The following is a 141,099-nucleotide window of genomic DNA, read 5'->3' as shown; positions in this document are numbered from 1 at the left end:
ACCACCGTAATTCTTTCTTCCCTTTTAGGGTCAAATTTATCCAAAAATGGTCTAGACTCAGGCTCAGTTTTCTCACCCGTCCTTCCACGAAGCCCCACAGTCTCCTTGTCACTGAGCGCGCCCTCCAGAAGGCTTTCCCAAGCCCAGGCCTCAGTGCCCTTTATGATGTTTGGTAAAGGGCATCATCCCCTTCCTGTTGAAATTCTGCCTCTGCCTGATGTCTCCTGTCACAGGACCGGCCACCATTCTCCTCTCAGGCCTGTGGAAACCAGAGCACGTGGCAAAGCAGCTCGTGCTATTCCCTCTGCTAGAAATGCTCTTCCCTACTCTCCATCCCAGCTCCAGGGCCCCGTCTCCACAGAGCCGCCCCTGGCACCTGCAACCTTCAGTGTTCTGTCCTTTCTCTGCATTTTTGCGCATTTCCTGCTTCAGCCCCATACCTCATCGGGCTGCCTTTTCTCAGGCTCTCACTGCTTCAACTGGCAGAAAAGACCTGAGGTCTGGAACCAGACACTGAATTTCCATCTCCTTATCCTTCTGGCTGTGTGACTCTGCGCCAGGCAAACAAGCCGATACACCTTTCTGAGAGGTTTTCTTATCTGTGCACGGGGATAATAAGGCCCACCTCACAGGGCTTGGGCGAGGCTGACATCCTTATTAAAGCATCTTATCTTGTGTTCACGAGGGGCAGGGTGGGCGGCATGGGCATGAGATTGGGGAAGTCACACAGGGCCCCTTGCACTCAGAAGGCCCAGCACTTGGGGTTTAATGCTCTGTGGTCTCTATCGTGAAATTCTTTTTTTTTTTTCAATCTTGAAATTCTTGGTAATTTCATCTCTGAATTTGTGTTTCGGTAAGTGAATCTGATGGGACAACGGAGCCTGCACCCAGGGCTGCGGAGCCTCCGCTCACACATGGTCGTGTCTCCTGCCTCCCAGGGGTTCTCGGATGCCTGCCTCCCTTCCTTTCTGGCACTTCCTTCCTGCCCAGCCTCCAGGTCTCCAACCCCACCCAGCGACCTTTGCCATCCTTGTCCTCCAGCCCTGGGATGGACTCCTGCAGCCAGGAGGCCCACGCGGGCCCCTCTTGGGGTCTGCACTCACGCTGTGAGCAACCCCACACCTCAGGGAGCCCGGTGTTTAATAGCAGATACAGAACGCCATGACAGGTCTAGAGAAAGGAAAAAGCTCTACATTTTGGTACCTTTAATGGCAACTTTTCCTGCTTCATGAACGAGAGGCCCCACACCTTCACTTTGCACTGGGCCCCAGAAATTACGTAGGTGACCCGGGAGAGAGGCCAGCAGGGTTATAAGGCCCTGGAGGGGTCTTAAAATTGCCAGTGCATCATGCAGGTTTAACCTGGGGCCTTACCATTCCCGTCGCCCCACTGTGTAACAAGCCACTGTGAACTTAGGGGTGTAAACGTGATCTACTTTGTTATGCTTACAGATTCCGTGGCGTAGGAATGCAGACAGGGCCTAGCAGGGATGGCTTGTCCCACAATTTCTGGGACCTCAGGAGGAAGGACTCCAGTGGCTAGAGGTGATCTGAATGGCTGAGGGCTGGACCAGCTGGGGCTGGAGGGTCCACTTCCAAGATGGTATCCTTACTCCTATGTCTGGTACATCCATGGGGATGTCTGGAAGGCGTGTGTGTGTGTGTGTGTGCGCGCGCGCGCGCGTGTGTGTGGCGGGGAGAGGGGGTGGATGTTGGCCAGGACAGTCTGCCTGAGCACCTCCTGGCCTTTCCAGCATGGCGGCCTGAGGGTAGTCGGAATTCCTACCTGGCAGCTCAGAGCACCAGCAATCGATGCAGAAGTTGCACCATCTTTTATGACCTGGTCACCCAGGGTCACGTATGGTGTCCTGCACTGGCTGAAGTATTCACAAGCCTTCCCAGATTCAACGGCAGGGAACACAGACTCCATCTCTTGAAGGGGGACTCACAAGGTTACAGAGACTCATCTGCGCTGGGAGATATTGTTGCAGCCATCTTTGAAAAGTACAATCAGCTACAACTATGATTTAAGTTTGAAAATAAATGGTGATTATCTTGTGAAGAGCAGCATTCGTTTGCATCATGCTTGTAACGGGATTATGATTTAAAAGCATCGTGTTCATTATGTTCAACAAAGCAATTTGTTAAATATGAGCATTTAAAACGCATCACTGCCATTTTTTAATATCTGCTTTGGCATTTCTACATTTAAAACTATAGATAACAGGAGCTTCAAAAAATGGAAGTGTCTCGGGTCTCTCTCAATCTCCAGAACAAGGATCTAATTATTTATGTTTGTAATATTCTACTACCCTGATCCCCCAGAGTGTAGCACTGAGCACACAGTTGGTGCTTAATATTCACTAATTTCACTATTCATTAAGACAGAAGAGAAACTGTGGCTCCAGCTTTGAGGCAAATCTAAAGGAACAAGACTTACTGGATAACTAAAACTTTAATTTCAGGTTGTTTCATTGTCACCATTATCCAGAGTCTAAAATGGGTACAATTTCTTCATTGGCTTGCGTTGGCTGATTCTAAAGGGAGAATGAAAGCCAGATAATCAGGACCACGGGTGTGCTTGTGTTGCTTTGTTTTGCGTAAATCATGTGGACAATCATCTCAGTTCTCCAGTTCATTCTCCATTACCTCCAGTGAAGTTTCTTTCAATGAATGTTTACTGAGCATGCTGGGGGCCACATGCTGAGCTAGCCACTGGAGATGTAGAGATGCCCAGCATGGTCCATGCCCTCAAGGGGCTTACTGTGCAGTTGGGGGAGGGGAAGGAACAAATGAAATACAGCCACATGCAAGCAACTCAAACATGATAGTATGTACGGGGCCTGACCTTTCCCAGAGCAGTTGACTCAGCCAGGCCACTGTGATTGGTTCAGGGATGGACATATGACCCAACTGGATCCTATCAAAGTGAATCTCAGGATTTTTGAGGAAGCTCCCATATACATCTTCTGAGTTTTCCCCTGGATTTGAACTCTGAGGCTAGGGAAGGCTGGGGATGCCTCAGCTACCTTTACACCTTTACAGAGCTGAGCCTGGAGTCCTGCAGGGTCCTGCTGACCTCTGTTGAGCACTGAAACCAACCAAACCTGCGCTTTTCAGTTCCATGCAGCATGATATTCCCTTTTTTTGAACTTAAAACCCTTGAGCTAGTTTTCCCATTACTTGTAATAGAGTCCTAATAGATGCTCATGTGATTACCTGTTGATTTCCTCTCTGGAAATATTGACATTCAGTTAAGGTCATTTCTCTTTCTTTTTCTGAAAAGAAATCTCCTAGAACATGGAAATCACTGGAGGCTACGCACACACTTCCACAGGGAGAGGGTCTATGAACTGAAGGACCACTGAGGGAGAAGCCACCCAGCATCTTTTGGCCCTCTGCAGCTCTGTGCCCTCAGACGGCCTGCTTCACCTGGCCAACCTCCGAGGCTCTTGTGGATTTACAGTTTGATACTGGAGAGCCTAACTGGCCATCTTCACCAGACTAGGTCCAGCACGTTGTGAGAACTTGGGAATTATTGTTATTATTACATTATTAGCACTATCTGCATCCTTTATAAGAAGGCATTGGCCTCCTAACTTTGAGTAGGTGGGAACTGAGGGGCTTTTTTTATTGGGATCCTCTGGTATTCAGCTTCCACCTGTACCCCTTCACCTACCTCTCCGGAAGGGAAAGACTAAGAGATGGTACCAGAGGTCAACCTTAACTAGAAGCTTCTGACACCAGATTCGTAGAAATCAGGCCTGTGTGTGCAGCCCTTTTCTCAGCCTCAAATATGGTTTGCACACCTAAAATTCTAGATATTGTTTTCTCTTAGTTCATTTCCTCATTCTGGTTCTGGGCAACTTCGGTTTTATCTTTCTCCTCGGACCACTCCTCGTAACGTTGGTGTCCAGTCCACATTTGCTCTATCAGGAAAGTCAATGCTTTTCTTCAGAAACAATTTCGGAAGGCAGACAACTCCAAAGCAAGTCGGTCAACATAGAAAGGAAATTAATAGCAACAGCAATAGCTAACAGTGACTGAGAGCTAACTATCTCTCAGGCATAATGCCGTAAGGCATATGGCAGCAAATCGTGTGACTGAATCTGAGATGGGTACCAGGATCATCCTGTTTCCCACGCAAGGGGACTTAGGCAAGGACACGCTGCTAACGGCAGGTGAGCTCTGGGCAGAATCCAAGCAGTCCAAGCCCACCCCCGTCTATTTTTAAGAAAATAACTATTTATTTTGATATAATTTCAAACAAAGAGAAAATTCACAATACTACTATAAGGAACTCCCATATATAGAACCTGCATTTTTAATCATTACACTATATTTGTTCAATGAATAAATAGGTACTCAAACATAGCAAGTAGCTAATCTTAATTAAGAAAACACCAATATACCCACAATGAAAATCCAAAACAAAGATTAATCTTGGCTGCAAGTCCCGAAGCTGAAGAGGGAAATGAAGGGTGTCTAATATTTTTTGCACAATTCTTACTCATTTCTGTATTTATCCTTCCTGAGGTTTACTTACAGCAATAAATAGATTCACAAAAGCTTAGAGCTTTGAGAAATCTTAGAGACCCTGCAGTGCAAGCCCCTCTCCCACCTCCCACATTCAGCAGATGGGTGAGCTGGCTTTAGGGAGCAGCTGGGGTGCTCTGCTTCCCAAGCAGCCATGGGGAGCCGCGAGCCCAGGGCCTTTAGAACTGGATCACCTCACATGGAAGCCCCGCCCTGTCACTTACAGGCTGTGTGACCTTGGACAAGGCCTAACCTCACAGAACCTTGGATTCGTTGCCAGTAAATGGCGCTAAGAATGCTGACCTCGGGAGGTTATGGAGAGAATTAAATGAGATAAGCTGCAAAGAGCTTGACATTTAGCAGGGATCCAATAAATATCCCTTTTCTCTACTTTTTTTTTTTTTTTTTTGGCCAAGCCAAGCGGCTTGTGAAAGCACTGAGTTCTAACCACTGGACTGCCAGGGAGTTCCCTCTACCTTTTCAAATAGCTTTTTTCATACTTCAGATGATTTCTCTACAATAGAGTCCTAGAAGTAGAATTATACTGGGTCAACTGGAAGAAACATTTATATGACTCTTGATCTGTATTGCCAAGTTCTTTTCCAAAAAGGGTCCTGCCACTGGTGGCATGTGAGATTGCCAGTTTCACCATTTCTTTGCCAGCCTAAGATTTTTTTTTCCCCCTTTTGGGTATTAGAAAAAGAAAAGTATTGTATCACTGTGTTAAGTTGTATATCTTCCATTAATTGGCAGGTGAATATTTCCCCACATCTACATTCCCTGTTTTCTGACTTGCTTGTTCGTGACCTTTGACTATTGGGGTATTGGCACTTTTTTCTTATCAATATGTGTGAATTATTTTTTACAATAAAGAAATTAACTTCTTATATACTGGCTGCAAACATTTGTTCCTAGTCTTTTGTTTGCTTTTTATTTTGAAGCTGATGGGAATTCCCTGGCGGTCCAGTGGTTAGGACTCAGTGCTTTCACTGCCGGGGCCCAGGTTCAATCCCTGGTCAGGGAACTAAGATGCCGCAAGCAGTGTGGTGAGGCCAAAATAATAAATAAATAAAAGTCTTTCTATTTGAAGATGTTTCACTTATTTTTAGTGACTTTTGTTGTTATAGTTATTGTTGTGGTAGTTTTGGAGGTTTTTAAGCCACGGAAGTGTTTCATCTGTATTTTGATGTTTTTCTTTATAATTTATTCTTTAAATTTTAAGCTGCCCCATCTGGGAGTTAGATACTCTTGAGGAATCAAATGTTATGGGTTGAACTGTATCCCTCCAAAAGAGATGTTGAAGCCCTAACCTTCCAGAACCTGCGAATGTGGCTTTATTTGGCAATAGAGTCTTTGTAGACATAATCAAGCTGAGACGAGGTTATACTGGAGTAGGGTGGGCACTACCCCAATATGACAGGTATCCTTAGAAGAAGAGAAGACAGAGACATACAGAGAGAAGGCCATGTGACAACAAGAGCAGAGACTGGGGTGATGCAGCTACAAGCCAAGGATTGCCGACCACCACCAGAAGCTAAGAGAAGGGCAAGGAAGGATGCTTACCCAGAGTCTCAGAGGGAGCACGGCCCTGCTGACACCTTGATTTCACACTTCTGGCCTCTAGAACTGTGAGAGAATAAATTTCTGTTGTTTTAAACCCCCCAGTTTGTGGTACTTTGTTATGGCAGCCCTAGAAACTACGCCAAATTAAGGTCAAATTTTCCTATTAAAATTGGACCCAAGGAGAACTGGACAGAAATTATCCCATGATAAATGTGGAAGTGCCAGACATATAGAAGAAAAGTGATGTTTTCCTACTACCGTCTGGAAAAAAGGGGGGGGGGATTTTGATCTCTACCTTGTAATTTACCTTAAATTACACTGAAATAAACCCCAAATGGCTGAAAGATTTAAACTTAAGGAATGAAACTAGAGGCATTCTAGAGGAAAACATGTGAAATAAAATGTTTGTTCAGTGCAGGGAAGGCATTTCTAAGCATTATACAAATGCCAGAAGCTGTAAAAGAAAAAGTTGACACTGAACCACGTAAAAGTCAACTTTCAGCACAGTAATAAATACCTTCAGCAAAATCAAGGATCAAATGGCACACTGGGAAACAATATTTGCAACTCAATTCACAGACAAAGGATTGATTTCTTTAATAAAGAGAGCTCCAAAAATCAGTATGAAAAGACCAAGTACCCAACAGAAAAATAGTCAAAGGATACGGACAGACAATTCAGAGGAGGGAACGTGCAAATAAATCAAACATATAAAAATATAGCCACCATCATAATAAGAGAAACTACACTGAGAGACCACTTCTCACCTATCAGCTTGGGCAAAGTCAAAAAACATTTGCTAATTACCTCCCAAACATATTCAGTGTATTCTTGACTGAGAAAAGCAGAAGGTTAAGACCACAGTCTCTGGGTGACCTCTTAAGATTCTTTGCAGTGTTGGGACTCTATGATTATCATAATTGTCCTTGTCATTATTTTTACCTATTAGCATTATCTGAGTGTCAAGACATCAGTGGTACTTGAAAAAGCAACTCTAGCAAATGGTTAACTAAAGTGTAATGGTTAACTGCCTGGGTCTGATTCTTGGTTCTGCCATTTTTTAGCTGTATGACCCTGAGTAAGTGGTTTAACTTTGAGCCTCGGTTTCCTCATCTATAAAATGGGGATGATGTAATGCCTACTTCATAGGGTTGTTTTGAAGAATTAATGAGTTGACATATGTAAAGCATCTAGAACAGTGTCTGGCACATGGTAAGTACCATGTAAGTGTTAGCAATTATTATCACCGTGGGGTGACCCTAAAGTCTGGAAATATAGAGAATTTTATTATGTATAATCAATAACCACTTATTCTGAAAATTCCTATGTGTTTCCAGATTTTGTGGCCACTCTACATATGCTAGATACTTTTAAATACATTATCTTCTTTAATCTTCCCTACAGTCCTGTAAGATTTGCTTTATTATCTCCATCTCACTAATAAGAAAACAAGAGATCACGGAGGTAAAGTTACCTTTCCAGGATCACACAGCTGCAAGGGCCAGGGCCAGGATTCAAGTTTAAGTCTGCTCAGGTTATTTCTACTCCATCTCAGGCCATCCCCTACAGAGTGTCCAGAGGCACCCTTTGGTCCACTGAGGGTGGAAAATTTCAGCCCAGTTCCAGATGGCAGGCCCCAGCAGGATGGCAGGCTCCTCCCTGGCTCCGGCGCTGCCGCCTACCCCGCTGATTTACAGAGAAAGTGGGGAGCATTCCCCATATTCCAAGTGGAGAGAGGGGCAGACTGCTGGCTCCGCCCCCTGAGAACTCGCGGGTGGGGGGGAGGGGAGGGGAGGGGGAGGGGTGGGGCGGGGCATGTGGGGAAGGGCTCAGAGGCCCAGAGAGAGACGCTGGGCTCGCTGTTACAGTCTGGCATAAACAGTGCCAGCGATTTCCTCCAACTCTGCTGCTCGGGTGTGGGCCCCAGATTCCCTTAGATGCCTCCAGTTGCGCCTGTTCTACCGGACGATCAACGCGTGCGAAGTGTGCAGTGCGACCTGTTTCGTAAATAGATCTCATTTGGGCTGTGACTTTGAAAGCCAGCCAAAGGCCCCAACCTAAAATAGTCAGCCTACTGCCCTGTTATTTTCACGGCTTAAAAAAAAAAAAAACCTTCCAAAGCAAAGCAAGTATATTTTTATCACAGGCCTGCTTAGAATAGCAACACCTATTTACTTGGAGGGAGGAGACTGCAGGGCGACTTTCCGCGCTTCGGTTATTATCCAGACCCGGGGACCCAGTGCACTCAGTCCACGGAAGAGGGTCCTCCCCATCACAGGGCCAGTCCAGCGGCTTCTCCAGCCTTCACCCCTCACCCCAGTACACAATCCATATCCTGGCCCCCACGCACCTCACTTTCTAAACTGCTCCTGGGCCTCCAGGTCATGACCACAGGCCTTGCTTTCACGCTGGTTGCCTCCCCTCAACCCTCAGACTGTCTGCAGCCTTCACCCTTTGCTTCTCTCCGTGGCCAGAATGTGGCTCTTCTGTGGCCTGTGGTTCACGACCTAAGGAGCACCCGTCAGCCATGAATAATCCTAATCACAACTGAATTTTTAGGGAGCACTCACTGGCTGCCAGGAACCATGCTAAGCATTTCTCCTCTATTATCTCACTGAATTTTTAGGCCTGTTCTGTGAGGTTCCCATTTTGCAGAAGGGAAAACGGAAATTTCGCTGAACTGCCCAGGGTCACACAGGCAGAGGACAGGCTTGGAGATCTGAACCCAGCTGAATGGCTTCCAGTGGTGTGAGCGCTAGATAATTCTCTCATCATTGTAGCTTTTTATTACATGCAGATGATATTATCCCATTTTGTATAACACGTATTTGTGACCATCTGCTAACATGACCCCCAAATGCTACTTCTGGGGAGGGGCAGGGAGTGAAAGTTTGAGACATTTTTTACTTGTTCCTTTAAATGTTCCTGTTTATTTTTTTATGAGCGTGTATCTGTTATATTATCAGAAAAACAAACAATAGTTTGAGAAGAACAAATAGAAGCAAGCACTCAGCGTCTCTGGTAGAGGTAGCGTGTGTAGTGGCTAACAGCACACACACTCAGGAGCACTGCCCCTAGCACCGCCACTTCCCAGCTGTGTGACCTTGGGTAATTCACCTAGCATCTCTGTGCCTGTTTCCTCACTCATGGAATGGAGGCTAAAAATAACATCTACCTCATAGGCCGGGCAGGAGGATAAACGTGTTAAAAGTGCTCGAGGCAGTGTCTGGCACACCATAAGGACTCCAGAAGAGCTTGCCACCATCCGGCACCTCAGATTGTAGAGGGAAGGCAAGGAGATGCAAAAGCAAAGGTCCTCAGGGGCCCAGCAGGCATGGGGAGGTCAGCAGCTGTCAGTACTCCAAGGGGTAAGGCTTGTGGCAATCGGGAGAGTGCAAAATTGTGGCTGGAAGGGGCTGCAGTGTTTTAAGATCCAATGCATTTTCTGAAAGAGCTATAACTCCAGGATTTTATTAAAAGTCCCTTAAGGTTTAATGTTGGCTCAAATTGAACAACAAAAAGAAGGACCTGCAGAGCCCTTTGGCCCCAGACTGCCAGCCTGCAGCCTTGCTCCCATGGGTCTACTGCTTCAATGGTCCTGGCCCCCCAGAGGAACCTTGACACCCAGCAGCTGACAGTGAGAGGCGCGATGAGTAACAGATACCTGTGTTTGGAGGGAAGCGGCACCAGCTGACTAGGCAGGGATCCTCATCTCCGTTTCACAGATGAGGTAACTGAGGGTCAGAGAGCGGTAGCAATTTACCCAAGGTCATGCAGCACCGTGTCTGATACAGCCAGGATTCAAACCCAGGAACTTCTAATTCCAAAGCCTGTGCTTCTAGGGCTATTTATGAGTCTCGTCCTTTCCTTCTCTAACAGTTCCTCCAACATCAGCTTTCTGACAAGAGTAATTAAGAAAAGAAATTTTGGGACTTCCCCGGTGGCGCAGTGGTTAAGTATCCGCCTGCCAATGCAGGGGACACAGGTTTGAGCCCTGGTCCAGGAAGATCCCACATGCCGCGGAGCAACTAAGCCCGTGCGCCACAGCTACTGAGCCTGCACTCTAGAGCCCATGAGTCACAACTACTGAGCCTGTGAGCCACAACTGCTGAAGCCCGCACGCCTAGAGCCCGTGCACCGCAATGAAGAGTAGCCGCCGCTCACCGCAACTGGAGAAAGCCTGCGCGCAGCAACAAAGACCCAACGCAGCCAAAAATAAATTAATTAATTAATTTTTTTAAAAAGGAGGGAATTGTATTGCCCACACTACCAGCTCAATTAAAAAAAGAAAAAAGAAAAAAATTTCTCCCTGTAGAAATTTTTTCTCTTAATTTTTTTTTTTTTTTGGCCTTGATATAAAAACTGTTGACTCCAACATCATCTCTAAATGAAATGAGGTTTTCCTCCACAGGGCATACAAATGGTTAGATTAAAGGTGTAGCTGGCCGCACACCCTGGCGCTGGCTTGCAGTCATCTGCCTCTACTCAGCATCTCTCTGAACACGTCAGCAACCGTTCTATGAGGTGCCCACTCTCCATGAAGGACTCTGCTAACCGTTAAGAAACCAATCAGAGCCCTGCAAGCACGAGAGGCTAAAGCTGGGTGGAGATCAGGATGCAAAGAGGACTTACATCCAGTCAGCCCCCACTGCACGCCAGGCACACTGACTCTTCCCAACGACACACTTCTAAATTATTGTGAAACCTCCTGGCTGTTACCTGTGATGTGGGTATTACTATCCCCATTTTATAGCTGATAGATCAAAAGGTCTGAAAGAAGAAGGAATTCCCTCAAGGTTACGTTCGTTGTAAGAGAGAAGTTACATCTCTCTAGACTCTCGCTCCTCCACGCATGGTCCCTGGCAGCAGCATGGGAATCACCTGGGAGCTTGTTAGAAACAGACAGTATCAGGCCCACCCCAGATCTGCTGGTCAGAAGCTGCATTTTACAGGACACTGCAATGAGTCTCACGCACACCAAGGTTTGAGAGGTGCTGCCCTAACTAACCCCTTCCCCCCCAAGTCCTCCGTCTCCTGTGCATTTCAAACTCTGTGCTGGGGTACAGTTGGCAGCTTTCTGCTCTTGATTCCCTAAGTTCAAAAGTACTTTGGCTTCAAACCTGACACTTGAAAGAAAATCCTAAATATAAGTACCACAAATCAACATTTGTGCATCATTTCCTTGACGGGTAGCCCAGTTTACCCAGGACTGAGGGAGTTTCTTGGGATGCAGGATTTTCAGCGTTAAAACTGGGGCAGTTCTTGGCAAACTGGGATGGCTGGTCACCATATCCCTATTCCCAGCCTCTCAAACACAGGTAATTCCTTTCACATAGTAGTTCTCAGCCCTGGATGCACCTTAGAATCACCTGGGGAGTTTTGAAAAACAAATGCCCGCTCACTAACCCAGATGAATTAAATCAGAACCTCTGCAGGTAGGTCTGGCCACTGATACGTTAAAAAAGACTCCCCATGTGCTTTGAATGCACAGCCAGGGTCGAGAGCCACTGTTCCTGCCTAAAGTTATTTTTTTGCTCTGAGTAGCACATTTTTCAGGAACATGAAGAACTGACTGAAGGAAGGAAAAGGGGGAAGGGACTCGCCCTTACTGGGTCCATGCCTCTCATGCTGGTCAGCACCCAAGTACCAGAAGCCGAGCTACCTGTGAAATAGGAGTTATTTGTGTCCATTATGCAGATAAAAACACTGAGGCTGAGAGAAGTATCTCACCCAAGTTCACACAACTAGGAAATGGTGAACTGTGACTTCAGGTCTGTCTTCTTTTATAACCCCGGGAGGATGTTCTACACACTACCTCCAAGATATCTAGATTTTAACTTTGCCATTGATCATGAAGAGATTCTGGATGCCTCCCAGCTGAGAATGGTCTGCTGCGGAGTAGAAGATGAGGCCCACCTGTACAGGTGGACTATTTTCATGCTGGAAATTCCTTCACCAGGGAGTCTCTCCCCTGAATCCTATAAAACCCAGGTAGACCCAGCAATCCCACTCCTCGGTGCCTACCCAAGAGAATGTTCATAGCAGCATTGCTTATCATAGCCGAAAGGTAGAAACAAGTCAAATATCCATCAACTGATGAATGGATAAAATGTGGTATCACTGTATAATAGAATATTATTTGGCAATAAAAGGTATTGATACATGCCACAACATGGATGAACCTTGAAAACATTATGCTAAGTGAGAGAAGCCTGACACAGAAGGCCACATACTGTAAGGTTCCATTTACATAAATGTCCAGAATAGGCAAATAGAGACAAAAAAGTAGATTAGTGGTTGCCAGGGGCTAGGGTGGGGAGGGGAGAAGGGAGGAATGGGAGAGATTGCTAATGAACATGGGGTTTTTTTGGGGGTGATGAAATGTTCTGGAATCAGTGTCATGGTTGTACAACTGTGAGTATCCTAAAACTACCGAATTATACACTTTAAAAGAGGGGATTTTAGGGTATGTGAATTCTCTCTCAATCTGCTACCAGGAGCTCTCATCCATAGCTGGTGGGAAAGTAAAATGGAGCAGACACTGTTGAAAACTGGAAGTTTCTAGTAAGGCTAAACTTACACCTACCGTATCATTCTACTCCTGCACACATTCCCAAGACAAACGAGTGCTTAAGTCCATCCAAGGACACGTACAAGAATGTTCCTAGCAGCTTTGTTCATAATAGCCCCAAACTGGATGCAACCCAAATATCCATGCCGAGGAGAACAGATAAATAAACTGTGCTGTATTCATACGATGGATACCACACAGCACGACAAAGGGACTACTTACTGCTACCTGCCAGACAAAAATGAATCTCACTGATATGATGTTGAGCATTAAGAAGCCAGACAAAAGAGCCCATCCGCTATGATTTCATTCCTATGAAGTTCAAGAATGTGCAGAACTAATGGATGATGATAGAAGTCAGAGGAGCATAGACTGGGAAGAGGCACGAGGGAGCTTGTTAGGGAGCTGGAGGTGTTATACAACTTGATCTGGGTATTTGTTGATTGGGGGTGCACATCTGTAAAGATCACTGGGTTATACATGGAAGATTCATGTGCTTCGTGAACTTCACCATGTGTACGTACGTTATACCTAAAAAGTCCAGAAGCTCCTCAGCCAATGGTGACCTTGTTCTGGGGTTCACTGATTGACCCTGGATGTCTTCACAGTGGACTGAAGAGGGCACAGACTGTGGAGTCAGGTGGACCTGGATTCCAGTCCAGCTCTGCCCCTGTCTAGTCCCATGACCTTGGGCAAGTCACTCAACATTTCTCAGCTTCATGAAATGAAGAAGCAATCTCTAACAGGGACGGCCTTGAGGATGAAGAGAAAAAATACATGTCAAGTCCCGAGTACAGGGCTCAGCCCAGGAGAGAACAGACGAATCCCAAGTGGTCAGTCAATGGTGGCTCATACAAGACAGCTGCTCTGTCAGAAGGATGTAGAGTCGGAGCCTTCTGGCGGGAACAGGGGCAGATGAGGAGTGGGCACAGCCAGGACAGTGTTTATGAAACTTGTCTGGATTGTCTGCCCTGTTGAAGAGACCACCAGGAGAGATCGCATGGAAAGCCAAGGAATGACCGAAGAGAGGCCCAGTGTCCTAGGGCCCCAGCTGAGCCCAGGTTCCGAGCTGTCCCCACCAAGGTGCAGCCACGTGAGTGAGCTGCCTTGCAGGAGGCTCCGGAGGATCACCGCCCCAGCCAACATCATGTGGAGCTGAGCCGGTCAATCCACAGAACTGGGAGATCATAAACTGTCGCTGTTTTAGACTTTGGAGTGATTGCTATTCAGCCATAGACAGCCCATACAGGAATTGCTATCTAAGCGGGGGCTCCAATAAACAGCAGTGAAAACATGGGACATTGGCTTAGGAACAGGGCAATGGGCAGAGGCTAGGGGGCCTTGAAGAGATTGTTATTGGAATGTGGAAGAATGTGAGAAATTGTTACAGGAGCCTGACCAAAGGGGACACGACTTACGTACTGACAGAAAAATTTAGTAAAACTGTTCCCTGTAATAACGTGGAAAACAGAAAGTACAGTTCATAGCCTTGTTGCTTTGGCTGAGGAGATTTCAAGGCAGAATGTTGAAAGAATCAACTGGTTCATTTCAGCTGAGGGATGGACAGAGGATGAGCTAAAGAAAGAGCTGTTCCGTATTCCAGAGGAATCTATAGGAAACGCTTCTTGCCTCAAGCTTGTTAGGTTGGAAAATGAGACGGTTTCTCATTCCCAACATCTACAGCCCAATAAAGAGTCTCAAAGGAAATAAGAACCTGGGGGAGGGAAGGAACCTGGTGGCAAAGATCAAATACAGGGTGCTTCCCGTGAAATGTGGCCTTCGGGTCAAGATCAGGTCAAGGATGCAGATACAAGAGACTTTCTTGAGACCTCAGATGCATTTCAGGGTACGGCGTAGGTAGAGCCTCTCAGCTAGACCACAGGCTTCTAAGAATCTCTGAAGGCGTGTCCCTTAGCGCTTGCATGTGGCCCAAAGGGTCTGTTTCAGAAAGAAATGTTAAGTGTGGCTTTTGCCTAATGGAGCAGGTCATTTGATACATAGGAAATGCACAAAAGCTTTCATTTTACTAATCTGGACTGAGAGGAACAGAGGCATTATATGTATATAGTTGTACCTAAGTATCCATGGGGGATTCATTCTAGGACCCCCGTGGATACCAAAATCCACAGATACTCAAGCCCCTTACATACGCGTTGGCCTACTATTTGTATATAACCTAGGCACATCCTCCCGTATACTTTAAATCCTCTCTGGATTACTTATGATACCTAATAAAATGTAAATGCTATATAAATAGCTGTAAATACAACGTAAATGCTGTGTAAATGCTTGTTGGAGGGGCAGTGCAGCGGCAGTCCCGGGAATCTGTCTCTAGCTTCTACAGTGTTTGGACAGAACACCGCCAGGGATGCCCCTTCTTCCAGCCTCCAACCACCCTCCAACTTTTTTCCCAGCCACAACCTTAGGCACCAACCTCTCAGCCAGCCTCGGCTTCAGGAAACAACCAACGCCATATTCGGAGTTTCTCTCCTTGTTGAGGGTCAGCGGAGCTCCCACATTCCTCAGGATTATTTCCCTGCGGTGGAGGCTGCCATCGACCACCCGGTCAACGCACGCCTGCGCGCCTCCCACACCCAGCTCTCTCTAGGCTTCTATTTCCACCGAGACCACGTGGCTCTGGAGGGCGTGGATCACTTATTGGGCAAGTTGGTGGGGGAGAAACGCGAGGCTGCAGAGTGTCTCTTGCAGATGCAAAACCGGCGTGGCTGCCGCACACGCTTCCAGGACACGCAGAAGCCGTCCCAAGATGAGTGGGGTAAAACCTGAACACTGTGGAAGTCGCCACAGTCCTGGAGAAGAACCTGAACCGAGCCCTCTTGGATCTGCATGCTCTGAGTTCTACCCCCGCAGACCCCATCTCTGTGACTTCCTGGAGAGCCACTTCCTGGATGAGGAGGTGAGACTCATCAGGAAGAAGGGCGACCACCTGACTAACCTCCGCAGGCTGGCCGGCTCCCAGGTTGGGCTGGACGAGTATCTCTTTGAAAGGATCACCCTCCTCAACGACTAGGAGCCTCTGGAGCCCAGCGGCCTTTGACGACCCCTCTGACAACCCCCTGGTGCCAGGGCTTCTGCCTGCCGTCACTAGGCAGCTTTTTAACCAGCCTGAAGCCCTCTCCCAGACCGCAGACCAAATGGAAACAATAAAGCTTTTTGCAGGAAAAAAAAAAAAAATTGTTGGAGTGCAGCAAATTCAAGTTTTGCGTTTTGGAACTTCCTGGAATTTTTTTTCCAAATATTTTCGGTTTGTGGATGGTTGAATCTGCAGATGCAGAACATGTGCATATGGAGGGCCAACTGCATGTGTGTGTATATGTAAAATAAAAATACAGGAACTTCCCTGGTGACGCAGTGGTTAAGAATCCGCCTGCCAATGCAGGGGACACAGGTTCGAGCCCTGGTCCGGGAAGATCCCACAGGCCGCGGAGCACCTAAGCCCGTGTGCCACTACTACTGAGCCTGCGCTCTAGAGCATGCGAGCCACAACTACTGAAGCCCGTGCGCCTAGAGCGCGTGCTCCGCAACAAGAGAAGCCACCGCGATGAGAAGCCCTCGCACTGCAACGAAGAGCAGACCCCGCTCGCCGCAGCTAGAGAAAGCCCACGCTCAGCCCAAAAAAACCCAATGCAGCCAAAAATAAATAAATTTATTTTTTAAAAAAACCATATAAGTTACGTATACATATATACACACATTATATGTACTTTTATGGGTGAAGGGTGTCAAAAGGTGAAAAAAAAAAATTTAAAAAGAAAGGAACAGAGACATTATAAAACAAAATGTAGCCTCCGTGACTCTCAACTGCCTAAGGACAGGAATCAGGCAAACATGAACCATTTCTTAAGTAAAACAAGGATGACTCAGAGGGTGGAGCCAAGAGCCAAATAGAACCATTCCCAGGGAGGAGACCAGGGCCCCAATCAACATACATTCCCTAGCATGGAGCATGGAGAATTGTACCCAGAAGAATTTCAGAATTGTGATGGACCTGTGACTGCTCTGTCTTCCCTTTTGAATGGGAGTGTACATTGTGGTGCTGCAGTTCCTGTCTCATCTTTATATGTTGGGTACGTGGGGGCAGATCACTTCTCTCTAGTCCACAGGTCTTCAGATCAAGAGGAGCCTTGCCCAAGTGCCTCATCAACAATTGGATGAGAAACCAGACTTCTGGCCTGCCCTTGAGGCTGAAATAGGATAAGAGTTTGGGGGTTACGGAAAGTGGGGGAAAACATTCATTCTGCACAAGAGAGGGAGCTTGGGGACGAGACAGGAGACTGTGGTGGCTAGTCTCCAAAGATGGTCCCGAAGGAATCATGCTTCCCGGTGTTCATGCCTTTGTGCAGTCCCTTCCCATGCTATATTTGGCCTGGTCCAGTGACCTATTTAACCAACAGAGGCAGCAGAGTGATGCAGTGCCAACTAGGGGCCCATGAATTAAGGGGACCTGGCAGTTACAGCTTTTGCAGTTTGAGGAACCCTGAGCTGCTATATAAGAAGTCTGGCTCCCTTGTACCAGAAGGACTGTGGGAGGGAAAGGCCTTAGGGAGATGGGGAGGCCCTGAAATGCCTTGGAAAGAGACAGAGTTTCAGGCTTCCCAGTCCTGCTGAGGCCAGACTTCTAGCCATCCCCACCAAGCTGCTAGACATGAGAGCGCCATCTTGGATGTTCCACTTGAGTCCCCAGTGGACTACCCCATGTGACGTCAGGTGGAGCAGAACTGACCCCAGATGACCCCAGTCAACCCACAGAATCATGAGAGATAATAAAATGGTGGCATTTTTAAGCCTCTAAATTGTGACATAACTTGCTATGCAGCAATAACTAAAACCCAATCCAATATTAAAGAACAAGCAAGCCCACTCAAGGTATCCATATAATCGGCTTCCTGAGGCAGAGAGCCAGGTGGAGGGGACTTCCCTGGCAGTCCAGTGGTTAAGACTCCGCACTTCCAATGCAGGGGGTGTAGGTTTGATCCCTGGTGGGGGAACTGAGATCCCAGATGCCTCGTGGTGCGGCCAAAAAAAAGCAAAAACAGCAGAGTGGAGAAGGGTGGAGAGGGGATTCGGAAAAGAGAGAGAAGGTCAAAGTAAGATGAAAACAGGGCCAAGGACTACTCCCTGAGGAGCCCCAACAATTCATAGTTAAGCCTTTGCAGGAGGTCGAGCCTGCAGAGGGGACAGAGAGCGGGCAGCCAGAGAGGCAGAGAACGCTAGGTTTGTTCACTGTCAGGGAAGGCAAGAGCAGAAGGTGATGGGAGGAGGGAATGGTCCAGCAAATCTCACACCGCTCAGATGTCAAGTCAGAGGAGGATGAAGGATCCATTGAGATTGCTGGCCTTCAGGAAAGCCATTTAAGTCCTCCTTGGGCTTAATCCTGCACTCCCTCCCTTAGTAGGTAGCGCTAAATGAGGGGGTCTGTGAAACCAGAACTGGCAAAGGAGCTGGGGCTGCTCCCAAAAAGTGAAAATCCAAATGGCCGGTAAACCCATGAAAAGGTGCTCAACCTCCTTAGTCATCAGGGAAATGTAAATTCAAACCACAATGAAATTCCATTTCACACCCACCAGACTGGCTATAAATAAAAAGCCTAACAATACCAGGATCTGGCAAGGATGTTGAGCAAATGGAACTCTCAGGCGTTGTTGGTAGGAATGTAAGTTGGTACAACCATCTTGAGGACAGTTTGATATTAACTGGTATGGCTGAGGATGTGCATAGTGTGTTGGGCCAGGTTCCCTGGGAAACAGACTCTGAGAAGGGAGGTTTGCACGCAGGAGCTTTACTGGAGAGGGCTCTGAGGAACACCACCTGCAAGGGAGTGGGCTAGACCTTCCAAACTGTCCTGAATTGATGGTGGGGGGTCAGGCCCTTGTACCCCTGATTAGGCTACTCATTGGCTGGGGCTGCCCCCAAGCAGGGGTCCTAAATGTAGACAAGGCAGCGCCATTCATAAGCCTCCAAACTCCCAAGGCAGAGGGCCCAGGTTCGATCCCTGCTTGGGGAGCTAGATCCCACATGCCGCAACTAAGAGCCCGCATGCTGCAGTGAAGATCCCATGTGCCACAACTAAGACCCAGAGCAGCCAAAACAAACAAACAAATAAATAAATATTTTTTTAATTAAAAAAAAAATGACAGTCCCATCCGTTAAAGGGCAAGACCCCTGATGGCTGGTGCCTCGGTCCCACGGGAGATCAGAATGCACACCACAGCATTCACTACAGTTCCATACCATCTGGATCTCCTGCTTCATAAGTTAACACCATCTGAGAACATCTCCAGGATTCTGATCCATCTCTTTTTCTGGGGAAACTTACAGTTAGTGGAATTAGCTACAGCTCTCACACTCCAGCTGGTATAGTCATTATCTCCCTCCTTACTACCTGTTCTAGACCCCCTAACCATCAGCTGGCTCCTCTGCTGGTCAAGGTGGCTTACCTGGCCAGACAGCACAGACCTTCATCCCTGAGATGTCTGAGACCCTGGTCACCATGCTCATCTTAGTTATGGCTGCTGCACCTGTCTATTTACCATCAAAATTGGTCAAAGAAGAACCAAGAAACACTCAAGAGGGTCACCTGGAGTGTCGAATGTATTTGTCTCTGTCCTGTTGTGTAACAGCAGCCCTGTCTCCTGCTGATGTCACAGTCAATTCACCTGCCAGGAGGGTGACTCCTCTTCTTGCTTGCTGGTCTCTTGGCACAGGGAGCCTGAAGCAATCAGGTAGCTGCTATAGCTGAAAGTTTAGTGGGATTCTTGTGTATCCTGGTGGAAGCATCCCCCTGCTGGGAACCCAGACCTCAAGACCTACAGAGCCTAGAGCTGTGAGGATGGGAAGCCCAGATTCTCCCAGTGGCTCATTCGGAGTACGAGGAAAGGAATAACTCTTACTTCTACCTGCTGATCCCTAGGTCTGCTTCTTCTATGTACTGTAGGCAGCACCCGTTCACGGTTTTGGTTTAAGGTGAATCGTGGAAGAGGACGCTCCATCCACACGGAGTATCTTTTCACAAGTTCGTGCCTCAGCTGCATCTCTTTTTTCTAGCTGAAGTGTCTCCTTTTTAGACCTATCAAACATTTTTAATATAATTCTTTTTAATACATTTATTTATTTATTTACTTTTGGCTGTGTTGGGTCTTTGTTGCTGCGCACGGGCTTTCTCTAGTTGCGGTGAGCAGGGGCTACTCTTCACTGTGGTGCGCGGCCTTCTCATCGTGGTGGCTTCTCTTGTTGCGGAGCACGGGCTCTAGGCCCGCGGGCTTCAGTAGTTGTGGCTCACGGGCTCTAGAGCGCAGGCTCAGTAGTTGTGGCGCACGGGCTTAGTTGCTCTGCGGCAATGTGGGATCTCCCCGGACCAGGGCTCGAACCTGTGTCCCCTACATTGGCAGGCGGATTCTTAACCACTGCGCCACCAGGGAAGCCCAACAATTCTTTAATATACAAACTTCACAACAGCATCCACAGAACAGGGTGGGGGGGTGGGAAAGGGGTTATGAAGGGGAAGGGCAGGTTTTCAGGTTCCTGACTGCTTCCCTCACCCCTATTGCCTGTGAGAACATGGTCTTCACAGAGGACCAGTCAGTTCAGCCAGAGGCCAGGGGCCGCACAGCGCATTCTAAGGCGGCCTGAGTGCAGCCGGCGCCTCCAAAATAACATCATCACCACCTCTCGGGAAAGCCAGATCCAGTTAGGAGACGAGAGGAAAGTGGTTGTTACTGAGGAACCTTATCATTCCTCAGTATTCTGCTTATCATGCCTTTGGGGCACAGAATAGAGTTTTCTAGAGACGGCTGGATTGAAAAGAGCTAAAATCCTCCTGGGAGAAGAAGAGAAATTGAATGTGAGCCTACCTCCTACCAGGATGTCTTGCCTGTGACTCTAGAACGCTAGCATCTTGGTCTGCTCAGATGTTTGGAAGGGGAAGGAATGACAGAGACTTTGGCCCAACAGGGCTGGAAGTCTTGCCAGATATTGACCAAGAAAGCCTGCAGGCAGGCCAGGAAGGTCTGCGGGAAGCAGCTTTGCGGGAAGCAGCTTTGGGGCAATGGTCCTCAAGGGAGCCTGGTGGTACATTAGCTTTCAGGAAGAATTTATTGCATGTGTGGAAGAGAGAAAGGATTCAAGTCAGAGAGTATTAAGAACTAAAGTACCTCCTTCTTACAGGTCTGTGGGGTAAAAATAGATAATACTTCTGGGCTGGGGAGAGACCCCAAACCTGTTATCTTTTGGGGGCCCAGTTTGACCAGCTTGGATGTACGTTTTAGCCCCAAATTCCTCATAAGTCCAAAGCCTCCCCCAAACCAGCAGTTCCTGGGCAATGTGGTGTGTGATAAGTCCAGTGGGTCCCATGGTCATACGTCTACCGCTGCACCTTCTTTGCTGTAAAGTGAGTCCCTTGGTCCAATGTGATGTTTTCTGAGACCAAATGGCAGTGGATCAAACACTCTGCAAATCTTTAGATTGGCCGAGAACGTGTAACCAGGAAAGGTAACCCCATACCCAAAATATGTGTCAGTCCCACCCAAGACAAATTGCTTCTTGGTAGAAGATGTCCAATGTAATCAACCTGCTACCAAGTGACTGGTGGGTTCCTTGAAGGGTGGTGCCATGTTGGCAGCTCCATGTTAATCTTTGTTGCTGGAAAAGTGGACATTCACCAGTGGCAGTAGCCAGATCATTCTTAGTGAATGCAGAGCCTCTACCCCTGCCACATAACCTCCATTCATGCGGCTATTGTGCCGAAGCTGGGGTGGCCAGTGACAGAAGCTGACTGCTGACTTAACTGAATCACTCTTTCTGCTTGGTTGATTAGTACCTCTATCAATGATGAATGCTTTCCATGGACACCAACATGTGGTGCAAAGACCTTCACACTTTGTGTCCATCCCTGTGGGTTCACACACATCCCTCTTTCCCAGACCTCTTTGTCCCCAGTCTTCTAATATTTATCCTTCCTTCTTTCCCCCACTGCCCATGAGGTCTGTATTTATTCTTACCTCAGACCACTTCTCTTGTCCACGGAGTGGATGCCCACATACACTGCCCAAAGCCCTGCCCATTGGGAAGATTCCACCTTATTTATTGTCTTTCAGGGTCACTTCGGAATGAGGCTGCAGTGTGGCCATCCTCCATTTTCAGCTTCTACCCACATACCAAACAGATCCATCTGTGGATTAAGCTTGGCCCTTTCCCTCCTTATCAGGTAGCCATGGGGGTCCCATGCAGCCACAGGTGTGAGATGAAGGGGATGTGTTGGTGCAGTGCTGGTGGATGACACGGGGGTCTCGGCCATCTGCCTGTGCAGCTTACTTGTACACTCTGCCCTACTTGTGCCCCATCCAAGATGTGCCATCTGACTTTGGATTGTTGTCACACCCACCTGACCTCATGACATGGTAGGTCTGACAGATCCCAGCTTGTGAGGGGCTGTTGGGGCTGCAGGGTCACTTCATATTCCATGGTCAGGTGCTCCGTCTCTGCCAGGGCCCACCCCAGGAGGACTTTCTCAAATGGTGATAATTCTCTGCTGCAGAGTGAATGGCCTTGCTCCAGAACTCTAGGGATCTGGGTTGTGATGTTCCCATCGGGGCTTGCCATAAAAATGTGGCGTCTTTTCCCTCTAATACCATAGGTTCTCCCAGGTTCTATGGCCCAAGAGGCAGAACTGCTTGCAGGACAGCCTGGCTCTTCTGCAGAGCTCTTTTCTGCCCGGGACCTGCTCAAAGATGGCGGCCTTCCACGTCACTCAGAAAATAGGTTGGATCAAAATTTCCAAGTATCAGGACTTCCCTGGTGGTGCAGTGGTTAAGAATCCGCCTGCCGATGCAGGGGATGTGGGTTCGATCCCTGGTCTGGGAAGATCCCACATGCTGCAGAACTACCAGGCCTGTGTGCCACAACTACTGAGCCTGCGCGCCTAGAGCCTGTGGTCTGCAGCAAGAGAAGCCACCGCAATGAGAAGCGCGCACACCGCAATGAAGACCCAATGCAGACAAAAATAAATAAAATTAAAAAAAAAAAAATTTCCCAAGTATCAGTTACGCCGACCCCAGCCTGCAGAGGTCTACCAGCACGCTGTGCTTCCTTCTGGATGGTGGGAGGTACAAGATGCAATCAGATGTCCTTTACTTTGGAGGGGTTGTCCCAGCATGCTCCAGACCACTGAACCCCCCAAACTATTGATGTGATGAGCCCCTGAAACTTAGAAGTGTTAACTGACCATCTTCTAGAGTCCTTGACTTCTTGTACGGTTTACCTACTACCCTCTGGAACCATGTCTTGTTCTTCGAGTCCTCTTCACGCTATTTCACCAATAGAGTGGAACAATGTGCTGTTTTGCAGAATGTTCAGATGGTCCAGTCCCTTCTGACTGTACTAGGACAGAGGGCAGGAGAGTTAACATAGACTGAGCTAGATAGTAAATGTGTACTGTTGTCTGCCCCACATAAAAGTGAACAGTTTCTGGTCCTTTTTCCTGTTAGGGATGTAAAAGAATGTATAAGCCAGATCAATGGCTGGATACCATGAACTTGGAGCTATGTTAATGTTTAGCAAAGCTACCACATCCAACACAGCAACTGCAGTTGGGGCTACTATGTGGTTGGGTTTGCAGTAGTTCAGTATCAGCCTCCAGGAAACACCTGGTTTTTGCCTGGGTCAGATTCATGAATTAAAAGGGGGACAGATGGTGACCACTACCCCTGAATCCTTTGGCTCTTACATAGAGATCTCTGAAGAAAGTATTCTTAGACGCATTTGGCACATGAGGAACCTGAAGCTTAAAGAGTTAAAAAAAAAAATAGTTTACTTATTATAAAACTTTCTGCTTTGTCAAACCAAAGCATTTGCACTTAACCACTAAGCTACCCAATCAACAGCTGTAAATAGAGTTCATTTAGGAAAGTGAAAAACAAGATCTCACTGAATTGCTACATATCCACACACATCCATCATGCTTTTTGTTAGTTTTCCTAACAAGTCTAATTTTGGAATCAGAGGGGGCAAATTCTACCTAATTTCTTAAGAGTAGAAAATCAAACTCAGTTGAGAAAGTTTTGTTAGCTTTTATTCCTGGCAGCTGTTGGATGAGCTTTATTTCCTAAGCTGTATGCCAGGATGTTTCCTCATTTGATTTTTCCAGGGCATGATGGAAAGAAAAAAAAAAGAAAAAGAAAAAGAGTTGCCACCCCAAATTAAAATATTCCCTTCCATGAGGAACAAGGCAGCATGAGGCTGCCTAGAGCCGACAGTGACTCTTTTGTGCAAATGATGAAGCAGCCCCAAGGTACGACTACCCTCTGTGTCTTCATAGGCGAGTCATCTCATGGGTCTCAGTTTCCTCATCTATACAATGGGAATAGTAATAGTCTCTACCTCATAGGATTGCTGTGTCTTGTTCATCTCTGAGTCCCTAAAATACCCGGCACAAAATAGCATTCAATGAATATATGCTGAATGAATTAATGAATTTTAGAGATTAAATGAAATGGCACATTTGCACAGCACATGGCAAACATTAGATTCTATGGTGGCAGTTTGACAATGTATATTAAAACCATGAAAAACACACAGGTCTTTTGACCCAATGATTCCACTTCTGGATTTGGAAACAATTCTAATAATTTTAATAATTAAGATAATGAATTCATAATGATGACGATCTTAATTAATCAGGTAATTAATAATTAAGGATGCACCAAAGATTTAGAGGCAAGAATGCTCCTGGAAAAACCACCTAAATGTTCATAGTTTTTTGGTGAGGCATCTAGACGTGTGACACATAGAAAGGCTTTATAAGGCTACACACTAAGGCAGCGGTCCTCGAAGTGTGATCTGGGGACCAGCAACGTCAGCATCACCCGGAAACTTGTTAAAAAAGTAAATTCTTGAGCCCCACTCCCAGCTACTGAATCAGAAATTCCCCGTGGGGCTCAGCAAACTGGGTTAAAACCACAAGTTTAAGAACCACAGCTCTAAAGTGTTTCTAGAGATTGTTTCTTTGTGAGTGGAGTATTTCAATGGTTCTTCCATTTTCTGACTTTCCTGGAGTAAGTAAGCATTACATTGCCAACTGATATGAGAAAAATAGTCCATAAAAAAAATGGAAAAGAAAAAGTAAACTCTGAGTGGAAGTGAATGGAGAGAAAAAAGTTATGAAGAAAACAAAACAGGAAAAAAGCATTCCCTGGGGTAGGGGCGGGGGGATGGATTGGGAGGTTGGGATTAGCAGATGCAAACTATTGTATACAGAATGGATAAACAACAAGGTCCTACTGGATAGCACACGAACTATATTCAATATCCTTTTCCAATAATGGAAAAGATATGAAAAAGAATACATATGTAACTGAATCACTTTGCTGTACAGCAGAAACTAACACAACATTGTAAATCAACTATACTTCAATAAATTAAATAAAAAAAAAAAAAGAAGGGCTTCCCTGGTGGCGCAGCGGTTGGGAATCCGCCTGCCAGTGCAGGGGACACGGGTTCGAGCTCTGGCCCAGGAGGATCCCACATGCCGCGGGAGCAACTAGGCCCGTGTGCCACAACTGCTGAGCCTGCGCTCTAGAGCTCGGGTGCCACAGCTACTGAGCCCGTGTGCCACAACCACTGAGGCCCGCGCACCTAGAGCCCATGCTCCGCAACAAGAAGGGCCACTGCAGTGAGAAGCCCATGTACCACAACGAAGAGTAGCCCCCGCTCGCTCCAGCTAGAGAAAGCCCGCGCGCAGCAACGAAGACCCAACGCAGCCAAAAATAAATAAATAAATAAATAATAAAAAATAAAATAAAAAATAAATTAAAAAAAAAAAAGAAAAGAAAAAAGCAATCCTACCTCCCTAATGTTCTTTTCTTTCCCCCACTTTACTTCTACCCCACACCAATGGGATGTTATATATTTACAAACTTGACTAGTGTCCAGGCCATTTTGTAGCTGCGTTTTTGTTTTTTTTTTAAAATATTACATAGCAGCATATCCCATGCTGGCTCATCAGTCTTCAGAATTATCATTTTAAAAATGGAGGCACTAATGTTACTTAATTATGATTGCTCTCTTGGCCACCTAACTCTTCCCCTGTGTTTTCAATTTTTTGCCATCATAAATAATGCTGCCACCAATATTTGCACATACACTTTTCCCAAATTTCAAATTATGTTATTCAGATAGGTTCTCAGAAGGGGGGCTGCTGGATCGAAGGGCAGAAACATTTTTATGGCTCCTGCTAGGTGTTGCCAGGCTGCTCTTCCAAAGAGTGGCCACTGGTTTCCACTGCAACTAAGTATTAGAAAGACTGCCAGTTTCCAGACAGCCTCCCCAGTGTGAGGCATTATGATTTAAAATAGTTTTGCTAATTTAATGGAGAAAATAAGTTATCTTCCTGCTGTTTAATTTTAATTACGTTATTAGAGACAATTAACAGCCTCTCCCCTTGAAAAATAAACTACTAAATATTTATTCTTTTGTAAACTGGGTTGGGAGGAAACCCAGTTCTGGACTTCTCACCATTTAACATCTTTGGGCTTCAGTTTCTTCATCTACAAAATGGAGGGATACCAGAGTGACTGTGAAATCAAGTGAGACAAAGTATGGGAAAGCTCTTCTTAACAATATATTCTGCCTGTGTGTGTTACTATCACCCACCCCCACTTGGCTTCAAATGTACCTATCTACTAATTTATTTTAAAACGTTCTGAAAAAAAACCCCCAACAACTTTCTGCTTTGTCAACAATCCAGAAAACCTCCAACCACAACCCAAATCTTGAAAAGCCGTCTTTTTTTGTGACGTGGTGCCTTAGAAGGCTGTGGGCAAAGCCCCTTCTTAATTTTTTCAGTTTGGTATTTTGTTCTGTTATTTATTTATTTATTTTTCTTTCTTTCTTTTTGAGGGAAACACTACGACGTGTTTGGAGTTTTCTGGAGAAGGTCCCTCAGTCGAGGCCCTCGGATATCACTACCTGACTCTAGCAGGCAAAGAGCTCCGCGAGGCGAGGGCGCAGCCTCCCGGGCTCTGCCCACCCTCCCTTGCCTTTGGAAGAAGAGCCCTTCTCATCAGGAAAGGTCAAGGACGCTCTCAGAACCAACAGAGACGCTTCATGTGCCAGAAGCGGACCTCGGGCCCACCTGGCAGGTACAGGAGCCAGAACACACTGCTTACCCACTCTCAAGAAGCGACCCGCTCAATGTCTTTCTCCGTTGCCAGGAAACCTCGCTTTCCCGAGGCTCACCAGTTAGAGCCCCCTCTTGCGTCCATGCCCTGTAATAGCACTTTCAGTTGAGCAAAGAACAAAGATTTTTTGTTTTTAATACTTGATTTCAGTCATTTTTATTGTGCAATATAATATGCAGAAAAGTATACAAGATATACTCCAGCTTGAAAAACAGTTATAAAGTAAACCCCGGGTAGCCACCACCTAGGTAAAGAAACAGCATTGCCAGCACCTGGGACCCATTCAAACACCCTTCCCCCATCACACTCCAACCTCTACAGATAAACCTCTCCCAATGCTTCGGGAATCCCTTTCTCGCTTTCCTTCATGGTTTGATTACCTGTACATGCACCCTAAACAATATAGCTCTGGGTTTGTCTGGGGACTTTATATAAATAAAACCGCATGGTTTTACTCAATATTATAAGTTCCATCTGTGTTGCTGTGTACAGGTGGAGTGCATTCATTCTCATTGCTGGGTAACATTCCACTATGTGACTGTGCTACAGTTTATTCTCCTGTTGATGGACGTTGGGCTGTTTCTAGTTTGGGACTATTTTGAACAGTGCTGCTGTCTCAGAGTGAAATTGCCCAGCAACAGAATGTGTACCTCTGACTTTACTAGATAATGCCAAACGATTTTCTGAAGTGGTTGAACAAATAAATGTCCCCACCCGACATCGGATGTTCGTTCCCAGTGCTCCATGGGGCTACAGTTGTTATTGGCAGACATGAATTTTTCCAATCTGGTGAACGTGTAGTGGTATCTCATTGTCATTTTAATTTGTATTTCCTGATAATTAATGAGATCACATTTCCCTATGTTTACTGCCCAGTTGGATTTCCTCTTATTTGGAGTGTCATTAAATTTTGTATCCATTTTCTTTTGGGTTGTTTGTGTTTGTAGCAGAAATCTGTAGTTCCTGCACGTGGCCAATCTCTGCTCTCAGCAGCTATTATGGTAAACAGATTTTTTAAAAACTTTTTATTTTGACATAACTTCAGACTTATAGAAAAATTGCTAGAATAGGACAAAAAAATCCTATATCTCTTTCACTGTATTCCCAAATGTTAACATTTTACCATATTTAGTTTATTCTTCTCTCGTAAGTACCTTTTCCCCCCCGAATTTGAAAGCAAGTTGGAGACATCCTTCAGTATGTGTTTACTAAAAACAAGGACATTCTCTCACATAACCACAGTACAATTATCAAAACCAGAAAACTAACATTGCTACATTAATAGTGTCTTAATAGTGACACAGTAATAATGTTTTAGCTGCAGACCTTATTCAGATTTTGCCAATTGTCCCAGTCATGTCCTCTGTAACCAAAGAAAATTCAAGATCAGGACTTCCCTGGTGGCGCAGTGATTAAGAATCCGCCTGCCAATGCAGGGGACACAGGTTCAATCCCTGGTGCAGGAAGATCCCACATGCTGCGGAGCAACTAAGCCCGTGTGCCACAACTACTGAGGCTGTGTGCCACAACTACTGAGCCCGTGCGCCTAGTGTTCCACAAGAAGAGAAGCCACAGCAATGAGAAGCCCGTGCACCACAACGAAGAGTAGCCCCCTCTCACCACAACTAGAGAAAGCCCGCACGCAACAACGAAGACCCAATGCAGCCATAAATCAATAAATCAATAAATAAATTTATTTAAAAAAAAAAGAAAATTCAAGATCATGTTTACATTCATTTATGATATCTCTTTAGCCTCCATTAATCTGTAACAACTCCTCTGTCTGTCTTTGTTTTGTATGACATTGACACTTTTGAAGAGTCTGGATCAGTTATTTTGTAAAATGTCCCTTGATCTGGGTTTGTCAGATATTTCTTCATGATGAAATTCAGCTTATGCATTTAGGCAGGAATATCACAGAAGTGATACTGTGTTCCAAAGCATCATTTCATTTCATTTTATTATTTTTTAGACTGGAACAGCACAAGCTTTATTTAATGGCCAAAGAATGGAGAGGTGGGAACTTAGTTCGCAAATCAGCTTCTCCCAAAACATCATTTTAAATCCCAAGATCAGTGTAATACATTGCTCATTTATCCCATCAGAGGCAAGAGATTGTTGAGTATAAGATTAGAGATTTTAACGTCATAAAAAGTGAAAAGACAAGCCATGGAGTAAGAGAAGAAAATTAAAACATAACATACTAGACATCAAATACTAAACAGAGGATAGTATCCAAAATGCATCCAAAATTCTCACAAATCAATAGAAAAAAAGGCAGACAACCCAATAGGGAAAAAAATGGACTTAAAGACTTGATCTAGTTCTTCCTAAATGAGGAGATTCAAATGGATACTAAATATGTTTTTAAAAGTGCCCACCATCATTAAGTAAGCAGGGAAATGCAAATTAAAACACAACAAGATAACATTATATGCCTGACACATTGGCCCAAATTAAAAGGTGAGTGTGAGTGAGGTGACCGTACTACTGGACATGCCAGAGTTTAATTCATCAACCACTTTGGAAAAGAGTGTGGCCTCATCCAATGCCCTGAAGGCCTGAATAGAACAAAAAGGTGGAGGAAGGGAGGATTCACTCTCCCTCTGCCTGACTGCTTGAGCTGAACATCAGTCCTCTCCTGCCCTTAGACTGGAACTACACCACCAGCTCTCCTGGGGCTCCAGCTTGCAGACTGCACATCACAGGACTTCTCCACCTCCATAATCACACAAGCCAATTCTTTACAATAAATCTCTTTATGTATCTCCTACTGGTTCTGTTTCTCTGAAGAACCCTGACTAATATATCCAGCAAAGATCTCTGTTTCAATGATCTGTTGCAGTGCAACAAACCATCGCAAAGTCGGTGGCTTACAACACAATTTATTGTTTTCATCATTTTCCAAGATGGTCTGAGCCGAGCTGGGTGCTTCTTCTGCTTCACATGGTGTCTGCTGGGGTTGGAAAGTCAAAGACGCTTTTTCACTTACTTGTCTGGCACCTCAGCTGGGATGGCTGCAAAGCTGGGGACTGGCCAGACCTCTCTCTGCCTGGCTTCCCCCAATGGCCAGCTTGGGCTTTCTCACTGCAGGGGGGCTTCTTACACGGAGGCTGAATTCCACTAGGAAAAGCAGAAGCTGCCAGGCCTCTTAAAGGTTTGGCCTGGGGTAGTCACATGTCACTTCTGCTCCATTCCATTGGTCAAGGTAAGTCACAATTCCATCTGAGAGTCAGGGGTTGAGGAAACAGACCCCCCTGCCCCGCCCCACCCCCCATGGCGGGAGCAGCACATGCACAAAAGGAGGGGAGAGATGGTTGGGGTCCATGTGGGGACACTCGTCACCTTGTGACCGGGTTCTGTTGAGTGCTGAGCCTGGATTAGTTGGTTTACAGCCTCTGTGGCTGTGTCAGAGAGACCCAGAAAGGGAAAAAGGAAGACAAGATGCTGGGGGACAGCCAGTGCCTCTGCCACATGCCCAGCCCTGAATCAGTGACTGGGATGTGCCGACTGGCTAAAGCCCCTCAGAACCCACCGCCAGAGCAAGTGTGCCGTTGACACGCCCAGAATCCATTAGGTGCAGGTTTTTGTGGGGGGTTTTATGGTGGTAAAATACACATAACGTAAAATTTACCATTTAACCATTTTTACATGTATAATTCAGTGGCATCTGTAAATTCACAGTGTCTTGTAATCATCACCACTATCCATTTCCAGAACTTTCTCATCACCCTAAACAAACTCTGTACCCATTATTCAATAACCGCCTCTCTCACCCTCTCCCAGCCTCTGGTAACTTCCGTGATACTTTTTGTCTCTATGAATTTGCCTATTCCAGTATCTCATATAAGTGGATCTCATATCTCATACAATATTTGTCTTTTTATGACTGGTTTATTTCACTTGACATAGTGTCCTTAAGGTCCATCCATGTTGTAGCAGGTGTCACAGTTTCATTCCTTTTTATGGCTGACCAATATTCCATTGTGTGTGTAGAGCACATTTTGTTTATCCATTCACTCATCCATTGATGGACACTTGAGTTGCTTCCACATTTTAGCTGCTGTGAATAATGCTGCTGTGAACAAGGGTGTGTAAATACCTGTTTGAGTCCCTGTTTTCAATTCTTTTGAGTATCTATCTAGGAGTGGGATTGCTGGGTTCTATGTTTAACTTTTCGAGAAACTGATAAACTGTTTTCCAGAGTGGTGGCACCATTTTTTTTATATTCCCACCAGCAGGGCACAAGTGTTTCAATTTCTCCACAGCCTCACTAATACTTGTTATTTTCCCTTTTTTTTTTTAACGTAATAGCCATTCTAATGGGTGTGAAGTGGTATCTCATTGTGGTTTTTTTTTTTTTTTTTTGTGGCACGTGGGCTCAGTAGTTGTGGCTCACAGGCTCTAGAGTGCAGGCTCAGTAGTTGTGGCGCACGGGCTTAGTTGCTCCGCGGCATGTGGGATCTTCCCGGACCAGGGCTCGAACCCGTGTCCCCTGCATTGGCAGGTGGACTCCTAACCACTGCGCCACCAGGGAAGCCCCCTCATTGTGGTTTTGATTTTCGTTTCCCTAATGACAAATGATACTGAGCAAAGCAGATTGCCCTCCCTAATGTGAGTGGGCCTCATCCAATCCACTGAAAACCTGCCTTCTTGGGCTTATTGGCTATTTTAAAAACATCTTCTTTGGAGAAATGTCCATTCAATTCCATTGCTTTTTTTTCTCTCACTTTTGAATTGGGTGGTTTATTTTGTTGTTGAGTTGTAGGAGGTTTTTTTTTTTATATATATATGTATAGTCTGGATGTTAAACCCTTATCAGATGACTTGCAAAAACTTTCTGTCCTACGGGTTGTCTTTTCACCCTTGATAGTCTCCTCTGACGCACAAAAGAGGTTTATTCTTCAAAGGTAAATTGCAGTGGCAGAAAAAACACCGGGCAAATACCAAATACTGGCTACAACCAAGTGACCCAAACTGGAGCTCCGGATCATCCTAGACTCCTTTTTTCCCTTCACTTCATTCATTCATTCACTTGCTTAATCATTCATTCATTTATCGAACAAACTCAGAGCCTAGTTGAGAAGACCAATATGGACATAGAGGACTGCCGTGCTGCATGTTAAGAACGCCAGCCATGGGGAAAGGCCAGGGGGCTGCAGTGGGCACACGCTTCCAGCCATACTGTGGATTAGACCTTAATGTCTCCAAATTTACCCTTCTTTTCTGCTCCTATCGCCCCACCTCTAGTCTCATCTCATTAGTCTGGGCCCTTTTGAGAAGCTAGCACAGGATGAGATGAAATAGGGAAGGATGTCCTTAGGGAAAACACCTATGGGAGAGAAAAAGGGGAGGGAGGGGAAGGCTGGGATGATGCAAATCTAGCCCCAGGGGAAGAAGACAGGGAAGGAGGGTCAGGTGGAAGGGTTTTGTCTGCTGGATACTCTAAGGAGAGTTCGGCAGGTGTCAGGGAGTCCTCAAGCCAAAGTGAACTGTCAGAGGATCCTGTGTCTCCCAGGAAAGGGCCTGCTTAGTATGCCTTCTGAGTCAACGGCGAGGAGCAACCCGCGGGAAGCATGGCCTTGGTGCAAACACAGAGCACAGCAGCCCTTGGTCAATTATGTTCCCCGTAGTTGGAGGTCATGCTCATTCGCATGGCCCCCACAGGGCCACCAGAGTGATCTTTCTAAAATGCAATCTCACCATGCCACTCCTCTGCTCAAACACCTTCCATGGCTCCCCACTGTCCTCAGGCTAAAGCCCAGCTCCTTACCCCAGCTCTCAAGGTTCTCTGGGGGAAAGCAGGCCATTTGCCCTGTGTGATATCTTTTTTTTTTTTTTAATACTTGTTTTTTGTTTTTTTTTGGTTGTTGTTGTTTTTTAATTAATTAATTAATTTATTTATTTATTTTTGGCTGTGTTGGGTCTTCGTTTCTGTGCGAGGGCTTTCTCTAGTTGCGGCAAGTGGGGGCCACTCTTCATCGCGGTGCGCAAGCCTCTCACTGTCGCGGCCTCTCTTGTTGCGGAGCACAGGCTCCAGACGCGCAGGTTCAGTAGTTGTGGCTCACGGGCCTAGTTGCTCCGCGGCATGTGGGATACTCCCAGACCAGGGCTCGAAACCCGTATCTCCTGCATTGGCAGGCAGATTCTCAACCACTGCGCCACCAGGGAAGCCCCCTGTGTGATATCTTGCCCACTAATCCTCAATCCTACCCAGCCATGCTGGACTGATACCTGTTGCCCCCCAGACATGCTGTCCTTTCACTCCTCCATGCCTTTGCCCACCCTGGGCCCTCTGCCTGCAAAGCCCTTCCCTACATCTTCCCTGCAAAGCCCAGCCTCCACGTCAAGCACTTTCCCCAGCTTCCCAGGATCAGTCAACAGCATCCCCTGGCTCCATCTCTGGTCCTGCCTGGGTCCTCTGCAGTAGACGGAGGATTCCTGGGGCCGTGTCAGGAGGAGACAACTGCCACAGCACCGCTGGGCTTCCCTCTTTTCCTCCCAGTGCAAGCTGGCTTGGATGGCCTCGAAATACCCTCATACCCGTGTCCTCCTCTGCTGTGGTCACAGCAGAAACCCAGTGTACAGTGTCCAGGGCAACCAGAGATAGAAGCCCACCCCATCCAAGCCCTTCTCCACTGCCCCACTTTGCAACCCTGCCTTCCTGGACTCAGGATTCAATGCTTTATTTTTAAACCACTTGTTGGACTGGGGCTCCGGGAATCTGCCTGACGCCTGAGGTGTAACCAGACCCCACTGGCACTGGCCTTGAGCTGTAGCTCGGCAGAGAAGCAGTGAGGGGTTCCAAGGGCAGGGCTGGGGGCTGGGGCCCCAGGGAGGCAGCACACTAGGGCACGCAGACCCTCCACTGAGATCTGGAGGTGGGGGGCTTTCTCTCCCAGGGCACGAGGGACCCCTACAACCTGACCCACCTGAGCCCCTCCTTTGACACCTGGGCCCAGAAAGCCCAAGGACACCAGCAGCAGTTCGAACTCACGTCTTCACAAGGCAGTCACCCTTAGGTCAAGTATCGGCTCCCTCGGCCCCCTCTCTCCCCTGCTCCCCACTGTTCTACACCGGGCTGAGTTTGCCTGCCTGCCCCTGAGGGCCCTAATATGTGCCTCTGCCCGAATCAAGTACCTCTAGTCTGTGCCAGAAATGCAATCATCTCACATAACCCTCGCCACACACTGTGAGGTGGGCGCTGCTGTGATCCCCATTGTACAGATGAGGAAACAGAGGCTGCGACAGGGAAGGCTAACCACACTGCCCTCAAGTCAACAAGTTCATGTTTCTATTGTGAAACCCTGCATGCTGTTTGTTCATTTGATAAATATCTTATCTGGGCACTCCAGGCTCCCTTTTGAGGAAAGTAAGTTATACACAAGTGCTTGAAATCCAAACCTCAGAAACTAACTTTCCGTGTCTTAGTTTTCCTGTCTGTACAATGGGGATCGTGGACAGGTGCTACCTCTCAGGGTTGTGATGAGGATGAAATGACACGGTGTATGCAAAGTGCTTGGCTCCACATCCAGCACAGAACAAGTACTGAACAAATGTTAGCTGCTGATATTATCATCTAAGTATAGAGGGATTATTCTGTAAAGCATGAAATACCCAGTGGCTGGAAATGATACTTAGGGAGAGTATGTAGTAACGGAAAAATGCTTATTATATATGAAAGAGAAAAGGGCCCAAAATAATAATAAATGAACTCATGCACTAAAAAGACTCACAGGAAACACACCAAAATACCATCTGTGGTTGATTTTGGTTCTGGGATTTGGGGCAATTTTTTTTCTAACGAAATGTAAAAGAAGGTAATACATCACTAAGAAGAAGCACAGTCCTCCTCACACTGGTCTTCAGGTGCAACGCAATCCCGGCAGAGTTCCCACCGGCTTCTTTGCAGAAGCGGACAAGCTGATCCTAAAACTTGCGCGGAAATGCCAGGGACCCAGAACAGCCAAAACAATCTTGAAAACGAGGGACAAAGTTGGAGGGCTGGGCCCCAGGTGCTGCTGTCAGGGCTGAGCTGAGAGCTGAATGTTGAGATAACATAGCCAGGACTATCAGGAACATTCCCTACTCGTGGGTCATTTATTCTCTTGAAAGAAGGCCTTAAGCTTCACTGACAGAGGCGTCTTAGCACAGAGCAGAAAAATTCTTGCAGTACAAGGTGCTTTGGGAGGTAGCAAGCCTTTCATCCCTTGAGGTGTGGGAGCTGAGTTGGAAAACCCCCAAAAATGAGAGAATGTAAAAGTCCTGAGGAATTCTTCAGTCTCACAGTTTCCAAAAGATAAAATTTTCACCAGAACACAGTGACTTGAGGGCAAAGGACACATAGTAAGATTTCCATAAAGCTTCATTTTAAAAATTTTTTTTTATTTTTGGCTGCGTTGGGTCTTCGTTTCTGTGCAAGGGCTTTCTCTAGTTGCAGCAAGCGGGGGCCACTCTTCATCGCGGTGCACGGGCCTCTCACTGTCGCGGCCTCTCTTGTTGCGGAGCACAAGTTCCAGACGCGCAGGCTCAGTAGTTGTGGCTCACGGGCCCAGTTGCCCCGCGGCATGTGGGATCTTCCCAGACCAGGGCTCGAACCCACGTCCCCTGCATTGGCAGGCAGATTCTCAACCACTGCGCCACCAGGGAAGCCCCATTTTTCATTTTAAGCCCCGTTTTGTTTCTGATGACAATTTCCCTGCTTTTTTGACGCGGGACTATCCTTTCTGTTATAAAATTATGCTGACAGTTGATGTTTTTTGCTATTTTTATTTCCTTAATTGGCAAGATAAGGAGTTGGCAGCCCTCTTTTTCTCACTTTATAAAAATATTCTGGGGGACTTCCCTGGTGGCACAGTGGTTAAGAATCCGCCTGCCAATGCAGGGGACACCGGTTCGAGCCCTGGTCTGGGAAGATTCCACATGCTGCGGAGCAACTAAGCCCGCGAGCCACAACTACTGAGCCCGCGTGCCACAACTACTGAAGCCCGCATGCCTAGAGCCCGTGCTCCACAACAAGAAAAGCCACTGCAATGAGAAGCCTGCTCACCACAACTAGAGAAAGGCCGTGCACAGCAACGAAGACCCAATGCCAGCCAAAAATAAATAAATAAAATAAATTTTTTAAAAATTAAAAAACAATTCTGTAACTCTGAGAACTCCCAAATCTGGGAAATACTGGGAAAAAACTGCAGCTGCCTCAGGGATGCTCTGCCTGGGGTGGGGGACTGGACTAGCCAAGCTCTGTAAAGAGAACACAGGCTTGGGTTCCACTCACAGCTCTGCCACTGACTTGCTGTGGGAACTTGACAAGTTACTACAACTCCTCGAGTCTCTGCTTCTCCATCTGCAAAATGAGGATGATGTACACGTCTCAAGGCTGTTGTGAGATTAAACCGCATAATGGACCTGGACAATCGCAAGCACTTGAGAAAGTGTCTTCCAGAGTCCATGAGCTCGGTAAAGGGCCCCATTTTTTTCTTCGGCAAGTCGAAGAGTTGTCACTTCTTCAATTATTCTTTACATCCCCACTCTAGTTTCTTCTTCTGTGTATTCTCTAGTTTGTCACTGTCACTCTTGACATATCAATCTAGAACATATTCTACTGGCGTGGTCTGGCTGCGTACAAGAGAGAACCTACTATCACCTCCTTCAGTCTAGACTCTATACCTCCACTAACACAACCCGAGTTTGCAATGGATTTTTTGTGCTCTTATCTCACTTCTTTGGTATTTGTTGAGCTGAGGATACCTACCGGCTCCAGATCTTTTTCACAAGAACGTTTGCAAAACCCCGTCTCCTATTCCAAACCTGTGCAATTGAAGTCTTGAACCTAAAATGAGGGGCTTTTTGCATTTATTCCCTTTTATACTTTGTCCAGTAGGACAAGGTGCCCCCTCTGACTAGATGGGGTCAAAGAAGACCTCAAACGTATTCTCACACTCAAGAAACTGAAAGGAATATTTAGCTGACTCTTTTTAGTCCAGGGAAGAGAATGTTTATTTGAATCTTAATGGAGTCCAAGGACAGCAGGGCTGGCACTACGTAATAGGAAGACCTGGATGCTGTGGATTTAGTTCCCCCAAATCTCACCTGTATCAGGTTCACCCCAGGGGCCTGACGTCGTACTTCCCTGCCTCAGGGCAGTGGACCATCTGTCTGTCCCGGGATGGCCTGGGGACTTGAGAGAATTCACAAGCCCAGACAGATTACAGCTTGCAGGGCCCAGGGGTCTCCTACTGCCTCCTGAGAGGAGTGATGTCCCAGGATCCTCCTGATGATCCAGGCTCCATGAAGGGCACAGGCCCGCACCCTCCCTCTCCTGCCATCCTGGCAGCTGGGTTGCGTGCCAACACTGCCCGAGGGACACCTTGGCCCAGCTGGTGCCAATGTTCAGACCACATGGAAGGCAAAGCGCTCTCTTTATTGCTCTAGCTTGGCCCGCCCGCGCGTCTCCCAGGACGCTGCTCTATCCTCGTGGGCTGAAAGGATGCAGTGGTGGTCACACCGGGGCCTGGCCTGGCTGCCCACCTGGCACTGGTCTCAGTCGGTCTTCCTGAAGCCTGGAAGGCAAAGCCCACAGGATGGCATGGGATTCTGAAGGCAACCAGGCCTCCTCCCCACCATTACCCCAGATGCCCAAATACCCCTCATAGCTGGGATAAGGCAGTCATGACCCACAGCCATTGCAACAAATTTCCCCTTTATGCATGAGATGGATTAAAGGAGACAAAAGTTCACGACACGGAAGCACACAGCCCCTGGCCTCTCAGTTTTGTGATTTAATGGTAGACACAGAGCTGCTGGTCAAGAAAGAGGATCTCCTTTAGCCTTGCCCAGCCACTCTAGCTGTGTGATTCTGGGCAAGTCACTCTACCTCTCTGATGAGTGTAACTGACTAATGAGTTTCCTCATCAGCCAAGTGTAAGATAACTGAAACCCCCTCTCACCCCCAGTTGGGCAAATAAAATCACAGAGAAGATACTGTTTGGAGAGGTGCAAAGTTCTATGAGAGAATGAGGAATACCCAGGTCCCCTCCACTTTCCTACAGTGGTTCAGACCTAAGGACTCTTACATCCATTCCTCACTTGATTTTCACAACACCTTTGTGCTGTAGGTATTATTACACCCATTTTCCAGTTGAGGAAACTGAGGCTAAAAGAGGCTCTAGAGCCCCAGAAATGGTAAATGGAAGGAGGCAGGACTTGAACCCAAGCCCCTGACTCCAGGCCCTGTGCTCTTTCCAGTATGCTAAGCCTCATTTGCAACAGAAGACCCTGGTAGGGAGAGAAAGTGAACATAGAAGAATGTAAAAGTTACCTATCAGCCTAAGCTTCTGAAAGAGGGGAACGAAGCCATGCAGGACGCTGTGGATCCGGTACACTGTCAAGAACGGAGGAGAGAAAGGTGATGGAGCTTTGTGTCCCCTCGAGGGATCCGGGGTCAGACCTCCCCCTGCCTGCCCTTGAACAAAGCTCGTACAAACAAAGCTCTGATGGTGGAATTTCAGGCTGCAGGTTAAGCTTAGATAATGGTATTGAGTTCTTATTATTAAAAACAACCATGAGCAGCAATAACAATGCCAGGAAGCTCGGCGAATTCAGTACCTCACTCCATTAACTGCCTTGTTTTCAGTATCTGGCTAATTCTGTTTGTTTGCCACTTTAAACTGTCTTTGTTGTATTTTTATGGAGCTGCCCATTTTTTCCATGGGGTTTTGCCAACGACCTCACGTTGACCTTGAAAGCGGTCAGGAAGCAAACACGAGCATAAAGAAATCTTTACAAAAAGTTTAGGTCGTGGCTTTCCAGCCCTTGGCAAGCCTCTGCGGCCGGCCCAGCCACTGCCCTCCCAGAGTCTGTGTGCGAGGGTCTTACCCAGGCCAAAGTAGATGCCAACGGTCTCCAGGGAGGCAAAGGTGAGCAGCCCGACCCCAAGGGACATGAACCAGTCTGCAGGGGCAGCGAGGGAGAGAATGGTCAGCCTGCAAGTCTGGACCCCCGCCCCCCGTTCTCACCCACCCCACTCACCTGTATAATAGTGATAACACACCAGCAAGGCCCCAATGGCAAAGCAGAGGAGGATGAAATGGAAAAACTCATCTGTAAAGGCAGAGGTGAAGATTACTGTTTGCTTCTTTCTCTCTTTTTAATTAATTAAAATATTCTTGTCTCTGCTCAAAGGGAGCTTTATTCAGAGAAGTTGCTCCTGACCAGCCCAACTAAAACAGCACCCCAAGCCCCACCCGTTTCAGCCCTCACCTCACTTTATTATTTTTCTAACACTTATCACCACTCAACTTGCTGGATTTCATTGCTGTGTTTATTCTCTGACCCACTCTGTAGGATGGTGGTTGGGGATTTTGCCCATCATCTAAAGCAGCGCCGGGCATGCAGAGGTGTCTGACACCTTATTTGTCGAATGATGCTAAATACAATTGTAAAAAATGCACACGCCTAGTTTAAAACTTTCACATTGCTCCATTCTCCCTTCCTAATCCAACTCCTTAAAAGCAAGCAGTGATTGACAAAACTTTTCCAAGTATATATATGCACATTCAAAAAAAACAAAAGCAGGATCAGTTTGTGTACCTGCTGCTCTATCGTTTGTTTTCCTCTCTTTGATAGACTGGGGCCATCCTTTCTATCTCCAAGCATATACAGATCTGCCCTGTTCTTTTTTTTATATATATAAATTTATTTATGTATTTATTTTTCGCTGCGTTGGGTCTTCGTTGCTGCGCGCGGGCTTTCTCTAGTTGCGGTGAGCAGGGCCTACTCTTCGTCATGGTGTGTGGGCTTCTCATTGCGGTGGCTTCTCTTGTTGTGGAGCACGCGCTCTAGGCGCGCGGGCTTCAGTAGTTGTGGCTCGCAGGCTCTAGAGCACAGGTTCAGTAGTTGTGGCACGCGGGCTCAGTAGTTGTGGCTCGCGGGCTGTAGAGTGCCGGCTCAGTAGTTGTGGCACACGGGCTTAGTTGCTCCGCAGCATGTGGGATCTTCCCGGACCAGGGCTCAAACCTGTGTCCCCTGCATTGGCAGGCGGATTCTTAACCACTGCACACCAGGGAAGCCCCTGCCCTGTTCTTTCTGATGGCTGCATAGCGTTCCACGGCATAAACTTACCCTAATTTATGTAACTAGTCTCCCATTGAGGAAGCTAGAAGGGACTGATTTTCTGCACCAAACATCACCGCACATGAAATGTGTCTGTGCCCTTGTGTGTGCGTTTCCGTGGGCCTGGTGCCCAGAAGCAGCATTGCAGGCTCTTCCTAGTAGTTAACGGAGGTAGAGAGAGTACCTGGGAGGCAGGGCCCGTGCCCTGGGCAGGAATTCAGGGATGGTTTGTGAAGGAGGCCCCCCTGCCCTTTGCCAGGCGCTGCGGGAGTCATCAGGGGAGAGAACACAGGGGCCTTGACCCAGGCAGAGGGTTGCGATGGGGAGATGCCAAAAAGGTTTTTAAAAGAAGAAAGAAAGAAAAAGAAAAAAGAGAGGACACTTCAGAGACGGGTCCCTGGAACGACGCAGGCTCCTGAGTGGCCAAGGCTGCTGGGAATGTGTCTTACTTTAGTCCAGTTTGGCCACTGATGTGCTGTGAACTTTGGACAAGTGTCCTGACTCCTTTGAGCCTCAGCGTTCTCATTGATAAATCAAGGAGAGCAACCTCTACACCACTGACAGAGGGATGGATGGGGGTCTTGGAGGGGAAAGTGCTTTGTAAATGGTAAAAGGCAGAGTGATACTACATATCACTGCTGTCAGGTGGCATGTGGAAGGCAAGTGAACAGAAGTGAGGAGGGTATTTCTGGTTTTGTTTTTGTTATTTTTTTTCTGGGGGGAAAATCAAAAGAGTATTTCTAGAACATTCTTGGCTCTGAAATCAATTTGTCCTTTAGGGGAAAAAAATACGTCATGCAGAACTAGACTTAACATTTAAGAAAGCATCAGGCTTAGGTCTGTTCAGAGATGTGACAGAGTGGGGGTGAAAACTCTTTCCTCACCCAAATCTTCAGAAATGCAAAATGGGGGGCTTCCCTGGTGGCGCAGTGGTTGAGAATCTGCCTGCTAATGCAGGGGACACGGGTTCGAGCCCTGGTCCAGGAAGATCCCACATGCCACGGAGCAACTAGGCCCATGAGCCACAACTACTGAGCCTGCGCGTCTGGAGCTTGTGCTCCACAACAAGGAGAGGCCGCGACAGTGAGAGGCCCGTGCACCACGATGAAGAGTGGCCCCCGCTCGCCGCAACTAGAGAAAGCCCTCACACAGAAACGAAGACCCAACACAGCCAAAAATAAATAAATAAATGAATAAATAAATTTAAAAAAAAAAAAAGAAATGCAAAATGAATTCCTAGCAGAGAATTTCTCCCTGGATCTTTCCCCCATTTTCTTATGAGTAAATACTTAGAAAATACAAGTGTTTTTAAAGAGAGGGACTGCAGAGAAATGTAAGACCAAACAGAGGGCTGGATGGGTAGGGCAGCTTAGTTTGAAAGAGCAAAAAGTTAGAAATAACCTAAACATCTATCAAGTGGGGAATGGTAAATACGTTATAAGGTACCCACACCGTGGAATTGGATGCAGTTGTAAGGTGTCATAAACATTCAGGACTCACCATATCTGGGGCAGTCCAGGAGGGCTTAATGGAAGAACGAGAGTTTGAGCTAAGCCTTAAAGACAGCCAAGGCAGTAGGAGTTGGATGAAAGGGAAGATTGTGTGTGTGTGTGTGTGTGTGTGTGTGTGTGTGTGCGCGCGCGCGCGTGCACACATTCACGTGCCATGAGACAGGTAAGAAGGTGGGACCAAGGCACAGACCCAGTACAGTGAAGGGTTCAACCAGGTGAGCGGAGGGTGAGTGAATTTCTGGGAAGAGAACTTCAAGTTTTAGGGAACTAGAAGTTTTAGGGGCTGAAGAGATCAGGCCAGGATAAGGACTCCAAGGTGTATTGGAGCCGGAGGGACCTAGGAGATCACCCTTGTCTGTTTTTTCTGATTTCAGCCATCCACACACCACCTTTGTGGGTTTTGCCCTTTCTACGTAGCACTGCTTATGACCTTCACAATTTCATGTTACCCAAGGACCACTTGTACTATTTACTTAATGTTTTTCTTTAAGCAGATTCTTATTTTTCCTTAAATAGATTTACTTGAAAAAGAAACTTTATGTCACAACACTAAGTGGAAAACTAGGATCCCATGTCTTAAAAACAAACAGAAGGCCCATAAAGCAAGATGGTGAAGGTCTACCCGCCTGCTGCCTGCAGACGGCTCTGCGCACCGTCCTGATCTCTGTGTCCGGAGGGCAGTGAGTCGGGGTGGCACTAAAGGCCCGGGGGCTCCAAGCAGAGAAAGAGAGGGGAAAGGGCAGTCACCTTCTCACTTGGGGGTATAATGCCACGTCCTGAAGCAACCTGGACATGGCCTGCGCTTTGGGAATCTCGGTTTTAGTGGGATGAGGCTCACTTCATAGCCCGGGACAGCTCGACAACACGTCCCGGTTCATGTAGCTGGATGGAGGCAGAGCCAGGGGCTCGGACCCAGGTCTCCCACTCCCTAAAGGCGGGCTTTTGAACAACTCAAAATATTTCTAGAGGGCTTCCCTGGTGGTCCCGTGGTAAAGAATCCGCCTGCCACTGAAGGGGACATGGGTTCGATCCCTGGTCGGGGAACTAAGATCCCACATGTCGCGGGGCAGCTGAGCCCACGCGCCACAACTACTGAGCCTGCACTCTAGAGCCCGTGAGCCACAACTACTGAAGCCGCGTGCCCTAGAGCCCACGCTCTGCAACAAGAGAAGCCACTGCAATGAGAAGCCCGCGCACCGCAACGAAGAGGAGCCCCCACTCGCCACAACTAGAGAAAGTCTGCACGCAAATACCCAACGCAGCCAAAAATAAATAAATAAATTTATATATAAAAAACAAAACAAAAACCATGGTCTCAGGAGTTCCCTGGTGGCCTAGTGGTTAGGATTCCAGGCTTTCACTGCTGGGGCCCGAGTTCAATCCCTGGTCGCTAACTAAGAAGATTCCACATGCCTTGCAATGTGGTAAAAAAAAAAACCCCAAAAAACCCCCCAAAAAACATGGTCTCCCTTCCCACCCTTACCCTCCTCCCCGAAGCCCCCACGATTCCAGGCCGGGAGTCGAGGTGGTCCCCCCCCGCCCCGTTCTCGTCACTCCTTCCCTAGAGTCCAGTCTAATCTAACCTCACAGCTTCCTCAGCCCAGCCTGTTCCCAGCTCCCCATTATGGCCATAAGGCCTGGAGGGCGTTTATCATCCTAGTGACTCGGCGTACAGCAGAAAGAGCACAGGACCAGGATCCAAGCCCAAGTCGTGTCACTCACTAGCTGTAAGACCACTCCCCATCCTTGAGCCTCAGTTTCCATATCTGCAAAACAGGAATCATTGTACCACCTTCTCAAGGTGATTCTAAGCTGAGGATTTTGCAAACTGCAGGGCCCGCAGCAGAGGTGGGCCATGATTACTGCCGTTCCAGGCCACCAGCTGACTTTCTACCCAGAGAAATCTGGACCAGACAGCAGAAGCAGCCCTGGAACCTCAATTTCCTTACCATCCTTCTTTATATTTAGTCTTCTTAACTGGGAGGGCTCCACTTCTCCTTGGGAATAAGAGAGAGACGAGGGTTTAACTCTGACACAGGATAGCTGGTGGGATTCTCGCTCCCCTGCCTCACTGAGAATGGCTCTTCCAGGTTCTATTTCCTGGGTCAGAGGGCACTCACTGCAGGACTGGTCAGGGCAAAGCTTGAAGGTGGGGTAGCTGTCCTTGGACCCCCACTGATGCCCTCCTCCTCCACAGGCCTGTGTCTGTTCTGTTCCACGTCCCCTGAGCCCAGAGGCCCCTTTCCTGGATCACGGTGACACTCTGGCTGGTGACGGCATTGCTGCTGGGACTGATCTCCCTCCCCCCCAGGCTGCCTGTGGTCCCATCCCACACCCTGGAATCCAGGCCGCCTCCCGCTCTCCTCTCGGAGCTTGCATATTTACCACTCTCTGGGTTAGAGCCTCTCCTTCGGAGTCCTGGAAATTAGAAACTCAACATTAGTGCCCAGGCCAGCTTGGGTCCTTAATGAGTGCCACAGGTGACCTCTGAAAACGCCCCTGTTGAATTCTCCAGCCCCCAGGGGATCTTTCTATCTATAGATTGTTATTAATAATCCCTTTGTTCTTGCCTGGACCCCCTTTCTAACCTCCACTGGCCCCCTGTCTCATGCCACTGCCAGCCCCGCCTGCTTGCTGAGCCCAGGTCAGAGCCCCAGGCCCCAAGCAGACTTGGAGTCCCATCTCTCACAGCCGTGCACCTGACAGTAGCTGCCTCTTTTGGGGGAAAGACAGTGCCCAGACCTCGTTCAACACCAGTACCAACGACCCCTCTCCCCTATCAGACACTCACCTGATTCCTCAGACGGCACCACCTCTCCGGGGGCACCTGCACAGAAGGGAAATCAGTGACTGCGTATTCGCATCCTCTGGGTGGGGAGAAGTTACACTGCAGGGAAGTGGAGCTCTCTCACCCAGAGACTTTCCATTGATCTGCAGGGGGCACTGGAGCAAACTGGAGGGTTCCTCTTTCATCTAAAGGGGCAGGCACCACCCTGCAGCCCCCGAAAGCTGCCGCAGCAATGCCTGCCCCATGTTGCAGGTCTTCTAATTTCCCACGAGAAGCCAGAAATTCAGGTTTTTACATAAACTTCTTGACTATAAAAAAAGCTGGCAATTCATATTCCATCGAATCAAAGATATCATGGTTTGTGAGAATGACGTCAGTTTATGGAAGGAAAACTACTGCCAATTATAACTGCAAGTTGCCAGTGATTTTAAGAGGCACCCTGATTTCATAGATCTCCAGATGTGAAAAACTGTTAGTTGTAGACGTGATGAAATATATTAAGAACAATAATAATAACAATAATAATAAAGATACTCTGTGAGCCAGATAATATACATCTGTACACACAGGCCACCAGTTTGCAATCTGTGCCTGTTCATTCCTATCCAGATGCAGGTGAGGACACTTAGCCACGTGGCTCCAGCCCCACCAGGTCCTGAGCTTGTGGAAGTCAAGCTGGGTTGTACCGTGGGGGCCCCGGCTCCTGACCCCAGTGTGGAGCTCCTGTCTGGGCTGCCTAGGGTGAATCGAGTCCTATACCTGCCCTGAGATGCACCCTTCCCTTTAATCTGGCATGGGTGGCCCTCCCACCTCATTCACACTCTGGTTCTTTTTTTTTTTTTTTAATATTTATTTACTTAGGCTGTGCTGGGTCTTAGTTGCGGCACGCAGGAACTTTAGTTGTGGCATGCAGACTCTTAGTTGTGGCATGCATGTGGGATCTAGTTCCCCAACCAGGGATCGAACCCGGGCCCCCTGCATTAGGAACGCGGAGTCTTTCCCACTGAACCACCAGGGAAGTCCCCACCCTCTGGTTCTTGGCGCCTACTCTATTCCCAGTGACTTCTCTCCTAGCCTGTCACCTTCTTCCCCTCAAGGGCAGGCAGGAGTCCCCACTCTGTACACTTCCGCCCTCCAGATCAGCCCCAGGACACAAACACCTGAAGGGGGCACTCAGCTCATGGCAATAAACACTCAGTATGCTGAACTATCTTTAGGCTAATGTGCAAACGGGAACCGGTGTCTGCAAGTGACCAGAGAGGCCAGCACCAAGGGTACAGAAGGCAAACCAAGAACGGCATGAAATGAGACTCTGGCAGTGTAATTACCAAGTACCTCCGGTGTCTCGGGGGGCGGGGGTGGGGTGGGGAATTCATTACTTGGGGGAATTAATTCACAAGTACGTGATGATATCTACGTTTTCTACAGTGAACATGACTTACTTTTTGATGAGAAAAAAACATTTAAAATGTATGTACATGTAACAGTTTCTCTCTCATTTTACACTCAGTGAAAACTTTCTTACACTACTTAACAACATTTTTTAAAATTACATAATACCTGTTTTTGTTTTAAAAAAAAGAAAATCAGAAAATTTAGATGAAAGAAAATAGTACGAAGATTACTCACAATGCTACCACCCAGTGGCAGCCACTGGTAATACCTTGATACAGAATATTAAGATATTTCATTTCCGTTTCTTTGAATGTATATGTGTTTCCCGTTGTTATTTCTTGGGTTATTATCTGGCATTAGGAGACTAAGCAGATTATGTAAATGTTGGATTAAACAAAGTTAAACAGGTTTTCTTATCTGGCAGTGTTCATTTATGAGGCTTTTTGGCAAACTGGTTCATTCCTACAAATTCCTCCATCTCATCAAAGTGCTACCAAGCAAAGTGCCATAATACTTATAACTGCTTGCTGTAAAAATCATGATGCTTAGAGACAATTACTCCATAATTTGAGTTTTGTAGAAATCAGGTCCTTAATTTTCCCTTGCATGCTTAAACAACCCAGTATTCCAAGAGAGAGGGTACTGATTAAGTTCCATCTTGCTGGTTGGAAAGCTGAGGCCCAGAAAGGTTGGGTGACTGGTCACAGTCAACCTGCAAGTCAGGGTTATAGATCAGAAGAGATTCCAAGACAGTCTCACTGTGGCAGAAAATGCCTGCCCCCACCTCCACCTGCCCATGTTATAACCACTCACCTTGCCACATCTCCTGTATCTGCCCAGGACTTTCAGCTCATGAAACACCCTCATCACCTTGTTTCCTCCCAACAAAGCCCTAAGCCTTCGTGTCCTTTGTTTAATTCTGTTTCCCCCAAAGCCAATGGACAAACAATCACCTTCATAGAGTTGAAGCTCATCCTTCAAAACGTCAGGCTCCCCATGCTCAGCACCTGGGTGTACACAAAGCCTGTTAGTCAGCTCCCCCCAGTCACAGCACTCCAGAGTGGCTTCCCTCTCCTGGCGTCGGAAGCCTTAAAAAGTAACACAGTCCTTGCGCTGGGGGTGAGGTGGGCGCTCTTCAAGAGGCAAGACAGCTGTACAAGAGCTTTCCTGCTGCTCTGTCTGACGCCCCTCACACACCCCGAGGTGACTGTGTTCAGCTGACTAAAGAAGAATTGGGGGCCTGAGATGACCTGGGCCTCGTTCAAAGTCAGTAATAAGAGTCACCATTTACTGAGCACTCACTATGCACCAACACTGAACTAGGTAATTTATAGTTAATATTTCATTTGATCCTCTTGGAAATGCTGTGAACAAGGTATTAGTACCTCTCCTTCCCCATTTTACAGATAAGGAAACTGAGGCTCACAAACGTTAAGTTATTCGCTGCAAGTCACACAGGAAGCAGAAATTCCAGGGTTCAAACCCAGGTCTGTCACCAAGGCCTGCATTTCTAATCATTTTTATCTCCAGAAATAAAACCCAGAGCTCAGCTCCAGAGTCATGAGAGCATTTATTAAACACCTTGTGTGTGCCAGGATCTGTACGAGGCATTAATCCAGGCTCTTTCCCCCAAGTTCTTTTCTTCCCACAATCAAGTTAGGCTAACATCTATTAAAGTTGTTTTTTTAAAAAAACAAAATTATATCCTTTTGGTTATAAAAATAAAACAAGATTATTGTAAAATATCTATGGTATAAGTCAATTCAAAAAAAAAAAAAACCAAGAAAATAAAAGTCACCTATAATTTAACCATCCAGAGATAACCACTCTTAACATTTTGATATTTTTCCTTCCAGTCTTGTTTACAATCATGTATGTGTGAATTTTTACAAAGTGTATATGAGATTAAACAAATTCTATGATTTGAATTTCTCTTTTTCACTTTAGAGATGTATGAAGACCAGAGCTCTGACCAGGACAGGGTGTTGCATCACCGCCCTGTGTTGCTGTTGTTGGACGTTAGGTTGTTTCTCTTGTTGCCCTACTATAAATAACGCTGCAAGGAACAAATCTTCACACGGGGGACATCCCTGGTGGCGCAGTGGTTGAGAATCTGCCTGCCAATGCAGGGGACAAGGGTTCAAGCCCTGGTCCGGGAAGATCTCACATGCCACAGAGCAACTAAGCCCATGTGCCACAACTACTGAGTCTGCGCTCTAGAGCCCGCAAGCCACAACTACTGAGCCTGTGTGTCACAACTGCTGAAGCCCTCATACCTAGAGCCCGTGCACCGCAATGAAGAGTAGCCCCCGCTCGCCGCAACTAGGGAAAGCCCGAGCGCAGCAACAAAGACCCAACGCAGCCAAAAATAAATAAATAAATAAATAAATAAATAAATGTATTTATTGATTTAAAAAAAAATCTTCACCCGGACACGCTCAGGCCCACTGAGAAATTCAGCCATCAGCCAAGTGGGCAAAAGAGAAATGGTGAGGCCTACTGCCTATCGGGTGAGCTGCCCCTGCAGGGGGGACCAGCCCCCGTCTCTGCCAACGTTTTCCAGTTACTCAGGGGTGCTAGTCCTCATTGCTGCTCTTTGCAGGGAACAAACACAAGCTGTGGGAGAAGCTCAGCCTGGATCGAGCCTGGAATACCTCATTCTGGTGTCGGTTCTCAGAATTTAGTTTACGTGAGGAGTGTGGTCTGGGGGAAGAATTCTGCTTTGAGGGTTAGGGAACAGGAACTGCCATGAACTTTCTGTGTGACCTCAGACAAATCACTTACTATGTTCAATACGGCTTTCACTAAGATAAGACAAGGTCCTATGAAGTATCGTGTTACTGAGGTGCTTTCCCTCCTGCCCAGCATGGGGGCTGCCACATCTCGGTGATGCCACCAATGCCACGCTGACTCTGGGTTTGCTCGTGCTCTGTCTCCCACCTGGAATGCCCTTCCCACTTGCTCCCTTATCCTGAAGCTTAAGCCGATGTCACACCTCCTGCAGAAGGGCTTTTCCAGCTGCCCCAGCTCACACGCATCTTGCCCACCCTCCCCTGGGGTTTCTATAGCATCAACTGTCTGTGCTTGACACAGTGGGCATGAGGGTCCCTGGTGGTGCTCACCCCTCCAACCACCTTGAGCTCCTGAAGGACGAGGCCTGGGTATCACTGTCCTAAGGCTGCCCCGCCTGGAGCAGGAGCTTGATTAAGCCTTGAAGAATGACCACATTGTTTGCACTCTTGGATTGGTCAGCATTCCAGGGATTCAGGCCTAGGAGATTCTGGCTTCAGCTCCGGAGGACTCCCTTTTCCTCAGGATGACCAAGAGGGCCCCAGCAGTCCTGATGTCCCTCAGCGGGCTTGGGGACCTCCTGGTCTATCATGGATAAATTTTTAAATTATAGGAAACCAAGTTAACTGTGCTTAAAAATCAGTGCGAAAAAAAAAAAAAAATCAGTGCGTATGTGATCTCGTATCTCTAGGCACAGAAAAAGAGGTATCAGGAAGTACATCAAGATAACAACAGCAGTATTTATCTCAAGAGATGGAATTTTGAGTGGCTTCTATTTTCTTCTTTTCTGTATTTTACAAATATCAATCAATGCCCCCAAAAGGCTTTTTCATCATATTTTGCAAAATATCAAACAATACAGAAAATAAGAAAGCAAAAGTTACTCCAAATTCTATCCAACAGGGACAATCTCTATTAACATTCACATGAATATTATTTTAGCTTTCTTCATGATATATTCATGAGATATAATTTTTCAAACTTGTTCAAAGATTGATTCTTTTTCTTTTCCATTATGGTTTATTACAGGATATTGAATATAGTTCCCTATGCATACTATATAATTTTTTAATAAAAGGTACTGTAGAATTGTATGCTGTCAAGAATGAGGATAATTTTTCTGTGTGCTGTCTAATTCAATTGTTTAAAAAATTAACTCTGGCAGAAAGAATCACGTTTGTTTCTGGTGTCCCCAGTATCCATCACTGAGCCTGGCACATAGCTGATGCTCAATAAATATTCATTGAATAAATGTAAGAAGATACACTAATATGTGTTTAGTGGTTATCTAACAGAGCAAAGGATGATTTTTTTCCTTCTTTCTACTTGTTTGTATGTTCCATATTTTCTACAATGTGCCCATGTGTAATCTTTTATAATAAAAAAAGTTTTAATTTAAAAATAACAGGATAGGGACTTCCCTAGTGGTGCAGTGGTTGGGACTCCGTGCTCCCAATTAGGGGTGCTCGGGTTGGATCCCTGGTCAGGGAACTGGATCCCACGTGCATGCCACGACTAAGAGTTCACATGCCACAACTAAGGAGCTGGCAAGCCGCAACTAAGGAGCCCGCGAGCCGCAACTAAGATCCAGCATAACCAAATAAATAAATAAATAAATATTTTTTAAAACCCAAACAGGATACATTAAGAACAAAAAGCTATGTAGGGAGAGTGGCGCTGGATGCCAGACTCTGAGTTAGGGCCCTCAAGTGGAGGAAGGCGGGGGGCTGCTGGGAGGCACCCAGGTTTGGGGCCCAAGGACTAATGGTCACCATCTGAGCCTGAAGAATGGGCAGGGTCTGAGTTCCAGCAGCAGGCCAACCAGGGTAGGACCAGAGACCAGGATCCTGAATGTCAGTCTGTCTCGATGCTTCTAGGACTCCGTGTTTATTTTCCTGCTGCTTTCTCTTAGTGTTCTTTTGTTAACTATGCCCAGTCCCAAGTGTATGTACTCTGGAGGCCAGAAGGAAGGAACTTATGGCCACACTTGGGGGAGAACATTTGTGGGGGAGCAGCAACCCCTGAGGGTCAATCAGAATCAGAAGACAGAACGTCCCTTCCCACCTAGCGAGGACAAACAAAGGGACAGAATCCCCTGTTGGAGCCCCCCTGCCTCTGGAAGCTCTTCTACAACGAAACCTCACTGGCCTTGGTTTCCTCACCTGTAAAATGGGAATAACAATAGTGCCTTCCTCATGGGTCGCTATGAGAATTAACTGAGTTATTCCACATAAAGTGCTTGGAACGCTACCTGGCACATAGTAAGTGCTCAATAAATGCTAGCTGTGATGTTGCTGCTGCTATAAATTCAGCCTTACCTTTTGAGTTAAAAGTAGAGAGACATTCTGCTTCTTGTCAGAGAATCATGCGGCGATTTGTATCAAAGTCCAATTAGAGATGCTCATCCCTCTAAACCCATTAAAGAGCTTGTGGGAGTCGGTATGTAGGACTTGATTTGTATGAAAAATTCAAAAAGTAAAGGCTCTTGTGCAAGGATGCTCATGAGCATGACAAACTGGGGTGGGGGAGGGGGAGAATCTTAACAACAGCAGTTATTTTTAGAGCTATTACTATCTGACAGGTGCTAAGCCTTTGCACGTGTAGAATGTAATCCTCACAGGTATCCTATGAGATAATAACTTTTGCTGTCATCCCCATCTTATGCATGAGGACCCCAGGGCATACAGGGTTAAGCAATTTACCCAAGGACACTTAGCTAGTTAGTGGCAAAGAAACGGTATGAACCTGCAGGCTGCTTGAATGGACACATGCACTGCCCCTGATTCCAAAGTGCTCCTACAAAACTAAACGTTCCTTTACATGAGATGCAGTCACTTGAGGGGCCACTTGGGAAGCATGAAAAATAGCCGCTAAGATATTATGGAATAACATGGCAAAATGCTTAGGATAAGATAGCAAAAAAAATTGTAAACCAAGGACAAAATTGTCTATACGGTAATTTTTTGGTTTTTTTTTTTTTTTTTTTGGCCATACTACGTGGCATATGGGATCTTAGTTCCCTGACCAGGCATCGAACACGTGCCCCCTGCAGTGGAAGCATGGAGTCTAAACCACTGGACCGCCAGGGAAGTCCCTATATGGTAGTTATAACTGTGTACAAGTTACATGTACAGAGAGGTGGGCTCTGGAAGGGAACATGGAAAAACAGAGCTGCAGTACCGAGGTGGGAGGTTCAGGAGACTGGTTTTTCTTTTTTTTTAATTCATGTTTTTGGCTGCGTTGGCTTTTCATTGCTGTGCGCGGGCTTTCTCTAGCTGCGGCGAGCGGGGGCTACTCTTCGTTGCGGTGCGCGGGCTTCGTATTGCGGTGGCTTCTCTTGTTGCGGAGCACGATCTCTAGGCGTGCGGGCTTCAGTAGTTGTGGCACGCGGGCTCAGTAGTTGTAGCTCGCGGGCTTAGTTGCTCCGCGGCATGTGGGATCTTCCCAGGCCAGGGCTTGAACCCGTGTCCCCTGCATTGGCAGGCGGATTCTTAACCACTGCGCCACCAGGGAAGTCCAGGAGATTGGTTTTTCCATGTAAATGCTTGTCTTTAATATTTTGATATAGATTCAATGAAATCATTGCTTTACCTGAGGAGGAGGAGGAGGAGGAGGAGGAGGATGAAGAGGAGGAAGACTTGCCTTTCTCATCCTCTTCTTGAGAATAGAGCTCAGCCTCCTGGTCTTGCTTGTGGAAATCCGTCTCTCCATCTGGGAGGCACACGTAGGCAAGGATGAGTGTTTCCTGCCCTTCCCACCCCAGAAGGCCAAAGGCAGACTTTTCTCTGAATATGGAGCCCAGAGAGGGGCTTCTAAGCCCTCCATCCTTCCCAAGAGACCACTACACCGTGTAGAGCAGTTGCCAATTTAAAATTCTCTGTAAATTACAGGGCAGGTGGGATCCGATCAAGCCCTAAACCTTCCCATTCCCCTTTCTGGGGCCATGCAGGACCCTTCCCACCTTCTGAGGACTCTCCCTAGTGCCAGTCCAAGCCCCCAGAGCCTCTGAGATTTGGGGAGCAACTGAGGGTCCACACAGCTAGAGAGTACTGGGGGACAGACTGGACCAAGCACACACACGTGCGTGTGTGTAAAGTCACTACTTCTCTAGAGGTTTCAACCGTAACTTGGGCCATTCATTGTGCCGCATGAACTGAGCAGGGTCTTCTGTTCCACTTACTGCTGGACTTCACCTCCCATGTGGCTTTGCCCAGAGGGTCAGAGAGAGCAAACATACGGTCTAGATCTTCTGATTCTCCGTGGACTCGACTGTGGTCTTGAAGTGATCCTGAAGTCTCCATGGCCTTCCCTGGAGGAATAACAATTAGTAATTAATATTACCTTAGTTAATATCTTTAATATATAAAGAGCTTGGCAAATAAATAAGAAAAATATAAACATCCAGTATTCAAAGGTACAAGAACAATTTACGAAAAAAGAAATAAACAGTTAGGGAAATTTGAATAATGATCACCTTTTGATACGATTAAGAGCTTATTTTTTAAAAAAGAGACTTTAGTTCTTAACAGCAGTTCTAGGTTCACAGCAAAACTGAGTGGAAGGTACAAAGATTGCCCATATATCCCCTGCTCCTAAACATGCATAGCCTCCCCTGTTATCAACATCCTCCATTAGAGAATTTATTTTTTTAGGTGTGATATTTGTATTGAGGTTATATTTATTTAAAGTATTTAGAAAGAAGTATTTAGAGATAAATACTGCAATGTTTATGATGAAATTATATGATGTCTGGGACATGCTTCAAAATAATCTGATTATTTGAATAAGGGAGTTGGAGGGCATAGGTGGGGGTCCAAATATAACAAACACGACCACGAGTTAATAACTGTTGGAGCTATAACAAAATATAAATAGTAGTTATCTCTGAGTGGTAGCATTATGGGTATTTTTAGTTTCTTATTTTTACTTTGCATTTTCTAAATTTTTAGCAGTATTGCTTTTCTTTTCCTTGTTTTTTGTTTTTCCATTATAGTGTATTACAAGATATTGAGTATAGTTCTCTGTGCTATACAGTAAATCCTTGTTATTTATCTGTTTTATATATGGTGGTGTGCATCTGTTAATCCCATACTCCCAATTTATCTCTCCCCCCACTTCCCCTTTGGTAACTGTAAGTTTGTTTTCTATGTCAGTATTTCTTTTGTCATAATAAAATAACCAGTAATTTTTCATTACTTAAAAATGTAATATGCCACCTTATACCAGTACAGTACTTAACAGTTTTACAAAGGGCTTATGTGTCTGTAATTCCATCTGAGCCTGATGACAAACCAGTCTGTTAGGAATTGGAATTAATTACTTCACACCTGAATTGCAGTTTCTAGACAACAAAACTTCCCAAAAGATTGTTTCATTTGACACTTACAATAACCCTGCAAGGTAAATTTTATCATCCCCATTTTATAGAGGAGGAAACTGAGGCTCACAGAGATGAAGAGATTTGCATGAATTGGGACTCCAGAACCCACATTCTGTTTAATGTACCCCAAACATTGGTCTGGAGCACAAAACTGCTCAAAGTCAAGCCCTGCTGGTATGGCTGTCAGGATTATAGATGCAAACGGTAAAGCGAGGGCAGGAAGCAGGCACTTGAACGTGCAGAATGAGGTTTGGGAATCTGTCCCTTCAGGACACCATACTCTGTGCTTTCCTGAAATTCTGAGTGGGAGCTAGTGGTAACTCGAAGCCGGCCTTCAGATGAGGCCATGAGAAGGCCATAAGTGTGGCCTTGGAAAATCTAAACGGCTAACCTCAGTGAGCTGGTGCTCTCCTCTGGGGAAAATACACGGGGCTGCCATGGTTGGGCTGCCTTGATTTTAGCTGGGCACATGGCCCCCAGCTAGAGACTGTATTTCCCAGCATCCCTTGAAGCTAGGCGTGGCCTTGGGACCATGTGACTCACATTCCTGCCAATAGACCGTGAATGAAGGGGATGTGCGTGGTGGTGAGCTGACAGATGTTCTAGGGTTCTGGGGGAAAAAGTATACACACACACAGATATGTCTGCTGTAAATTTTACTGATGTAAAGAATGTATGGGGGATAAATTAGGAATTTGGGATTAACAGATACACACCACTATACATAAAATAGATAAACAACAAGGACCTAATGATTAGCACAGGGAACTATATTCGATATCTTGTAATAATCTATAATAGAAAGGAATCTGAAAAAGAATACTTATATATGTATATGTATAACTGAATCACTTTGCTGTACACCTGAAACATTGTAAATCAACTATACTTCAATAAAAAATAATAATAAATAAAATTTTTAAAAGAATGTATAGCACACAGTTACAAAAAATAAAAATACAGTCCTCTTTATTGTGAATTTCATACACCTCTAACTTCAGTGTGACTTGGAATTTCTTGCAAAATCTACTATCAGTTTTTACAAATCTATCACCAACAATAGTGTCACAAAATCAAACTACAAATAAATGCTCAATCACTACCAAATTCAGAAAAGAAGTTGCTCACATCATGGATGAACAAGAGCACTGCCGACGTGAATGTTGGCTGAAAACTTCTTTCATGTTAACAAGTAAGATGAAAGGGAAACAACAAACGCCTTTGTCGTCATAGTTTGTCAGTGATATAAGCAACTTCTTTGCTGAATCGAATGATACTTTACAAATTCTGGAAGAATATTTTCTCAACTTTTTGTATTGTTCACAGTGTAATGGCAACAGGTGTAATGTAATGCCTACAGGTTTGAGGTTTGATCTCCATTATTAACATTTGCTTGATCACTTTCTTAAATTTAGACGACCGACAAAGCAAACCTTCAAGCTCTGATTTGTAGAGTTTACTGATCTCTGTGACTGATACCTGTGTGATGTCATGGAGTGCAAAGTTGGGAAGGCATGGGCAGTGGAACACAGCATTACACAGTGATTCCACAATACAGATAAAACAGATGTGAAAATCTCAAGTGCCTAGGTAATGGGCAGAATGTAGTAAAATAAATTAGGAACTTATTTACCTTATTTTTTATTTTGAGTACTTATTAACCTTTTTTTTTTAACATAAATTAGTTATTTATACACTTATAGAATTTAATTTAATAATGGTGTGTTTAACAACCGATTTTCAGCTCTGGGCTTATAAACTTCTGTGCCTTCTACTTCCTCTTTCCTGCTTTTTGTATGCTGGAATGCAGACATGGGGTGGAGAATAACCTCAATCGCGCAAACTGAGCCAATGACCCCAGGGAATACCTGAGCAACAAGGCAAAGGAATCTGGGCCCTGAAAGGCCTCACGCACGAAGCCGTCTGCGCACCTGGACCTGTCTCTGGTCAGCTATGTGCACAGGAAATGAGCTTCTCTCTTATGTAATCCCAGGGATTCGGTCTCTGTTACAGCATCTCAGCCACGCTGTGCAGGCTTCGTTCTGACGCACCCTCCGCCATTTCTTCTCCTCCCAGCTCTGAGACTAAGGCCTCAACTCCACGAGGAGGTAGATTCACTCCTCTCTAACAAGTTTAGACCTGGGTTCCCAACCTCAACGCTCCCCACGTTTGGGACCAATGATCCTTTGCCGGTGTATGCATTGTGTTTAGCGGCCTCCCCACTGGATGCAGGTAACACCCCCCCCCCCAGTTGTTGTGACAATCAAAAATGTCACCAGACATTTCCAAATGTCTCCTGGGGTCAAAAATCACCCCTACTTGGGAACCACTGGTCTAGAGAATCTACTCTTTTTTTAAATTTTTAATTTAATTAAAAATTTTTATTGAGGTAAAATGCTCATATAACATTAGTTTCAAGGGTACAACACGATGATTCAATATTTGTATATGTTGCAAAATGATCACCACAGTAGTCTAGTTAGCATCTGTCACCATACATAGTTACAAAATTTTTTTTCTTGTGATGACAACTTTTAAGGTCTGTTCTCTTAGCAACTTTGAAATATGCAGTACAGTATTATGAACTATAGTCACCATGCTGTACATTACATGCCCAGGACTTTTTTATTGTGTAACTAGAAGTTTGTACCGTTTGACCCCCTTCACCTATTTCGCCCACCCCCAACCCCCCATCTCTGGCAACCACCAATCTCTTCTCTGTATCTATGACTTTGTGGGGTTTTGTTTGTTGTTAGTAGAGAATCTACTCTTAATCCACCACAAGACCTTGACAAGGCAGCATCCCTCCCCGTGCCTCAGAGCTGGATAGCCTGGCTGTGAATCCGATCTGACACTTCTAGCTGTGGGATTCTGGGCCAGTCACTTAACCTCTTACGTGCCTCAGGTTTCCCATCTGTAAAATGGGGACAATGATAGTGTTTACCTCATAGTATTGCTGTGAAAATGTTATGACTTAAAACCCATAAAGCACTCAGAACAATGCCTGGTATAGAGCAAGGGTTGAACAAATGCCAGCTGAGATGACGATCATTATTATGACGGGGCGCGGCAACAAGACAGCATATGCTTTCGGGTGAGACTGACCAGGGTCCAACCCCACTTCCATCACCTGTGCACAAGATGACCTTGGCAGGACAGGCCCCTTCTCCAAGCTCTAGTTACCTCAATTGCGAACTGGCAATGGCAGCACCCTAGAGAAGAAAGATGGCCAGTGCCTGCCCATAGGAGGGCTTGGTGAGTGTGAGTTCCCTCTTCTACAGACCTCCTATGACCCTCGGACATTCGGGGTCCAGCACCAGCCCCACCCATCTCCCATCTCCTAGGGCCCAGGCCCCATTACCCCTTTCTAGAATAAAAATTCCTATTTCTCAGGGCAGAATTCAGCTAAGCATTAGGAGGTCACTAGCCAATAAAATGAATCAAAATCCAGGTATGAATGACTGATGACCACAAGTCTTCAGGGCATATTTATATTTTGAAAAGGACTCTTTGTTCATAGCAGGTGTCCAGTATGTCTCACTGGCTGAGATCATCTCTCATGGTGGAATTTCAGGTGGAGCAGAGGAAGAGACTTAGAGCCGTACGGGGGCAACAGAGCTGCTGGCTGACAGCAAATACGCCGACAGTCCGCCAAGCTCGTCCTACCTTTCCTGCTCTAGCTGTCTCGGTCACGTGGTAGCCCCTGGTGACACTCAGCATTTTCAAGCCTCCAGACTTCCACCCATGCCATTCTTCCTTGTTACCAAAATTGTATCTGACTTCCCAGGCACTGCGCAAATACCACCTCTTTCATGAAGACCTCTGCTGGTTGTCTAACCAGTACCCACCCTCCTTACCCCCACTCCCTTATTCCTTCTCCCCGCTCTGTCACCCCTGGACTTCTTGCTTGTGAGCAAAACTGAATTTTGTTCTTCCATATCAAGTAGATACTTGTTTTCCCAGCTAGGAGTGGCCATGTGATCCAGTTTTGGCCAAAAAGAAGTGAGAAGCCTGATGGGGTTCTGGGAAGGAGTTTTGCTTCTCCTGACCAAAGAGGCCAACAGTGTTGGTGCTGTGTCTTGCCTCTCCTTTCTTTCTTGAACATGAAGGTGATGGCAGGAGCTACAGTGGCCATCTTGTGACCATGAGGAAAGGCCAAAGCAAATGCAGGGTCACTGAGCTGATGAGCCCTTGACAGCAGCTGCCTGTTTTCTTGTTATTTAAGAAAAATAAACCCCATTTTGTTTAAACCTCTATAGTCAGGATTCTCGGCATTTGTAGCTGAACACAATTCTGACTGATACACATTCCCTCCCCTACCTTCATACATTAATCGAGCACCTACTGTGTGCTAGCACTGGGGATAGCGTGGTGAACAATTTGCAGCCCTGTCCTCAAGGAATTTCATGGTAGACCCAGGGGGTAGTCCCATGGGAGTCCAGGGGCCAAATCAGACCGGGGTCAGCCAGGGAAAGTTCCTGAAGGAGGGAATGCTGCGGGTGAGTTTGGAAGGGCCAGATGAGCTGTGTGCAAAGGCACAGAGGCGAGGGGCCTTGGCCCACATGGGAGACAGTTGGCACGAAGCAACTCTAAAGAAGGATGGGATTTGGGGGAGGCCCAGAGGGCACATTGCTCTCCTGAGCCTTCATCAGCTGTGCCTTGTTTCAGACTCTTCCTTCTTGAGGGAGGAGCCTTGTTGCACAACTGCCGGGGCCACTGTTCCTTGTTCACCTTCAGATCTCCAATCAGGGCCCGGCAGAGGGTCTGACACACCCAGGGTGAGTCTCCTCCACTAGATCACTAACCAGCCAGGGTAGGGACCATGGCTGATTCATCTTTGTCACCTGTGCCCTGCACAGGGCCCGGCAGAAAGCAAAAATGATGATACTGATGATGATGAAGACAATAACAAATAAGTGCTTCCTATCTACCAGGCAAGGATCTGAGCACATGACACATGTGCCTCACATATGCCTCACCACAACTCTATCAGGGCTCACTGTGGTTGTGCCCATTTTATAGGTAAGAACACTGAGGCACAGAGAGGCAAGGAAACTTGCCCAGGGCCAGACAGCTAGTAAGTGGTTGAGCAAGGGTAGTTGCTCAGTCCTTGTTGATGCTGGCACCTCTTCCCAGGCCTCTGTCATTAGCACCAGGAAAGAAGCCACTAACAGTCATCGAGTGTTATGCAAATGATGCTGACTTGCCTTCTATTTAGTGCTGGAGCCCTGAGCAAGTGTCCCCAGAGCCCAGGGAACCTCCTCGGGCAGTTTTTCAGCACACTGATCCATCAGGAGGGGAAACAGAACTATCACGGAGGCAGGACCTGAGGTAGCCCTGTTTCTCCTTTTAATGTCCTTGCCTCATCCTCCTCCACCCATATTTCTGCTGTAAGAAAGTATAAACAGAATTGTAAAAATTTAAAACTCTAAGATCAGTGTGTAGGGCAATGCTTAAGACAAAAGGACAGCGCACTAGTGGTGGGACATCAGGCAGAGGGATTGCCGTGAGGGGCTTCTGAAAGTTCAAGTTCACAGCAATGTGACCTCCTTTGAGCCAAGATGGAGCACGGGGAGTTGAGACAGGAGAAGTGAAGACAGAAGAAAGCAGAGAGAGGAAAGAGCACATGGCACAATCCCCGTGATCTTATTTCACCCCTGCAAGTCTTATTTTACACAGAAAGAAACTGAGGTTCACAGAGACAAGTGACTTGTCCAAGGTCTCCCAGCTTACAGATGGACTCGAATCCATCCCCTGCCCTAACAGAGAACCCCCGTTCCCTGGCCCCGGTTAGAGGCCCGTAGGCCTCCCTCTTTCAGGTGGCCCCCACCCCCCCCACCATCTGAGGCTGTTCCTACAAGGAAATGCAATGCTTAGCGCTTTTCTCCAAAAAGCCCAGCCCTGCTGAGTCACCGGTGGTGCCAGGGCCGCTGCACCCACAGGCTTTGCTAAACTGGATTTCCACTTCAGTTCAGCCCAGATTTCCTAAGCTCCTGCTATTACAAGGGCCTGGGTCCGAGGTGGGAGGGATAGTAGGGGACACCAGGCCATCACAGCCGCACAGAGCTTTCCCCGCTCAGCTCACTGGATCCTCACGCTAACCAGGCAGGAAGCGGGGTGGCGATCGGTGTCCTAGTTTATGGAAGGGGAAACTGAGCAATGGAGAGGAACTTGCACAGGATCGCACAGCGATTCAGGGGCAAGGCTGGCTCCAGAACCCTGTCCCCTGATTCAGGGGCTGCCTATCTTTCTTGGGTGTCCCACCTTGGAGGAGGGGGCTTACTAAGATTGAGTTGGATTTTAACATCTGGCCAAAGTGGGATGAAGGTTTAGTGGAGGGGGTGGGTGGCAGTGGGCTGCTGAAGGGCTAGGAACCCCGTGAGGCTGGGGAATCATCCAGGGCCTTGAATGCTTCGGTAACGGCCAACTCTCCCCACAGGTGGACTGAACCTTCACCCCTGAGGGCCACCAATGCTGGACCAGCTCAGTTCAACACGCCCAGGGCAGGAAGTGGGATGGGAGGCACTGGGAACAGAACCAGCAGCTAAGAGGGGGACAGAGCCGACAGAGGGGTGGACACTTACTGATTTTCCCCACCTGGCATTGAAGCCCCTTCTGGTGATTGCAGCAAAGGATTAAGTCAGAGCCCTGGATAATCTCCAGCTTCCCAAGCCACCCCAAACAAGCATGCGCCCTAATCCCAAGCACATCCTTGTCAGGCAGACTCTGCTCCAGGACAACTGTATGGGAACTCTGGAGGGGTGACTGCCCTCCACCCAGGCTAGACCACCAGCTTCTCCCTCCCGGGAATCGGACGTGTGACGTGAGTGACACAAAGCCCTCAGTCTGTGGGCGCTGGTCTCCCCTGAGACAGGGCCCTCTTGTTTCTGCTCCTGGGCACCGTCTTCTCTGCAGTCTGGCTCCTCAGAAGTTCCCTCTGTTCTGTGAGACCTCCATATCCTCCCAAGAAAGTCCTGTTATGGTAGCCTGTGGTGGTGTCTGTTACTTGCAACCAAAGCATTTGAGATGAGACGAATGCGGGGGGAAGGGCTCTGAGAGTGTAGGCAGAGCGAAGCGGGGCTCGCTGGGCAGGCCACGGTCCACAGATTTCACTCCAGCCCCCAGGGCGGGACGGGCAGGGCCCCTGAGGCCCCCCACCCCATTCGTGGTGCTTTGTCTCAACTCCAGGCTGGGTTGGGGAGCTCCCGGGTTTCCCCAGCACTGTAACCGCCCAAGCCAGTTGTCCTGAAGATCTTGCCCTACAGGCCTGCACGCTTGCTGAGGACAGAGACCGTCCTGGAGCTGGTTCAGCTCCTCACTGGTTTTCTATTTCTTCTGTAACAAACTCCCACAAACTTAGTGGCTTAAAGCAACACCTGTATAGTATCTCACAGTTCTGCAGGTTAGAAGTCCAACACTGGTTCGCCGGGCTAAAATCAAGGTGCCAGCAGGGCTGCCTTCCTTCCTGCTCTAGGGGAAACCCGTTTCCTTGCTGCTGCTTTTTCTCCTTCCCCTTTCCCTCCCCCTCCTTCTTCATTTCCTTGCATTGTCCAGCTTCTAGAGGCCACCTACATTCCTTGGCTTGTGGCCTCTTCTTCCATTTTCAAAGCCAGCAATGTCAGGTCAAGTCCTCACACTACACTGTTCTGACCTCTTCTGCCACCCTCTTGCACATTTAAGGACCCTTGTGATGACACTGGCCCCACCCAGATCACCCAGGATCATCCCGTATGTGACGGCCAGCGGACGAGCAACCTTAATTCCACGTGCAATCTTCATTCCCCTCTGCTGCGTAACCTAACAGAGTCGCAGTTTCCAGAGATCAGGACATAGGCACCTCCGGGGGCTATCACTCTGCTTATCACAGTCTCTCCACCGCAGTGCCTGTCTCAGCCCGGAGCCCTCAGATGCTGACCATCTTCCTTCCTAACTTCTCTGACTCCACCACCCTCCTGGGCCCCCAAGCTCCGAAGGCAGGAAGGATGACACGGCTCCTCCCTCCACAGCCAGCCAAAGCCCAAGCCTGTCCCATCTTCCCTTCAAGAGGAGCTGGGTTTTCTATTTCCACTGCCTCCCTCCCAAGAGATCCTACAAGGGGACTGAGGGCTTGGGACTTGGTTATAACTGTGTTCCTGTCCCTGTTCCTTTGCTGCCAGGCTCCACTCAGCTTCTATAAAATGGTGTGTTAATATCTATCCTCCAGAGTGTTGCGGGGATGAAAGGATATCGCACCCACAACAAGCCTAGAATACTGGCAACTTAACAAATGAGAGTTTCCACTTCCTTTCCCATGCTCATTGTCTCTCAAATTTGGGTAATGGTCAGATGTCCTTGGGAGCACTGTTGACAGGGCAGATACCCAGGACTCTCACTCAGAGCGTCTGGTGTTCAGAGCAAGGTTAGGGTTAGGGTGTGGCTCAGGGAAATCTGTACTGTGAACAAAGGCACCACATGCTAGGCAGAGTGTGGTCCACTCAGGCCGCCAGAAACTCTCCCCTGAGTGTTACAACAGTCTCCCAACAGGCTCGTCTGCCTCTGGCCTCCCTCCTCCAAACATGTTGCTGGACTGCCCTGGGCTTCAGTTCCCACACACGGAGAAGCTGGGCTGCACCCTGCAAGGTTCTTCCAGCTCTGACGTTCTAGGATACTAACGCTCTGGTCCCGTTAAAGCATTCAGGGCTCATCCACTCAATCAGCAAAGGCGCTCAGGGTTGATGTGACCCATGGGAGGGCCCAGAAGAGCATGTTCTAACAGGAAGATACATACAGTATCTTGTGGGGCCCTTGAAATGCTCCAAGAAAAAGTGGATTTTATGTTCAAAGAAGTTTGGGCAACACTGCTTTCCATAGCCCCACCCCCACCCCCCCCCGCTTTGGAGCTGCATGAAGTGCAAGTTGTACATTAAAGGCTCTGAGAAGGCCTGCAGGATAGAAAGCTCTTTCACTCTAGTTAATCCAATCCTTCCCCAAACTACACAAGAGCACAGTCCTTTTCCCCAGAATGTGGTTCAATGTCTTTTGGTACAGCTTTGGGAAATGCCATCTGCTTCAATCCCTGCTGTGCCTGGGGCCCGTCTTTTTGTCCTAGAATCCAGGCCTGGGCACTCTCGCTGCCCACTCTGGACACTGCCAGCTTCCCGGGTCCAGAGTTCCTCCACCCGTCAAGCAGGACAGTTGGGGAGGGGAATGAATCAGAAACAGACCCTGGGAAGCCAGAGGCATGGAACAGAAACTGTCTTTTCAGAGCTCCAGATCCCAAGGTATGGGTGGGAAGTCCTCTGGGCACCCTCAGGGCAGGGGCTGGGAGGAAACAGAGTTAGCTGCTGTGAGACCGAGGGCCTGGCCGGGCCCTGCCACCAAGCCCTGGGCACATCGCTTCCCTCCTCTAGGTCCTTTTTCTCATCTATGAGACAAAGAAGAATGTCACTCACCAAGGGTTTTGGAGCTCACCTGGGGCTGTGGACAGGACAGTACATAGTAAAATGACATGCTATTAGCCAACACTCTGTACTGAGAGGTATCTTGATTAAGTCACTCCAGCAGTGGGGTCTGACAGAGCCCACTCCAAATCGTGCCTCATCACTTTACTTCCCAGCTCGGTGACTTTGGGCAAATAACTTTACCACTTTGAGCCTCAGTTTCCCTGTCTGTAAAATAGGGATTGTGTCCCTATCTTGCAGCGTCGCTGTGAGGATTCAGATAAAATGGACTTAGATTCTGGGCTCCCTGGGATTAGGAATCACGTTTTTCTTGCTACCATATTCTAGTCCCTGGCTTAGAGAAAGTGCTTCATAAAAAGAAGCCATGAAGTGCTGGATTTAAGAGCTTAGAGAAATAATGTTACACCAGCAGTGTCTTAGCATCTCCCCCTTCCCTTTATAAGATCCTCCTCTTGCTCCCGTCCCTCTTCTTCTCCAGCCCGCTACACCTCCTGCCTCAGCCTCACCTCCCACCTCACCCCACTCCCCAGGCTTGGCCCTCTCTCTCTTTCCCCGAGCTTGAATTCCACAGAGTTACAGCCAGCAGATCAAAGCTGAGGCCCAGAGAGGGAAAGGGGCTTCCCCACAGGCCACGTAGCAAAGGATATGAACTCGGATCTGAGGCTGAAGTCCAAGCACACGGGGAACCTCACAGAGGAAAAGAATGAAGACGCCACCGTTCCCACCTCCTCAGCCGTTTGTCTCAAGTCCATCCAGGCAATTTAATGGTGGGATAACAACCCAAACTGCTCAGCCAGCTGCCCACAAGCTGGACGGACCTGTCACGAATCTGAGTGAATCCTGTGGCCACAGTACATCCAAGGATGCAGCTAGGGCCTGAGAAGTGGGGATGGCACCGAAAGAAGAAGGTAAAAGGGACAAAATCAAGTCTGTGCAGAAGGAGGATGGGTGGGCCCAGCTTGGAGGCTGTTCATACAGAAAGACCTAGGATTTTAAAAACATTCTCTGAAAGATAAGTAAAAGTTAGCACAAGCATCTGACTGGACTCTAGCACACAGGAGGTACATAACCAATGTCTGTTAAAGTGCAATACGAGTCAACAAGGTGACAGAGCAACAAAGCAAAGCTAACACAGCCTTCGGTCATATTAACAGAAGCACAGAGTGTACAGTGAGGAAGGTGACCTATACCTCACCAGCTCCTATCCTAGGCTCAGTCCTAGGTCCTGAACAGAACAGAGTCTGGACAAACCAAGATCATCCAGAGGACGTGAGTGGTACGGAGACCACATCCAAGAGAAGTGGCCGGAGGAGCAAGGTGCTCAGCCTAGGGATGATCACTGCAAGAACAGACCTGGTCACTGTCCCCAGGTCTCTGCAGGGCTCCTCCAGGACAGGACGACCAGGTGGGGCTGTGAGCCCAGAGGGAGGGGTTGGGACCTTGGGGAGTCACCGGGGCAGATGCCAGCTCAATATGTAAAGGAATTTTCTAAAAATGAGAGCTGCTTTGAGTGGTCATGAGCACCCTGCCATGAGAGATGGCAAGCGAAAGTGTGGCAGAGGTGGGCTTAGATGTCCTTAGCTCAGAACCTATTAGTCTCTCAAATAATAATCTCCAAAGCACAGGAGGAAAATATTAGTTCATTATTTCTACTTAAGTTTTAGCTAAAAGTAGTTAAGAGTATATAGTTCAACCCTGATGTGCACCCTTGGCCATATGTCAGACACCCAATGCCATGTCCATTAAGTGGGGTCCCCAGAGGCCAAGGGCAGCCCACAATGCAGACAGGTTTGCTATGCCCATGTCTTCTGTTCTTTTACATTCAGCCTATTGCTGTATACTGTAGTGTCCTGGTGGCAGGTTAGGTGGAGTTGAGGATCAAACAACACAGCTTTAACTGAATCAATCCCTGTAGTGTGGACAAGTGGCTTCTCAAAGTCCCTGCCAAGAAACCGTGGATGGAGATAACGCTAATCGAGAAAGTACAGGCCAGCGACAGGAAAAGTGTAGGACAAACCCACCACTGCTCCTAGTTCAAGTCCTACCACAGCTACCCTAACGTTGAAAACAATAAAGAATGGCATCTCATATACACATTATTGCTGACTGAAATCAGAGTAAGAAAACTACTTGAAAGGTGGACTTCTATCCACTACTGTTGGTGATGAAATTCACTCCGAATATATACTGGGCCTTGAGACATTAGTTAATGGTCACAGTACTTGTATATAATTTCTAAATCCATATATAAATATATAGTGTTGTGGGTGTCTAAACATTTTTCTTGAGCAGAGATTGCTATCAAAAAGTGTGACGAACACTGCTCCGGATTCTCAGACCCAGCTAGACACTAGGGGATGCTATTCCCTGTTTAGGTTTGGGGGTCTAATCAGATTTGTTTCCGATTTAGAGACGAAGAAAAACCAGGAGGGAGTGTGCTCCTCAATAAACTTTTTTGAGGCCCCCAAAATGTTTGAAGAGGAATGGGAAGAAACCACAAACTCTGAAAAGAATCTTCCCTGGCTCTGACTCTCCAAGGCGGGTGTCTGGTTAAACAGCCAGTGCCAGGCCAGGCTCCTCTTTCTCATCCTCTCATGCCAGTTTCTCTCTATCTCTGTCTCTTCTCTCTCTCTTTTCCATCTTTTTCTCTTGGTCTCTCACATCCCCCCCCACCCCAACACACACGCACAATTGACAATAGCAAAAACCAGAAAGGAGGCACCCAGTGAAAGAGAAAGAGCTTTCTGGCTCTTGAATATCAGACAGACCTGGACTCAGTTCCCAGCTCTACCCACCACTGACTGTGAGATCACTGCAAGTCTCACCCATTCTGGGAGCCTCAGAATCCTCCCCTGGAATGGGCACGCCTACAACTCAACAATAATATGACATCCCAATTTTAAAATGGCCAAAGGGTTTCAACAGACATTTCTCTAAAGAAGAGGTACAAATGGTCAATAGCACATGGAAAGTTGCTCAGCATCAATAGTCATGACGGAAATGCAAATCAAAACCACAATGAGATACCACTTCATGTGTGCTAGGATGGCTAAAATAAGAAATACAGACAATAACAAGTTCTGAAGAGGACGTGGAAAATTTGGAGACTTAACATATTGTCAGTGGGAATGTAAAATGGTGCAGCCGCTTTGGAAAACAGTTTGGGCTCCTTACAATGTTAAACATAGTTTCACCATAAGACCTAGCAAGTCCTCGGTATTATATCCAAGAGAACTGACAACCTGTGTCCACACAAAGACTTGTACATGAATGTTCACAGCAGCGTTATTCATAATAGCTAAAAAGTGGAAACAACCCAAATGCCCATCAACTGACGGATGGATAAACAAGATGTGATATAATCATACAGTACAATATTATTCACCCAAAACGAGGAATGAAGTGCTGACACACGCTAAAACATGCATAGACCTTGAAAACATTATGCTAAGTGAAAGAAGCCAGTCAGAAGAGATCCCCTATTGTATGACTGCATTTACATGAATTGTCCAGAATAATCAGATCCATAGAGACAGAAAGTGGATTAGCCGTTGCCAGGGAGAAGGGGATATGGTGAGTGACTGCTAAAGGGTATGGGGTTTATTTGGGGAGGATAAAAATGTTCTAAATTGGACAGTGGTGATGGTTCACAACTTGGTGAATAAACTGAAAACCACAGGCTTGTACACTTTAAAAGGGTGAACTTCATGGCATGTGAATGATATCTCCATAAGGTTATTTTTTTTAAAAAAAGACAACTTCCCACATACAGCTGTTATGAAGGTGAAATAAGCGGTCCCTGGTCCTGGCATGTGGCCACCGTGTGGGAGATGTCTCCCTAAGAAGGTGGCCTGGTGAGGATTTCAAGGCACAGGGGCCCTAGCCTTTTAGAGGGCTGCACCAAGTTCTGGGAGATCCAGAGACAGGAGGGGGGTTCCTTATTACAGATCCGCTTGGCTTGGACTCTGAACAGGACAAACACTCACTCCTGACTTCACTTTTCTCTCAGTTTCTAAACAAACCAGGTCAAAATGATAAGCACAACCCCATAATCTTTCTTGTCCGCCATAAAAGGAAAATGGGTTGGCTTCCGGCCCAAAGGCTGCCTCTGAGGAGAGAAGCCGGGATGCTCTGAGCACAGGTGGGTCCTCCAGACTCGGGATGACGGCCTGGGGGACCGGGGCTGCTGGGGGCTCCCTCTAGGCCGCACCCTCCACCCCGTGAGCCTCTGACTTCAGCGGGTCTCCCCCCGCCCCCAGCTCTCTGTTCAGCACTTTTTCCCCAGAGATGCCTTTGAGACCGAGGCCAGGGCAGCTTCTGGGGGAAACAGGAGCTCGGCTGCCCTTCACTCGCGGGTCAAAGCGCAGAGGCCGGGCGTCTGTGAGGAAACACCCTCCAAAGCTGTGAGTCCCACGAGGGCGGAGTGGGAGAAGCCTTCCGAAGCTAGGGGGACCCTTCTCCTCACGAATGGGAAAGCTGAGGTCGTAGGGTTTTCTGAAGGCCCCGCAGGAAGTCAGCGACAGAACCGCAGTGGGTCACCTGCGGGGGCGGGGCACGGGCTGGTTGGAGGCTCACAGCACCCCTGAAGAACTTCACCCTCCCCCAATTTTCCAGAGATGGAGACACAGGCGCTCAGCCAGCTGGGAAGCCACTGAACTGGGACTCAAATCCAGGCCCACAGGGAACCACAAAATGTCAGGCCTGTTGAAGAGCCTGTTTCTCCCCAGTTCTCTTAAAAATCACCCCCACCCCGCCTCTCCCGCTCCGCGTATCCCTTACCTGTGTTCCCGAGGCCGGTGTGGGCTGGAGGCGAGCGGCGCTCGGACTCTGGAGGCGGGCGGGGCGGGGCGGGGCCGGGAGGAGGGCGGAGAGGCGGGGCCGCCCCCGTGGCAGGCAGGGGCGGGACGTGACGTCGCCGTGGGCCTCACGCTCACTCGCCCACGCGCCCACGCTCAGCCGGGGGGGGCCCTCCTTCCTGCGGTGCTGTCGGCGCCAGGCCTTCCTGTCTGACTTGACTCCTACCCGGATGTGCCAGGAGGGCAGGTGGGGCGGCTGCACCCCCAGACCCGCCCCGGGCCGGGGCCATGCCCTCTGACTTAACGGGTGGTTACGTGCGGGCAGTGGTACCACCCTGACTGTGCCAGGCTCTGGGCGGGGAAGAGGTGGCGTGTCCCAGATGCTCCCCAGCCCGCTGGGTGAGGCCGACTCAGGGCCCAGCCATGTGGGCCAACCGGATGCTCCCCCAGAGGAGTGAGGTGGGGCCGGCAGCAGAAGAGGAGGCCCTGGGGCTCAGGGCTGGGTGGGGGGACTCCTGTGGGTGGGACTGGCAGTTCCCTCTCCTGGTGAGGAAACTGGGCAAAGGCTAGAACATCCACTGCCTTGCGGATCCCAATAGGGTAGGGGGTGTGGACTGACCTCTCAAAGCTGAGGCCGGGACTCTCACTCACCTCTCAAACACTCTGGAAGCAGGACAGTAAACAAGTCCTACACTGCCCTGGGGAGCACCCTGAGGGAGACAGGCCACGACAGCCCCCATGAGGGCAAGGCCCAGGGAGCTGTGGGTTCCCAGGAGGGCTTCCTGGAAGAGGAGTCATCTAAGCTCAGGAGTCATCCTTGACCCTTTGCTCTCTCATACTCTGGTTCTGACCTATCTGGAAAACCCTGTTGTCCCCACCTTCAACATATTCTGAACCAGCCTCTTCATTCCATCTGCTTGGCAACCACCCTGGTCTGGCCACCACATCACTAGTCTCTATGCTCCTGTCTGTTCTCATCAGGCAACCAGAGGGAGCTGGTTAAAACTCAAGTCAGCTCATGTCCCTCCTCTGCTCAGCACCCTCCCAGGGTTCACACCTCACTCACTCCCGTATTTACACGGCCCTGTACGATGTGCCACTCACTCCTTGCTCTCTCTGATCTTGATTTCTATGACTTCCTCTCTCACTCCGCCCCAGCCACCCAGGAATGTGCTCCAAACACTCCAGTCAGGCTTCCTCCTCAGGGCCTTTGCACTGGCTGTTCCCTCTGCCTATAATGCTTTTCCCTAGACAGCCGCCTGGCTCCTTCCCTCACTTTTTCAGGTCTCTCTACTCAAATGTCACCTTCTCCAAGAAGCCTTCCCTGACACCCTGTATACAGTAGTAACCGCCTGCACCACCTTTCCCTCGCATCCTGCTTTACTGCTCACTGTCTGACACACCGTATATCTTCTCGTTATGCATATTTCCTTCTTATGTATTTGTTCCAGGATCTGGGACAGTGTCTGACACATAATAGGTGCTCAATAAATTTTGTTGAATGAATGAGTGACCTGAAAGGGTAGCCCAAGATGCATTCCAAGGGTATTCGAGGCAGAGGGAACCAACTGTGGAAAGGTTTAGAGGTAACAGGCACTACTGTGTTGAGGATCTGTGAATAATTCAGTACAGCAGGAGAGTAGGGGCCTTGGGGGCTGGAGGAGGGGAGAAGGGAAAGCAAGAGACGCCTCAGAAACCAGACCAAGGAGGCCGGACCTTATCATGAGGGTGATAGGGACACGATCAAATCTTACGTTTCAGGCAGTGATTTGGCTGCTGTACTGTGGATTGGCAGGCAAGACATGAGGGGCAGGAACCTGGTAAGCATGAGCCGTGGCAGGGCAGATAAGGACTAGGAACAGGGTCACTGCGCTGTCCAAAACAGTAGCCACCAGCCACATGTGGTTATGGAGCCCTTGAAATGTGCTGGTCAGAATTGAGATGTACTGTAAGTGTAAAATACACACTGGATTTCCAAGTCTTGGCATGAAAAAAAAGAAGACACAATAGCTCCTTAATAATTTTTGTATTGATCACCTGTTAAAAAGATAATATTTGAATATAGTTGGGTTAAAGTATATTATTAAAATTAGTTTCACCTGCTTCTTTTTGCTATTTTTAATGATGCTACTGGAAAATTTTTTAAATTTTGTACATAGAGCTCACAATATATTTCTATTGGACACTGTTGATTTAGAGGGTAGAATGGACAGGGCTTGGTGGCTATGGACTGTGCAGGTGAGGGAGACCTTTGGTCTAATTGCAAGTCTCCTCTCCCCTCCAATTGCTCCTTTTTGATGAGATCATGCAGTCCAGAGGCAGAGAGAATGAGCCACAGAGGAGAGCCAAGAGGGTTAGTTTTCATCGCAACATAAGCACACACACACACACAAGTCATATCTTCAGAGTAAAAACTATCTAGAAATAGGTTGACAGAATAGACAATGAGACCTCCATCCCTGGAAGAAGAAACTTGAGAACCACCATTAAGCAAGGGAAAGGAAGTTGAACTAATTAGTTATTCTCAAAGTGTGGGCCCTGGACCAGCAGCATCACCTGGAAACTTTTTAGAAATGCAAATTCTCAAGTCCCACCCTAGTCCTAACGAATCAGAAACTCTGAAGGTGGGACCGCAATTTGTATTTTAACAGCCCCCCACCCCCACCGTGGTGATTCTGATGCTTGTTCACATTTAAGAACCACTGGTCTAAATAATACTTCCTACCACTGAAAGGTTTCAGTGATGGGCACATAGTAGGTGCTCATAAGACCCAGTCATGACCTTGTGTTTGCCTCCTAGTCCCAGGTTAGGGTACTTCCCCTCTCTGAGCAAATAGGAGTTCACCTCCTGCAGCATCTGACACAGGGTCGAGGCACAATCTCAGGGCATTTCCTACCTCTCTGCCATGGGCAGATCTCCAGGGCCACGACAGAGCTGCCAGAGGCGCAAGGGAGGTCCAGCTCAGCTCCATCCTGAGGTGACCTCACTGCCCTGCGTGTGTGTGTGTGTGTGTGTGTGTGTGTGTGTGTGTGTGTATGTGTGTGTGGGGGTGATTCATGGGGCAAACTCCCACCATCCTGTGGCCACAGCTGACAGCCCCAGGGAGCCAGCTCAGCAGCTGAGTGTGGCATCCGGCTTCCCTGCATTCTAGAACTGACAGCCAGGGGGGGCCCCCTGACTCAGCAGGCACGTGAATTCTGGAGACAACAGTTACACAGCTTGGCCTCAGTCTCCATATCCATAAAAATGGGGAGACAGCAGTCCCAATCTGTGGTGAGATTATTTGTATGAAGTGCTCGGGGCAGTGCCTGGACACAGTCGGCCCTCCCCAGGCCTTGACGCTCTTGTGATGAGGCCCTGGGATCCCTCAGGCTGATGGGAACTCCCCAGAGACTTCTTGGGTCTGAGAATGATGCCCTGTGGGTGTAGAGGGCAAAGAATGTGCCCCTACTATGAGCACCCTGGAGCCTGGTTCTTGACATGAGTTTTTACTTACTCAGCAAATGGATGCCTCTGAGGGCTGGGCCTGTCTTAACCATATTAAAACATTTATTAAATGAATGCTCTAAATCTGGGACTATCGCCCATTTCATGGATGAGAAAAGTGAGAATCAGAGGGGTGAATGATTGCTCAAGGTGACATAACTGGGATGTGGCTAAGTCAGGACTTGAATCCCGGTTTCCTTAACTTCAAAGGCAGGACTTCTTTCACCCCTCCATGGAGAAACTCCAACCTAACCTCATTTAGAAGCCCCTGTATGTGTCATTTAAATCCATGTTTGAAGAGGTAGCCTCTGGCCTAGATTGGACTCTTTGCCACTCCATATTCTTTGGGAAACAATGGCTGTATCTGATGCAATTTGAGATGGAGTTTAAAATATTCCTAAATCTAGATTAAGCCTGACTCACCCTGGGCCTCTGGGTCTCAGTGGTTTCAACTGTTGGGTCTAAGGAAAACCTCTGCAGCTGAAGGCAGAAGTTGGACCTGGCCATCCTGAAAGTCCTCTGACTCTCAGATGCCAGTGTCTCAATGCCTCTTCTAAAGAACAAGGACTAAAGTTAAATTTTTTTAAAAAGGGGGGGTGGCAGGGAAAAGGTCAACCCTAGCTCATTCTGACAAATGCAAAATGAGGGTTCAGACTCAATTTAAGTGGCTTTCAAACTTCCTTTTTTTTTTTTAAGCAGAAAGATCCTTCTAACAAAATTTAAGACGTTCTAGCAGATCAGAGTGGACTTCTTTCTAGTTCAAGTGGGGATCTTGGGGCTATTGATGGAAGCATCTGCTCAGCACCACCTTGCGGGCAGCCACTGGGGTGCCCACTGAGAACCCAAAGGCTCCAGGGAACCCAGTTTGACAACCACTGGAGGGCAGCAATGCAAACTATCCCTGGAAATCTCTTTGAGGGGGACAAATAGGTCCAGAAAATATTCCCTTTGGTTTCTAGGGGAAACTACCTCTGCTTGACCACATTTTCTTAAAATTAAACTTTTTGAGATAATGTCTTTGAGATAATTATTTGAGATCACCACATGCAGTTTTAAGAAAGAATACAGAGACCCCCATGTACTCTTTCCCAAGCTTCACCGAATGGGAACATCTTGAAAAACTATAGTACAATTTCCCAACCACGATATTGACATTGATACCATCAAAATACAGAACATTTCCATCACCACAAGGACCCCTCATGCTGCCCTTTTATAGCCACACCCACTTTCCTTGTCATTCCTCCCCTCCCTGATCCCTGGCAACCACTAATCTCTTCTCTATTTCTATAATTTTATTTCAAGAAGATTATAGAAAAGGAACCATACCGTTTGTAACCTTTTGCGATTGGCTTTTGTCACTCAGCGTTAATTCTCTGTAGATTCATCCAGGTTGTTGTGAGTATCAGCAGCCTGTTCCTTCTCATTGCTGAGTAATATTCCATGGTACACAGGTAGGGCCCACCCCACCCAGGGCTGCTGGACCCGGTACAGAGGTTAACAGGGAACCTGGCCTCATCTTGAGGGCCTACTGTGAGCTAGCTTGTGTCCAGCACACAGCTGTAGGTTTTAAGAAGGGGTAGGAGGCATTCCTGTCTCCATGCCCCTTCTAGCCCATCCAGGAAGCAAAACACGTGAAGTGCCACAGTTGTGGAATTCAGAGCCAAATGAATTTTGTGAACACTCTTCTAACAAACTAATTGCCGACAGACATCTTTGACACGATCTGGGAAACCTGAATATGGACTAAATATTAGATTATTTATGGGTTTTTGTTATTTTTGCTAGGTGTGACGTTGGCACAGTAGTTATGTAAAAACAATACCATCCGTTGGCGTGGCAGGCTGAAGCGATTACTAGTGACAGGACATTTCGTCTGGGATTTGCTTTAAGCACTCCAGCCTCGGGAAAAATGGGGGAGGGGGAGAGAGGAAGCACGATTGACCAAGATTGACAGTAGCAGAAGCTGGGTGATTCGTACATTGGAATTCATTATATTGTTCTTCACACTTCTGTGTACGTTAGGATGTTTCCATAAAAAGAAGTCTTGGAGCATGCAGTGTTACTGGACTTACATTCCACACCTGGAGAGAGGTGGTCTTGTCCTACCATAGTGTCTGGACTGTGGCTTCCATTGCTTTGTTTGAAGCCACTATTTAGCGACCAGACACCAGGAGACTCCTGGCTGGAACTGCTGTTGTGGAATCTCCCGCTTTGGATTGTATCAGCCTTGGTCATCCCGTTCTAGTGCTGTCTGGTTTGCAAGTATAGTTCTGTTCTTGAGGAGGTGTCACGAATCTCTGTAAATAAATGTGTGAGTTGTTAACCTTTATGATGAATAGAAAGAATGGAAGGAAGAGAGGGAGGGAGAAAAGAGGAAGGGAGGAAGGAAGTAGGGAGGAAGGAAGTAGGGAGGGAGGGAGATTTTTTAAAAGGCTCTTGAGAGCATCTTGAGATGCAAGACCCAAATGTTTGAAACGGGCTCAGCTGTGCTGGAAGGACCCAGTGCCTTCAGCCTGGAAATTCTCCTAAGATCTCGGGCAGTGACTCACCTGTGAGTGATGTCTGACCGGACTCGAGCCCGGGCAGATGTCACAGAATGCATCTGTCCTGTAGGCGTGAGGGGCAGACCCAGGGCACCTGATGATGGAGCCTGAGGTTGTGAGGATACAAGCATGCGTGTCTGGAATGCTGGCCCGGTTCTCTGCCTGGAGGATGTACTGCTCCTCAAGGCCTGGCTCACACATCCCATCCCTCTCCTCTGTGTCCCCAAAATCCTTCCCTCGACCATCATACATCAGCATATGTCTCCCCTACAAGGTGTAACGATAATAAAAACAACCAATAGCTACCGTTCACTGCAGGTTTGCCATGTGCCAGGCATTCTGCCAAGAGCTTTGCCTTATTGGGTGGGTGCTATTATTTCCATTCTATAGATGTGGAAACTGAGGCTCAGAGGGACTGAGTCACTTGCCCGAGGTCCCACAGCTAGAGGTGACTCAAATTCAGCTCTGTCTTCTCACTAAGTAGTTGTTCTTAACCACATCCCTGATCAGCTTTCCTCTCTATCCCCCTGTGCTTAGCACGCAGCCTGGCTCTTTGGTAAATGCTGACAGGAATACTCACTGCTTGGATCCTTGGCTCCCCCAACAGGCTGGGGGGCTGTCACCCTCTCCCAGCAACCTGCCTTCCTCATTCACTCCTAAAAGATGTGATAGAACAAGAGTTCAAACTTGTTTGCTTCAAGCCACAAACATCTTTCTCCATCCCAGAAAGAAGTGGTTTAGTATTATGAATAGCCCTCAAGTGATTCAGTATTTTAAATAGCTGGGAGACCCCAATTTGAGTGCTGGCTCTAGCTGTGTGACCTCAGCCAAATCACTTAACCTGAGTCTCAGCTTCTTCATAGGTCAAATGGAGAAATCACCTGCCCCACACAGACAGCACCTGAGAGTACTAAGCAAGTGTTCCTTTTTTAGTTCTCCAGGAGGAGGCTAAAGGATTCCTTTAGTGGCCCTCTGAGGTGGACCGGCATCTCACAACTTGGAATACCAGGAGATGGGCAGAAGCCCCTGCTGAGGTCCAGAAAGAAGAAGTGGGACCCAGAGGGAGCAGCCCAGCCTCTCACGGCCGAGTGGGACAACTCCTGGGGCAGGGGCTGTTTCTGGGGGGAAGGGAGTGGTTCTGCTGCCTGGGCCTTCTCCTCAGGCAACACCTCAAGCCCTGGCCATGTATGAGTGAGGAGAAGCATTTGCCAACAAATTCCATCTTCAGACCCCTGTGGGGCACCTCCTGGGGGGAGGGTCCAGGAATGAACCAGTCCTGCCCCCCATCCTAGGGGTATAGCGGGCACATGGCCACCAGAATAAAGACTACATTTCCAAGTGCCCTAATAGCTATGGGTGGCCAATGGGTTGTAAGTGAAGTATCAGCTTCTGAGAACTTTCCTTAAAACACATCTGGCAAATTGCCCCTTTTCTCTTCCCCTCAATCCAACTAGATGGAACGTCAGTGTGTGACAGGAGTCACAGTAGCAATATTTGACTATAAGATGATCTTCGGCAGTTTAGTTATAGTGAGAGCAGGAATCTAAACAGCAACAGGATAAGCCAGAAAACAAGGAACGATGTCTTCAAAGTGCTGAAAGAAAACATCAACTTAAAATCCTAAATCCACCTAAATATTTAAGAGCAAAGGCTTAATAAAGACATTGTCAGGCAAAAAACTGACAAAGTTTATCATTCCCAGATTCTTGCTCAAAGAACTTTCCTCATTCCCTAGATGAGGAAAAAAGAAATTGAACATGGAAGTAAAGAATCAAAGAAGGAATTGTTAGCAAAGAAATTGGTAAACATAGGTAAGTCTAAGTAAGTGCTCTCTAAAATAATAATAAACAACTTGAGATGTATAAACACAAGGTAGAATCCAAATTCATATTAAACAATAATACATATCAGACTGGAAATACTAGAGTTAAAGCATTCTAAGATCCTCATATTATTCAGGAGGAGGGTAGAGGTATTGATTAACTTACAAATTAAATTAAATTATAAATGATTTAAATTACAAGTTTAAATTATTTTTAATAAATTATAAATTTAAATGTAATTTTTAAAAAGGAATTTATTTATTTTTGGCTGCATTAGGGGTCTTCATTGCTGCATGCGGGTTTTCTCTAGTTGTGGCGAGCGGGGGCTACTCTTTGTTGCGGTGCGCGGGCTTCTCATTGTGGTGGCTTCTCTTGTTGTGGAGCACGGGCTCTAGGCGCATGGGCTTCAGTTGTTGTGGCACGTGGGCTCAGTAGTTGTGGCGCACAGGCTTAGTTGCTCCGCAGCATGTGGGATCTTCCTGGACCAGGGCTCGAACCTGTGTCCCCTGCATTGGCAGGCGGATTCTTAACCACCGCACCACCAGGGAAGCTCTAAATCTAATTATAATTAACTTATAAACTAAATTTGGATTAAATCAAGTCTACCTATTAGAATGTTAAAGGTAACTCCTAAGCCAATGAAATAGAATTTACAATTTCCATAAAAGGGGGATTAAAGGAGGGATAAAGAATATATGACCAATCTGGGACTTCCTGGTGGTGCAGTGGTTAAGAATCTGCCTGCCAATGCAGGGGACATGGGTTTGATCCCTGGTCCGGGAAGATCTCACGTGCCATGTAGCAGCTAAGCCCACGTGCCACAACTACTGAGCCCCTGTGGCACAACTACTGAAGCCTGCGTGCCTACAGCCCATGTTCCACAACAAAAGAAGCCACCGCAGTGAGAAGCCCGTGCACCGCAACGAAGAGTAGCCCCCATTCGCCGCAACTAGAGAAAAGCCCGTGCACAGCAATGAAGACCCAACACAGCCAAAAATAAATAAATAAATTTATAAAGAAAAAAGAATATATGACCAATCCAATAAGAAGTAGGAAGTAGCAAAGAAAAAGCAGGGTAAATTACACAAAATAGAATATAAGTGAGGATAAAGCATAAAATTGAGCAAGAGAAGCCAGACTCACAAAAACATGTACTATGATGTCATTCATATGAAAGTAAAAACAAGTGAACCTAATCTATGATTTTAAAACTTACGATAGTGATTTTATTTGGAGAGGAGAGTGGGAGTAGTAATTGGAATATGCAGGATGGGGATTTCTGGGAATTTGATAAGGTTCTATTTCTTGATCTGGGTGGTCTCATGGGTATGTTCAATTGGTGGTCAAAAATCAAGCTGTACTCTTAGGATTTTTGCACTTTGATGTATGTATGGTAGATTTCAATAAAAAAAAACATTTTTAAACCTTTAAAAAAAAAGGAATATAAGTGAGGATAAAAGTCGACCAACCATATCAGTAATCACGACGAATATAAATGGAGCAGACTTGCCACTTTAACAAATTGGACTTAAAAAAATTTAATCTAGCCATCTCAGCTCGCTGTAGCAAAGGTGAATTTTTTTAAACTTCTAATTTTGATACAAATTATCAACTCAAATAAAGTGGCAAAAATAATACATAGAGTCCCATGTACCCTTCACCCAGGTTCTCCCAATGGTGACATCTTATAAAACTGTACTACAATATCAAAGCCAGGAAATTGACTCTGATACAGTACCATTAACTAGACTATCAGCCTTACTCCATTTTCACCATTTTTTACATGCATTCATTTGTATGCACAGTTTCTATGCGTTTTAGCTCATGTATAGATTCATATAACCACCACCATCCTCAAGATACAGAGCTGATACACCACCACAAGGAAATTACTTTGTGCTATAAACCTTTATATTTGTGGACATTTTAATAAATGATGCTGAGGCAATTGGGTAACCATTTGGAAAAAATAAAATTAGATCCATATCTCCTACCATACAGAAGAATAACATTTTTTAATTGCATGGCAAAAATCATCATAAAGTCAAAGACAACTGACAAACTGGGATAAAATGTTTGCAAAATATACCATATAGGGCTTCCCTGGTGAAGCAGCGGTTGAGAGTCTGCCTGCCAATGCAGGGGACACGGGTTCGAGCCCTGGTCCGGGAGGATCCCACATGCCGCGGAGCGGCTGGGCCCTTGAGCCACAACTACTGAGCCTGTGCGTCTGGAGCTTGTGCTCCGCAGCAAGAGAGGCCGCGACGGTGAGAGGCCCACGCACCGCGATGAAGAGTGGCCCCCGCTTGCCGCAACCGGAGAAAGCCCTCGCACAGAAACGAAGACCCAACACAGCCAAAAATAAATATAAATAAATTAAAAATTTAAAAAAAATATATATATATACCATATATAAATATACCACATATAAAGAAGACTTCACGATTGAGGACAGGACTTCAGTTTTAACACCAACACACAAAGAGCTTGGAAGCCATCATTCCCATCCTTGCAACAAGAAAAGGCTGAACAAACTAAAAATCAACAACTTTTCTTAGACCCAACTGAGAAGTGAGGTCGAAGGGCAAACACCACCCCAAAATTTAAAGAGGCAGGAGAATCTAGAAAGTTACAGCTGAGATCTGCTTCCCTATAGCAAAAGCCACTGGAGCCATAAGCTGGTAGGAACACTGTTACGGCAATTTTGACAAATTGAGGGAGGCTGACTGGGAACTAGCGGGAGAGTGAGAAACTCCTGGGGCCACAGTCTTAAGGGAGCCCCCCACACTTTTGTGGGTTTTACATCCAGGCACCTCACTAAGTTCTCATAATGAAGAGAGCTCCCCTCTGAGTTCTGAGAAGGGGAGGCAAAGAGTAACCTCTGCGAAATACACCCAGAGTGTTCTCCATAACAAAGGCCTACTCTCCAGGAAAAAAGTCTTTACAAATCCTTATCCCACCTGTTTTTGGTGATTATAAATAAAGCTGCTATGAACATTTATGTACAAGTATTAGTGTGAATATATGCTTTCATTTTCCTTGGATAAATACCTATGAGTGTAATTGCTGGGTCATATGATAAGCATACTTTATAAGAAACTGCCAAACTGTTTTCTAAAGTGGCTGTGTCCTTATTTATTCTATTTCTATAACATATCCAAATCTGTCCATGTCTTCCCACCTTCACCACTACTCCCCTAATGCAGCCCCCATCACACTTGACTGCACGACTGTTCAGCAGTCACAGGGGTCTTTCCAAAACACCAATCATGTCACCTCCTTGCTTAATGCCCTCCAGTGGCTCCCTAGAGATTTGACATAAAATCCTAACTAACTCCTCAACTTGGCCTGAAAGGCTGCGAATGATCTGGCTCCTGCCCACCTCTCTGACCTCACCTCCTCCAACACTTGTTCCCACCTCAGGACCTTTGCACTTGCCGTTCCCTCTGTCTGAGGAGCTCTTTCTGCAAACCTTTGCCCAGCTGCCTCCTTTTCCTCTGTTCAGGTCTTAGCCCAAATGTCTCTTCCTCAAAAAAGGCCCTCCTTGACTAACATGACTAAAGTTGCCCCTCCACACCTAGGCACTCTCTATGCCCTCACCCCCTTTTGTTTTCTGTATAGCTCTTATTTTCCTTATCTAATCACTTACTTCCTTAATGCTCACATCCTCCATTAGAATGTATGGTCCCCAAGGGGCAGGGGCTGTGTGTGTCTAGTCCCCTGCTGTGTCCCTACTGTCCAGAAATGCACTGTCCACTACGGGAGCCACTAGCCGTAGGTGGCTCTTTAAAGTTAATTAAAAATAAATAGAATTAAGTATTCCATTCCTCAATCATACTAAGTCACATTTCATTTAAGCCACATTTCAAGTGCTCAATAGCCACATGTGACTGATGGCCACCAGAATGGACAGTGCAGATGTATAAAATCTCCAACATTGCAGAAAGTTCTGTTGGACAGTGCTGCTCTAGAGCCCAGGAACCCATAATAACTGGTACCCAAGGAGTGTGTTATAAAATAAAGATTAATTTTATCCCTATCTTACGGGTGAGAAGAACATAGCTCAGAGAGGTTGTGTCATTATCCCAAGGCCACACAGCCAGGAAGCAGCCTGGCAGGGATTTGAACCCAGGGTTGTCTTGCACATGCGACTCACTTTCCCAAGAGCCAGCAGCCTCCTGGCTGTTTGGAGAAGTTCTGCCACTCTCCTCGTCCTCCTACAGATTCTCCCACCCTGAGCTTGTACCTACCTGGGGAGAAACTGTGCACGGCTTCATTCTGGTTAAGAACTGTTGCCCAGTCTGGGGTCAGTCCTGATTCCATCCCAGATTCACTGGCCGTGTGGCCTGCAGCAAGTCCCTTTGCCTCTCTGGGCCTCAGCTCTGCAGCTATAAAATGAAGAAACTGGCCGTGATGTCCTGAGGGTTGGAGGTGGCAGGCAGGAGGCCTGGGGTGACAGGGTACACTTCATATCCTGTCTGGCTTTGGGGTGGGCTGCATGGGGAGCAGGGTGGGGGTGGAAGTGCTTTGGTTGGCTTGACCTACAATAGCAGCTCCTCTTTCTTGAATGCCTACAGATGAGAAAGCTGAGGCTTAGAGAGGTCAAGTAACTTGGCTAAGGCTTCACAGTAGCAGAACTGACGGAGGTGGGGTTCGAACCTGAGACTCTGTTACCATGCCTGTGTCTCGCGAGCAGGGTTGAGGCCCACAGGAATCATAGGGAGAGGCTGTCCGGTGAGAGATGGTGAGCTCCCCGTCTGTGGGAGTGTGCAAGCCGGTGATGGGCCGTCTGCAGGGATGGCGCCTAGCCGAGACCACAGAGCTCCTAGCGGGCCCCTCCCGGGCCCCTCCCGCCTCCCGCCTCCCGCCTCCCGCAGCCGCGGCCACAGCAGAGGCGAGCGCTGCGCCGCGGGGCGGGGCGGGGCGGGGCGGGGCGGGGCGGGGGCGGCTATTTCTGTTCGCTGAGCGCAGCCCGCGTGCGGCGGGGGAGGGGGTCGCGCCGCCATATTCCCTCCCGTCGGCGGCCCCGCGGCGCAGCCACCATGAGCACCGCCGCCTTCCACATCTCCAGCCTCCTGGAGAAGATGACGTCCAGCGACAAGGACTTCAGGTGCGCCCGCTGCCCGGCCCCCGCCTCTCCGCCCCGCCCTGAACCCCCGGCCTTGCCCTCCCGGAGCGCCGGCCCTCCCCCGGGACCCTGCAGCCCCCATCTCTGCTCCTCGCAGCGGGCCCCACTCCTCCACCCGAGACGCCCCCTCCCCGCCTCTGCGCCCGGCGGAAGCTCGGGCTGCGTTCTCCGCGGATTGCTTGCCCTTTCCTCTCCGGGACTCCAGACCAGCTGCGTCTCCCACCGTGCAAACTTCAGCCCCTGCCTGCCGTCCCGCGTCTGAGCCGCAGCTTGCCCCTCTGCACGCTTCCTGTGCCTCTCCTCTCTCCACTTATGCCCAGTCCGCATCTCTCGCCGCATTTGATGGGCCCTGGCCCTCCTCTTCAACCCCCGCTGAAGTCCTCGGCCTCTCCTTGGGGATCCCAGCGCCTGCCTCTTCTTCTCCGCATTGAAACCCGCTCCCCTCCCAGGACTCCAAGCCCCAGGGCTGACTTTTTCACTCGTACCCTCAGCTCTGCTCTCTTCTCAACATCACCCCAGGCCTCCTCCCCGCACTTCATAGGGGCACCCTTTCCCCGCCTCCCGGCTTTGCTCTGACACCACCTGAGGGAGGGGGCTGGGCTGAGTGGCTTAGCAGACAGAGGTAGGTGATGGTTTCGGTGGGGGCTTATAGGTTTTGTGGGCCACTCCCTTTCTGGTCCAGTCCCCTCCTCCTCAGGGGAAACTGAGGCCCAGAGAGGGGAAAGGATTGGTCCGTAATCACACAGCCAGTTCTGGACCCTCTGAGCTGAAAGGAGTCCTCAGAGAGGGTATAGCCGTTGAACATTCTGTCACTTTACCCCCCCCCCCATTTTACAGATAGGGAGAGTGAGGCTCAGAGGTAAGAAGGGCCCAGGTGCAGTCACAAAGCTAGGAAGTGGAGAATCGAGGTGCACAGCCAGGTTAGTCTAACACAGAGGATGAGATCTCAGCAAGGCCCCCTGACAGGTGAGGATACCCAAGCCCTGCCCTCCTGGTCTGACCCCTGCCTTCGGCAATTCATTCCTCAACACCGCTCAAGAGCCCCCACTTTAGTAGAGCCTCTGAGCCACAGTCCTGGGTTCGGATCCTGCCTCCGGCCGCTTACTGGTTGTGTGACTGTGGACAAGCTGCTTAACCCCTCTGAGCCTCAGCTTCTGTTTCTGTGAAATGGGGATAATAACAGAACCCACCTCGAGGGTTGGTGTGAAGATGAAATGAGTTAATACATGCGGGATGCTTAGATTAGTGCCTGGCACCAGGTAAGCGCTTAATAGATTGACACTGTTGTGATTTTGGGCACATCAGAAATCTGCCAGTCCCCTCCCCTGTCTGGGCCTTTACCTGGAAGTTCTTTGTCTGCCCCGTCATTTCCCCCCTTCACCAGGCTAGCTTCTACTCAGTTGTCACCTCTTTGGGATGCCTCCTGATACCCAGGCAGGGTTAGGCACCTCCCCCAGCCCATATTTCTGCTGTACAACTTTTTAAGCCTGGGAGACCCAGAGCTCCTGGACCTCTGGACTGTGCACTCTCCTTTTGTGTCCAGAGTATGTTCTGGGTACACAGTTGGTGCTCAGTGAATGTTTTCTGTGTCCCAGGCTTCCTGCTGTCCAGTGTAATCTCATTCAATCTTCCTGTCTGCCTGGGTGGTAGTGATTGTTCTTCCTGTTCTCCAGAGGCTTGGAGAGGTGAAGTGACTTGCCCAAGGTCACACAGCTGGCCAGTCACCGAGGGGATTTGCACCACTGTCTAGGCCCTCAGGTCCAGGCTCCAGGAGAGGGAATTGGCCCTGCCAACTGGAGCCTGAGAAGCCCTTCCAGTCTGCTCTGCCAGCGGCCCTGAGAACATTTAAAACCACCCCAAGCATATGAGGATGATGTCTATTTTTAAAGTCCAAATACCAGGGGGGCTGGATCCCGCTGACCAGCTGTCCAGGCACCCATGTGGCCAAGTATTTCAGTTGAGTCGCCTCTAGGGTTTCTCTGGAATGAAACTGAGACTGTGTCCTCTGGCTCCTGGAGGCGGACGGTGACTGCAAGTGGGGGTCCCAGGCAGGTGGAGGAAGTCTTCGATCCCTGTTGTTCCGGGCCCCCACTCTGTGGGCAGGCGGCTGCTCTACTCCCACTCAGACTTCAACAGTGAAATGGGTAAATTGAGGGGTCTTGCAGGAATTCCTACATCATTTCTTGAAAACATAGTAGTATTGGTTGAGGAGCCAGGAGACCTGACCGGTGTGCTGATTCTTTTCCCAACTTGCTGTGTGATAGTGGGCGGTTCCTGCAACCTCTCTGAGCCTAGTTGCCTCATCTGCCTCATGCCAAAAGCTGCTTGTCCTATTAAAACCTCCCAAAGGTGTTACGAAGTGGGGCAAAGAAAATTCCCATTTTATAAATGGAAAAATTGAGGCTGAGAGAGGAGTCAGTTGTTCAAGGTCACCCAAGTGATAAGTATATGGCCAGTATATTTACTTAAAGCCAAACTTCGGTGCCCAAGCTCTTATCTACCAAATGATACCCTTTCCTGTATACGCCCCCTTTACGACCACCACACACACATACACATATATGTGAGAGCTGAGTGTTTGCAGGAACTCTGGGGTGTCAAAAGTGCTGGGGAGTATTTCAGAAGGATTAGTTTCTGAGTTTGGATTTCCACACAGCTGGTTGGCTCTGAGCCCTGTTAGGGGCTGGTCCTAACCCTCCTTCCCCTTCTGCCCTTACCCTGCCCCCTCAGGGCCTCTTTGGACCTGTTGTTTGCTGGGCCTGGAGTCCCAGAGATGAACTGACAGGCTTCTGTGAGTTCACAGTTTAACAGGAGAGACACCGGTGACCAAGCTTGCAGCGCAGTGTGAGAGATGCTATAATGGAGGGGTCCAGAGTATCTGAGAGGGTCCTATCCAGGGGGACCAAGTGTGCTTAGAGATTGTGGGTGGAGGATAGGGCAGGGTGATGAGAGGAGTCTTCCCTGAGACTAGGACATTTGAGCTGGGCCCTTGACAGGTGAATGGGAGTTCAGTAGGTGGAGAAGAAAGAGACAGGAGGCCCATCTTGGGCAAAGGAGTACATCCCTTGGGTTGCCAGGCTGAGCTGGGTCTCCATGGACTGCAGCAGAAACTCAGCTTCAGGGCCCTGCCTGCCTTCTCTGAACATCCCTTCAGCTGGACAGACTTTGGGGTGCGTGTGGCTACCCCAGGCCTTGTCCTGGCTCAGATCCAAACCTCATCCTTCATCTTAACCTTGGCTGCTTGTCATGAGGTGGCCAGGCCCACAGGTGGGCATGGTCAGCCCTGCCACCCCCTCCTTGCCTCCAGCCCAGCCTCCTTTCTTCTCTCAGGCTTGAGGCTTATCCCAGCTGTTAAAAATAAACAGCTATGACACCGACAAGTGCCCTCCTGCCTAAGGGGCCCTAGGGGCCACTGTGACATCCAGCAGCAGGTCTGAGCCTGCAAAGATGAGGCTGGAATCCCACTGTGACCGATTTTGCCATAGCAGGCTTGGTGGGGCGGGGAGAGCGGGTTCTTACTTGACTCACTCAAGCTAGAAAGCAAGGCTGGTGTGAAGAGGCCTGGTTGGGGAGCAAAAGCTGGACGCTTTCTTTGGGGCCGCCACTCTCTGATCCGGACTTCACAGCATCTCTCCTCTCTGCTGTCAAGTGCCTGCAGGAGCCAATAAACGGGTGCAGCGGGCCTGGGGAGAACCTGCTGAGCTGGGGAGTGTGCACCTACCTACCTACAGAGGGCAGCCGCCACTGCCTCGAGCCAGTTACAGTCACCAGAGACCGCTGGCCCAGCTGTATTCAAATATTCTGTTTTCAGGAGAATCTGGAAATCAGTACTTTTATGTCAACTCTTCTAATTTTTAAATGTCACTAAATAATTCAAATTTTCGAAAAACATTTGCCAGGTGGACACAGCCGAGGGCTGCCAGTTTAAGACTGCTCTCCCCTCCTGATCTTGGCAGGAATGGTGCTCCGTGTTGCTACGGCAGCCCCAACTCCCCGTGACCTTCCAGCTCAGACTCCACTGCAATTTCAAACGCCGGGGACACGGCATCCGGCCACACGGATCTGCCCAGCTGTGGGTGGGTGGTCCTTGATGCTGATGCCCACCCTGGGTCTGCGAGCTGTGGCTGGGGACTGCTCAGCCGTTGCCATCTATGTCTAAGATATGCCTGTTGCCCGTCAACCTGGCCTGGGACGTTAGTTCTCAGAGTGTGGTCCCCGCCCCTCAGCCTCATCCGGGAACTTGTTGGAAATGCATAATTTGGGGCCCCAGCTCAGACTTTGTGATTCAGAAACCCTGGGGCCCAGCAGCATTTAGCAAGCCCTGCAGGTGATTCTGATGCTGGCTACGGTTTTGAGACCCGCTGGTGTGAGGGCAGGGCTGAGTGATTCTTTGAGGTCGGGTGGGCTGGGCGGGGCTAGTCCCCCTCCACCTGTCAGGTAGAGAGGCTTCCTGCTGACACCTGACTTGGTTGCAAGGTTTGTGTTCGACCTTCTAGCCCGACTGAGACGTGAACGACGTGACATTATAATCATGGCAGGACACTTACTGAGTGCCCACTGTGTGCCAAGCACACCCCATACATTGTCTTCTTTTATCTTCCATGCAACCCCACAGGGCAGGTACCGTTCTCATCCCCACTTCTCAGACAGGTTAAATAAGGCTCAGAGAGGTGAAGTAACTTGCCCAAGTTCCCATTTGCATAAATGGCAGAAGCAGGAGCCATGTGCTTTGGAGGTCCTAAGCCTTTAGCTGGGATGCTGTGTGTCCGAGTCTGCCACCTTGGGCCAGTCGGTATCTCACACACGCATCGCCTTGTGGTAGCCCAACTGTGCCCACCGCCCAGATAATCTACTTGCCCTTGACTGCCCCTGACCCTTGGTATCAAGGTCTGCTTCTGGGGGACTCTAAGGTGCTGCCCAAATCACCGGGGCCCAGGAGCTGCTCGGCAATCCTCCTCTGTCCTCCCTGCCCAGGTTCATGGCCACCAGTGACCTGATGTCAGAGCTGCAGAAGGACTCGATCCAGCTGGATGAGGACAGCGAGCGCAAGGTGGTGAAGATGATCCTCAGGCTTCTGGAGGACAAGAACGGGGAGGTGCAGAACCTGGCGGTCAAGTGGTGAGCGTCGACCCCGGTGGTGATGGGAGGGTCCCTGCGCCTTTGGGGTGCAGCCTCTGAGAGAAGACTTGCTGAGCAGCTCTTGGAGTGCCCGTGGAGCCGGACAGTGACTTGGTCTGGGTTCCCCCAGAAGTACACCCCGTGGCAAGGATTCAAGTGTATGTTTGCCAGGAAAGAGATCCCGGGAAACTAGGTCGGGGGATAGAGAAGTGAGGCAGGGAAGGAAGAAAAGCAATAAAGCATCAAGCAAGTTTCTCCTGTGGGCGAGTGGAGCTTACCCCTGCTGGGGATCCCTGGCACACAGCGTAGGACATGCACCTTGGAGTGTTCCCACCTGCCAGCTTTCCTTGGTTGAGGGCTGCTCCTGGGGTAGGTGGAGGGTTATGCATTCGTTGGCATCTCCAGCCAGGGAAAGCCCTCAGGCACAGATGCAGGTGCTGGCAGCTGGAAGGTCAGGCTGGCACGCACAGGAGTGGTGGGGGTGAAAGAACGCGGCGGGGGTGGGCGCGTTTGCCGTAGGCATCATGAGGTGTGGTTCTGAGACCTTTTGCCAGTTACCCCCAGAGCTGAAAAAGCAAGATGGGGTATGTGCAGGGCATGTGTGTGTGTGGCGGGGTAAGCAGGGGACTGAGGAATGGCGGGGGTCAACAGAGAATTGGGGCACTGCCTGTCAAACAGTACTCTGCGAGCTGGATCCAGGTAGTGAATTGGGGCGGGTAGTGAATTTCAACTTGATCCCAAGAGTAGAGGAATTCAGTAAAGAGTTTCATGCAGGAGCAAGACGTGCTCAGGTTTGTGGTCTGGGAGCATCCCTCTAACGGTGGAATTGAGATCAGGTGGAGTGGTTTCCTACTAGCAGAAGCAATAACCCCTTTTTATAACACGTAGTCTGAAATACTCTTATCACGAAATGAAATTCATGCATAATAGAACCTGCCTTTACACATGATTACAAAACAGTTTATATAATGCCTTAAACTGGAGCATAAAGGAGAAATAGGAGGAACGTTGTTGATGGTAAAATAGTATGTGTTTCACTGTGTAAATGCTCAGGCGCGTTGACCGTAGACGTGTAATGAAGTCGTGAGAAGCCTGCACCTGAGGTAGGCTCGCCGAGGCAGGAAGCAGGTGGAGACAGGTGTGGACGTTGGGGACTCAGATAGCACAGGCGGCATTGCTCTTAAGAGATTTTCTGAAATGGTGACCGTGTCCCGGTAAAGTTTCCCGGGAAAATAAAGTACAGTCTTCCTTCGAGTTACCTGATAACTACATTTTTGGAAATTTTAAGAGTATATTAAAATATTAATAATATATTAAAATAGTGCAAAAAAGTACTTTGTGTTTATATGTAAAATGAAATTAGGTTTTGGACTCAGATAATTATAGAAAGGCTGCTTACCTGTATGAATGCCCAGTGGGATGTTAGAAACTCCAGCAGGACATGGAACATGGTTTTACAATATTGTCTTTCTGTCATCCGCGACCTCCACCCCCCCCCCCCGTCCCCTCAATAAAAGCCAGAAGTGCCATCTCATTAGTTACGATGAGCATAACTAATAGAAGGGCCCCCCCAGTAAATATCCAAAATGCCCCTCAGGGCAGAATCACCCCTACTGAGAACCAGTGCTATAGAGGGTAGAGTGGAAAGACCTGGGATTACTTAGAAGTCAAGAGTTTGCCAAGTGGTGTGCACTGCGGCCACCTGGGACCCTTGTTTAAACTGTGTGCTCCCCACCCAGGGATTCTAATTCAGGAAGGGGCTGGGGCGGGCAGATGAGGATGTAACACCCGGGAATCTGCATTCTAATGCGCACTGTCATCTGAGAACCACTCTTTTAGGTCAGAGGTTCTCAGCCTTGACTGCATGTTAGAATCACCCGGGGAATTAAAAAAAAACTCACCAGCTCCAGGCCACACCTGAAACCAATTAGCTGAGACACTCTGGGGCTGGCACCTGGGTAACAATTTCTTAAAAGGCCCCAGGTGACGGCAATGCGCAGTTAAGGCTGAGAAGCAGTGTGTCTGGTGTGGTTTTTAAACTTTCGCGTGCATTCGAATCAGCTGGGGGTTTTGCTGAAGCACAGATTCTAGTTCACTAGCTCTCGGGTAGGACCTGAGCTGCTGCATCTCTGCGTCTCCAGGTAGTGCTGATGATGCTGATCTGTGACCACACTTGGAGAAGCAAGCCTCTAAGGCAGAGGTTCTCAAAGTGTGGTCCCTGGACCATCAGCATCTACTGCGAACTTGCTAGAAATGTAAATTCTCAAGCCCCACCTAGACCCCTTAAGTCTGAAAATCTGGAGTGGGGCCCAGCAATCTGTGTTGTGTTTTTTGTTTTTTTGTTTTTCTTTTTGTTGCGTTGGGTCTTCGTTGCTTCATGCGGGCTTTTTTTTCTAGTTGTGGCGAGCAGGGGCTATTCTTCGTTTGCGGCGCATGGGCTTCTCATTGCAGTAGCTTCTCTTGTTGTGGAGCGCAGGCTCAGTAGTTGTGGCTCGCAGGCTCTAGAGCACAGGCTCAGTAGTTGTGGTGCACGGGCTTTGTTGCTCTGCGGCATGTGAGATCTTCCCGGACCAGGGCTCGAACCCATGTCCCCTGCATTGGCAGGCGGATTCTTAACCACTGTGCCACCAGGGAAGTCCCACAATCTGTGTTTTAACAAGTCCTCTAGGGGATTCTGATACACGCGCAAGTTTGAGAACCCTACTCTTGGGCATTCTTTGGTTTCCAGCTGAGGTTACTGGGTTCGATGGTTTGGCCGTGTACTGAGATGTAAAACCCAAGAGGAGGTGCAGGTTTGGGAGGTGCCAGGAATGATGTCGGCATACCCAGAGGGTACCTCTCTTTCTGGCAAAATAGGAAGTCCCCTGTTGATCTGGGGCCTTTTCCTCAGCACGTGTGGCCCCATAGACATGAGGGGACATAAGGGGCAGCCCGACTCGGGCTGAGCCTGGGCTTTTGGACCTCCTCCCTCCCTCCATATTCAGCCTGGGTCCTCTGGTGGGCAAAGTGAAGGAGTACCAGGTGGAGACCATCGTGGATGCCCTCTGTGCCAACATGCGGTCAGACAAGGAGCAGCTCCGAGACATCGCTGGCATCGGCCTCAAGACCGTCCTGTCGGAGCTCCCCCCTGCAGCCACAGGTACTCAGGTCTTAGGGACTCGGTGCTATTGCTATTTGTCCTAGTCTATGATTGAAGAAGCTGAGGCTCAGCGAGGTGAAAGGACTTACCCAAGGTCAGCCAGCTAATAAGTGGCAGAGAATTCAGACCCAGATCTGTTAAACTTCATGGCTCTGTTTCAGGGATGCTTTTAGCTGCAAGTAACAAAGTCTAACTAATGGCAGCTTGAAGAAGTAGGGGGTTGCTTTTCTCACATAACTCTGAAGGGATCTGCGACTCCATTTTTACAGCCATTCATTCAGAAGCTCAATTAGGACAGGGCTGAAGTCTCTGCCCATGTCTCTTGCCCTTTATAAGAAAAGCACGTATTTCCCCAGAAGACTTTGACCTGTATCTCACTGGCCAGAACATGGTCACCTGGCCTCTCCAAGCAGCAAAGGAGTCTAGGAAAGAAGTGCTTAACTTTTCCCACCTCCGCATTGGAAGGCAGAGGGCAAAGGGGTCAGGTGTGGGGTGAGCAAGGCAGCAGGTCCGCCCTTGGTTCTTTAGCTCCCCAGCTGTCTCCTTTAGTGTGGTCTGACTCTGTGTCAAACCTTGGACCACGCCAGCCCTGGCTTCCCTGGTCAGCAGGATTTGGGGGATGTGGGCTCAGGAACACAACCAGAGCAAAGGCCAGCCACAGGTGGAGGCCAGCCCTGGGCCTCACCACACCCACCTTGTGCTCTGTGCAGGCTCCGGCCTGGCCACCAGTGTGTGCCGGAAGATCACAGGCCAGCTCACCAGTGCCATCGCCCAGCAGGAGGACGTGGCTGTGCAGCTGGAAGCCCTGGACATCCTCTCTGACATGCTGAGCAGGTGCGGGAGGCCACCGTGGGCAAGGGGGACAGGGAGGGTCTCAAATTCACAGAGCCAGCACTTACTGTACACCAGGCCCTGTGCTAGGGCTCTTTAGTCGTACCAGCAGTGTCCCAGGAGAACTCGTTTGTCAACGTTTTATGGGCTCTGAGAGGTGATGTGGCCTGTCTGCAGTCACAGTCAGTAAATGGCAGAACCTAGGTGTTGAATTCAGGTCTCTCCATAGCTGGAGCCCATGTGTTGTTCATCCTCTCCCTCGGCCCTTCTTTCTCTTTTTCTTCTCTTGGATTAGTATAGCTGGGCCTTTGTTTTAAATTGCACTACACATTTTTAAAGTATTCATTCATTCAGCCTCTCAAGATTTGAGCACCTACTGGAAAAATGTCAGGTGCTGGACTAGTTCTGGGAATATGGAGTTGGCTGGGTCTTGGCGGCCCCTAAGGAAAAACTCACAGACACATAAATCTGTGAATGGAGTAAGAACAACAATACGGCTAAGAGCAGGAGCCCATAACCCAGCTGGGGGTGGGGAACCTTCCTAGAGAGGGTCCAGCCAGCTGAGCCTTCAAGGGTGGGCAGGACTTGGCCAGGCGTGGGTGAGCATAAGGGAGACCCTGGATGGTCTCGGCCCAGAGGGCAAAGACCAGAGAGACATGGGGTCCTGGGGGTTGTGCAAGGCAGTCGTGGGGTGTCATGAGGAGGGGCTGGTGTGGAGAGATGAGGGCTGGGAGGGTGGGGCAGTTGACTAAAGATTCTACTGAAAGTGTGAGGAGCTCACGGAGGGGTTCTCGGCAGGCATGAGGAATGCCCTGGGTGTATTTGTGTGTTTTAGACTGATCTTTCTATGTGCAGAGTGCACGGAAGATGGGAGGGGGTTGAATGGGCAGGGAGACTGCTTAGAAGGCTTCTGCAGGCAGGTGAATTCAGGTTGTATTTAGGAGGTAGACTCCACAGCGCTTGGAGTGGATGAGAGGCAGAGACTCAAGGCTGACACCCAGGGGTCTGGCTTTCCTAACTGTGGGCGCAGACACAGGGCCATTGGCCGTGTAGGTGCGCTCCAGGAGCAATGTCGGGGCGGGCGTGATGGTTTCCGTTCGGAACATGTTGAATTCGAGGTGCCTGGGAGGTACCCACTCAACTGAAAACTCCATAGGGCAGGACTGAGGGCCAGAGTCCGTCTTGCTCTCCCGAGTTTCCAGCCCAGGCCCTGTCACATAGTAGGTGAATGCATAAATAAATGAAACCCAGGAGAGAGGTCTGGGCTGGACAGAGAGATATGTGAGGGTGAGGTCAATGTGTTGGTGTGGAGTGAGAGAAGAAAAGGTTTCAGGACACATATGGGACAGGAAAAGCACAGGCCTGGTTTGAACGTGGGATAGAAGCTGCTGCAGGGGCTGCGTTCTATCTGTGCAGAAACCATTCTCTGGTGTTCCCTCTTGCCTTGAGCCCGGAGCTCAGCTTATCCGAAGGGCACTGGGGAGCCACTGAAGGAGTTAGGCAGAGGCACACTTTAGAGCACTCTGGCCTCAGTGGTGGGGAGGGTGAGGGCCCTTGGGTTGTCATAAGGGGGGAGGCGGCCAGGAGCCCATGGGGAGAGGGGAAGTGCCTGGCCCAGGCTGCCCGCCGGGTGGGCCTCACCCGACACCCCTTCCTTCCGGCTCCCCAGGCTGGGCGCCCCGCTGGGCGCCTTCCACGCCAGCCTCCTGCACTGTCTGCTGCCGCAGCTGAGCAGTCCGCGCCTGGCCGTGCGCAAGCGGGCTGTTGGGGCGCTCGGCCACCTGGCGGCCGCCTGCAGCACTGACCTTTTCGTCGAGCTTGCGGACCACCTGCTGGACCGGCTGCCCGGCCCACGCGCGCCCGCCAGCCCCGCGGCGATCCGCACCCTGATCCAGTGCCTGGGTAGCGTTGGCCGCCAGGCAGGCCACCGCCTCGGTAAGGGGGAGGGGCCCCACGGGGAGGGGGCGGGGCCGACTACAGGGATCCTGGGCTGAGGGGGTGGGGCCCGGGTGAGCCACCTCTTTGGTTAAGGGGCGTGGTTGAGGTGGGGAGGGGCGGGGGCGGTGCTGAAGCGCCTGAAGAGGAAGAGTGGGCTCGAGAGGCAGCCAGGTGGGCCCTGAGCTCAACCTGCTTCTGAGCCCTACCCAGAGGCTTGCGAGGGTAATTATAAGTCATGCCTCCAAAGGGATGATGTATGTACAATAAACCGCATTACTTAAAGTGTACAATTCAGTGTGTTTTGAACTTTTCGCGCACTTGTGAAACTACCACCGCAATCAAGATGCAGAACATTTCCATCACCCCCAAAAGTTTCCTTGTGCCTCTTTGCAGTCCCTCCACCCTCTGCCCCACCCTAGGCAACCACTTGTCCACGTCCCCCCAAACAGCAGCCACCCTCGAGAGCATGGACCTGGGAGAGGGAACTGCACAGGACCGGACAAGGGTTCAGGGTGGGAAAGCGTATGGCTGGAGAAGAGCTAGGGCAGAATCCATATAAAGCCCAGGGACCAGTGAGGGGGCCCCCCTTGCCTGGTAAGGGCAGTGCCTGCCTCCCCACTTTCCTTGCCCAGGTCTACAACCTAGTGCAGGAAATAAGGCAAGAACATGAGTAATAGTTTCAACAACAGATGCTTCTTATTGAGTGCCTGCTTTGTGCCAGGACCTGGGTGGAGATCTTTATCTGAATCTTATCGTTAATCTTGACAAACTCTCTGGCTGGTAGGCATTGTTATCCCTACTGTGAAGATGAATGGTCTGAGGTTAAAGAATGTTGTGATGTGCCCAAGGTCCCATAGCTTATAGGGCGCTGAGTCAGGGCTAGAACCCACATCTGCTTGACTCTGAAGCCTCTGAGTAACTTTGCAGTGGCCAGGGCTGCAGGTGCAGGCACAGGCTGAATGCTGTGGGCTGGGGGAGCCCCGGAGATGGTCTGGCCTCACCTCGCCTTGCCTCAGTGACCCACCTGGCCCTGCAGGGACCCATCTGGACCGGCTGGTGCCTCTGGTGGAGGAGTTCTGCAACCTGGATGATGATGAGCTTCGGGAGTCCTGCCTCCAGGCCTTTGAGGCCTTCCTGAGGAAGTAGGTGCAACAGGGGTGCTGGAAAACGGGGGCCCCGGGGTTTCTTTGAGAAGTTGGTGGGGATGGAGTGGGGGCAGGATGCTGGCCTCAAAGCAGTCAGGTCTCAGGACTCACCACTGGGCCCCATCCCCAACCCTGTCCTGCCTGGGTCCAGCAGAGCCTCCCCTATCCCAACCCACAGGTGCCCCAAGGAGATGGGCCCCCACATGCCCAACGTGACCAGCCTCTGCCTCCAGTACATAAAGCACGACCCCAACTATAACTACGACAGTGACGGGGAAGAGGAGCAGATGGAGACAGAGGATAGTGAGTTCAGTGAGCAAGGTGAGTGGCCAGCTTGTCCTTGGGCTGCTGGGTGGAAATGGGTGCAGCCTTCCCGCAAATCCCCCAGCCAAAGACAGGGGCCACATATGGCGCCCCCATCCTGATCCCAGCTCTTCCTCAGGCTCCAGCCCTGCCCTTGGAAATCTGGATCCTCTGTGGTGCCCACACTCTCTGATTGCACAGATCACAAGATAGTAGTAATTGCTGATGTTTATTGAGCATCTCCTGATGTCCTACGTGCTATTTTTTTTTTTAATATTTATTTGTTTATTTTTGGCTGTGTCAGGTCTTAGTTGCGACACGCGGGATCTTTCATTGTGGCGCTCGGGCTTCTCTCTAGTTGTGGCGTGCGGGCTTAGTTGCCCCACGGCATGTGGCATCTTAGTTCCCCGACCAGCGATCGAGTCCACGTCCCCTGCTTTGGAAGGTGGATTCTTAACCACTGGACCAGCAGGGAAGTCCCCTAAGTACTCTCGTATTTCATGTTCCTTATAATGACCCTAGGAAACCAGGTATTTATTATCATCCCCATATTTCAGACAAGGAGACGGACACTTATGAGAAGAGATTTGCCTGAGATAACACAGCTAGGAAGTGGCGTAGCTGGGCCTTGGAGCCATGTTTGCCAGACTCGCCCACCTCATGCTGCCATCTCTGTACCCTTTTAGTTATGGTTTCCAACAGCCATTGCTTTAACCCAGCAGAGTGAAGCTCTAGTGGTGGAATGATTGGCACTGACAGGGAGAGATACCTGGATGGGGGATGGACTCAATGGCTTCTTTCCTTCTGTGCCTGTGGGCCTGTCTGTCACTCAGAGGGAAGGCCCTGGGCCCTGGAGGCATTGATGGAGGTGAGGGCCTTAGGTCCTGATGGGTACTCAGAGTGAGATGCGGTGGTAGGAGATGAGATTGGACAGGCATTTTGGGCTCAAGTGCCCGGCCAAGGAGATTGGACATTTTCTTGTTAGTAACAGGGAGCTCTGGATGTTTCTTCATGGGTGACATAGGGTGGAAATAACAAACAAGGGTCCATCAGAGGGGACACATCTGCTACGCTGACAAGACACGTCTGGGGGACCATCCACCTGGCCCACTATGGCTTGTCCAGATGCAGTGCTCTGAGAGTCTGAGTTCTCTGCAGAGCAGTGTGGGTAGGAACACGCTGGCCTTTGAGCCTGTGCCTGGGGGTGTCCCTGGGGAGGACCGTCCCCCTCTGAGCCTCATGTGTGTCTCCCCAGGTGTATGAGTTGGCCTTGTGGGCCTCATTCATCTCTGCTGTTTCTAGCTGTGTGTCCTCAGGAGAGTTCCTCATTCTCTCTGAGCCTTATATGTATCATCTACAAAAGGGGGCTCAAGACACCTTCATTCCTGAGGCATGGTGAAGACTTGAGCTCTGACCTCTTGGGGGAGCTTGGAGAGTGGAGAGCCACACAAACACAGCTTTTCCTTATTGTTAGTCCTGCTTGGAAGCCGGAATCAGGACCCTGTCTGGGGCAGGGGAGCTATCACCTTTCCCTTCTGAAATCCCAGTAAATGAAACATCACGCAGCCAGTCCTGAAACCCAAGGATGGGTCTTGTGCCCCAGATGGATTCCCTAAATCCTCACTGGAAGCTTGGGAGTCAGTTTTTCCCTGGTGCAGTCAAAACAACCAAGAGTCTGGAGGCAGCGGGAGGACCCTGGTGTAACTCCAGCTGGTTCCCTGCTTGACGCCACCCCTAGCACACAGCAGGTGTTCATTAACCGGTAGTGACCATGGAAAGGTGAGGCCCCGGCGGAGCCCCCCTCACTGCCCCCTCACTTCTCACCCCTCCGTCCTGGGAGACCGCCCTGGGTGGTGCGCAGGGCTCCATGGGTGTCTGGTTCCCGCCCCAGAGAGCGAGGACGAGTACAGCGACGACGATGACATGAGCTGGAAGGTGCGCCGGGCAGCGGCCAAGTGCCTGGCGGCCCTGATCAGCTCTCGGCCCGACCTGCTGCCCAGCTTCCACTGCACCCTGGCGCCCGTGCTCATCCGCCGCTTCAGGGAACGCGAGGAGAATGTCAAGGCCGACGTGTTCGGGGCTTACATCGTGCTGCTGCGGCAGACGCGGCCCCCGAAGGGATGGCTGGAGGCCACGGAGGAGCCCACCCAGTCGGGAAGCAACCTCCAGATGCTACGAGGACAGGTGTGCCTGCCTGCCCCTCCCCCTGCCCCTCCTTCCTGCTCACAACCCTTCCCTCCTCCATCTCCCCACCCTCCCACCGCCCCCCATCTCTCCACCCACCGGATTGTGCGTACCGAGCACCTGCTGTGTGCCCGGCCCTGTGCATGAAGTGGCGGGGCACAACAGGGAGCAAGACGGATGAAGTCCCTGGCCCTGGACCACACAGTCTCGGGCAGATAGCCCACAGCACAAGTAGGGTTCCAGGCCACAGGAAGGGGGTTCAGTTTTATTCTAAGAGGGTAGAAGCCACGGGAGGGGAATTATGGGATCCCACTCACATTTGAAAAAGCTCACTCCGGCTGCTATGTGGGGAATGGATTGTAATGGGCTGGAGGCCGCTGCAGCTGTGCAGGTGAAAGGGCGTGGTGCCTTGGGCAGGGGGCAGGGGGACAGGTGGTCGGACTTGAGAGATAGTTTTGGGTTTTGCAGATGGATGTGAAAGGCAAGGGGCAGGGAGGTGTCATGTGAGTTCTGGGCTCTGGCTAAAAATAGTGCAGTCCCTGAGATGGTGGAGGGTGGAGCGGGGGCATGTCTAGAGTTCTGTTCTGGACATTAATGTTCGAAGCCCTCGTTGGATGCCGGAGTAGAGATGTCTGGCGGGCAGTTGGCACACAAGTCTCGTGTCAGAGATGTAGGTCTAGGAGTCATTGCTTCAGGGGAATCCTCAACTCAGAAGTGGATGAGCTCACTGGGGAGGGGATCTAGCTGGGGGAGGGAAGGGGACCCCGGTGCTTCACCCTCACCAAGTGTAGGAGTGAGAACCACGCTGCCCGGTGACCTTGAGCAAGTTACTTCAACTCTGTGCCTGTTTCCCATCTGTCAGCTGGGCACAGGACTAGTACCCACCTCAGAAGGCAAGTGTGGAATCAGGTGCCTGGTACAGAGCAAGTGATGGGAAGCTTGGGGTGGAATGATCCTCTCCACGCTGGGGGTCCTCCATGGGCAGGTGCCCGGGCAGAGTCCCCCAGTAGTGGGTGGGGTGTGGAGGTTCCTGGGTGGTCACTGACCTCCCCCCTCCATCCACAGGTGCCTCTTGTGATTAAGGCCCTGCAGAGGCAGCTTAAAGATCGGAGTGTCAGGGCCCGCCAGGGTTGCTTCAGCCTCCTCACCGAGCTGGCAGGCGTCCTCCCAGGCAGCCTGGCAGAGCACATGCCCGTGCTGGTAGCAGGTAGGATGAACTGGAACCCAGTGTCTGCTGTTCTGGGCTTCTCCCTGAGCCCAGCCCCCAGCCCCCAATCCCTGAGAGTGCCGCTGTTCAGCAGCCTACAGTGGCTCCCCACTGCCAACAGTGAGAACAGGGATGGGGTGCAGGCCCGATGTCCTGTTTTTCAATAGGTTTCCTGGCCTGTGTCCTCAGCCCTGGCTCCGGCCACGGCCAAGCCCTGACCTCATAGAATCTGCTGCATGAGAGCCCAGGTGCCTGGGTCCAGCTCAGACGCCTGAGGGTACTCCACCCCTGCATCCAGGGAGGGCTGAGTTGGGTCAGGGTCTGTGGCCTGGTAACCTTGGCCCGCCTCCCCCCCCCCGCCCCCCCCGCCCCCAACCCAGGCATCGTCTTCTCGCTGGCGGACCGCTCCAGCTCCTCCACCATCCGGATGGATGCCCTGGCTTTCCTGCAGGGGCTGCTGGGCACAGAGCCGGCTGAGGCCTTCCACGCCCACCTGCCCACTCTCCTGCCACCTGTGATGGCCTGCGTGGCTGACCCTTTCTACAAGATCGCAGCCGAGGCCCTGCTGGTGCTCCAGGAGCTGGTGAGGGCCCTGTGGCCGCTGGACGGGCCTCGGACGCTGGACCCCGAGCCCTACATTGGAGAGATGTCCGTGGCCACCCTGGCACGGCTTCGTGCCACCGACCTGGACCAGGAGGTGAAGGAGCGGGCCATCTCCTGCATGGGCCACCTCGTGGGCCACCTGGGTGACCGGCTCGGGGATAACCTGGAGCCGTCGCTCTTGCTCCTCCTGGACCGCCTGCGGAATGAGATCACCCGGCTCTCTGCCATCAAGGCGCTCACACTGGTGGCCGTGTCCCCGCTGCGGATCGACCTGCAGCCCATCCTAGCCGAGGCACTGCCCATTCTGGCCTCGTTCCTGCGGAAGAACCAGCGGGCTCTGCGGCTGGCCACACTGGCCGCCCTGGCAGCCCTGGCCCAGAGTCAGGGCCTCAGCCTCCCGCCATCCGCCATGCGGGCTGTGCTGGCGGAGCTGCCCTCCCTTGTCAGTGAGAACGACATGCACGTGGCCCAGCTGGCTGTGAACTTCCTTGCCACTGTGACCCGTGCCCAGCCAGCCTTGTTGGCCGAGGTCAGCGGCCCTGTGCTTGCAGAGCTGCTGCGTTTGCTGCGCTCGCCCCTCCTGCCGGCCGGTGTGCTAGCGGCCGCCGAAGGCTTCCTACAGGCCCTGGTGGGGACCCGGCCGCCGTGCGTGGACTACACCGAGCTCGTCAGCCTGCTCACGGCGCCCGTTTACGAGCAGGTGGCGGGCGGCGGGCCCGGCCTGCACAAGCAGGTGTTCCACTCGCTGGCTCGGTGCGTGGCGGCCCTCGCAGTGGCCTGTCCCCAGGAGGTGGCGGGCATGGCCAACCGCCTGGTCTGCGATGCCAGGTCGCCCAGCTCGAGCCCAGGGGTCAAGGTGCTGGCGTTCCTGTCGCTGGCCGAAGTGGGCCAGGTGGCCGGGCCGGGCCCCCAGCGGGAGCTGAAGGCGGTGCTCCTGGAAGCCTTGGGCTCGCCCAGCGAGGACGTGAGGGCGGCTGCCTCCTACGCGCTGGGCCGCGTGGGCGCGGGGAACCTGCCTGACTTCCTGCCCTTCCTGCTGGGGCAGATGGAGGCCGAGCCCCGGCGGCAGTACCTGCTGCTACACTCGCTCCGGGAGGCCCTGGGGGCCGCCCAGCCCGACAGCCTGAAGCCCTACACCGAGGACATCTGGGCCCTGCTGTTCCAGCGCTGCGAGGGCGCCGAGGAGGGCACCCGGGGGGTGGTGGCCGAGTGCCTCGGGAAGCTGGTCCTCGTGAACCCTCCATTTCTCCTGCCCCGGTTCCGGAAGCAGCTTGCTGCAGGTAGGGGCACAGGGATGGGCACAGGCAGCCCAGATCGGAGGTGGGCGGAGGTCCACATTGGGCGAACTTGTTCTGGTCATCGGGTCTTGAGAGTCACAGTGTTGACAAGATTCAAGGCAGAGGAGCCGTTAAAAACAGTGTTTCCTGAGACTTAAAGGCCTCTTCCTGTGGGACCCTCTGGGATGGAGGGGACAGAATCCTTGATGTGTCCCTGCGACAAACTTTTCACGGTGCCACTTGTGGACAGCAGCCTTGTGGTCCAGGTGAGAGTTAGTAAAGGCAGTTCTCTGAGGGGCCAGAAACGGCAGCCTGCAGGATGCAGCTGTCTCGGGCTAGCATGAGGCAGGAGCAAATGGAAACGTGGCCTAGGATTGGATGCCAGGCACCAGGCTGTGGAGAGGGCCAGGGAAGGGGTGAGGAAGGCAGGTCTTACGTTCCGGGGTTAGGGCGCGTCAGGATGTTCTGCAGCTCAGGAGGGAGGAAAGCGGGCAGGTGGACTGTGGGCTCTTAGGCAAGTGGAAGCCCCTGAGGGCGAAAGGCCTCCAGGCCTTGAGCTGGTCACCTGGTCCCCGGAGGGTCAGTGCTGTGTTAGTTGACATAATGCAGCCAAAGTGCTTGGTATAGTGGGTGGTACCTGATTAGTACTGCTGGTATCCACTATCGTTGCTGTGTCAGTGACTCCGGTTAAGCCCTTCCTGGGTTGCTGGTACACAAGCAGCAGCTCTGGGCCCTCACCGCTGTGTGGACAGGACAACCACGTTGAGGACATCACCTGTTACACTGCACAGGGCTCTTCACAAGGAACCTTGGGAGGCGAGAGTCTTGGGATGAGGGCCAGCCCTGCCTTTTCTAAGCTCAGATTTGTTTAGACCTCGTGCCCACTGTTGAACCAGCTAACCAGTCACATTTCCTATTTAACTGCCAGCTGCTGGGATGCTTAGAGCCGAATCGGCGGCCTGCTTCTAGCAAGTTCATAGGACTTTCTAGTTGCCTCTCGCTGCATGCCCCTCACTCTGGTTTCCATCTCACTTTGTCCTTGGCCTCATTTTTCTTAATTCAATTAATCCTATTCTATGTGTATTATCTTCATCAGCCACCCTGAATCTTCTTAGGAGCCAGTCAGGATGGAAAGAGAAAGAGGAAAAAAACTACAAGTCTGAAGTCAGTAACTCACTCACTCATACCCTAGCATCAAATTGTAAACTTTCTGCTGAGTCTTGAACTGAAGTCTTGGATGGAAACAGCCTTAACCCATTCAGTGCTGTGTGCCGGAGGGGTGGAAGCTGCCGATTAATCTCCTTCACCCTAATGGGAAGTGTACTCCCTTCCCTTTCTGCAGCTCCTCTACTCAGAAAGCAAGCAGAAAAGCAAAATTAAGTGAGTTCAGCCTGCTTGAAGCACAACTGCTCCCTCCTTGGAGAAGCCCACAGAGAGGGCTCAGAAGCAGCCGGTGAATTCTGGACCTGCTGTGTGACCTTAGACGTGAATTTAACCTTTCCGGTCTCTCCTCACGTGTAAAATGGAGATTAAGAAGAATTTTTATTAACTATTGTTACAAATATTATATGATTTATTATTATTATCAACCAATGACTAGGATTAATTAATCCTGAGTATTAATTGAGATAATGTGTCTGAAAAATACAACACAGCCCCAAGGCCTGGGCAGAGAGGTCTTTCTTCGAGTTGAGCCCTGTCTTGGGTTCTCGTTCTCCGTTCCTGCCCTTGGCGTGGCTGCCTGAGAACTGGCAGTTTTACCCTCTCAGCCGAAGTAGGAAGATTTCAGGGGAGATTCTGGGCTGCCAAGGAAAGTGGTAGCATCAGCTTCCCCAGAGATGGGCGGGGCGTCTCGCGTGGGGAGGGGATGTGGTTCTGTCTCCCACGGAGGCGAGGGGAGCCTCAGCGCCCTCTGGCCTGTGGGTGTCCGGGACCCGCCGTGCCCGCCCCAAGAGCCCCCTCCTGTCCTGCAGGTCAGCCGCACACCCGCTGCTCTGTCATCACAGCAGTCAAGTTCCTCGTCTCGGACCAGCCCCACCCCATCGACCCCATCCTGAAAACCTTCGTTGGTGAGTGCCCCCGCCCCTCTGCCCCCTTTGGTCACCTCCACCCTGTTCTTGGGCTTGAGCTGATTTTTCTTTTTCTTTTCTTTTTTTTTTTTTTTTTAATTTTTATTGGAGTATAGTTGATTTACAATGCTGTGTGAGTTTCAGGTGCACAGCAAAGTGAATCAGTTATACGTATACCTATACCCACTCTTTTTTTAAAGATTCTTTCCCATATAGGCCATTACAGAGTATTGAGTAGAGTTTCCTGTGCTCTACGGCAGGTTCTTATTAGTTATCTATTTTATATATAGGAGTGGGTATACGTCCATCCCAATCTCCCAATTTATCCCTCCCCACCAGCCCCTTGGTAACCATACGTTTGCTTTCGATATCTGTAAGTCTGTTCCTGTTTTGTAGATAAGTTCATTTGTATTGTTTTGTTTTTTATAAATTTATTTGTTTACTTTTGGCTGCGTCGGGTCTTCGTTGCTGCGCACAGGCTTTTCTCTAGTTGCGGCGAGTGGGGGCTACTCTTCTTTGCGGTGCGCGGGCTTCTCATTGTGGTGGCTTCTCTTGTTGTGGAGCACAGGCTCTAAGTGTGTGGGCTTCAGTAGTTGTGGCACGTGGACTCAGTAGTTGTGGCGCCCGGGCTCTAGAGCGCAGGCTCAGTAGTTGGGACGCATGGGCTTCGTTGCTCCGCGGCACGTGGGATCTTCCTGGACCAGGGCTGGAACCCATGTCCCCTGCATTGGCAGGCGGATTCTTAACCACCGTGCCACCAGGGAAGCCCTTGTATTGTTTTTTAAAATTAGATTCCACGTATGAGCGATATCATATAATATTTGTCTTTCTGTGTCTGACTTACTTCACTCAGTATGACAATCTCTAGGTCCATCCATATTGCTGCAAATGGCATTATTTTGTTCTTTTGTATATATGTACTACATCTTCTTTATCCACTCCTCTGTTTGTGCACATTTAGGTTGCTTCCATGTCCTGGCTGTTGTAAATAGTGCTGCAGTGAACATTGGGGTGCATGTATCTTTACAAATTATGGTTTTCTCTGGGTATATGCCCAGTAGCGGGATTGCTGGGTCATATGGTAGTTCTGTTTTTAGCTTTTTAAGGAACCTCCATACTGTTTTCCATAGTGGCTGCACCAATTTACATTCCCACCAACAGTGTGGGAGGGTTCCCTTTTCTCCACACCCTCTCCAGCATTTATTGTTTGTAGATTTTTTTGATGATGGCCATTCTGACCGGTGTGGTGTGATACCTCATTGTAGTTTTGATTTGCGTTTCTCTAATAATTTGTGATTTGAGCATCTTTTCATGTGTTTTTTGGCCATCCGTATGTCTTCTCTGGAGAAATGTCTATTTAGATCTTCCACCCATTTTTTGATTGGGTTGTTTGTTATTTTGATATTGAGCTGCATGAACTGCTTATATATTTTGGGGATTAATCCCTTGTTGGTTGCTTCATCTGCAGATATTTTCTCCCATTCTGAGGGTTGTCTTTTGTTTATGGTTTCCTTGCTGTGCAAAAGCCTTTAAGTTTAATTAGATTCCATTTGTTTATTTTCGTTTTTATTTTCATTACTCTAGGAGGTGGATCAAAAAAGATCTTGATGTGATTTATGTCATAGAGTGTTCTGCCTGTGTTTTCCTCTAAGAGTTTTATAGTGTACGGCCTTACATTTAGGCCTTTAGTCCATTTTGAGTTTATTTTTGTGTATGGTGTTAGAGAATGTTCTAATTTCATTCTTTTACATGTAGCTGTCCAGTTTTCCCAGCACCACTTATTGAAGAGACTGTCTTTTCTCCATTGTATATTCTTGCCTCCTTTGTCAAAGATAAGGTGACCACAGGTGTGTGGGTTTGAGCTGATTTTTCTTACATGTTAGCCAAGGGGAGTTGGAGACCTGGGAGGCTGCCTCACCCATGATGGGCAGCGGGGCTCAAATCCCTGCACTGCTCCAGAATCGCTGGGTGGGCCCAGCCTGCCCCTTCTCACCTCTGAGCCTCAGTTTCCTCATCTGTAAAATGGGATTGAGAAATCCTTATCTGCGTGTTCTCAGGTTGTTTTGGAGACCCCCCCTGTGTGACTGAGGAGAAAGCACTCCATGAACACAGGCTCTTAGAGGTAGAAAACCACAGCCTCTCCCTTGCATTGGCTTTGGCGGGCACCTAGCTGGGTAGAGCTGCACAGGGGCTGGGGAGAGCAGCTCCCCGGCTCATCCCTGGTCTGAGGGACCTTCTGGCCTGAGGAGCCCAAACAGCCTTGCCTGTGGACCTTCACCTGGACCACACCAGAGTCTGGCCCTCCTCATCCAGGCAGGGCAGCCTGGTGGAGTGTGGAGAGGTTTTAGAGTCCAGCAGCCTTGGTTCAAATCCTGGCTCTGCTGCTTGGGCTGTGTGAGCATGGACAGGCCACCTCGTCCTTGGCTATAAAATGGGGGTGCTGATCCCCACCTGCTGGGGCACTGTTGTGTGCGACCAAGGGGCCAGCACTCTGGGTTTGTTTGGTTTTTTTTAAGTTTTTGGCCGCACCGTGCGGCATGTGGGATCTTAGTTCCCCGATCAGGGATCGAACCCCTGTCCCCTGCACTGGGAGTGCAGAGTCTTAACCACTGGACCGCCAGGGAAGAGGGGCCAGCACTCTGGATTGGAGAACATGTCCGGAAGCTGCAGCAATATTGTCAGCAGCTACTTCATCCCACGTCCTGACCCAGCGGGCTCACGCTGCCTCCAGCCCTGATTTTCTCCATCTTGCCTGAGCTGCCCATGGCTGGCACCCCCCCCAAGGCCTCCATCTGGGTGTTTGGGTTTGTTGTTGTATGTTTTTGAGCTCTTGCTGTAGATCAGGTACCATGCTAGGCCTTTTACCTCATCACGGTTCATCTTCACAACCCCCTGTGTAGCCTGAGCACTGGCCCCATTTTACAGATGAGGAAAGTAAGGCTCAGAGAGGAGATTTGAACTCAGGTCTTGCCGGGTCCCCACAGCTGTGTTCTCAGAGAGAGTGAGAACCTAGGAGCCAGCAGGGCACAGCAGAAGGGACCCAGAGCCACCAGCCCTGGGTTTGGATCCTGCTCTGCTGGGAGACTGTGTTCTTCCCAGTGCATCACATCAGGAGGCCCATGATGGCAGTTTGTCCCATGACAGGTGATGGTAACTCTGATTGACTGGTGTTAGGATGGAGACTTCTAGGTTTCTCCACTTTAAAGTTACTTTTCCCTTTGGAATGAATAAGTTTTTTTTTAAATTTATTTATTCTATTTATTTATTATTTTTGGCTGCGTTGGGTCTTCATTGCTACTCTACGTTGCGTTGCATGGGCTTCTCACTGCAGTGCCTTCTCTTGTTGCAGAGCATGGGCTCTAGGCACACGGGCTTCAGTAGTTGTGGCACGCTGGCTCAGTAGTTGTGGAGCCCAGGCTTGGTTGCTCCGCTGCATGTGGGATCTTCGCGGACCACGGCTCGAACCCGTGTCCCCTGCATTGGCAGGCAGATTCTTAACCACTGCGCCACCAGGGAAGCCCATGAATAAGTATTTTTAAGCCTATTGAAATATCTTCTTCCTCATCAAATTTTTGCCCACTACATTTTGCATCCATTGTGGTTTCTTGCCTGAATAAATGATTACTGACAGTTGCTAAATGACAACTTTCTAATTCCAGCATTCCTCCCATATTTATTAGTTTGCATTTTGTTCTCAGAAATAACTTTTCTTTTTCCCCCATTGATTTATTCATTGATTTGTTCATATCATTATAGACTCAGGGATTTGTATTTCACTCAATGGGTTATAATCTATAACTGTCTTACTTATTTTGATTCCCAAGATTGTCTCACATTCAGCCAGTGGGAGCCCTTCAAGCTGGTTCTTACGTTCTGTTGATATGTTTCCATCATTCTTTGAGCATCTCCTTACCTTTTGGCACAATAAGGTGCTCCCGACCCATCTTGAACCTTTCCTGCCCCAGCCCTGGAATCAACCATTTCTCCAAGGAGCCTGATTCCTTTTAGTGGAGAATAGTATTCAGAATCCAATATATGAGCAATAGGTGTGCTCACTGCTACTGGGATGCCATTACTTCTAGGCCTTCTCAGCAGACAGAGACTGCTGTACATAGTCAGACACACATATATATTCCAGTCCAGCACCACAGGGTTCATGCAAGTCTTCTCCCTTTCCATATACCCTTCTGTTACAGGAGAAACCCAGCTCCTGAGATATTTATTCACTTAATCCTGGAATACACAGAAGGTAGTCATGAGAATTGCTAACCCTTATCTGTGAAAAATCAGTATTCGTTTATAATTCTTTTGTCTTCAGCCTGAGGGCATCTTGTCACAATGCTTTGGAAGTTACTTAGGTGAGTTGTTTTCTCCTTCATAACCTGGGTGGTTATATTAATCATTTGAAATACAGTTTTGTTTTTTTTTTAGGGAGCCCTCCCATTCTTGATTTTATTTATTTTTTGAATATATAAAACATTAACATAGTTATTAAAAACTCTAACCTATACTAAAAGAAATGCTGTGTGATTTTTTGTAAGTCTCTTCACCTCTCTGATCTTCAGCATTCTCATCTGAAATAAAATCAAGTTAACATTTATAGAGTCCTCACTTGGTGCTCTGCTGTGTGCTTTGTAGACATCACCACATTTTTAATCCTAAAACCAGTCCTACAGTGTAGGTACTGCTGTTACACCCATTTTACAGTTGAGGACATTGAGGCTGTCCAAGGTGCCACAGTTAGGACGTGGTCAAGCCTGGATTTGAACCCAGGCCAGACTCAAGTCCACATTCTTATCTGGACTTTGAAGGTTTGTTGCGCAGAGTAGATGCTCAGAACACGTTTGTCCCCGTCCAGCCAGGTCCGCACGGCTCCCGTTAACCAGATAAGCACGGTGGGGTGGGGTGGTTTGTGTTTGGCTGTGCTGCCCCTCACACCACCTCTGGTCTTTCTGCCAGGAGAGTTCATGGAGAGCCTGCAGGACCCAGACCTGAATGTGCGCCGGGCCACCCTGGCTTTCTTCAACTCCGCCGTGCACAACAAGCCCTCACTGGTCCGCGACCTGCTGGACGACATCCTGCCCCTCCTCTACCAGGAGACGAAGATCCGCCGGGACCTCATCCGAGAGGTGAAGCTGTGGGAGGACAGAGACGGGAGCCCTTGGGCCTGACTGCTGCGGCTGGGGCGAGGGTTAGGGTCAAGCTCATCAGAGCAGGTCCGGCCCACAGGGTTAAGTTTGCCCCTCCACTTCCCAGCTGTGTGACCCTGGCCGGGGCAACCCGATCCTCTCTGAGCCTCAGTTTCTCCTCACGGGCAAAGGGAGAGAAATAACCGTGTCCACATTATAGGGTTGTTGAGAAGATTTTTAATGAGTTAAATCCTACAAGTGCTCAGATCTGCTCCTGGCACACAGTCGGTGCTCAGTAAATGTCAGCCACTCTTGTTATCACTCGACATTCAGCAGGTGTTCGTGGAGCACCAGCCCTGTGTCCAGGACGAGACGCAAGGCGCCAGGGACCAGACGCAAGGCAGGCACCAGGGAGCTCATGACCTCCTGAAGGAGAGGGAGGGATACCCTCTCTGCTGATTATTTAAGTTACTTAGAGCACTTGGTGAAGTTAGGATTTAAGAGGCAGAGATTAAAAGTGATTTAACAGCCAAGTCATTGCGCGATATAATGAGAAGGGCTGAACCACCTGGCATCGCTGAGGAGGATGTGACTGATCAGAGGGGTTAGGAAAGTTTTCCAAAAGAAGGGGACATTTGAGCTGGGCTTTGAGGGGTAAGAAGGAGTTTACCATTAAGAGCAGAGCCTTGTGGTTATAACTTCAGAGAGACCTGGGTTTGTAATTCTGGTTGAGCCATTTGCTCGCTTGGGCTAGTGTCCTTGGGCAAGTTAGTTAACCTTGCTGAGCCTTAGTTTCCTCGTATATTAAATGGAGTTAATAGTAACACTGTCTTCCTGGGACTGTTGTGATGAATGAGTAGAATGTCATCTGTCAAGCACTCGGCACAGTGCCTGGCACATCATAACTGCTCAGTAGATTCTAATACTTGTAATTATAATTATTGTTACTATTATTATCAAAAGGCATCATGGGCTGAGCAAAGGCACGGAGACTTAAGAGTCTAAGGCATGATTTGGGGATGGGACGCAGTACTGAACAACAGAGGGAGGGGTGCAGCAGGAACCTGGGAAGGTGTCCTTATGCCCTGGGGTCACAGCCCCCAGCCCGCTCTCATCCCTCCCTCCTGCAGGTGGAGATGGGGCCCTTTAAGCACACGGTGGACGATGGGCTGGATGTGCGGAAGGCGGCCTTCGAGTGCATGTACTCGCTGCTCGAGAGCTGCCTGGACCAGCTGGACATCTGCGAGTTCCTGAACCACGTGGAGGACGGCCTGAAGGACCACTACGATATCCGGGTAGGACGAGCCCCCTCTCGGACCCAGGCCCACCCCACAGCGAGAGGCCAGCCAGGCGCCACAGGGCCCACTTCTTGTTTGTCCCCCACCCCTGCCCCAGGCGCCCCCGTGAAAACAGCTGCTTTGTTCTTTAACAATAAGAAAAAGAACCCACGTCTCACACCTTTGGTGGGAGTCTACACTGGGCAAGCTCTTGGGAGGATGGGTTGACCAGAACTAGAAAAATGTAGAATTTAGAAACATTTTATTTTTTTATTTTTATTTTTTTTTTTGAATTTATTTTAACATCTTTATTGGAGTATAATTGCTTTACAATGGTGTGTTAGTTTCTGCTTTATAACAAAGTGAATCAGCTATACAAATACATATATCCCCATACTACCTTAGAAACATTTTAAAATTTAGAATTCTTAGACACTCCATGAACTGACTTCATGGACTGACTCCTAAAAATACATTCAGAGTTTTATGTGAGAGATGGTTCTCCACAGCTTTCTGGGAGTTGGGAAAGGCTGGCAGCTACCCAAATGTCCACTCATGGGGAGCTGGCTCAGTAAAACGGGTACCTCCAGCCATGGATGGGATCCTGGCAGCATTACAAAGACGGAGAGGGATCTCTGTGCTGGCATGGAAGGTGGCCAAGACGCACTGTTAGGTGATAAGTGAGTTGTAGAAGTTTGGGCCATTTTTTTATTACCTGTGAGGGAGACAGGTTTTACTTTCTATCCTTCTTGTAGCTTTTTAAAATACAATGAACATGAATCATTTTTGTAACGAAAAACCAGTGTAAAATAATCAAAAGGAATTATGCTTGTCTTAAAGGGTTTAGACGATATAAAAGTGAATAGAGAAGTAAGTAGTAATCACCCAGAAGTTCCACTCCACCTAGAGAGAACCACTGTTGTAAATCTCAGTGTTTCCTGGGAAAACGCACAAAAACATTCCTTAATTTCGTCAAGCAATATTTGGTGAGTGCCAGTACACACAGGTCAGTGTGGCAGGTGGGCAGGCTGGCTGCTAGAGCTTGGGCTTGAGCTCCAGACCTCTGCTCTTCCCCAGGGCCTGCTCCTTTCCGTCCTGGGCCATTTCACCAAGAACTATCTCCTTCCTCCTGGGCAGATGCTGACCTTCATCATGCTCGCCCGACTGGCTACCCTGTGTCCTGTGCCTGTCCTGCAGAGGGTGGACCGGCTCATCGAGCCCCTCAGGGCCACCTGTACCGCTAAGGTAAGCCCCCTGCCCAGCCCTGGGCGCACCTGCCGGGTTCTCTGCAGATCGTTTATGGTTACTGTTTGCTGAGAATCTCCTGCGGTACAGGTGGTGTATGAAGTGCTTTATTCGATCATTATCACTGCCCTACAGAGTACTTCTTATTCTTACCATTATACACACAGGGAAACAAAGGTTCAGAGAGGTTAAGTTACTGACTGAGGCTACACAGTTAGTAAATTGCAGAGCTGCGATTCAGACCTAGCTCTGTCTTTCTTTCACTCATTAAACACTTCCTGAGTGTTGGGCCTTGTGCAAGGTACGAGGGATGCAACATTGAACATGGTGGACTCCCTCCTCTCACATCCTAATTGGGAAACTGAGTCAGACCCTTAGAAAGATAGAAGTCATTGACTGGTTGATTGGTATAGGGCAGTTAGCCTGGAGTGCCTCAAGGTCCGGGGAGGATCTGGGGCAGGAGGCTCAGGGAAAGCTGTCACGTTGAGCACAGAGCCTATCACACCCAGTAAATGCCTGCTGAATGCAAGAACTAATTTGGGTTTTGGAAGAGTAGGAATTAACCAAAAAGAAAGCAGAGTATTTTAGATTGGAGCTTAAAGAGGGGTCACAGCTCTTAGGGGGCAGAGCCATTTGAACCCAGGACTGTCCAGCCCCAATGCCAAGCTTTTCACCTCTACCTGAGCCTCTTCGGGGAAGAGCCTGAGTGTTGTCTGGGCTGAGTGTCCTGAGAGCAGAGCGGAAGGAATCTGGACTTTATTCCATAAGCAGTGGGGAAATTCCTGAGATTCTGTGAATAAGCGGGAGAGGTAGGGGATAAAGCAGTGGAAAGCAGGCGAGGCAGCTTTGGAAGTCTACTCCCCAGCTTGTCTGCAGAATGGGTGGCAGAGGCAAGGACTTGACCGTGGGTAAGAGGCCAGCTAGAAGGCTGTCACAGCAACCCATTCATGAAGTCCAGTGGTGCCAAGAGCCTGCTTTAAGCGCAGTAAAGATAGGAGATGGCGCATGAGCTGGGGAGGATGACGTGACCAGGGAAATGCAAGGCCATGTTCAGTAAAGGATGGCTCGTCGTTCATTGCTTCCCACCTTAGGTCAAAGCTGGTTCTGTGAAACAGGAGTTTGAGAAGCAAGATGAACTGAAGCGCTCCGCGATGAGGGCAGTGGCCGCCCTGCTGACCATCCCAGAAGTGGGGAAGAGCCCCATCATGGCTGACTTCTTGTCCCAAATTCGATCCAACCCCGAGCTGGCTGCCCTCTTTGAAAGCATCCAGAAGGATTCTGCTTCAGCCCCCAGCACAGACTCCACGGAGCTCAGCTAGTGCTCCCCCACCCCCAGGGGACCCCAACTCACAAGGAGGCCCACTGAAGCCAGAGCCTCACCCTCCCAGCACCACAGGCCTCTTAACTCTTGCCCCTTACCCATCTCACTGGGGCCCTCACTCTCCTGGTCGGGCACCTTCTCCAGGGACCCCAGTCCGAGCTGCAAGGCTGCCAACAGTTGGGCCCTTTAACTCAGGACAGTTATTCAAAGCGGGTGTGGTAGTTCTTCCAAATCTTCCACCGACGATAGATGTGACTTAACACAGGTCAGCCTGGCTCCTTCAAACTGGGGGTCCCAGCCTCACCAAGTACTTAGTATTTAGAAATACGTGTGATCACAGCTGCAAAAAGCTTAGGAGGCAGCTGGATGGCCTTCCTCCCTGCTGTCCCAGATGTGTCGTTCACACTACTCCCACGTTTTCACCTGATCTGATGTCCAAAAATTAGTGCTTTGGTGGGGCATCTTAAAAACTCAGGTACCTCCCTGAGCTATTCACACTTTAGAATCCAAAATGCTTTCTCATTGGCAGTGATAAATCAGAAATGTGTATTATTTTTGCAGAGGCAGGTGAGTGGGGTAGGTAATTGGATGTAATGTTTTTTTCTAATCCCAAAACTCTTTACGTAGCAAAGAGAGACAGGAAAGCACAAATGAAAAAGTACAAACCACCTTTCATGTCCCCCCATCGAGGTGTAACCAGGTGGTTTGTGAACACGTCCTTTCTAGTTTTTAGTATCACGGACACAGAAACATTAAGCAACAGGCCAAAGAATTTTCTGCTATCCCAGGTTAATAAAGGACAGATCCTAAACTGTTACCGTTTTCTCCACACAATTCCTCTACTCGGTAGTCAGAAGACTATCAGAATGCTTCCCACGTCAATTCAAACAAGTCACACAATGACCAACAATTTACTCAAACGTTTCAGACTGAGTTTTGAACAGGAGCCAATCTGTAAGACATTTATCTACTGAACTAAGGGCCTTAAATCCAATCTTGTGCTATAGAGTGCCACATGCCCTGTTCCATGTGACCTGTGCTGCCACTTAAATGTCTTGGAAAAATGGCCTCTTAGCCTCATAAAACAGCTGAATTCTAGGTACTGTTGACTAAGGTCTAGGACTGTAGTTGAAAAGGAAACTTGATTGTCCTCAATCTTCACAAGAACCACACAGGGTGATTCCTAACTTTATAAAGTGAGGCTAAAAATGACTACTTGCTCCACGATGCAAGGTCCTTCAACCAGGGGTCTCAGAACCTACTGTGGTCTGAGGGCCACATCTTCCCGAGCCCACCTGGAGCTGACCAAGGCTGCTCTGGGCGCCTGAGGCCTGGGCCCCATGAAGGAGGGATCACGTATCCTTTACAAACGCCTTCCAAACAGAAGGTTCCACAGAGCACGAACAGGCAAAAGAGCAATCTCTGTGACAAGCTGTCAAACAAACTGAAGAGTAAAACCAAGGGGGAAATGCCAGATGGCCGTTTTACGGTTTTATTAAACAAAACGTGCACACGAGCTGTCTATTCATTTTCTTCGCTGCGCAGCCTGGCGTTGGGATTGGTGACTCTGATGGCCAGCTGGGCTGCTCTCTCCACAATGGCTTTGCGGTTCTTGGAGGAGACGTTGTGCGCTATCTCAGCACAGTACGACCTGGAAGAGAATTGGTATGTGAGTAAGGAGGCCATCGCAGAAAACACACTTGGTGTTCCACTGGGAAGGCAATAGCCCTGGTCACTTTGCTTCCAGAGCTACAGCACTGAAGAGAGGGGGGGCTGCTAACTCCCCTAATTCCATGGCACTAGCAACACGGCTCTGAAGTGTTCCCTGGTAGTGATCCCTCTCGTTTAACCCTCCCAGCGGCCCTGTAATCCAGGTAGCACCTCCATTTTACAGACGAGGAAACCAAGGCCCACAAAGTGGAGGTGAATTCCCAAGTCACACACAGGCCAGGATGGCTCAGCCCCAGGCTCCAGGTTCAAAGGTTCTCCCTCAGTCCTTTGAACCAACCTGCTCCCCTCAAGGCAGTCTCAGGGAGCTTGGACTTGCCCGTGAAAGGTTTAGGTACTTTCTGCAAAGCAACCAACAGCAAAACCCAACAGCCTGATTAAGCCAAGGGCTCCCCAGCCCAGACCATAAACATTTTACCTGTTTGCTGCAGACAAATTCAACTTGAAAAGTAACGGTGCCTAAACTCACCCAGTGAATGACAACACCTAACATTTCCTGAGCTGGTGCCAGGTACCGTTCTATTCATTCCTGCACAGCCACACCACACCCCGGTTTGACTACAAATTGGCCTAATGAGCACATTTCAGTAAGGAGGTGATTTATGAAGCCATCAACAGTGGATTAAGAAGACACTCTACCCCAGGAGGAATTTCAGCAGAGAGAGGAGTAAGACTCGAGGGAGTGAGTAAATAAGGCAGTGGGCACAGTTCTTTTTAAGAACTCTGCAGGAAAACAGCTTCACGGCAAGAGACAAACCAATCCAGACAGAGAACTTCTTTGTTTTATGTAAAGAAGTCCACTCAAGTCCAATATCTTAAAACATTTCCCTAATCTTTATTTCCAAGGAGACTTAAGTTGCATCACACTTTTTTCATTTTTCAAAAACTCCCCAAGTCCTCATCCATGTGTATTTAATAATCACAATCACACTGCACATACTTCAAATACTTTCCCCTCTGCTTGGGCATTTTCCATACATGACAACAGTTTTTAACGTACGCACAACATTCCAGCCGGCGCTTGTAACCCCACCATTCACCAATTATACGTAGTGCAGTTACTGCTGCAATGATCAGCTTACAGTTTCCCTACTTTTCAATTATTTCAGGATAAATGCCCAGAAATGGAACTTGTGAATTAAATTAGATCCAGAGTATTTCTGTGCCTCTTGATACAAACTGCCAAGCTGCTATTTAAAAAAGACTTATCTTTATGGCAACCAGCTACATTTGCACAGCAATCATCTTTGCTACACAAAAGATATTAAACTGCATCTTTCTGTCACAATTCTCCATCAACCTGCTTACTGCAGTTTGGGCATCCAAAATTTATTCCTATGCTCACCCTTTCTAAAGAGTATCTGCAGCATTTCAATGCCTGGCTAGATTTCTGACCTAGAGAAACTCAACCAAAAGTGAGACTAATGGTCGTTTATTACTTGCGTCTACAATTACTACAGGTAAAAGATCTTTGTAAACATACATATACACAGATGTTACTGGTCACTCTCTCCATGTCCTTTCTAACTCACCAAGAAAATGCAGGTTTTTTAGCTCCTGTTTAACAGGAAGGGAAGAAAACAAACTGTCCTCTGCTTAACCAAAAATTACCATTCCTCCCAATCCAGATTAAAATTGTGTCTAAATCACTACCCATGAGAAATCTTTTCTCATCCCACTGCCCTAGTTTGGCCCTAAGCAGACCAAAAGTCTCTTACACACAGAGCTCGCCAACTGTCTAAATTTCTCAAAACACTAAAATAATGCTGCGAACCCCCATGCCCTTCTTGCACTCCTACAACTCTGTGTAAGCTGTCCTCTCTGCCTGCAGCCTTCCCATTTCTTCACTTCAGATCAAAGCCCAAAATGAGGCAGCAATTCCTCTACTCCTGTAGCCTTCTGAAGATACCTGTGGCCACAGTGTAAAGTGTCCCTTAGGTCTGAGGCTACATTTCATCCCGCCCCCCCCACCCCCCGCATAAGTAATGTTCTGAAAATGACTGCCAGAGGCTACAGCAGGAGCCGCGCTGTCGAGCTCAAGCAAAGCCACTTACTCTCTTCCGGTCCTGGGTCTCTACACTTTTCAGGACAGCCCCCAACCCCCATCTCTCCGGCAAAGGAAACACTCTGAAGTCCCCAACAAGCATCACCCAAGCTCCTGAGGACACACCACTCCTCCAAATGCATTCCAGAATGTCTAGAGTCCCTGCCCAAACTGCTCACACACGCAGGCTTCTGACACCTGAACCGAGAGGTGGGACCCAGCTCACTTGTTGCACATCAGCAGCACTTCAAGCTCCTTGACATTGTGGACCAGGAACTTCCGGAAGCCGCTGGGCAGCATGTGCTTTGTTTTCTTGTTGCTCCCGTAACCGATGTTGGGCATCAAGATCTGGCCCTTGAATCTCCTGCGCACCCTGTTGTCAATGCCTCTGGGTTTCCGCCAGTTCCGCTGAAAGAAAACACATGGTTAGTGTCTGTGAAGACACCAACTCTTCCCTTCGGAGAAAAAAGGGACCAGATGAAAAGGAAACGTGCCGAATAGCAGTTGTCTTCAGGGAACAGGATTTCACTACATTTTTTCTGGTGGAAAAAAATAGGAGCTCCTGCATCTGACCAGCAGGAATACAGATCCAAATTCACAGTCCTTCCAAGCAAAGGAAAAGCACACTACATACCCATGGGATGTGAGGAGACCATGTATAAAGTAAAATGAAAAGCATGGCTTTTAACATCGCACTCAACACCTAAGTTTTCTCATCTATGAAATAAGCGTAATCTCTCTCTCATATTGTCATAAGGCCACCTGAAATATAACAAATATAAGCCTCTAGACACCTCAAAACAGGCAAGTGTCCCTTGCCATAAAAATTTCAATTTACACATCAAGAGACTGAGTGCCAATAAGGCAGGGACACCTGGGATTCTAGAGAACTCTACCACCAGCCACAGACCAGCTCACCTACCAAAGGTCATCTGAGTTGGGGATGTAAGAAACCCAACAGCCTGTTTAGGAACCCCTTTCTTCACCCCAACACACACTTCCGTCCTGGGCCACATACCTTAATTTTGACATATCGGTCTGACTGGTGCCGGATGAACTTCTTGGTCCTCTTTTTGACAATCTTAGGCTTCACGAGGGGTCTGAGGGCAGCCATGATGCCTTCAAGAAAGAGGCAAGAGACCACGTCAAAGATGAGTCTTGGAAGGAGGCTTTCCCACCCTGCCTGGGGCTTGAACTCTGTTGCAGAGTATCTTCCAATCACCAGCTACTGAGCAAACTGGGAATGGAATGGGTACCTCTGCCAGGCTTGCTTTCCCTCCCAACTCCGAAGCTGGCAGAATACTAGCCATTCTCCAGACGCGATCCTAGGAGGTCAGGGGTCACCTTGCCCAGTCAAAGCAAAGAAAGAATGCCGACAGCTGACCGAAAACAAATTAACCACAAAGGGAAATTTTGCAAAGGGGCAGCAAATCCCATTCTACAAAGTGTCCCGGCCCTGAGATGGCCCAATTGCAGGCTTTGGGCAATCTTCATGAACCTGAATCTCAGTTTGCTCACCTTTTAAATGGAGATATTGCACACTGAACACCTGCAGTGCCCGGACCACAAGAGATGTGCAGTAAAGAGAAACCTGTAATTCCCCTAGGGTGCTGCTGCTCTATGACACCCTCGAAAAATACACAAAACCGTCATGTGCTTCTAAAAGGCCTCTAAGCCTTGGAACGTTCAGTTCCACCTGAGCATCATCCGAATACCAGCTTTAAAAAGTTACATTCCTCAAGGTGGCCTTCCCAGCTACCTTTTCTGTTGCAGCACCCTTTTTGTTCTCTTCACAGCCACCAATTTCTTTGTTGAGCACACAGCAGTTACTCAATGAATGTGTCCAATAAATGAACTTCCCCCGACCCCCAATGATTTCCTCGAAGACCAGGATGCGGTCTCACATTCCCAAAGATCCTGACCCGCTACCAGAATTTCGGTTAATTGAATTATTCGACTCGCAGCTCGATTTTTTTGGCAGTCCCGCCACAGAGGCAACCCCAGGGCCAGAAACTGAAACAGAGGGAGCGTGGAGCAGCGGACATATAAGAATACACGTGGGTAGACATCGCTGAGCGAGGTGTCCCAGGGCCGTAAGGCCGGAACCCCCTCAGTCGCGCCCCAGCCCCCAGGAGCCCCCTTAGTCTAGCCCCAACCGGCGCCCTGCGCCCCCAGGACTCCAACAAGCTGTCCGCAGCTCTGACCCCAGGCAGCCTCCGTAGGAGAGCAAGAGGCCCTGGGAAGCGAAGCTCCATCACCCTCTGGGCCGCTTCGCTCTGTTCCTGTACGTGGTCCAGCCAACCGACAAGGGCCATGCCCACCCAGACGAGTGCTCGGAAGGACAGGCCTCCTCGGCAGGGGGCAATGGGGCCAGATGGAGACCGCAGAGACGAGGATGGCCAACGATTAACACTCACCGAGTAGGAGATGGCCGCCACCTCCGTAGGCAGCGCCGAGAAAGAGAGGGGAAGGTAGCGCGAGAGGCTGATGGGACTTCACCTTTGGGTCCTGGCAGGGAAAAGGAGAGCACTTCCGGCTTCTGGTCCTTCAAAGATACTATAGACACGTCAGAGAAATAACAGTGAAAAAATTAGAGAATACTTGTGTTTTCCTAGATGTTAATATCTAGGAGTAGCGCTAAAAATTTTCATGCCTGCCTTTGGGACTACGTAAAAATTTGGAATTTTGTTTCGAGCTTCTAAGACCTGGGGAGGAGCCATCCACTTCCGCCAGGAATTGAAGCCGCCCCTCCGGAGGATAATCCAGCTTTTAGATTACTGCCGCCCGCGTTTCTTCTTCCGAAGTGCTCCTCTTAGTGGCCAGGAGGGAACAAAACAGCGACATTTTAACAATTCTCTCACGTGAATTTATAAATAGCAATGAGACTGTAACAGCTCTCGTTCAGTGGGCCTCGCACATTTCCATGAGGTAGTTCTATTAGTTTCCCCATTTTACATATGTAGAGAGTGAAGTATGGAGATTTGACGCCAAAAAAAAAAAAAAAAAAAAAAAAAAAAAAAATCCACACTTCTAACCATTAGGCTAGACTGCCTCGTTTAAAATTGTTCTTTATTTTAGCTTTTGTTTTTAAGATTATTGTGAAAATCATATTTCAAGAGAGGAAAAAAAAAAAAAATGTCCCTTGATTCCAGAGCCCGAACACAATAGGGATGTCATGTCATCAGTGATCTGTGGTAGAGTAGTTTCAGGGCCAGATGGAGACAGAAGCTGAAGTGGATGGTGTTGTTGACTTCGTGATGGGTGAGAAGGGAAGGGAGCGAGTGTTGACAGCTCCTTCGTGAGATTTTGACTGTTAAGGGGAGTTTGAGGAGACCCAGAGACGTGAAACGTGAAATGTGAAGGGAATGTCTTGTCCAAGATCACACAGCTGGCAAGCCGTAGGGTTGAGACTGCACCACACCTCACGAATCCTGCTTGCCCTGTGGGCTGGGGAAGTCAACTGGGATGCTGAGCACGGAGGCACTGTGCTAACAGCAGCCCACAGGGTGTGTGTTGTGAAGGAAAAGATCTTGATGTGGGGTCAGGTGGGTGAATCAGGGGAAGGGCTCATGAACCAGTGTGCTTGCACTTGTGAAAGGCCCAAGAGTTTTGGAAGTAGTGATCCAAATGGCTCATTCTTTGGGGGATGAGGGACACATTTCAAGAGGAGGGCGCAGGGGTACCCACACTGCCTGCTGCTTCCTGGGGGTCCCTGAGATCCAGGATGAGAGGCTGGAGGTGCCATGCAGGCATCCCTGTCAAAACCCCAGGCAATGTGTGTTTTCTTCCCAGGCTCAGGACCCCAGCTTGCCAACATCCCTCTGGCCACAGCTCCTGAGCAGGAAATCACATCAGCTGGATCACAGGTGACATGAGAAAAACCCCAACGTGGTTTATTTCAAAAGGACAGAGGTCAGGAGAGGGAAATGCTCAAAACCCACATCTTTCCCTGGACACACCCACCCTCTGAGACACTGCACACTTCGAGTCTGGAGAGAGCTGGCCCGGGCCTTCCCACTGAAACGACTTCTCTTGTTTGGCTCTTTGATACCCTCCCGGTGTCTATGGCTCTGGGCTGCTAGCTACACTGGACCCCGGCCCCAGGATGGCTAGGTTTGGCGACCCTTGGGCCAGTCTAGTTGATGTGGTAGATCTTGGGGGCATCGTAATAGGAATAGGTCATGTAGTTCATGTCCTTAATGGGCCACCAGTGGTCGGGATGGTAAGTGGCTGAGTAGGCCTGGGACCGGTGTTGGACACAACTGAAGAGCGCCAGGCTCCGGTCCATGGTCACAGTGGGCAGGTAGAGCTGTAGCTTGTCCAGGAGGTGACCCGGCCAGAAGAAATTGGGATGGGTTAGCTGCGGACCACTGGGCCTCTTCGCCTTCAGCTTCCTGGAGAAGGAGAAGACACCGGGATGGTTGTCATGGAGACAGGTGGCAGATGGGGCTGCTTCCCAACGGAGCCCGCCCGCTGTGAGCAGAGTGGAGGTGCAGCACCATGCTAAGCACTCTAGTACTCAGTCCTCCCGACAGTGCTGTGCGGTGGGCTCCGTTGTCCCATCTGCCTCACCAGCGAGGAGGTGGAGGCCTAAGGAGGCTGAGTTGTTTCCCCAAGGCCACACAAGCCAGCAAGTGGCAGGGCACAGGCTTGACTGCCAGTCTGCTGCCTCTAAACCCAAACTCTTAAGTGCACACCGCCTGCTCTGCAGAGGCATTTTAATGTGCTGTTCAGAATGCAGCCTCTGGAGCCAGCACAGCTGGGTCCGAATCCCTGCTCCACCACTTAATGGAGATGTGACTTTGAGCAAGATAGTCAAACTTCCCGTACCTCAGTTTCCTCTTTTGCAAAATGGGAATGCTAAGAGTAACTTCATAGGGTTGTTGAGAGGATTTACGTGAGTTAACATCTGGAGAGCAGGGTCTGCCTAGCACTCCTAAGTGTCATTTTATGCCCCTCAGCTCCTGGGCACTGAGTCCCAGATGCTGTGCTACCGTGTACCCTGCAACATGCGAGTCCTGGGCACCTTCCTCCTACCCGCCCCCCTCCCAGAGTTAGATGATCACTACAGACCTGGTGAATTCCTCAAACTTCTTAAAGCTGACTTTCTTGATTTTCTTCAGCATGTTCCTAGTGGAGAAGAGAGAGAGAGGTATCTTGTCAGGAGACAGGAAATCCAGGTCAGTGGGGCTTTGGGGAGTAGGTCAGTGTGACAGGGGGTCCCCCTCTGAGTCCAGACCAGAGCTCTGAAAGGAGAACTTCTTCTACCTGGGTGGGGCCCTGACTCTGTCCCCCATGCTCCAGTGGAACACACAGTGCGCTGGGGTGTCTAGACCTCTGGGCCCCTATTGGTCAGGCAGACAGGATGACAGCCCTGGGCTCAAGGCCTGGCTGGCTGGGTGACTTGGGGCAAGTCACTCCCCCTGTGGAGCCTCACGTTTCTCATTTCCCAGCACAGAGACCTCCCAGATGGTTATGAGACATGCTCAGTAATCTGAATCCTTTTGGGGCCCCTGACTCCCACTTGTCTTCCAGAGCTGAATCCAGCCTTGAGGACAAGGGTGGTGAAAGCTAACGCCCCAAACCTCAGGCCTGGCAGACATCACTAATTACCACGGCACACTTTCCCAAGCAAGCCTGCATCTGGCTCCAGAATCTTTCACAATGCATTCAAAGAAGCCAATGAAACCAGTCCACCCCTGCCCCGGGGGACCTCTATCCTTTATAACTGTGGCCCACCTAAGCAGGACAAAAGTCACTTTCTCAGGTTCCCTAGGTTCATGGCTCAGGCACTGGTGGCAGCCACTCAGGGGCTGGAAGGCAGTCACTAGGGGATCAGAAAGGACTCTCAAGGCCACAACCTGCCCGGTTCGTGCTCAGCTCTTCCCAACCAGGGCTGTGGACAGCCCCACCTGCAGACCTAGCCCACTCCTGCACTGGAGAACGCCATGACGGGGCAGGCTACAACAACAACAATCAGTGCTCAAGTGCTAACTGCTAAGAAGCTTACTTGCATTTCTCATTGGTCCTCACTGTGTGTGGTATAGCTGTTGTGCCCATTTTACAGATGAACATACTGAGGCTCAGTGAGTAAGGTAACTTGTCCATTTAACCGCTGGCCTGTTGGATTTCCACTCGGCTCTGCTGCATCCCACGCCCGCTGTTCTGGCCAGACTACCCTAGCAGGCAGCTGGGAGTGACCTACGGTGTGGTTCCATCTTGGGCCCCTCCCCCCCCATGATATCTGGTCAGCTGCCCCCTCCTCCCCCGCCCTGCAGGGATGCTGCCGTTCTCCAGTCTGCAGTCACCACTGATGCTGGTTCATAGCCTGCCCTGGGGTCACCTCCTGACAAAGGAGGGCATTTTCTTAGAGAGGACTTGGGATCTGAGGGTCAGGGGGAGGCCCCAGTGCAGAGTTCTGTTCTCCTCCTGGGGGGCTGCAAGCCCACCTCTTGCCAGAGAAGGGGCTGCCATCACTGTCCTCTGCAGGGGCCCTGACACCCAGCCCATAATTTGTGAAGGGGCCTCCCCCGTTTCTCTAAGAAGTCCCTCTTTTTAACCTTTTCCAGAGAGCTTGAAGTCACATAGGATGTGGTCAGGAGGGTGGCTGCATGGGAACGAGGCAAGGCGGCTGCAGAGACATGTGCCCAGGGACACATGGCCAGTCCATGGTGATCAGTTGGGTTGGACATGCCAGGTTAGGACACAGACACTGGCACAACGTGACCCCCAGCCCCCCAGCAAAGGGGCAGCAGTGGGGCAGGAGCACAGGCACGGGAGGAGGGGGCCAACACTCAGCTTGTCAGGCTTCTGAGCCACAGGTTTGGAAACGCCCTGGGATCGGAGCAGGGCCAGGTTCGGACTGAAGATCTTCAGGTCTGAGTAGTAGCCTCCCGGTTGCCGGATTGGACGCACCTGGTCCTTCTGCAAAATGATCTTGTCCCCTGGGTACATCAGGGCTGTGAGCAGCAAGAGAAATACAGCCTGTCAGCCCAAGACCCCTCCCCAGACCGAGCCTTTGGGGCAGAGCGGGGGGTTGTTTGTTTTAATAAATTCACATTTTTGTTTGAAAAGATTTTTCTTATATACATTTAAAAAATTTTTATTGTTAAATCACTGTAGATTCACAGCACGTTACAAACAGTAGTGCAGAGCGTCCCCCAGGCCCTCTCCCAGCACCCCCTACGGTGGTGTGTGCATCACCGCAGCACGCTGTCGGGAAGCGCGGCTGGCGCAGTACCGCTCACAGGACCGCAGATGAGGGTGCCTGTTCACAGCTAGGGCAGCAGTGGCCCCGAGGCCTGGGGGCAGTTAGGACGGAGCGCTGCCGCACACCCTACTCTGCAGGGGCGTCCTGGTCAGGAGTCCCAGGAGGAGGAAGGGAGGCCTCACCCAAGACTTCACTAGATTCACTTAGACCCAGTCGATGGCAGTTTTCTCCTCGTGCAGAACGTAAGAAGCTCTGGGCTGGGGCTCCACCCTCCTGCAACTGCTGAGCAGGGCTTGTCCTAAGATGGTAACACACAAACATCTCGTGTTCTGGACACAGTGATGGAGGGTTATTCTCCAGGTTATTAATGCTGGTTATTGGGGCGGGGAGGGCAGGGATCGCGGAGCTGAGAAGGGAGGGGAGGGAAGGAGGAGACGGGCAATGTCAACATTTTTTAAAGGTTTAAATGATTTTTGAAAACTACATTAAAAAAATATATATATACACACATGACTTTAAAAAATGATTTACATAAATAATTTTGTGTAAATAGTAAAGAAAGACTGTCCTTGTGAAAGGACAGTCACTAAAATATTATTGCTGGTCAACTCAGGCTGGGGGGATTTTTATTTTTATGTTTTCAAAAAATATAAGTGAGCATGGATTATCTATAAAATCAGGGGGAGAAAAATAATAAAGCTATATTCAGTGGGGACGAGAAATGCCTCGATGTTCTGGAGTTCCGGCCCATAAGCTTGAGACCTTGAACACAAGCTCTAGCCTTGAACACAGACCTGGAAATCCCCATGTTTGTGCTTCTTGGGCCACAGCAGATCACACCTCTGTCATAAGGACAGCCAAGTGGCCAGGACAGTGGTCAGAGATGGACCAGCGTCTTTTCCGTCTAGACCAATCAGAAGCAAAAGGAAGCCCACCCACAGATGCTCCCGTGTGCCCATGCGTGGTGGGATCCTGCAGACAGGTGAAGCTCACCTGTGTGCGGACCCAGGAGCCAGCAAAAGCCAGTGGTGGAGAGAATCAGTAGAGGCTCGATCCTCTGGTGGGGACAGACCAAGGGGCACGTCCGGGGGAAAGACCTAGCCCACAGGAGCCTTCGGGTGCCTGGCAAGCACGCTGGTATTTTAGAAGACACAGCTGCAGCTCCACCGCTAGCCAAGACCAGGGGATGTAAATGATCCAGGAAGACAAGGCCCCCCGAGGGAGCAGGAAGGAACGATGATTTGGTGAAAAGTTGGTGTCCAGAGCTGTGGGGTCTCCTGCTGTCTCTGCCCTCCCAGCCCAGGCGGGCAGCAAGTGGCCGCCCAAGCGAGGGGTGTGCAGCATGTGCAGGAGACAATGACCATTTAGGCTGGTTGGCCTGTGTTCCTGAAGGCCCTTGGCCACTTCCCCTTGTATAGACCTGTTATGGGCTGACTTGTGTCCCCCCAAATTCATATACTAAAGCCCTAACTCCCAGAATCTCAGAATTTGTATTTGGAAATAGGGCCTTCCAAGAGGTGATTAAGCTAAAATGGGCCATTAGGATGGGCCTGAATCCAATCTGACTGGTGTCCTTAGAAGAGGAAATCTGGACACACAGAGAGACAGCAGGGGTGCATGTGTACATGGAAGAGACCATGTGAAGAGACAGCCAGAGGGTGGCCATCTGCAGGCTAAGGAGAGAGACCTCAGAGGAAACCAACCCTGCTGGCACCTTGATCTTGGACTTCTAGCCTCCAGAACTGTGAGAAAATACATTTCTGTTGTTTAAGCCCCCAGTCTGTGGTATTTTGTTACGGCAGTTCTAGCAAACTAATACAAGACCCAAGGCCCTGTACATTTAGCACGTGTTTCCCTCCATCTGGGGGAAAAGATGGAAACAATCAATTGTGACTGTTAACTCTTGTTCTCAGGTAAGTCACACTACTCTCTGGGGGCCCCCTTTTCTGAGAAAACCACATGCCCAGTATGGCCACAGCTCCTTCCTGCAGAGTTCCTATGGGAAAACCTCCGCCCTCAAGTGCAGCTCACTCCGTGTTTTTAAAGCACAGACAGCGACCTGCCCATTAAATATATAAATTCATAAATTTGGGAAGCCGGCATTGCTACATGGTCACCAGGGGGTTATGGGGACACTCCCCTGTCCCATGTCTCAGAAGCACACATCCAGAGATGTGGAGGGTTCAGATCTGCTTGGATGTGTGAAAACACAATCCTTCCCCGACGCAGAGGGCAGAACCAGTAGGAAATCATAGGGTGGAGACCTGTGGTCTGAGCAGAGAGCAAAGGGCCTCAGCAGAACCTGTCTCCCGGTGCCTTCTTCCCTCCGTGTGGCAGAAGCACCAAGAAACAGGCCTGGCCTAGACAAGTGGTTTGGAACACCCAATGCGTCATAGCAGTTACCACTTCCAGCCAGGCTCCCTCTCTGAAATCGGGATCCTTTCTTTGTGCCCAACCTCTGGCTCCCTCACCAGGAACTCCTGTCCTGGTGCTTCCTGCTCTAGACTGGGGAACCCGGACTTCCAGGCCTGTGAAGCCTGCAGCCCTGCAGGGCTGTAAAATCCCATCTAACAGCGAACCAGGCGGGGCTGTTCCTCCCTCCACCACCAACCCCCCCACCCCCGCCCGGCCCCGCAGTGTCCCCACCACAGGCCGCAGTGGCGTGCTTGGATGTGTGTCGGCTGGAGAAGGACAGACCTCAGGTGGACGCCATCCTCGCCCTGGCTGTGGGCCCCCTTGGCACCTTCCCGAGGACCAGCCCCGAGGCCCTTACCTCTCACGAGGACGTCCTCGGTCAGCGGGAGGCCGTAGGATTTGCAGAGCTTCCAGCACTGCAGGTAGACCAGAAAGGTGCGGGTGCGCGACCTGTTGATGACCGCCTCCATCTCCCCGTGGATGGTGGACGGGAGGCAGTGCTCATCGAAGTGCTTGTTCCCGCTGCGCACCAGGCGGCACTGCTCCGTGTACTGGATGGAGGGGATGGTGAGCTGTGCAGAGAGCAGAGGCTGGCCCTCACTCCTCCTCACCTCCTGGCCCAAGGCAGACATAGAGCCTCATCTACCTCTCCCCCCAGGCCCCCATGAGGGGCGACGGCAAAGAATGCAGGTTCTGAAGTCTGGCTTGGGATAGTATTATATTAGTACTGTCTGCCTCCCTGACTAGACTCTCAGCTTCCTGGGGCCTGGGGCTGTTTTTTTCTAGGCAGCACCTAGAACAGTGCCTGACACATCACAGGCTCTCGATAAATATTTATTGGATGAAAATTAACTCATGTAATCAGTTATTCCCTTCCTTCACTCGTCACATTGTTTCTGGAGTGTCTACTCAGCGCCAGGCCCCAGGCCAGGTTCTTGGATTCCAGCTGTGATGAAGATGCAGCCCTGGTCTCAGGACGCGAAGTCATAACTAAAGAGTCGGAGGAAGGGAACTCGATACTTTCAGATGCGTCATCTCATTTTATCTTCACAGAAACCTTGTGAGGTAAGTGCCATTCTTACGTACAGAAGAGGGAACAGGGAGGTAAGGAAGCCCCCTAAGAGCTCCCCTGGCCAGAAGGTGATGCAGGGGCAGTGGATTTGAACCCAGGCCTACCCAGTCTCCAAGCCCCATCCCTCCCCTGTTGGCGGGGGCACCTTGCTCTGCCGCTTCTTCTCGCGGTACCGCTTGCCCACATCCTCCATCTCCTCCAGGGTCATGGGCCGTGCCTCCATCTTGGTGTCGACCACGGGCACGGTCAGCAGGTCCATCTTGAGAGGCTCTGGGGCTAAATTCACCTGCTGCTTCTTGGATGGACTCTGTGGGGAACCACTGTCCTTGGCAGATCTGTAGTCTAGGAGCAGAGGGAAGAGACAGAGGAAGGAGGAACTGAGAGCGTGCCCAGCCATGGAATCCATCAAGCAGTTAACCAGTGTCAACAAGCAGGTGCCCACGTGTCCGGTCAGTGCCAACTGAGGTGCACCTTGAAGGTGTCCCTTCTTCCGTTTCCACTGTGGCCACCTCCTCCGTCACCTGCACCATGGCCACAGCCCTCCTGTTGCCATTCTCATCCTCTAGCATCCTGTTTCCAGGCCTCCACTGTCCCGGGCAGAAATGAAATCCTGGCCCTGCCACCTTCTAGTTTTGAGACTGTGGACAGGTGTTCAGCCTCTCCGAGCTTCAGCTTCCTCCTTGCAAAGCATGAATAGTAGCCCTGACCTCCGGGGACTGGAAGGAGAAAATGACCTAATGCTGTGGGTAAATGAGGGTAAAGCTTCGCAGCCCACAGGGGGTGCCCCAAAGCCACCGCCTTCTCCCTTGTAAGCCAGGCGTCCAGACTCTTGATGCTGCTGCCCCTTTAAGCAAAGCAAGAGATACCCAAGTCTGCTTACCTTACCCACTGCTGCTCTCCAGGGAAAAGGAACTCAGTGAGGACACTGAGATAGCACTGGCCAAGCAGATACCTGCTCTTGGCTCTTAGGAAATAATAGGTCCCAAATACCTTTGCTGCAAACGTGTACCATGGTGCACTCTGATCATTCACCAATTGTTGCTGCGTAGTTGCAGCCAACTACGCAGGTAACGATAAGCTTCGGTAATGCATAATGAAAAGGCAAAAGGAGTGTGGGTGGGAAAGCCCACCCAACTCGAGGAGACCTCAAGGATGCACCAGACACAAAGGGTACAGGATCTCATTACAGTGGGGGCACTCAGGTTCCCTGGGGTTCTGAGAGGGATGGAGACTGTGCCTGGGGTGACGGTGCCTCGGCCTGGAGGCTTGTTGAGCCTGGAGGTCAGAAATCTCGCTACCGGACTTCCCTGGTGGCGCAGTGGTTACTATGCCAATAATATGGACAACCTGGAAGAAATGGACAAATTCTTAGAAAGGTATAACCTTCCAAGACTGAACCAGGAAGAAACAGAAAATATGAACAGACCAATCACAAGCAATGAAATTGAAACTGTGATTAAAAATCTTCCAACAAACAAAAGTCCAGGACCAGATGGCTTCACAGGTGAATTCTATCAAACATTTAGAGAAGAGCTAACACCTATCCTTCTCAAACTCTTCCAAAAAATTGCAGAGGAAGGAACACTCCCAAACTCATTCCATGAGGCCACCATCACCCTGATACCAAAACCGGACAAAGACACTACAAAGAAAGAAAATTACAGACCGATATCACTGATGAATATAGATGCAAAAATCCTCAACAAAATACTAGCAAACAGAATCCAACAACACATTAAAAGGATCATACACCATGAGCAAGTGGGATTTATCCCAGGGATGCAAGGATTCTTCAATATATGCAAATCAATCAATGTGAGACACCATATTAACAAACTGAAGAAGAAAAACCATATGATCATCTCAATAGATGCAGAAAAAGCTTTTGACAAAATTCAACACCCATTTATGATAAAAACTCTCCAGAAAGTGGGCATAGAGGGAACCTACCTCAACATAATAAAGGCCATATATGACAAACCCACAGCAAACGTCATTCTCAATGGTGAAAAACTGAAAGCATTTCCTCTAAGATCAGGAACGAGACAAGGATGTCCACTCTCACCACTATTATTCAACATAGTTCTGGAAGTCTTAGCCACGGCAATCAGAGAAATAAAAGGAATACAAATTGGAAAAGAAGAAGTAAAACTGTCACTGTTTGCGGATGACATGATATTATACATAGAGAATCCTAAAACTGGCACCAGAAAACTGCTAGAGCTAATTAATGAATATGGTAAAGTTGCAGGATACAAAATTAATGCACAGAAATCTCTTGCATTCCTAGACACTAATGATGAAAAATCTGAAAGAGAAATTATGGAAACACTCCCATTTACCATTGCAACAAAAAGAATAAAATACCTAGGAATAAACCTACCTAGGGAGACAAAAGACCTGTATGCAGAAAACTATAAGACACTGATGAAAGAAATTAAAGATGATACCAACAGATGGAGAGATATACCATGTTCTTGGATTGGAAGAATCAACATTGTGAAAATGACTATACTACCCAAAGCAATCTACAGATTCAATGCAATCCCTATCAAATTACCAATGGCATTTTTTACGGAACTAGAACAAATCATCTTAAAATTTGTATGGAGACACAAAAGACCCCGAATAGCCAAAGCAGTCTTGAGGGAAAAAAACGGAGCTGGAGGAATCAGACTCCCTGACTTCAGACTATACTACAAAGCTACAGTAATCAAGACAATATGGTACTGGCACAAAAACAGAAACATAGATCAATGGAACAAGATAGAAAGCCCAGAGATTAACCCACGCACCTATGGTCAACTAATCTATGACAAAGGAGGCAAAGATATACAATGGAGAAAAGACAGTCTCTTCAATAAGTGGTGCTGGGAAAACTGGACAGCTACATGTAAAAGAATGAAATTAGAATACTCCCTAACACCATACACAAAAATAAACTCAAAATGGATTCGAGACCTAAATGTAAGACTGGACACTATAAAACTCTTAGAGGAAAACATAGGAAGAACACTCTTTGACATAAATCACAGCAAGATCTTTTTTGATCCACCTCCTAGAGTAATGGAAATAAAAACAAAAATAAACAAATGGGACCTAATGAAACTTCAAAGCTTTTGCATAGCAAAGGAAACCATAAACAAGACGAAAAGGCAACCCTCAGAATGGGAGAAAATATTTGCAAACGAATCAACGGACAAAGGATTAATCTCCAAAATATATAAACAGCTCATTCAGCTCAATATTAAAGAAACAAAGAACCCAATCCAAAAATGGGCAGAAGACCTAAATAGACATTTCTCCAAAGAAGACACACAGACGGCCACGAAGCACGTGAAAAGATGCTCAACATCACTAATTATTAGAGAAATGCAAATCAAAACTACAATGAGGTATCACCTCACACCAGTTAGAATGGGCATCATCAGAAAATCTACAAACAACAAATGCTGGAGAGGGTGTGGAGAAAAGGGAACCCTCTTGCACTGTTGGTGGGAATGTAAATTGATACAGCCACTATGGAGAACAATATGGAGGTTCCTTAAAAAACTAAAAATAGAATTACCACATGACCCAGCAATCCCACTACTGGGCATATACCCAGAGAAAACCGTAATTCAAAAAGACACATGCACCCGAATGTTCATTGCAGCAGTATTTACAATAGCCAGGTCATGGAAGCAACCTAAATGCCCATCAACAGACGAATGGATTAAGAAATTGTGGTACATATATACAATGGAATATTACTCAGCCATAAAAAGGAACGAAATTGAGTCATTTGTTGAGACGTGGATGGATCTAGAGACTGTCATACAGAGTGAAGTAAGTCAGAAAGAGAAAAACAAATATCGTATATTAACGCATGTATGTGGAACCTAGAAAAATGGTACAGATGAGCCAGTTTGCAGGGCAGAGGTTGAGACACAGATGTAGAGAACAGACATATGGACACCAAGGGGGGAAAACTGCGGTGGGGTGGGGATGGTGGTGTGCTGAATTGGGCGATTGGGATTGACATGTATACACTGATGTGTATAAAATTGATGCCTAATAAGAACCTGCAGTATAAAAAAACAAACAAACAAAACAACTAATACTAAACTTTCATTGGGTTATTTGTATGGAAATATGTTAATATAAATGTTTCAGACATTACATGAAATTTCTAAAAATCTTATATGTTCTGGTACAATGTTATAAGTCATAATCCTAGTTATTACCTTAAAATGTATATCTCAGAAATAACTAATTTTCTTGTCAACTGCATTATTATGAACTTTCATCAAATTTTTAACTGTGGTCATTTTTAAGTCTTTTGTCATTTACAGACAGTTCTGTGTGTACTCTGATGCTTTTGCAAATATGTTCCTATAAAAGGGTTTCATCTTTAAGAAATTCATGGAAAAGACTCTGACAAGTACAGGTCTCTGGTAACTGACTGTACTGCTGAACTGAATGAATAAGCATTTTCAGAACTCTAATGAAAAACTGATGAACTCATAAAAGTGCTAACAAAAGATCAAGATGAAAAAAAAAATTTAATTACATGGGACTGAGTGAACTGATGAGGATGAGTATAATTTTTGTGACTTTCTGTCTGAATTAAAAAAAAAAAAATCCAACAAGGACTCAGAGGCAAAGAATATACAAATCAATTTTCACTGCAAAGTAAAGGAGCTGTTACAGTGGAGGATTACTGGACTGAATGTCAATATTATGACATAGTATGAGTGTGTTTCATGTTTGGTAATTGCAATCATTGTTGCTTTTGTTGTGGTCATCCATGTACAATGCTTGGTGTCAGTCTATTTATCTCTTGTAAAAATAAAATACAGTGTGTGTGTGTGAAAAAAAAAAAAAAAAAGAATCCGCCTGCCAATGCAGGAGACAGGGGTTCGAGCCCTGGTCCGGGAAGATCCCATATGCCGTGGAGCAACTAAGCCCGTGCGCCACAACTATTGAGCCTGCACTCTAGAGCCTGCGAGCCACAACTACTGAGCCCGCGTGCTGCAACTACTGAAGCCCGTGCGCCTAGAGCCCGTGCTCCGCAAGCCCCCGCTTGCCGCAACTAAAGCCTGCGCACAGCAACGAAGACCCAACGCAGCCAAAAAATTAATAAATTAATAAATAAATAAATTAAAAAAAAAAAAAAAGAAATCTCGCTACCCTGTGGGACTGAAGAGGCGATGCTCTAAGGGAGCCGCCTCTAAAAGAACCTACCCGTGAGGACGCTGAGCACCCAGCTCAGTGTAACCTTGAACTCCAGAGACCCCACCCACATCTTCACCTCTGTAAGGAAACCCCTCTGCTGTCCTCCTAGGGCTTTTACATGACCTCAGGGAGGGCCAGGAGGTCCCCCCATGTCCACACTCACAGACGTGTCTGAAATTAAATTCCTGCCAACCTGGAGGGTGGGGACAAAGCAAGATTTGTTTCATTTAGAAGAAGAGAGATGTGTTTATATTTGAGGAGGATTCTGGAATGGTGGGTAGTAGTCAAGGGAGGGCTTTAATTTTATCTATAGTTGTTCAAATTTTTTTTTTTTTTTACAATAGTGGCACTAACAATAAAAAAACAAAAACAAACAAACAAAAAACATGATGTACCCTGTGTTGTAAATTCATACGCAGAGCTACTGCTGTTTCATTTCTAATTTGCCTCTGTGCTTCGTCTGGATAGATGTGGCTTCACAAGCACACAGCTTGGCAAATGGAACTTGAGCTGTGCACAACCTATACAACTGTTCACAGCAGCCCTACTAATATCCCTGATAGAATACCAAAGTAGATTTTCCAGTAAACTCTAAACATGTACTAATTCTAGTTTCTGAATTCTAGTTAACTTTTTATCAATAATACGTAGATTAATAGTGGGAAGGCCTTGGACCCACATACAAATGGAAAGGCTTGCCGTTTGGGTCAGTTCTCAGCCTATCAGGTGGGCTTTGATGGGCTAAAACCACCCTTTGAGAATCCTCCTTTAAGAACAGGGTTGGGCCTCATTCATCTTTGAACGACCCAGTAGCTGGGCACTCAAGAGAATATCTACCCTGCGGTTGATCTCTGGGCCTGGAAATACCAGAGGGAGGCTTGGCCCACCTACAGTAAGCCAGAGCTGGAGAACACACTCAAGTGAGCCAAGGCTGCCTCCATCACACTGGCTCCCAGGATGCGGAAGTGGAGGCACAGGGGTGGAGGTGGATATGTACACTCTGTTGCAGTTGCCAGGGTGCTTTTCTGCTGAGCCAAAGACCACTGCTTGTAGGTGCTGGCCAGGTTATCCACGGTGATGCTGTCGTGCTTTCCCAGAGAGCTGAGATAGATCAGGGTGTCCTCCACCTCCTGGCTTTTCAGAGGGACTCCAACCTGAGGAGAGAAGAGAAGCCCCAAGGTGGGCGGGCAGGCTCCAAACGTCCTGCCAGGACGGCCAAGGCCTTGCCAGCCTGGCCTCACCTCCCCGTCTAGTTTCATCCTCAGCCACTCCCAGCTCACACCCAAGGTCTCTGCCCAGGAGCTCAGAGCCCTTCCCCGGGGCCCTGAACACACCCTACACGTTCTCACCCTCTGCCTTTACTCAGACATTTCCCACTTCCTGCCTGAAAAACTCCCATCCCTCCTTCAAAACCCAGTCCAGACATATCGTCATCTTTGCAGAGTCTGTTACTTCTTCCTCTGGCCTCCCTCCCCACTCCATTCCAATCTCAGTGACAGCCTTCCTGTGCTGGACTGGAAGAAGGGTTTCACGTCTGTCGTCCTTGTCCATGAGGGACACATAAGCCTCCCTGAGCTGAAGTAAAATAGAATCAGAAATCGGATACACATTACTCCTTTAAGGATGGTGAGCAACTTCAGAGAAGTAAAATGCTTGCCAGCAATACCGAATATTCAAGAAGAAAAGTTTTAAAGGAAATACAACTTTGTCAGCTTCTTTAGACTGTAGATATTATGCACTGAGCTTTACTTAAAGAAGATCAGAACTCACCTGGTGCTAAAGGATTTAATGTTTTATCTTTTTGGTTACATTGATTAACAACCCTTTATTTTTTGTTGTTTTAAATGCTTTGAAATTTTGTTTAGATAATTACATGTCATAAAATGATAGTGTGAAAACTGGTGATGATTTAAGACCATAAAAGATGTAGCATTCCCCTTCCTTTTAAAGTTTTTTTAAAAGGTATCTTGTATTCAAAATATATAAAAGCTTCATTCACCCAGACCAGGAGTCAGCAAACTTTTTCTTGAAAGGGCCGGATAATAAATATTTTAGGCTCTGGGAGCCACGTGATCTCTGTCATCACTACTCAACTCTGCCCTCCTAGCATGAAAGCAGCCATGACGATATGTAGAATAATGAGTGTAGCTGTGTTCCAATAAAACTTTATTTACAGGAAAAAAGCCTTTATTTACAAAAACAAGAGACTGGCTGGATTTGACTCCTGGGCCATAGTTAGCAAACCTCTGCTAGACCAATAGTACTTTCTACAATGATGGGAATGATCTATGTCTGAGGGATCCAGTGGAGGAACCACTCACCACATGTGACTACTGAGCAATCCAACTGTAGCTGCTGTGACTGAGGAACTGGATTTTTATTTCTTTACAACTAATTTGAATTTTTGAATAACCTGTGAAAGTGTGGTCCGTGGACCTGTACCATAGGCATCGCTGGGAGCTTGTTAGAATGCAGCATCTTGGGGGGACTTCCCTGGCGGTCCAGTGGTTAGGACTCCACGCTTCCACTGCGTTTTAACAAGAAGCTGCATTTTAACAAGACAGAAGCTGAGACAGAAGCTGCGTTTTAACAAGACCCCAGGTGAGTCATATGCCAATGATGGTTCCAGAAATTCCAGAAGGTACTAGAGGCAGGACTGAAGGCCCAGCTCTCTCTGTGCTCAGTTCTGGGGTGATTCCCCAAGCAGCTGGCTGGTTATGGGGCTGGCTCCGCAGACCTCCCACTCAGGTAGGGCCTTTCAAGGTCAGACCGGTGCAGGGTGGCCTTAGGGGTCTGATGGGGCCTCAGGTTAAGCCACATATTCCAGTCCGGCTTTATAAGTAATATGGCTGATAGTCGGAGCAGGATCTGGGGAGGGGGCAGTGGGGGGGGAGGGGGGTGCATGGGCGCCCTCCACCCCCCACCCCCTTAGGCCAGCCTCGGGGGCGGGGGAGGCGCTTACCGCCTTCAGAGCCCTGATGAACTCCTCCCTGGAGATCCTCTGGTTCTTGCCCTGCTCCACCTTGTGAAATATCTCCTGGATCTTGATCTTGTGGCTGCACAGGTAAGAGTACAAGGCCGACAGGGCAGAGGGTTCCGGCAGTTGTAGCTGGGGCACTTGCCGGCGGAGGGGTCGCAGGCTTTTCTTCTGAAAAAGGCAAGCGAGTGGGGTAGAGGGGAGAGTGTGGGGGAGACAGGCCGATGCAGCTTCATCCCCAGAGTTAGAAATGGGAGAGAGAGAGTCTGAGCCACCCTGACCAGACAGCAAGGTGGAGGGCAAGGAGCGCTGGATTCCGGCAGGTGCGTCCTGCCACGGGACGCCTGGGAGATTTTGCTTCTCTGGGCCTCCAATTTCCCATGAGAAGCAAGAGGCTTGGACAATATGAGAACTAAAATTTCATTCTTAACCACATCTCTCCTGTCAGACCAGTCAGTATTATAATCACACTGGGCTCTCCGTGCAAATACATGCTCCTGGCCGGAGCTTCCTGGGCCCCCACTGCCCATACCTCCCAGCCTCTGCCCCTGCTGGGCCTCCTGCCTGGAATACCTCTCCTTTCTCTTCCTGTCCACATCCTACTCCTACTCCATTTCCAGGTGAACGGGAATACAGTTAGCCCCCCGGGTCCATGGGCTCCACATCCACGGATTTAACCAACCACAGATGGAAAATATTCCAAAAAAAATTCCAGAAAGTTCCAAAAAGCAAAACTTGAATTTGTCATGGCTGTTGGCTGTCAACTATTTACATAAAATTTACATTGTATTTATAACTATTTACATGGCATTTATATTATATTAGATATTCTAAGTAATCTAGATATGATTTATCCTCCTTATACGGGAGGATGCTTGTGGGTTATATACAAATACTCTGCCCTTTTATATAAGGGACTTGAGCATCTTCAGATGATGGTATCTGTGGGGTCCCCCCCCCCCCACAGATGCCGAGGGAGACTGTACTTAGGAATAATGTTCCTTTACTTTGGTGCAGCACTTGACAGTTTACAAAGGGCCTTGCCGTTCCCTAGCTTATAGCTCCTCAGTGTCCTAGAGTCTATTCATGGCCTGTGGCAAACTGTAGAGTCCTTAATCTGCTGTGTCCACCTCTGCCACTAGCATGGAACACCTTGAGAGCAAGACCATGTCTTATTTAGCTACATACCCCACCTCCTATCCTTGTACTCAACAAAGCCCCCAGCCCTCTGCAGGTAGGCAGTAATGGTTTGCTGAATGAAGAAAACAATGCTGTGAATTCGGTATTAGGTATTAGTTTCCCTTTTTTTACAAATGAAGAAACAGGCTGAGAGGTGAAGTGACTTGCCCGGGCTCACACAGCAGGTAAGCAGTGGAGCTGGGTTTCTAACCCAAGTCCTGTGCTTATACCTAGATGCTGTGCTGCTGGCAGGAAAGAGTGTTGGACCCATGAAAGTTGGCTTTTGACTATGATTACACCAGGGACTGACGCTGAAGTTTGGGGGTCAACCCAAATGACATCCGTAAGTCTGCAATAATAATAAAAATGACTAACATTTATTGAGTGCTCACGATATGCTCAGCACTGTCTCAGGCACCATATATAAATTAGTCCGTTTAGATGTCACAGCGGCCCTAGGAAGCAGGCACAATGGTTATCCCCACTGAACCGTTGAGGATGCTAAGGCCCAGATCATACAGCTAGGAAGGAGCAGAGCTACCTGACCTCTTATGCCAGCTTTACCTGAACTGGGAGAAATTTCAAGTGTCTGTATTGTAAAGAAATGTCCCATACAGTGTCTGTATTGCAAAGAGTTGGAAGATGAGGGCTTTGGTTACTGACTGCCATTTACTATCCCTATGGGCTTGGACAATGTAGGCCTCACTGAGCTTCTGTTTTCATATTTATAAAAGGGACTTATATGTATAATATATATAAATACATATACAAATTTATAAAAAATTTTCTTCCAACCTCCCAACTGTGATCCTTACAATAGCCTTGTGAGCACCTGCTGGCACATATAGGCCTTCAACAAATGAATGAACCAATGAATGAACAATGAGTATTTAAAATGCCCCACAGATGAATGCCAGGGATGATTCCTGCCAGGGTGGTTTTAAGATATAGTCACAAATTCTTCAACCCTCCTCTCTTCTAAGGTGGAGCTCAACCCCCTTCCCCTAGAATGTGGGCAGTATTTAGTGACTTGCTCCTGACAAACAGACCGCAGTGGAAGTGATGGTGTGAAACTTCTGAAACTGAGACCTCCTGAGACGAGGTCATAAAAGGCATTGCAGCCTCCTCCTTGCTCTCTTGGACCGTTTGCTCTGGGGGAAGCCGGCTGCCATGTGGTTAGGACACTTGAGCAGCCCTGAGAGAGGTCCACGTGGCCAGGAACTGAGCCCTCCTGACAGCAGCCAGCTTAGAAGCGGGTCATCCTGCCCAGTCAAGCCTTCAGATATCTGTGGCCCAGGCCAGCATCTTGAGATGAGAGCTTGAGCCATGCCATCCAGCTAAGCTCCTCCCAGGTTCCTCATTCTCAGAAACAGTGACATAATGAACACCTGTTGCTTTAAGTCACCTTGCGGGTATTTGTTATGCAGCAATAGATAACAAATACACCTTTTCAGGACTTCTGTTTGCTCCCCTGGGACTGGGAGGGGGGATGGTGGGTGGGGGTGGGGGTAAAAGATCCCCATCCTGCCTACTTCAAGGGAGTGAAATGACAGCATGCCCCTAACACCCGAAGTGTCTGCATCTGGCAAATGGGGCTGCTCACCTTGGTGTCTCTGGTAGTGGCCAGCTGGCCCATCAGCCGGGCCTCGTGCTCCTTGTGGCTCTCGTGTAGGACCTTGGCCTCTGAAGGCGTGAGTCTGGACTTGTTCTGCAGCCACCTCTCTATGTTGCCGAATGACTCCAGGTCCTGCCGAACCTTCAGCCTCTGGGTCAGCCAGGCCCTTGGGTCTTCTGGCTGTTCTTGGATGTCCCCAACTTCCGGGGCTTTGGAGCTGGGGGTGGGCTCGGGGGGAGCCTGGGGTTGGGGGGTGGGATTGACGGGCATCAGAGCCTCCTTTCGAGGCAAGATGATGATCCTCCGGGGGCTCTGAGGCAGGTGGAAGTCCTCCTGCTTGAACTGCTTGAAGCAGTGGGCGATGACCGCTTCAGGGTTGAACACGGGCTCCTTGCTGGCGTTTTCATCGTCAACCAAGGACTTAGACTGGTAGAACCCTGGAAGAGAGTTAAAAGGTGAGTTCCTTTCAGGAAGAGGATCAAAGGAGTCAGGAAGGAGAAATGCTTCAGCACCAGGCTGGGCATCAGGGCCCCTGGGTTCCAGGCCTGGCGTTATTGTTGCCTCGCTGTGATGATGAGAACAATTACATCTAACCTGACTGGGCACTCCCAACAGCAGGCACTATGCTAAGAGATTTATATGCTTCCTCATGAACCTTCTTAGATTCCAATCTTACTCCACCCCACTCCCCCCGCCCCCAGTGCTCCTTGGCAATCAGAATGATCTTTTTAAAATGCCATTCTGATCTGGTCTGATCATCTGAGGCAGCCTAGTGCCATAAAGCGCAGAGGCTTTGCAGCCAGAACGCTCCGGTCTGAGTTCCGGCCCTGCCGCTTACTGGGGGCATGATCACTTATCCTTGCAGGGTCTCAATTTTTTCATCTGTAAAATGGGGATAATGATGGTACCTACCTTATTGAGTGGTGGAGATGTTTAGAATCAGTTCAGTTTGTTCACAATAAGTGCACTGTTATTATTTTTTTATATACTTACCCTCCCCCCATTTTGAAATACTTCCATGACTTTTCATAGTCCTCAAAATAAAGTCCCATGACTCTCCTCCGCTAACCTTTCCTGCGTCATCACTTGCCTGTCTTTCCTTACCCTGTCCAGACGTCTTGGCGTTCTCTCTGTTCCCTGAATGATCCAAGCCCCATCCTGCCTAAGGGTTCCGCACACGCTGTTCCCTCTGCCAGGAATGCTCCCTCCCCCATCCATCCCCTCCTCGCTCCTCCTCATTCTCCGCATGTCAGAACAAATGTTCCCTCTCCAGCTTCAGGCTGTGTTATATCCTCATGTTATCTCTGTACTTTTCCTTCAGACCACTTATCATAAGTATGTAAATCAAGGGTTGCAAACTGGCAGCCCTCATACTGAATGAGGCTTAGGGTCCTGTTTTGCTTGACATACTTGTTTGCTTAAACTTTTCCAGTTTGCACTGCGTTAGGCTGGGGCATGCGCTCTGCAGCTTGCCATAGGCCTCACCATTCCCTATCATCTCACACGCAGCTCATTTCATTCAGTAAGGGCTTGGTTCAGGCAGACAGTTGCATTTGAAACCCTTGGTGCAATTACTTGGTTTATTTTTTTCCAATACACTGTGAACCGAGATCTCATCTCTCTTGTTTCCTGCTGGGGTCCCAGCACCTCCACAGTGCCAACATATAGTGGGAGCTCAGTAGATATTTGGTGAGTGAGTGAATGACAAGTGGACAGACCTAACAGGTTGGCATCATGATTTACACCCATTTTTACAGATAAGGACACCAAGGCCCAGAGAGGCCCAAGGTCACACAGTTGATTAGTAGCAGAGCTGGGACATGACTTCGGTTTGTCTAGCCCCAGAGCTCAACTCTTAGCCATTACTTGATATTACCGCAGGCTGTCACCTAATCCTGCTGAGTCTCAATTCTTTTGTGCCTAAAATTATATAAACTCTCGTCTAGCAACCTCCCGAAGCTATTATGAAGATCAAATGAATAACAGGTGTGGGAATGTTCTAAAATTCAGAAGGGATACAGCATTATTATTAAAAATATCGTCGGGGCTTCCGTGGTGGCGCAGTGGTGGAGAATCTGCCTGCCAATGCAGGGGACACGGGTTCGAGCCCTGGTCTGGGAAGATCCCACATACCGCAGAGCAACTGGGCCCGTGAGCCACAATTGCTGAGCCTGCGCATCTGGAGCCTGTGCTCCGCAACAAGAGAGGCCGCGATAATGAGAGGCCCGCGCACCGCGATGAAGAGTGGCCCCCACTTGCCGCAACTAGAGAAAGCCCTCGCACAGAAACGAAGACCAACACAGACATAAATAAACAAATAATAAATAAATTTTTAAAAAATTTAGAAAAAAAAATATTGTTACCATCATTTTCCTTCTAAAACCAAAACTCTCCTGCTTAAAACCCTTCTATTGCTCCCAGCTGCCTCTAGAATAAAGTTCAATCTCCTTAATTTAGCCCCACCTGTCCCACCCACCCCTGCCAACCCCTCTAATTTCTCCAGCTCCTTCTCTCATTCCTTCTGCCTCACCTTGTATTTGTACCCAAACTAAGCTGACTGTGGTTCCATAGTTCCCCCCTCCTGCCCACCCCCCAAAACCGTGCTCTTTCCTGTCTTTGAAACACGCTTCTGTCTCTCCCCTGTTCACTTGATTATTCCCTACTTAGCCTTTGAGGCTCAGCTCAGGCATTACTGTCCCCTGAAGCATCCCAGCCTCTCCCTCGTGCCCCTCTTGGTCCCCATAGCCCCTACGCTTAGCCCCCTCATAGCATTTACCATATTTTTCTGGATGAAGATACTTTTCTTTCCCAACAGCCTGTGAGTTTCCCAATGGCAAGAACTGTGTCTTACTTCCTGTGCATCCCCGGTACCCAGCCTGGCACAAAGTGAACAGTCAGTACATTTGTTAAGTCCCTTTACAATGCCCGTGTATTCCTTTCATAGTCAGAAAATAATTAAAGTATGTATACATCAATGTGGACAGAAGTAAGTACTTCTCAACAACCCATTTATCATTTCTTTGAGGACAAGATGTTCGGTACGACTGAAAATTTAGTCATTCATCAAACCAGCATTTACTGAAAGTTACCCAGTGCTTGGTACTGGCTGGGTGCCCAACAGGCAGTATGCTGGCACAGAACAAGGTGGGGTAACCAGAGGGGTTACAAGGTGGTTTCAGTCAGGGGAGAGACGCTGATCGAGGGATCTGGGAGGTCATCATGCAGGAGGGGACATTGAGTGTGCTTTCAGAATGAGTCGGGTTTCAAGGGATAGAGGGGCCAGCATGGGGATCGATCAGGGTGGGGTTTAGGGACTTGAGGGTTACTAAACAGTTTCACAAATTGGAAGCACATTGTGTGCGAAGGACGAGGTTAATGGAAAATACAGTTGGAGTGATCTCCAGCGCCAGGTTCAGGGGTTTACACTGTACTCTGCAGCCCATGGGAACACATTCAAAATATGCCCCTCACTGGTCTCGCCCCTTCCACTTGAGCCCCCCCTAGACCCCGAATCCATGATCTGCCTTTAGCCAGAGGCAACCCTTCCCCCTCGGAAACCCTGCAATGGCTTCACTGAAATGGCTTCTCCTGCTCTTAGAATAAACGACCCTCTTTCACAGTGGCCTGCAAAGCTACCTTGCTGGGGCTCGGCTCCGTTTCCTCCCTAACCTCCCCCCACTCTCCTCCCCTTCGAGAGCGAAGGCTGCAGGCCCACCATGCCATGGAGCTTGCATTCTAGTGGTCTTTGGGGTCCTCTGTCCGTTGATAGGAAAGTGAGGCGGGCTCTTAGAATAAAAGAGGTCACCATGTGGTTGTGGGTAGAGCCTGTGTGAAAATGTTCCCCAGAGATTAATGAGGCCAGCTCTCAGCGGCCAACTAGTCCCATTGCCTGCCCAGGTCAGGGAACTCTTTCTACAATGCCCCTGCAGACTTCGCCTGTTTGTATACCTACAGTGACAGGGTGTTCTCTACTTAACATTGTGAGGGCCTAATTCCAACTGCTAGAAAAGACTTCTTTATATTGACCCAGAATTTGTTTCCCTGGAATTTCTACGACCCTTGGTCCTAGTCCTCCCCCAATGATGCCCCAGAAAACACATTTGTTCCCTCTTTTCTGGGACAGCCCTTCAGGTGTCTGGAGACAGTTCAATACTTCCTTGAAATTCTCTTTTTCTCTTGGCTCTTGATACAAATCTCTCCCTAAGTTCCATCCTACCTCTCTGGCCACTTGTTCTTGGCCTCTCTTTTCCTCCCCACTCCTAAAATGTGGAGCCTCCAGGCTTATACTTGGGCACTCTTTCCCCCCCGCCCCAAACACTCTCCTCCACTCTCATTTCTGTGGCCCTCCATATGCAGAGGACACCCATACCAGTATTTATGACTTGGAATTAGCTCCAACTTTCTACATACAGTTGCTCCTAAAGCATCTCAACTTGTACGGCCTACGAGGATCTCCAACTCAACCAAGTCTGAACTCTTTCCAAGTTCCCCATCCAATCAGCGCCCTCTAGCCTGGCACCTTTCCCTCACCTCCCAGTATCTTTGGCCTGGGAATTTGGGACAGTCCCAGATCGCCCCACTCCCAACATTGTGAGTTTGCCAATTCAGACTCTGCATTTGCTGACGCTCCCAATCCAATCCCGTCATTCTCAGTGGCTTCCCCATCTCCTGGCTCACAAGATCTCTCCTGATCTTGTCCCTTCTGACCCCTCTTGCCTCTCATCTCCAGCAACACTCAAACTACCAGCAGTTTTCTGAAGACCCCATGTCTCTGGGCCTCTGTGCATGCTGTTCCCTTGGTCTGGAATACCTTTCCTCCCCCTTTTGGCTTGGGTAACTCCTTGTATCCTTAATTTAAGCTCCAGTGTAAAGAGCTCTCCAGGACCTTGGAACCATTCCTCCCCAACCTCTGCATTTAGCAGACCTCTTACTCCTGGGTGTCACCCCTGGACCCAGTATTCATCCCTTCTTCTTCTGTAAGTATCCATTTATCTGTCTTTCACCTCTGAAGTTGCAGTGCTTGTCAAAGACAGCAAGCTATCACCAAAATTTTGAAGACCGATGGTCTTCTCCATGCCTCTTCTCCCATACTGAACACACTAATGTCTAGCGAAGAAGTAGGGCCAGCCAGAGGGCCTGGACACCCTTCCCGGGCCCATGGGTTGGGCCGCTGGTTCCAAGCCAAAGCAGCTCGGCCTGCTCCTCCAGACCGGGCAAGGAAATCTTAGAAACATGTACGACCTGCCCCCGACTCCCTGGCAACCCTGCACCGAGAGAGAGGACGACACAATGAGATATCCGTCCCTGTCCTAGCCCTCACCCCACTTGCACCCGTCCACCCGGGGGTTGAGGGCTTCCTGGAGCTGGCGTTGATTCCCGGGAGCTTAGGGTGAACTTACGGAGCAGAGACCGGAACACAGCCTCGTACGCTTCAGAAGAATAGTCCGTGGTCGCGGCGCCGGGAGCGGGTGCTGAAGAGAGCGTGTGAATGTGCGTGTGTGTGTCTGTGTGTGCTTGCTTGCGCGGGGGTATGGGGTACCAGAAAAACAGTAATACCAAGTTTGCGAGAGACCCGTGACTTGCAGAGCTTGGCGCAACTGCTGCCAAGACTACGGACGCCCCGCGCTGATTGGCTGGGTGCCGCCACGTGGCCGGAGGCCCGCGGGGAGAGGATCCTCCCGAGCAGGAGACCCCGACAGTCTCGCTCCCTTGGAGTGTCCTGGGAGGGGCCGCGAGGAAATGGTGCAGAGCATCCGGCTCCGCAAAAGACAGGATTTCTTAGGTTGGCCCAGTGGCCC

At 48.9% G+C, this 141,099-nt stretch overlaps 4 protein-coding genes, 1 non-coding gene and 1 pseudogene across 13 annotated transcripts; 2 read left to right on the top strand and 4 right to left on the bottom strand.

Annotated features, from left to right (window-relative positions):
• The first annotated feature begins 13,669 nt into the window (after nucleotides 1-13,669).
• LOC137773382 (ferritin light chain pseudogene) lies at nucleotides 13,670-15,700 on the top strand (annotated as a pseudogene).
• Nucleotides 15,701-37,265: 21,565 nt separating this feature from the next.
• Nucleotides 37,266-68,394, bottom strand: TMEM40 (transmembrane protein 40). 8 transcript variants are annotated; one of them, XM_068557125.1, is made up of 11 exons: nucleotides 68,058-68,393; nucleotides 52,639-52,767; nucleotides 52,050-52,169; nucleotides 46,622-46,675; nucleotides 44,277-44,312; nucleotides 43,871-43,903; nucleotides 43,435-43,479; nucleotides 38,892-38,963; nucleotides 38,739-38,813; nucleotides 38,182-38,244; nucleotides 37,266-37,423 (listed from the first exon to the last, which is right to left on the bottom strand). In XM_068557125.1, exons 2-11 carry the CDS (start codon nucleotides 52,757-52,759, stop codon nucleotides 37,404-37,406), a joined length of 639 nt encoding a protein of 212 aa, XP_068413226.1. In that variant the 5' UTR covers nucleotides 52,760-52,767; nucleotides 68,058-68,393; the 3' UTR covers nucleotides 37,266-37,403. The 8 variants fall into 8 exon arrangements, with proteins under 8 accessions (XP_068413226.1, XP_068413228.1, XP_068413230.1 ...); XM_068557127.1 differs by having other exon boundaries at nucleotides 43,435-43,482; nucleotides 52,696-52,767; nucleotides 68,058-68,391; XM_068557129.1 differs by having other exon boundaries at nucleotides 43,435-43,482; nucleotides 52,101-52,169; nucleotides 52,696-52,767; nucleotides 68,058-68,389.
• A 12,513-nt stretch (nucleotides 68,395-80,907) lies between these two features.
• Nucleotides 80,908-111,360, top strand: CAND2 (cullin associated and neddylation dissociated 2 (putative)). Its single transcript, XM_068559525.1, has 15 exons — nucleotides 80,908-81,040; nucleotides 86,033-86,176; nucleotides 89,161-89,315; nucleotides 90,026-90,149; nucleotides 91,816-92,081; nucleotides 93,121-93,226; nucleotides 93,408-93,550; nucleotides 95,424-95,716; nucleotides 96,782-96,923; nucleotides 97,304-98,806; nucleotides 100,777-100,872; nucleotides 105,832-106,001; nucleotides 107,132-107,296; nucleotides 108,416-108,523; nucleotides 109,615-111,360. Exons 1-15 carry the CDS (start codon nucleotides 80,973-80,975, stop codon nucleotides 109,840-109,842), a joined length of 3,711 nt encoding a protein of 1,236 aa, XP_068415626.1. The 5' UTR covers nucleotides 80,908-80,972; the 3' UTR covers nucleotides 109,843-111,360.
• Nucleotides 111,323-116,140, bottom strand: RPL32 (ribosomal protein L32). Its single transcript, XM_068559526.1, has 4 exons — nucleotides 116,034-116,140; nucleotides 114,635-114,735; nucleotides 113,843-114,024; nucleotides 111,323-111,495 (listed from the first exon to the last, which is right to left on the bottom strand). Exons 2-4 carry the CDS (start codon nucleotides 114,728-114,730, stop codon nucleotides 111,366-111,368), a joined length of 408 nt encoding a protein of 135 aa, XP_068415627.1. The 5' UTR covers nucleotides 114,731-114,735; nucleotides 116,034-116,140; the 3' UTR covers nucleotides 111,323-111,365.
• On the bottom strand, nucleotides 114,812-114,951 carry LOC137774321 (small nucleolar RNA SNORA7). The gene has a single exon (XR_011075847.1). It is a non-coding gene; the product is annotated as a small nucleolar RNA SNORA7 (small nucleolar RNA).
• A 573-nt stretch (nucleotides 116,141-116,713) lies between the features above and the next one.
• On the bottom strand, nucleotides 116,714-135,660 carry EFCAB12 (EF-hand calcium binding domain 12). Of its 2 annotated transcripts, none has more exons than XM_068557122.1 (8): nucleotides 135,290-135,660; nucleotides 132,493-132,678; nucleotides 130,528-130,684; nucleotides 124,459-124,655; nucleotides 123,600-123,813; nucleotides 120,416-120,575; nucleotides 118,690-118,746; nucleotides 116,714-118,010 (listed from the first exon to the last, which is right to left on the bottom strand). In XM_068557122.1, the coding sequence occupies exons 1-8, from the start codon at nucleotides 135,569-135,571 to the stop codon at nucleotides 117,752-117,754; spliced, it is 1,512 nt and encodes a 503-aa protein (XP_068413223.1). In that variant the 5' UTR covers nucleotides 135,572-135,660; the 3' UTR covers nucleotides 116,714-117,751. The 2 variants fall into 2 exon arrangements, with proteins under 2 accessions (XP_068413223.1, XP_068413224.1); XM_068557123.1 differs by having other exon boundaries at nucleotides 132,493-132,675.
• Between the last annotated feature and the right edge of the window lie 5,439 nt (nucleotides 135,661-141,099).

This window comes from Eschrichtius robustus, chromosome 12 (genome assembly GCF_028021215.1).
Source record: "Eschrichtius robustus isolate mEscRob2 chromosome 12, mEscRob2.pri, whole genome shotgun sequence".
Taxonomy (NCBI): domain Eukaryota; kingdom Metazoa; phylum Chordata; class Mammalia; order Artiodactyla; family Eschrichtiidae; genus Eschrichtius; species Eschrichtius robustus.
The sequence above is the reverse complement of the archived record's forward strand: the minus strand, read 5'-3'. Positions and strand labels throughout refer to the sequence as shown.

What these genes read in the sequence shown, in the direction of transcription:
- RPL32 (XM_068559526.1), bottom strand. Translation starts at nt 114,730, where the DNA reads ATGGCTGCCCTCAGACCCCTCGTGAAGCCTAAGATTGTCAAAAAGAGG. An exon ending in ACCGATATGTCAAAATTAAG is followed by an intron (nt 114,025 to 114,634) that starts GTATGTGGCCCA and finishes GTTTTCTTTCAG; the next exon opens with CGGAACTGGCGGAAACCCAG. An exon ending in GTGCTGCTGATGTGCAACAA is followed by an intron (nt 111,496 to 113,842) that starts GTGAGCTGGGTC and finishes ATTCTCTTCCAG; the next exon opens with GTCGTACTGTGCTGAGATAG.
- CAND2 (XM_068559525.1), top strand. Translation starts at nt 80,973, where the DNA reads ATGAGCACCGCCGCCTTCCACATCTCCAGCCTCCTGGAGAAGATGACG. An exon ending in TCCAGATGCTACGAGGACAG is followed by an intron (nt 95,717 to 96,781) that starts GTGTGCCTGCCT and finishes CTCCATCCACAG; the next exon opens with GTGCCTCTTGTGATTAAGGC. An exon ending in CATCCTGAAAACCTTCGTTG is followed by an intron (nt 100,873 to 105,831) that starts GTGAGTGCCCCC and finishes TCTTTCTGCCAG; the next exon opens with GAGAGTTCATGGAGAGCCTG.
- TMEM40 (XM_068557124.1), bottom strand. Translation starts at nt 52,759, where the DNA reads ATGGAGACTTCAGGATCACTTCAAGACCACAGTCGAGTCCACGGAGAA. An exon ending in CTCCTCCTCCTCCTCCTCAG is followed by an intron (nt 46,676 to 52,049) that starts GTAAAGCAATGA and finishes GTGTACACCCAG; the next exon opens with GTGCTGAGCATGGGGAGCCT. An exon ending in TGAGCTTCAACTCTATGAAG is followed by an intron (nt 44,313 to 46,621) that starts GTGATTGTTTGT and finishes CCTTCTGTGCAG; the next exon opens with GTGCCCCCGGAGAGGTGGTG.
- EFCAB12 (XM_068557122.1), bottom strand. Translation starts at nt 135,571, where the DNA reads ATGCCCGTCAATCCCACCCCCCAACCCCAGGCTCCCCCCGAGCCCACC. An exon ending in TCATCAGGGCTCTGAAGGCG is followed by an intron (nt 130,685 to 132,492) that starts GTAAGCGCCTCC and finishes TTCTCTCCTCAG; the next exon opens with GTTGGAGTCCCTCTGAAAAG. An exon ending in CGAGGACGTCCTCGTGAGAG is followed by an intron (nt 120,576 to 123,599) that starts GTAAGGGCCTCG and finishes TGCTGCTCACAG; the next exon opens with CCCTGATGTACCCAGGGGAC.